The sequence below is a fragment of the Sceloporus occidentalis genome, unplaced genomic scaffold, assembly GCF_023333645.1.
Source record: "Sceloporus occidentalis isolate IW3139 unplaced genomic scaffold, rSceOcc1.0.p SCAF_3, whole genome shotgun sequence".
NCBI classification, from domain to species: domain Eukaryota; kingdom Metazoa; phylum Chordata; class Lepidosauria; order Squamata; family Phrynosomatidae; genus Sceloporus; species Sceloporus occidentalis.
Genome location: NW_028316983.1, coordinates 216457074 through 216601252, shown reverse-complemented (window position 1 = coordinate 216601252; position 144179 = coordinate 216457074). Strand labels below are relative to the sequence as shown.

General features: G+C 40.1%; 1 protein-coding gene across 1 annotated transcript; it reads right to left on the bottom strand.

The window, feature by feature from the left end:
* Positions 1 to 31537: 31537 nt before the first annotated feature.
* SLC26A7 (solute carrier family 26 member 7) lies at positions 31538 to 142560 on the bottom strand. Its single transcript, XM_089518923.1, has 18 exons — positions 142354 to 142560; positions 117206 to 117316; positions 107864 to 108036; positions 90975 to 91139; positions 77768 to 77920; positions 77015 to 77097; positions 71960 to 72107; positions 70071 to 70184; positions 65340 to 65417; positions 62398 to 62493; positions 56622 to 56728; positions 54472 to 54538; positions 53015 to 53155; positions 49362 to 49410; positions 45827 to 45930; positions 38955 to 39009; positions 38743 to 38846; positions 31538 to 31742 (listed from the first exon to the last, which is right to left on the bottom strand). The coding sequence occupies exons 1-18, from the start codon at positions 142544 to 142546 to the stop codon at positions 31707 to 31709; spliced, it is 1977 nt and encodes a 658-aa protein (XP_089375049.1). The 5' UTR covers positions 142547 to 142560; the 3' UTR covers positions 31538 to 31706.
* Between the last annotated feature and the right edge of the window lie 1619 nt (positions 142561 to 144179).

Here is a 144179-nt window from a genome sequence, read left to right as displayed (position 1 = left end):
ACATCCAAAATGGGGGGGGGGGGGTGACACCACTGCTCCTAAGATATCTGTGTTTTGGCAGGAATGGGCTGTGACATTTGTGTGCTTTCTTTTAAAATGCTTTAAGAGAAGGTGGGAGTGGGGCTAAGCTCAGTGGGAGGAGAAAGAAGAGGATTTTTTAAAAAATTAAAATTTCAAATCTTAAAATTTAAAATTTTAATTTACAAAAGAATAATTTTTAAAAAAATATTCATTTTAAATTTTCTTTAAAAACATCACATTTTGCCAAATCTTCACTATGTATCTGTAAATATACTTAGAGTGTGCATTTGATACTGTAATTTAAAGGTATAATTTTAATTTTGCTGGTTGTGTATGTCACAACTATTACCATTATGTTCAGTGATACAGGGGAATTACAACTTATGAGTAGCATGAGTGCAAAAACATTACTAAGGATTCTGTAGCATGTGGTATGGGAGTAGGTCAGTGAGGAGGGTGGCACCATGAGTTACAACACTGGGTGATGCCAATCCTAGAACTTTATTGCACAGGCCCTAGAACGGGCCCGTCGCATTCCAAAAAGGGGGTGCAATGAGAACCAGATGGGATGAAAAATTCATCTTGCCACACAGAGGAATACCGCCACTGCCGCCGGACGTTCCCATCACGTTCTACATCCTCCCAGAGAGGGCAATTTTTGAGAATGCTTTTGAACAGTTCTCAAAAATTGCCCCCTCTCAGACAGATGTAGAAGGCAATGGGAACATCCGGTGGCAGCAGCGTTCCTCTGTGCAGTAAGATACGTTCTTCATCTCATCTGGTTCTCATTACGCCCCCTTTTTGGAACGTGATGGGCCCGTTTTAGGGCCCATGCAATAAATTTCCTAGTGACACCACTGCACACAACTAGAACCACCAACCACTGAATTTGCTACCACAGCCCATGATAAAATTGTTCCTAGAGTCACTGAAGTTACCTACACATCATACAAATTGCTCTGGCAGACCAAGTAGGGGACTATCTCATTAGACATGTGCAGAATCAATGAGATTTCAGAACGTGTGCTGGTTAATAAAGCAGACAGCAGTGGACTCTCCACATTTTCTGGGGTTAGGGGCACAGAACTCCCATGAAAGTGGGGAAATTACAAATAAAAATACAGCCACCCCTCCAAGTCCGTGGACTTGAAATCGGCAGCCATTGAGGTGAATGGGGTGTGCTTCCACAGCGCGCACCCTATGCTCGCACGCAGGAATGCACCCCATTCATTTCAATGGGGCATGATTATCTGCAAGTCTCCTAACTCACAAAGGGGGGGGGGGTCCAGAATGGATCCCCTGTGAGTTAGGAGGGGCGACTGTACACTGATTTTTCTACTGGAGAGAACACCTCACTAGGAATCTCTAGCTCTTCCAGGTCAACATCTGCCATATGTTGACCATAGAATCACAACAGACAACCTACAAATGTCTGCAGAAATGTTTTCTCTAGTAATCTTTGCATTCTCCAGCACAGCTCTATGGTCAACCTCCAACAGAATTGCACTGGAGGACCTAGAGATTCCTAGACAGATCTTACTGATTAAATCTGCAAATAATCAAAGCCTCTAATGTGGAGGGCCAACTGTACAGTCCTTCAAATAAACTGGATATGAGTTGTGTAGGACTTTAAAAGTCATAACCAACACATATACACTGCACAACCCCTATATAGGATATCAGTCACTAACCTACCTCATATGGCTGCACTGAGAATAAATAACAGTGTGGGGAAAGATCTAGATAGACTGCCTTGACATCCTTGGATGAATGGCTGAATATAAGTGGAATATGTGAACTAAATTTTAAATCAATAGTATTAAGGTTAAAAGACAGATATATAAACTAAAGATTTATTTCCAGTCCTAATGTATGAACACCAGGACCTTATCTTTTGGACCAAAGCTCCAAGAATCCCTTAGCCACCGTGATCATTCTGAAAGGCACAGATTTAAAAAGTAACTTTTCCAAGCTCTACCAAATGATGTATAAAAGCCTGAAAGCTAAGCATCTAGAAAAGAGCTAGACAATTTATTAACTTCATATGACATTTTCTGAGTTCTCCAGGGCAATCTTGGATGGATGGCAACCCCATGAAAAGTAAACGTATTTCAGAATTTGTCACACTCTCAATATTTAAAATTACAGTTGGATCTAAGAGAACTTTATCATGATTATTTTCATATTCAAATATTTCTTATTGGGGATGTCAACATACCAGTTCACTATATTAGAAGAATTTAACAGACCCCCTTCCATCCTTGCAGCTTGTTGTCATTCCATATCCTCTAGTTATTCTCCCAAATATTACCAAGAATATCTATGTGTTCAGTGGCTATATGAACCAACACATTATGGGTAGATGATTCTGTCATATACTTTCCTAAGAGTGTTTTTAGAATGCAGAGTTTATGAGAAATTTCCAGATGGTGGACTTCTCCTCTTGTATATGACCTAACCATTACCACAGTAGTGAATAAAGACATTTGCAGCTATGATGTTTTGCTTCACAATTTACTCAGCCCAATTAGTATTTTGCTTTAGGGTACACACTGTCGATTTTCTAGGAAACTGCGAAGTTAGAGTTTTAGATCTGGGTTTGTGTCACATAGGCAACTAATAAGGTTTTATTTGCAGCTACATTTCCATATAATTACAAGAGCAGAAGAGGGAAATGGTTGAACTGTAGATGAATTCTAGAAAAAGAATCTCAGACATTAAATGGAAACTTGCAGGAACAAAACACAACAAGTTTTGAAAGGTTAAAAGAAAGATGAGAGGTTTTCAGCTTATTCCCATATGAACTGCAATATATTTAATTTAGCATTCTATTGGTATCAAGAAATTACATCTCTCACACACAGAAACACATCTCAGTATACCATACCATACATTTCTGTACCAAGGCTCAGGATCATATATATGGCAAGCACTGGGGCAAAAACAAAGCTAGTACAGTCATGCCCAAAAGGACATGAAAACTACTACTTTTATTGTTTCTATTAGTGTATTTGTGTGAAACCAGAACCCAGAGGGGGCTGAGAAAATGCAAATAAACTAAGGGAACTGTAGAGTATGAGGCAAACATGCATTCCAGTTCTGGATTTAATTTTAGTATTTTTCCTAGGAAAACCAGAGTTCATAACAAGTAGAATTACATACTTACATGAAACCCAATATAATACAGAGTTTGGAAAATGTTACTCTTGTGGACTGCAACTCCCAGAATCTTCCAGATAACATGGACACTGAATAAAGTGTTGAAGGATAAGAGCTATACAAGCTGCCATCTTGAACTCATGGGACGAAAGACATCATATAAATGTAGCTCCCAAAATTAGCAACAAACTGAAGAAACAGACCTGGAGGTTTTTGTGTAGCAGCTGGACTGGGATTTGTCCAGAACATGACTGCCTATCCTTTGAATCACCTGTGTTAGAGGACATGGTGCCTGGTATTAGAGCACAGGCTTTGTTGCAGAGCAAATTGAAACAGGAAAACTTTCACCTTGAAATAGTGGAGCAGTTTCTTATCTCAGCGATGCTGTGTCAACACCAATCTCCAGATGTGTCCCATGCTGATAATACAGCTCACAAGTGAATTACATGATTCTCGAGTTGGCACTGACCCAGGGTGAACAACTAGCACATACAAAACTGATGCAGCTAATCTTATTCTGTGCCAACAGAATGGGCAACTTCTTCTGCACACACATCCTAGGGCAGAGGAGCCTCAACTGTTGTTTTAAAAGAGGTGATAAGGTCAGAAAGGCAAAGAGAACCAGGACCCTTGCAAATTTTATAGGTCAGTAAAAGGGATTTTCATGCCATATGTTGTTTAACGGGAAAGCTGCATCTAGGGAACATGAGACTGGAGAAATATGATCTTGCAGATCAAATCGTGGTAACAGTTCTGGCAGCAGCCGCATTCAGAACCATCTGTAGCCAGTTTAGCAAACAATCTGGAATGTCACCAGGAACAAATTAAAATAGTCAATCCTGGAAGCAATGAAAGCCTACACAGGGGGAAGCATGTGGCTGGATGAAATGGTGGAGGGGGGTGTTTCTGGTTTCTAGCAACTTCATCGTGACAGATTTTTGAATGCAGCATTTTGATTTTTTTTTCCACCAGCGCTTTGTTATGAAGATTGAAAGCAAAAGAAAATAGCCAATCAGGAAAGAGGCTGGGAGAAGAAGAGGTGTCTTGGTGTGCCCACTTGTGCGAGCCCTGAAAGTCAATCAGGCTCTGGCGGTGCTTGTTGACAGTCCTGTCGTTAATGCACAAAAGCGTATGCTGCCTCCAGCTGACTTTGACCCATCTATTCCCCAGCATTCTGTTCCACATATGGAGTGGGAGCACTTGGGAAGAAAGTGTGTTGATCAGTTCCACTATGAGAAAAGTGTGTTTAAAAATAATGTACAGCTTTATGGGCAAGCAGAACACCTGTAATCCCAGTGCAGAGATCAATTGCAACCATGCATCAGTGGTCGGGGGGGGGGAGGCCAGTGGCTAAAGATACAGCTGGAAATGGGTTAAAAGAGGGGGTGCATTGATTTATTTTTGGAACACTATAACATTCATTTTGCTGTTGCTTGGAACAGATATTGTGATTGGCACCCAGACATAAGGGGCCAAGATCCTGCATTGCAGTAGCAGATTGTAATGTTTCACCAGGTGTAGTTATGCCTCATCCCTCTTCCTCATAACATTAACCTACTTTTTTCTGGATTGGGTCACCTCTCCATTCATGGGGTGGGGAGAGGCAAACAGGCAGGAAACTAGCTCCATTCTTACAGCTGGCTAAAGGAAAATAATGTCATCCTCCTCCGAAGTCTAGGAGGATACCTTTTTTATCCAATGGATGGCTGTAGGAACAGGCATGGTTGGCTGTGCCTCATCCTCCTCTGGCCATTGAATGGCTTCAGAGAGGCCCCCTGACAGAAAAAAAGCAGATGGCTCAGGAAGGGAGCAATAGCAGATGGAGATGCTGAAATCCTTCATCTACTGTGACCAAATAAGTTTAACTTATTGCCTGCATATATCACTAACAGTGGCCCATATTCTCTAAACTCACAATATCGCATCCGATCTTAGAAGCTAAGCAGGGTCAGCTCTGGTTAGTATTTGGATGGGAGATTGCCAATAGATACCAGCTGCTGTAGACTATATATCAGAGGAAGGCACTGACAAAACCACCTCTGAGTATTCCTTGCCTAAGAAAAATCTACATAATTCATGACTTGGATGCACATGCACATCATTAACAGGAGGACAGAGAGTGGGTTTGATTCACCTTGTTAACAGAGGCTCTGGATTATTTCTCTATCACATATTTTGATCTCAGTGGTTAAGGGCTGCTTGTCCAAACACAACAGGAGAACCAAAAGCTGTAACAGGGATGAAATGAATGGACCAAGACATTTTGCAACCTGAGCAGACCAGCAAATGCCCCCCCCCCCCCCAGCCTCTTAGCCAGGTTGAGGTGCATAGTGCCAAAAGTCAGCCAAGCTGTTTTGGTACATGTGGCAAAATTAATCTCACAGACACCTCTACCTATCTTTCTCAGTCAAAATGCAGTGTTTAGAAAGAAAATAGCTGATTTGTTCTCTGTTGTGACATTTTAGATCTACTGCCTCAGCTGGCTACATCACACTGCCTAAGGGCAGGGCCCAGCCTATAGAAATGACAAGATAGGGCAATAACATGTATGTGCCATTTCTCTTGGCCCGGTAACTCTACGGCTGAAAGATCGCCATTCTCAGACATTATCTATAATAAATCAAAAGGAACCCAATTCAGGTCAGCCAGCAGAAGTACTCTTGAGGCAGAAGTCCATGATGGTGACACAGATGGTCTTGTCAGACATCAGAGGAGTTACTTAAGGGAGTATAACTCCCACAGTCCACTACCATAGGCCATACTAAAGGAACCCCGGTCAACATGCCTGGCCCTTGATATGGAAAATAGGAAAAAATGGAGCTATGAATCCCAAATAACGCAAGGTATGCAGGATGCACTAACAGGAAGGTGAGAAAGACCATTGAGAAACAAGTGCAGGAGGGAGATAACTGAAAGAGGAGAGGAAAAGAGTGGAAGGTTGTTTTTAAACGCATGTGAGGCTTGGACATGTACCCATATATAAATGACTAAAAGCTTCAGAATGTGATCCCATGCATGTTCATTCCAAGTAAGATGTACTGCATCCAAATAAGAAGCACTGCACTGTCAAATATCTAAAACTTATCTATTTTCTTTATAACACTTCTCTCTCAGAACATCAAGGTTTGTTTGAGAACTATCATCTTGACAATAAGTCAGGGCTGGCCCAAGACATTTTGATGCCTGAGGCAGAACACAAAATTACACACAGAGAGAGAAACACACATCGTGTACAGAAATTAACTTGATTTGCAGTTGATTCTACACTGACAACACATAAGGCTTAACTGGAGGCTAAGACTAGTCCTACCTGCTTTTCATCTGCTATCTGACTGCCATTGCTTAATGACAGAATTGTCTCTCCAATGAAGACTGGTATCATGGAACAGTTAAAAGACGTGACTGGTTCACAATTTTAAGCTGAGATTTACAGCTTCTATATGTGAGATGTAGATGCAGAAAATGTAATACAGCCAGTGGAACAATAGGTTATCTCTTTCATTATCCCTCAATCTCACACACATACAAAAACAAACACAAACACATGCATTGCATAAGTCACCCTTGCTATGCAATTTAATGAGGACAGTAATTCATAAGCCCTTCTACACCTTTCTGGAGTGTGTGAGTAAACGACAGCTTCCATTTGTACACTGGGACTGTTATTAGCAAGGCCAATAGCAGCTGATAACAGCAAACCACTGGCATTGTGCAATTAAAAAAGAGAGACTGAGAGACGATATTAGAAAGGCAAAAACAAGAGCACATTAGGCCCTTTTTAAGTTGCTCCTGGATACCATTTAGAATTAAGCCTCCTAATAGCTGATTCAAATGAATGTGTTTGATAGCCCTTTTATTCAAATGAAGGACAGAGCCATTTCTCTGCAAGAGAGCTTGTCAAGAGCTATTTGCAGGCTGCACTTGGAGATTCTGGGGCAAGCACGCAAGCAAGAAAGGGTACCCCTTTGTATAAACATATATGGGGAATCTAGATCCAAATATTCTTATGGGGAGGTGCATACACACACATGCTCCACACAAAGCTTTGGCAATTGTCCTTCCCCTGAGTACTATGGAATAAAGAGCTTGAAGAGGCTATTCCTCTGCAGAGAAGAATGACAAAGCTTCTGGGCAAGCAAGCAAGAGATTCTCCATGTGTAGCTGATTAGTCTCTTTCCCAGCAGGACAGGAAGCAGCTGGGACAAATGAAGAACCTTGCATACAATCACTCTGGGAAGCAGCAGGATGGGTTTTCCTAAAGTTGGGGAGTGGGTGCTGTATGCACAAAGAATTATTTCTCTTTAACGATCATTGATAACAAAAAAGGCCCTGATGCTGAATTACTTATGGTGTGATTCAGAGTTTGGAAAAGTTCCTTTGCTGGAACTTTTGTAATGTCTAAGCCACCATGGCCACGAGGGCTGGTGGATTCTGGCTTTATTCGCATCGCAATATTGTAACTGCTGGGCATCCATGTATACACTCATGAACAACTGCATGTGACCCCAGATGTCTACCATGGCAGCCTGGCAATGCCTGAGCAAAGTGTTTCTGAGTTGGTGGGGATTGCAGCACTGAAATGATAGCCACAACACTCTCTCTCTCTTGTGGTGTGCCTTGAGACAAACAGTTGTGGGGTCTCTCTAACTGACTGTTCTCAAAGTACTCCACAACCAGGAGTGCCCTGTGGACAACTTTTCCTAGTGCCCTAATCTCCAAATATTGAGTTGCTTGAAACTAATTCCATTTGCAATAACTAAATCATAACAAAGCTACACTACCATTGTAAAATAACAAAAGGGATTTTTGCAATGTCACTGTGGCTTCTGACACTCGGCAGAAATAAACATTTTGACACTACTTTAACTTCCATGGCTCAGTGCTATGGAATTCTGGAATATGTAGTTTTGTGAGATATTTAACCTTTCTTGGGGTCATTCACACTTACTTTTTTGAATGAAGAGATTCACATCTCCATGCTGATTCAGAACCAATTCAGAATCAGTTCAGTGTTTTGTGTTCAATTCATTTCTGACATTTGGAGACTCTATCAGCACTGGGTGACCTTAGGCAAGTCACACTTTCAGCCCTATAGGAAATCATTGATTTATCTCTGAATAATCCTTGCCAAGAGAATCCCGTGATAGGGTCATCTGATGTCATAAATGAGTTAAAGACCTGGGAGAAATGAGCTGAAGACCCATGATAGCATCTTCAGATGTCAGAAATTAGTTGAAGACCTGGGAGGGGCCCTTGCTGCTTTCACTTACCAGTGGGGAAGTGATGAAAGTAATTCAAATGACAGAAAAACAACTAGCCTCAGCTCAGTCAGGAAGGGGAGGAATTGAGGGCATTCTGTCAAGTGTTCTCAAACAACAATAACAAGTCACTAACATGATGCTGGCCTATATTCTTTATATATATCCTTTTTCCGTCTGTTCATCATCAATAAAATTTGTACTCTCAGTGGCTAGGTTTAAACTGAGTAGGCCCTGAGTGGATCAAGCCCTCCAGACCATTACAGTTTCTCACTCGAAACAAGAAAGAATGCCTGGATAGCTCAAAAAGACAGCTGCACATGAAATGGCATTGCTTCCGGTCACCCAAAATGGTAGCTGTATTGATGCAGCAGGGTAACCCTCCAAGACTCTGGAATGAGTCCACCCCCCACCCCCCCGGTGTAGGCATTTCTGAGTTGAATGAATCAATAGTTTGATATACCATAAATCAGCTTCCTACGAAACTAGATAAAACATTGAGAATGCAGCTCCGTATATTCTGCAAAACGTGAGCTCTGTCAATAGATAGTGACGTTCAATCTCTGCCAACATCTGAAGTATGATAGAGCATCCATCATTCAATTAAGTGATGATGTGATGAAGGGTTGTGACAGGACCCCACAAGGGTTTCTGACTCTTGCACTGTCATTTACTGGTGGGAGACGACTGGTCATGTTCTCCTGTGGTGCCCCACACATCAGCAACGCAAAACTCCATCTCTTAAGGTCACTGACTGTCTTTTAAGGTGGGTTCATGGGGCCTTTGTGGTACCATTATCACAAATGTTAATATGGAACACTTACTAATATGTAACTGTTACTAATTCATGACATCATAACTAACAGGTTGCCCATCCATGGGAATTAATTTTCAGCCCTATGTTCTAATATATGTACAGAATCCTGGATAAAGCTTGCACAATAAGGTTCATTTCTTTTTGCAGTGCTTCATAGAGACTTTTGTTAAAGCTACTTTCATTACTTTGCACTAAGACAACCAAAATGATAAAGTTTTCAGAAGAAAATAACAAAGTACTAGTCCCATAATTCCCTTCTTCCTGACCAGCAACCTATTTCTGGATTAGAAGAAGGAAGCAGGAGATGAGCATAAAATGTAGCTGGATGAAACTGTACTGAAACATTGGGTCTTTGGGGAGTTTAGGGTAATGGAGAAGCTTTGAATTAAAAACCCAAAGCCTGCCCTCGGACATGGAGTGCTGCCTCACATCAGAGCAGCTCTAATTGATTTCAGTGGGAGTTGCATTCATGTATCCAAGGGCAAAATTTGTTTTCAAAACACAAAAACTCAATATATTTAATGGGGTTTTAAAAAAACAGAAAAAGTGACTAGATGAGGCAGTTACAGAGCTGCTGTTGCTACAAGATGTTCTTGTAAGGTCTAGATTGACAAAGTGGGTGGATTGCACATTGTTCAGACTTTATGCATCATTCATGTGTAGGGGTATTTTAGAAATAAAAATATTAAACCAGAGGAGTGTGATGGCTTCCATGGCAGCAGTGTGCTGAATTTGCTCTAAGTTTCAGTGTGAACTTGAAACTGTTGAAGATCTAGGTCTACCCAAGGCTTCTTCTGTGTTCCTTGGGTGACATCAAAACCCTGTTTAAGATATCTTTCTCAGATGTGGAACATCAGTTTTAGAACACCTTCCTCTTGGAAATCCAATTAGTACCAGCTGGCTTCATTTAAGTACCAAGGAGTTTATGGCATAGTCAATTAAGTCAGTTTATCTCTTCCGGGATACCCTTGGTTGTTATCAGACCTAAATCGCTGCTAATTTAGCTACGATGCCACCACCCAGATGCATCTTGGGTCAAAGCCTCACTTAGATTACACTTTTTCGAAGTTGAGGAGCTTCCGACTTCAAAAATTGACTGGCTGAATGAGACTTCGATCCAGAATGCATCCAGGCAGTGGCATTGCAGCTAAATCAGTGGCAATGTAGGTCTGATAACATCCAGGGGCATCCCAGATCCAGAAATGAATCCGGAAGAGGTAAGCCCCCTTCTTTGACCATGCGATAAGCTCCCAAGTAACACCTAACAAAATGGCTATTTACATCATTCACAGGCAAGGTGACCAGAGATTTTCCATTTTCTGGACATGTCCTACATTTCAATCTCCTGTCCAGAAGGAATTCCAAAATGTCTTCCATTTTGAGCATGACTAAGAAGCCCATTGAGTAACATCATGTTTACTGTTCCCCTTTGAGAAATGTGTCTACTTAGCAGCCTATCCTCACTGCAAATAGGGGATAGGATGGATCCTTCTGAAATTCTTTTCTGCTTGGAGCCAATGGCGTCCCTGCACTGGGTGTCACCTGATATGGGGGGCAGGGCTTCCGGCGGCACACTCCCTCCCACCATGCTGTCCTATCCAGGATGGTATAGGGGGCAGCACACACATAAGAGCAAGGGACAGTGCAGGGAGGGTGGTCGCATGTGTGGGGGAATGCAGGAAGACATGGAGAGGGTGGGAGCGCACACAGGGGAGTGTGGAAAGGCACGCATGGGAGAGGCACAGGGAGAGTGGGAGCGCATGCATGCAGGAGGGCCTGACTGGGTGTCACCCCCCTTCTGACATGTCACCCCGTGCAGGCTGCACCACCACACCCTCCCTAATGATGCCACTATTAGGAGCAGCAGCAAACAAGACTTGCTGCCAGAGCTTGGGTCATGTTTGTTTCCTGGAGGGGAAAATGATAGCAATGGCAATTAGCTGCTTAAGGACATAATCCAAAGCAGTTTTCTACACAATTTCAGCACAATGGATAAATACAAGGAATATTTTAAATGTAGATTCATTCAAGGGTTTGTTGCTTGTAAAATACAAATTTAACCATTTGTTTTGCTCAGAGTTCTGTAAGTATATTGCAAACTAATGAGGCATTTTAATGAAAATAGCTTCATCAGAAAAATATGGCTGAGAACATAATAAAATATAGAAAACATGCAAGGGGTTGCTGTGTTGTCCATTTAGTAAATTCAAACAAAAATCTACCAAACAGTGATACCTTTATTGGCCAACCGAAATGCACTACATACTTGTTGCAAGCTTTCAAAGCTCCATTGGCTTCTTCATCAGGCAAGATATTGCATATCAAACAAGAGAAAAATTGGAGATGTTATTAAGATGCCTGCATTTTGTTGTTTTTGTCCTTAGTTAAGATGTATGGGGAGGGTATCTTGCCCAGCCTGCAAAGTATACCCTCCCCATATCATCTTAACTAAGAACAGAAACAACAAAATGCAGGCATCTTACTAACGTCTCCAGTTTTTCTCTTGTTTGGATGTGATGGTGATCTGGCTGCGACATCTGTTACCCCAGTGATCGCCAGGGTTGATTCAGCTGATCTGGCTGGCTAGGCGGGTGTCCCCTTCCTCCCTCACCGCTCCATGTGCATTCCTCCCGAAGCTGCGCGCTCAGTGGAAGAGGATGACCATCCCAGATAGAAGGAATGTACCGTTCTTCGGTCAAGGGTATACGATAGCTGCAGTCCCCTGCTAGATCATCCAAATGAGCTCAAGGTATGTAACATCTTGCCTGATGAAGAAGCCAGTGGAGCTTTGAAAGCTTGCAACAAGTATATTGTGCATTTCGGTTGACTAATAAAGGTATCACTGTTTGGTGGATTTTTGTTTGAATAATAAAATACAATATATGTAATACTGCTGTAAATAAATCATATGAAACAAATTTATATTTATATTAATGTTTTAGCTTTAATTTTGTAATGGCCAACATTTTTCTTGACTGTCCTACATTTTGTGGTGCCTTGCCCTTCTGTGTGGTTATGGCATCTGATCACCCTGTCCACTGAGAGCCTGGTAGATTGTGTGGAAGATATTTCCAGTCTAAGCCTGGTTATGGATTATAGCCAGATGGTTCTACAAATGTGTCCCTCCCTCCACCAACCACAGAATGGGTGTTCAGAAGGGCTATTGAAGAAAAAACCATGAGTCCTGGGAGTGGTGAACAGAGAGCCATAGTAGAGTTCTTCCTGCAGAACTCTTACACTACACTGCACAGTGCAGGATCCTGACCACACAGATCAGGACATCAGCAGAAAAATTCTATGAGCTCCAAGTTGCTTAGTGTGCATTTTAAATCATTCCCTAAATTTTTTTTCTTGATAGTATTTCATAATGGGTAGGACACACTTGTGTTAGTGTAGCATTTCCTTGGCTGCAAGCATCATGGCTTGGAGGCATACAAGTGGTTATATTAAATCCTGATGGTGGGGATTTGTTTTGCTTTCGAAGGTTAGACAATGTGTATATATGTGGTTGTGTTTATTTTCTTTGATTGGTATCAGATGCTGAGTCAATAGGTACCAAATGCAACAAGAAGTTCTATTTACTTCCTGTTTACATGCTTCCTTTTTTGTATAACTTGTAGGCAGTGGATTTAAAACTTGCTAGTGCCAGCTGTGACTTTGGTCCATGTAACTGTGCTGTTTCTCCATGTGGTTTTGCTGTATCTGCTAGACATTAACTGAATCAAATATCTCAGTGCTCCAGTTCTTTCCAAACTTGACACAAAGAACCTTCATTGTCATTTAACTTTTTTGTTCTGCTAAAGACGCTCTTGAAAATGCATGTGCGTCATTTTGAGAATGGAATGCAGACTATTCCAGTTGTGTTCTTACTGTAATCCTGGGGTTGTGGGTAAGCAATATATTTCAGCTGGGCTTCAGAACATTCCCCAGGGGGAAGTAGAGGTGTGTGGATAAGGTTTCAAATGCAGACATACTTCATTTGACAAAGCCTCTGACAAAGAATGTACTTTTCACAAAGTTGCAGATTTCTTTTTAAGAAAGAGCCAGCCCTACCACTGGATAAAGTAGGGATGGAAAGAATATTCACCATTATTCCTAGTCCAAAACTGGGAAACCTGATTAGGAAAAATATCAAAGTAGTGAGAATTTTGTATATATTTCACCCAGTAATCACACATCCCAAAGTTTTTCAGTAACTTATTCTTTGCAGAAATACACATGGTTCTTTATGCAGTGATTGACACGTTTTCTGCCAAATAAAGCCCCAACCAACATCACGTATCTCCTCATTAGACCCTTGAAATCCACTTTAAAATCCAACTGTCCTGAGGAATGCTGTTCTGTGATGCTGAAAAGTGGAGACCAGATCCCTCCTGCCAGCAAGCACTGGTCACATCTTCTCAAAGTGCCCCATTTGCCAGTGCCACAGAACTCCATTATTCAAGATGGCTGACTGGCTTTTAAGTTGGGTTTAGGGGCATTTATGATGGTGGAAGTAGTTCAACTATTTAAATGTGAATTGGAAACAGTTATGTGGTCATAAATCTAACTTACAACACCTTAACTGATTGAATTAGATGACCTTTATGATTCATTCAACACAAGGGCTACAAAGAAAATACAGTCAGCCCTTCTTATATACTGATTTTTTATGCACAGATTCAAGTATCCATGGTTTGAAAATGTTCCAAAAAAAGTATAAATTTCAAATATCAAACCCTGATTTTCCATTTTTATAAGGGATGCCATTTTGCTATGTCATTATATTTAATGGGACTTGAGCATCCATGGATTTTGTTATCCACAGGGGATCTTGGAACCAAACCCCAGTGTATAACAAGGGTCCACTGTATGATGGTTGAGATCCTGCAAAAATCTCCACATACATAACTCCACATACAGGAATATACACTTGTTGCTGCTGCTGTGTGCCTTCATGTGGATTCTGATTTATGCTGACCCTAACTGAACTTATCACAAGGTTTTCTGGAGCTGAGAGTGTGTAACTCATCTAAGGTCACCCAGTAGGTTTCTGGGGTTGACTAAGGAACTGAACCCTGGTCTCCAAGATTGTAACCCAATGCTCAAACCATTACATCTTACTGGAGATATATACTATGCAACAACAGTGAAGGACCTCAGTCATTCTGGAAGAGTTTGCATTCATCCTGTGACTAAAAGCCTACAAGTTGAGAACATTCAGGGCAATTTGAAATAACTGGTATGCAGACAGGCATGAACTTGACTGAGCTGATTCTATGCATTTCTGCAAATGAAGTTTGTTTTACTATTCAGAGTACAATGCATTCTGATTAATGTAATTATGTTGACCACTCAACTGAGATAAATACTGAGAAGTCACACCTCTTTGAGCTAATCATTTTCCAGGATTTGGAAGATGACCACTTATACTTTAGGGTTCTGTGTTGGGGGGGGGGATGTCTGTCAGTGCTGAAAAGAAGATAGCTTGGAACTAATAAACAGAACATGTAGTTTCAAAGTCTGTTTAGGAGATGGACAACAATGAAGACTGTTCATTAAATCAACTGTTAGCCAAGTTCACAATGCTTCTTTGATTAGACAAAATGGTTCTGTATGTTACGCCTAAGGATGTTTCTTCAAATTCCTCTCTTCTCATTCATTCCATCTCCTAAACTTTCTATTATTTGATTTCAGTAACTCTTTGTGTTCTGGTTTTTATTCTCAATAATGAACTTTTCAGTTGCTTAAATAAACCGTCTGGCATTACATTTGTATTTATGGAACTGCAACTGGAACCACAGCAGCCTAAAGTCCAGGACTTTAATAGTCATTTTTATTTATTTATTGGTATTTATTTCAGTATATTTTTATTATCTATCAGCCTTCTGGGGCTCCCAGGGTGGTATGCAGAAAACAAAAAATAGATCAAACATGTAAAAACACTCTGTAAAAGCAGACCATAACAGCCTTATTAAAATCAGTTTTTTTAAAACACACCAATATCTAAATTTTCCCTAGTATTTTCATTTGTGAAACAATTTTACATGTCTTTTATGACCAGTTGGAATCTCATTACAATTATCAGAACCATAGTTCATTTTTCCATAGCTACTAATTCTTATGAATGTGCCATTGTGTGTAAAACAGACAACTGACCACTTGAAAACCTTACCTGTGAACTCTAGGGCAGTCATGTAGTATTGTGAGGACAGAGAAAAGGAAGCACATCAACCAAAAGGGGGACACAAATCTGCATGAATTTTGAATGTGCTAATGTATATTTATAGAGGCACATTTGCAAGCCACTACTAGGATTTAAATATAAATATGCAGGTTGAGTTTCCCATATCCAAAATGCTTGGGACCAGAAAGATTTTGGAATATTTGCATATAGAAAATGAGAAATCTTGGAGATGACACCCACCTTTAAACATGAAATTCATTTATGTTTTATCTACATCTTATACACATTGCTTGAAGGTAATTTTATACGTAATATTTTTAATTTTGTGTATGAAACAAAGTTTGTGTACAGAAACCATCAGAAAGCAAACTTTCTTTCTTTCTTCTAACCTCCTTCCATCACACAAAAACCAAGGTGCACACTCCATGCAATTTCTTTGTAAGTATAATAGCATTCTCTGGGAAGCCTCCAGTTATTTTCCTCTAGATCAGCTAGAAATATGAAGTTACTTCTCTTTAAACAATCTAGAATTATGGTGCTACAGTGCTGTACAACTGCAACTACATACTCTAGGGTTACAATGCTCTTCCACTACAACTGTATATGCTCTAAGTGGAATAATGCCATTAGGGCTTCCAGGTACTTTCCAGGCATTCACTATTAGACTGACAAAAAAGGTATGCAAGATGTGTGTGCTTTCAATTGTGTGTTGAGAAAGAAGACATCTGTTATACCTTTGGGCATGGTGAGTAGATCACTAGGGTGTGTTTCTAAGCAGGGTTTTGCATTAGTACCAATGCTAGTAATATAGAACACAATACATTGATCTCACACATCTGAGAGCAGGTACAATCCCAGTGAGAAATGCAGCATGCTCTTTATTCGTCCTGTGTTACAATCTTTCCTTTAGAGTAACCTTTGTCTGGGGTACAAAATACAGCCGAAACTCACTTTGAACAGATGTGCTGATCAGCAGATGCAAACTTGGGTGATGAAGTCATTTCTGTAGGGTGATGAAGACTTGAAATCTACATATCTGGCAGGAAGATAGAGGACAAATGAAAAGGACCTCTTGCACTGCCAAGTGAGAACACAAAACAATGGCCACTGTTTATCTGGGACATCTTATGTTTTATGCTCTGCAGAGCCAATTAGTCAACAGAGAGGACACTTGTGAGGTAATGACCCTGTCCCCAGGGATTTATTGACATCATGGATGATGCAAGTTGAACCCATGAGGGAAGTTGGCAAAAGAAGGACACAAAGAAAACATTAACCTTGGCTTCATTTGAAACAAGAAAAGGTTGGATGCAGATGAATAAAGCAACCTCCATCAATGTTTGACAACTGGAAAAGGGTCAGATACTGGAAACAGTGCCTAGGTCATCAGTTTATCAAATTGTATTCCAGGGACTTATTAGTTTCCTCAGAAGGTTATGAAGATTTTATCAGTCAGAAGAAAACCAAAGGCATATAAGCCTTCCTGAAAGAAAATTGTCCCAACATTATTGCCACTTACTTATCTAATGTATACATACCCCAGTCTTTTTCTGCCACTGCATTTAAGACAACCTTACATTCCCACATATCCCCCTGCAGGCCCTGGCCCACCTCTGACCAGCTTAGCTACCAAATGTTGGTTTTACCATGTTTTAGTAAACATTAGCAGTGTTGGGAATTGTGTGGGCAATGGACTACAGCCCCTGGAGCAGGGTTTTTCTAGGGTATGGGACAGGTAACTAAGGTTTGTGCAAGAGAATGTGATTTGTACATCACACAGCAACCTAAAGCACACAAATCCAAAAAGCCTACAGCACAAACAGTTCAGGTATCACCTCCTGAAACAAAAGTGAGACACCATTTGTCACTGGTGGTGAAGGCTCAGTTCATCTGGGTGGAGGAAGAGGAAGCAAAGAAGCTGAAGAGGACAGCAACTCAAGCTTTAGCAACCTTTCCTGGTGGAGGAAAGTTCAGTAGAAAAGACAAGGAGGAGGGACGTATCCTGGCCTTCGGCAATATGTTGTTGCTGGTGCACAGCAGCAGCCAAGAAAACAGAGGTTCCCATCTCTTTGTCCTCTTCCTCCTCATGGGGTGCAAGATGAAGTGACTTCAGTCTGGGCCTTACTATTGACAGGGATCATGCTGGGGTAGTTGTGTTGGCCAATTAACAAATACAAACAAAAATCCATCAGTGATACCTTTATTGGCCAACTGAAATGCATAATATACTTGTTGCAAGCTTTCAAAGCTCCATGGGCTTCTTCATCAGGCAAGATGTTACAAACCAACAGAAGGGGGGGGGGGGACAATTGGAGATGTTAGTCAGATGTCTGCATGTTGTTTCAGTCCTTAGTAAAGATGTTGTGATGGGGAGAATATCTTTTGCAGGCAGGCTCCTTCTCCTTCTGGCCATGTGGCAATATTTTCAAAATCCAGGAAATTTAAAGTCAATTTCCATCTCAACATGGACCCTCTGTTGCAATCCAATATGTCTCCATTCCAATGAGGTCACAGGCCTCTTTGTAGGCAGAGAACAATGGATTCCTCAAGAAGTCTCCATGTTTTTGCATCAGGAACATTTTGTTGATTTAGAGGTTAAAACATGCAAATTCAGTCCAAAGTCCAAATATAACAAGAAGAAAATTGTTTTACCTTGGTTGAATTCCCAGTCCACAGACTACTCTTCATGGTTCCCCAATTGCAGCTACAATGAGGTATCTCACAATACAGAAAACACGCTGGGGTAGCTGTGTTGGCCATTTAACAAATACAAACAGAAATCCATCAGTGATACCTTTTTTGGCCAACTGAAATGCACAATATACTTGTTGATTCAGCACTAATTCACAAAGTTTTGCTATTGTTTTCCTCTAAGCCTGAGAAAGTGTAAATTGCTTAAGGTCAGCTGTCAGGGTTTCCAGGGCTGAGCAGGGATTCAAACCCTGGTCTCCAAGAATCTTAGGCGGGATGCAGACCACCCCTTTGGGGCGGCCTGCACCCACCCCTTTCCCCGACGGATCAGGGCCTCAGCTGCCATAGCAGCAGCCCCTAGGCCCCAATCCGCCACTTTTCCAGGTTGCAGGGAAGTGGCAAAAGACTGCTTCCCTGCGGCCTGGAAAGGGTGTCCTTGGGGCTTGAAGCCCTGACAGTGGCAGGGAATGGGAGAAAGGGGCCATTTGGTCCCTTTCTCTTTCTATTGTTGGCACGGCCATTTAAAGGCCGTGCCAGCGATACACACGGCCATTTAAAGGCTGCGCCAGCAATATGCACGGCCAAAGGAGCTCCAAAATGGAGCTCCTTTAGTGCCGCTGCACCACAAGCGCCCTACAGTGGTGCCATGACATAACAAACAAACAAGCTTCATTTATATACCGCTTCATACTGCCTAATCAGTGTCTAAGTGGTTTACAATTGTAAGCTAATTTGCCCCCAACAATCTGGGTACTCATTTTAGCGACCTCGGAAGGATGCAAGCCTGAGTCAATCTTGAGCCCTTTTGCTGGTCTTGAACTTGCAACCTTATGGTTTTGAGTGAATGGCTGCAGTACACGCATTTAACCACTGCACCACCAGGGCTCCTGTTTGGACGCAGCACGGCTGTTACATCAAAATGGCAGCGCTTGTGTGAACAGGGCACCGCCATTTTGTATGTACTCTGTACGTACTAGGGTTGCGGGCATTTAAAAGAGGTGGACTAAGGGCATCTAAAAGCAGTGGACTAAGGCCTTGTCCAGATGGGCCAAATGCGCCATTTGGACAAAGCCTTAGTCCACCTTTCAAACCACTACAACATGCTTGCTATAATTCTTTTTTGTTATTAACGATTAAAGAAAGGCAAGCTACAGCACTCATTCAGCAGTTTTGTTCTGCATGCCAGAGCTGCCCCTACCATTAAGCAGAATGAGGTAGCTGCCCTAGGCAGCAATTTGCAGTATTGTTACTCGTTTGTGTTGTTATTGTATATTTTTAATGCCACAGATGAGAAGTCTGGTATGTTTTGTCTGCCTCATATGCCTAAATAGCCTGTCTGGCTTGGGGTACTTTGGGTACTTTGAGGCGCCCTCCAAGATAGCAAAATATCTTGGCCTGGACCTTCCTGGTGCAATTCCTAAAATATTTAAATTGACCAACAACCAGCTGTTGAGAGCAGGAACTGGGAGTCATTCAGCCTTCCAAATATTGTTTTGCTGCAACTCCCAGAATCCCTCACTATTGTCACAGAGGGCTTCGAGAACTAATTTTGGCAGTCCCGCTTTAGCTGTTTTCAAAAGTCAGGAAGGATACAGATCCCATATACACATAGTGACTCTCATCTCTCCAAGGATCCCGTCCACATCCCAGGCTGGAAAAAAAATTGAAATGTATCCGCTGATACAGGACAAACAACAGCCAAGGTTACATCCACTGAAACTAAATCAACTACATAATCCAGATGAAAACAGATCTGAGCTTTTTTCTTCCTCAGTATAATGGGTCCTGAGTCTTCATTATAGGGGTTCTGAAATATAATGCCACCAGCAGATATTTATGCTACTCTGAAACAGTATAGGACAGTAGACATTTTATTTTGCCAACCTAGTGGTTACCCCCTCCACACACACCCTCAGCAAAGTGGTAAGCATTAACTTCCATAGAGAATCATTATTCTGCAAATGCCAACTGGAACAGCCCTTGAAGCAACGGTGAAAGAAGGAGTTCAAGATATGCAGAAAAGATGCTGCTACTTCCATTTTTCCCCCTTTTTTATTGAGACAGACGGTATAATTTGATGCTTTAGAGACTAATGGAAATTTCAGCCTATGGATCCTTGTGATATGGCTGATCGGTTTTGGGCAATAGCAGCATATGCTGCTTTTTGCCTCAGTTTCTGAAATGCCATGGGAAGCATCCCCAATTAGTAACCGAAGCCATTTGCACATCCGCTAAACTGCTAACTGGCATACATAAAACATCAAGGCTCATCATGTAGACAGAAGACCTACAGAAATAAGCAAAATTCAGCACAGGTTGGGAGGGGGAAACCTGAAGGGATGGAAGAGGGGGAAGCAAAACATATATTTTATTAATCACACACACATGCGCACACAGAGACAACAGCTTTTTTCTTTAAAAATCAGAACTATCTTTGTCATCTTTATCATTCTTACTTCCTCCATGCCCTGCAGAACTGAAAGAGACATTTGGCCTTCATGGATCTGTGTCAGAACTTGTATGTCCTGAGGAGAAAAGGAGCTGTTTTGAGAAACTATAAAGCAGCAATGAACAGACAAATGCTTGGAATGGCTGAGTTAAATTTTATGGAACAGATGTTATATCCCAGAGTTCCATAGCTGCCTCCGGCTTTTCTCTGGTGTCAGCCCTTTGGTAAATGAGTTTTCATAATGAATTAAGCTGCTAATTTGCACATAAAAATCTATGTTAAAGTAACATTAAGGGACTGTCTTTTAAACCTAGCAACACTACCAAGTTCAGGACAAATGACTTTCCCTGGCTCATTAGTACAGGGGTGTTGCAAAAAGCAATGAAAAGGATTCAGTTTGGTGGGGGATTTATACATTACTAGATGTATCTCTCATGGCAAAGGTTATTTGGAAATCCTAAGTTGTTTTTATCTATGAAACATAAAGAGGTCTTTGCTTTAATGTATCTGTAATGGAAATGTAATTTACATTAACCCTTGGTCATAATATGATTTGTGTTGCATATGCCTCTGTTCTCTTTCTCCCTTTCTATTAATGTGCAGGCATCCATACACATAGCAAAAATGAGACAGGTCAGAAAGGTGATTAGAGTACTGAGGTAAAACCAGGGAGAACTGAGTTCATATCCCCACTCAGTTATGCTGACTGGGTGATCTTGGGTCATTCTCAGTGTTTCAGCCTAACTCACCTCCCAGAATTTCAGTGTGGAAAAACAGTTCTTTCAAGGGAGGCAGCCAAGTGATGTTAATGGAAAGCTTCTGTCATGACCAGTGCTGGCTAGAAGTTTCCATGTCACTGGGGTGCAAATCCATCCTACATTTTAGTCCAAACATTAAGCAGTCTTACCACACAGGAAAAGGAAGCAGAATCAGAGCTAGAGAGTAGCGCTTTTCTCCATGTCTTGCAACATGACATTATAGCACTTCAGTTCTCTTCCCACAGGAGTTGGTTTTAAAAACACATGTTTTGTCTAGCTGGAAAAATCCATTTGATAAAAGACATCCTTTTACAACTGTCTCACACAGGAAGAGAACTGAAGTGCTACAATGTCATGCAGTAAGGCACAGAGAAAGCTATTCTTCAGAGCCATTTCTGCTTCCTTTTCTTGTGTGATAAGGTAGAATGTTATTGTTCAAGGTGGTGAAATTGTTTTATGACTATGGTTCAGCACCTTGGATGGCTTCTTTGGAGTTTGAACTAAAACCTAGAATGTATTCATTGCTTTGCTGACATGGAAGCTACCAACTGGCACTAGACACAACACCAGAAAATGTCTTGGGTTGCCTCTTTTTGTTGTAATTTCAGGGACATTCCTCTGTAGGCCAGTTCTTAATGGCATATGTTAAGGATGGATATGCACTCTGTCAGTAATAACATAGCAAAATGTTAGGAATCACAGAACTACAAAATCACCTGAGCATAGCTGCCAAATATCCTGTCATAGGGTTTACCACAAAACCTTTTACTTATCTCCATTATCTAACAAACTGAACAACTTTTAGGTACAGGAGTTGCTGTATATGCTGTATTGGAAAGGAAGTACCAGAGAATCCCATACCATGAGCGCAGGTGGCCCTGTCCTAAAGAGGTAGTAGAATCACTTAACCATGTTCTTTTTCCTTGCCCCTTCTACCAAGGGATGCACCTCACTTTAATCACATCTATTCTCCAAAATATCCCAAGCAAGTCGCAAGCATTTTATTGTTCCTTTTTGCTTGCTGACCAAGATCCACAAATCACAAATAAAGTGTCTAGGCTTTGTGCATCTGCCATTATGACTGGCAAGCAGATGACAAATCAGCAGTAGGGAATGGTGACAAAAAATTAGGCAGTTGAGTAAATAAGGAGAGTCGATTACATAAGGTTAAGGATAATGCACCTGATCTGTATGTAGGACTGTTTCATCAACTTTGCACTACTGTTATTAAAAGGGAATTGATGTATCTATTATAATTACTGTTTTTATGGTACTTTTCTGTATCTCATATGTATCTTATGGTAAAACTGATTGATGAGCGGGTTTATGACCGTAATAAATTATTGATTGATTTTTTTTCAGGCTATATGGCCATGTTCTAGAAGAGTTCATTCCTGATGTTTTGCCAGCATCTGTGGCTGGCATCTCCAGAGGCTACTCTTTAAGTCACGTATTTTTCAGAGTCCACAAGGCGGTGGAAGACCACATCTTGTGCGTTCAGACCATAGCTAGATTCAGTTAAGGATGTCACAAAATGTTCTCTTGGTTCTCTAGAAAGTGGGCAAAGCAATATGTAGTGGACAAGGTCCTCTATTTCTGGGCATCCATATATACATATACGGTCCTTTATTGGAATGCCTCTGTGCCTCCTATCTCTGTATGCTGTGTCCATCATATTCAATCTTAGTTCTGTGAAGGCTTTCCACAGTTGTACAAATGTTAAATTATTAAAGTAATTTGCATGATCACAAGCCTCCTTGAATTTATAGTATAGAGGATCACATGGGGAAAGATGAACACTATATAAGTGCCTTTGTGTAACTATTTCCCTTATTGTGTTCTTAATAACCTTAGAGATGTCACATCCATGAGTTGGGGCCAACCTGAGGACAGAATAATCGAGATTCTATGATCATTGCTTTGCTTAGTTTGATAATCACTAGCCTATTGGTTGGGGGATGGGGTGCCTGTAAGTTTCTCCTGAAGACATGTTTATCTTTGCATACCTTAAAGTTCCCCCAAACCTGTGAAAACCTTTCATGTGAATGGTGCCATTTCACACCCTCCATCCATCCCAGTTAGGCAGACAGTCTCATCCTCTATCATCCTACTTTTTCAGCTCCTTTTAAAATGTCCCAGTTTATCTCTCCTCCTCTCACTTTCCCTTTCCTTCATTAATAATAATAATAATAATAAATTGTTTATTTATAAACCGCTTTTCCCAAGATCAAAGCGATGTACAACATATCAATAAAATACAATACCGTGAATAACATAGTAAGAATACACATTAATACAAATTAAATACAAAATATTAGGTAAAAAACGTATAATTTAACATCATTAAAATCCTAAATATCAGTACATCACAATCAATAGGGGGAAAACATTATTACAAGGAATTGGGAGGGTAGGCTTGTAGGAAGAGATGGGTTTTTAATGCCTTTTTAAAGGCTTCAACCATTCCACTAAGGTGGATCTCCTCAGGTAAGGCATTCCAAAGAGAAGGCGCTACTGCTGTGAAGGCCCTTTGCTGGGTAGTCGCCAATCTCACCTTAGGATAATTGAGTAGTAATTTACCAGTTGTTCTGAGAGTGCGGGGCGGATTATGCAGGGAGAGGCATTCCCTTAGGTAACTTCCAACTGAAATCAAAGTGGAAAAGTAGCTTCCACTCAACTAACTCAGCAGGGGGAATCTTGCCCTTCCCAGTAGGCTCAGACCAAAGCAAAATGCGGCACTCTCTCCTAGCTTGTGTGTTCTACCTCATGAATAGTGTTTTCTGTCTTAACCACACTCTGATGTTTGACAATATGTGTCCCAGTTTTCATCTGTCAAATGTTTGAGCGTATGCCATAGTGACTTGGATAAAGAGCTGCAGTCTGTGTAAACCCTGTTTCTGGATAAAAGTAGTGTGAAATTTCCTTAGTGAAGCACTAGTAATTCTGTGCACTTAGATCAAGTGCAGGCAACATGCAGGCTGCAAGATTCATGCCACTCCTGACCATCTTTGCAGCCTGACCATTACTACCATTAGCTTCTCCTCCTGCTTCCAAATTTGTTGTAGCAGTAGCAACAATTGTGACTAGGGGGAGGCATTCTAAAAGATTCTCCATGCCTCTGAGAAAGTAGGCCAAGTCTATGAGAGCTTATACTACAACTTCTTTTGCACGCTTAGTCCCAGAGGTGCTACAAGATCCCTTTACAGATTGATATTCCAGACTAACACACCTATGTCTCTGAATTTGATACAAGGGGCACTCACACTCAGTTTTTTTGTCCTGAGGAGATGTGGATCGCCGTGCTGGTGCATATCAGGATAATTGTTCCCATTATGTGTTTGGTTCACGAATCTCTCAGATTCATTTTAACGCTTGTGTTATTCACACATGCCATCGCTTCAGGATAAAATGGAGCTGCCTCCATTCCCTTGAATGTTACAGAGCAATTCGAATTGATTCAGAAGCATATTCACACTGCCAAAGATGCGAATCGAAGCGGGTCTTGCAGGAAAACTTGGGGGGAAAAACAGGATTAAATATCCTGAGTTTTGGTACACACCCCACACACACCCCAAAGTGTAACGTGTGCATTCAGGGCAAATATGAACACCAAGAAAATAACCCCGATACATCCTGGATTATTAGCTGTTGGAACAATGCTCCTTTTAAGTGTTGTAAAATATTTTGTATAGCTGTAATTACTAATACATCGCACTTGGCATGATGCAAAGGCTTGCAATAGAGATTGCATTATGCTAAGTGGCAACTGGTGATGACCATTAGGCAACTCTATATATAAGTACTCCAAGACTCAGGGAACATGTGGGTTGAAGATAGTGGTTTGGAGAGAACAGGTTGTTGATGGTTGGAGTTCAATGGATTGTTGATTGAAAGCTGTATTACAACACACAGTGTAAGTTGATGGGAGTTGTGAGGAATGTTTGTACATATTTGTATATCCTGCAACATATGATAAAGAACCTCCAAGGATTTAGAAAATACAAACAAGTGTCTGTGGGTTTATTCAAGTGTGGTCAGTGCATTGCCAATACTTAAACTAGCTGGTGCATTCGTACTCTGCTACAGTAAGCTACTTCTGTGACTGTATACCTCAGATAGTGCTCTATGTTGGCTTCTCTGGTGGGTCAAAGAGTTTCGTTTTTGTTAGTGTACATCCAGCAGGACAAAAGAGAGCCAACAGAAACCTGGGCTCTTGGGTTCTGCAAGTAGCAAAAGGCATCCAGTGTTTTTGTATCATGTTACCACTAAAATGCTATATACATTTATATACTCACATTGGAAGGGAAAAAAGCAGCAGAGAACATTTAACGATTTTAACAGAGTACAATCCTAGAGAAAACAACCCATTCTTTCTTCCAGAGGGAAATCATCTCACATTTCAATTTATTTCCATATAAATTTATTGTTACATATGCTAATAACAAACAGAAAAACAAACAAATGAAATGCATTGTTAAACATACAGAAAACAAGCAGATTGTCTGATCCTTGCTAAAAATCCATCTGAAAGGATGAAAGCACCATTTAGTATCCAGTCTGAACCTGCATTTATTTATGTGAAACATTTTGGTTTTGTATTTGCGAGAGAGAAAAGGGTGTGTGTGTGTGTGTGTGTGTGTGTGTGGCTGCCTGCCTGCCTGCCTGCCTGCCTGTGTCTGTGTGTCTCTGTCTCTGTGTCCTAGGGAGTGTGTCCTTTTCCAAACAACTCATTAGTAAATTTGCTACCAGTAAATGTCAAACAATTTCACAAATGCTTCCTGGTGCATTAAGGTTTTCATTAAACAGATATATTACATGGTAGATTTAGACCGTCCTGCTCAATTCCAGAGACCAATAAATTATAACAAGGTAACTTAGCCCCTATTTTGCTATACTTAATATAGCGATTTGGGGGAAAATAACCTTTTAAAAGGAAGATATGGGAAGAGCATTAGAAGTATTTAATTTGCATAGCAATCATTTTAGTAGGTCTCTCTTATTTCATATTAATGCCTTAATTTATCATGTTCAGTTGGATTTCTTAACAATGGAATAAAACATATGACCATGCACAAACATATACAAATACATCCTCGCTCTGGCAAAACTCTGTTTTCGCAAAGGGATCCGGAACGGATCCCCTGTGAAAAAGTAGGGGCAATTGAACATGCATATTTTGGCAAGCAGAAAGAAAGTACTACATACCTTCATGATGGGAGTGAAAATAATCATGAAGAAAATTTTATAGCCACCTTGGGGAACAGCAGTGATCATAGTGGATGATGATGAATACATATAGCACAGTATATACATGCCAATTTGCTATCCCTTCTTGAGATTCAAAATCTGCCTCCTTGGCTTGAATATAGGCATGGGGGTGCACAGGTAAGTGCCGCAGGCATGTGCCCCATTCATTCTCCCTCCGTTCATCCCTTGAACATGAGCGAGGGACGTAAGCCCAAAGACAGCCAGAATGGAGAGAGGACTGTACAAACATTTATCGAAGTTGGCTTGGAGAGTTTTAATTTGAGTAGCTAGTCCTTAATCCTTGCCTTCATCTTCCCACAAGTTATCCTCCTTTCACTTGAATTCTCTCCTCCCCAAAAATCAAAGGATCAAGTCTGTAGCAAACCAATAGCTGTCCCCTCATTTTGCAAAGGTTATACAGTCCTATGGTTGAACTGACTCCTTTCAAAACTATTACTTCCAAGGCCAGACAATTTAAAAAATAAATCCAATGTTCTTCAGACATTGTTGTAAACAATCAGCACAGTTCAACATAAAATGAAGCAATTATTTAAGTGTGATTACTTGGAGCTCTCTGGGTTCGGCACAAAACCTCTGCCTTCTTTGCAAACAAATGATAACTATAGTGCACATCAACAGAAGATTGAATCTGCATGGCTTTAGCCCTATTCAGGCATTTAGTGAAGCAAAAGGGAGGCATGTGAATCCACACTATCTATTTTCCAGGTTCCTAATTGTGTGTAGAGCTTCCTTATGCCATGGAAATTCCTATTGATTCCTCACTCTCCATCTAAGAGTGACAAAAGTGAATATGAGGAGCAATGGGTTTAGTGTGCTTCCTTCTTTGTATGATGATGCAGGAAGCTTATTAAATTTGTGAACAAGGGTATTATATGGGTTTCACACATCATTGCCATACATCCTTAATCTTTATGGGTTGTTCCTTCTTTTTCTTAAAAACGAATAAAATGTTGGTTATGAGTAATTTCTTTTCATTCCTCTCTCCTTTTTTTGATCCCAGAATCAAACACAATCAGATATGATGCTACAAATACCTACACTAGAAACAAAAATGTATTTGATATTGCAGACAAGCATTCCTTGCCTATATATTATCATAAGACTGTTATGAACACAATAGCAGTACCTACGTGTAATTACAAAACAGAATTTCTCGATTTTCCTAGGACACTGTAAGTTGTATTCTGGTGGCATCTTGTTTATTCTTTTTTTTTCAGTGAGCAAGAAGAAACAGCTTATCTTGATATCTGAACTCAAAATTTCTGCCAACTGCTCCTAAACAAACCAGGATTCTTAAGCCAGTGCCAAAAGTCCCTGGTATTACTGGTTCTGACTTGGAATCATTTATACTATTACTTAGTACTCCTTATAACTGTTTGAATACCATATAATAATGGTGTAAACCTATATTAATTTATAGTGTTGTTGAATGCATGTGATGTTCGTTTAAGCAAAGGATGAAGTATAATGTGAAATAATGATTTAGATTTATACTATATGTGCTTTTGAGTAGGGAATATCATATGCAACTGCAGATAATGAAATTCATGTAATGTGCTACAATGATCTGTATATCTACTTTTGTATCCCAAACTTGCAGTATCAATGTGCAGAAAGGCTAAAATAGCTAGGAGAATGGAGTGCAAGGTTTTGCGCATTCTATACATTCAATATATATCCTACCCACAAAGCACATTTCTGTTTATTTCATCTCACTATAATTCAGTATACAAATCTAGAAATGTCTCTCCATATTCTATTGCTGAAGTAATTCAAACAATACTGTATAACTAATAGACATTATATTACATTTGCAATAAACTCCTTGGTGTACATCTTGCTTTGCTCAAACCTGAAAATTCTTCGTTTGTCTATAACTATCCAAAGAAAAAGATGGCAATCCTACTCTAATGCTGCAGAGGTGTGACTTATTTACTCCTATTTGGAAACACTTTTAATAAAGTTGATTTTTTGTATTGTTATATCAAACTGCTGAAACAATGGAAGCCTTTGTTGCTATTTATTCTGGCAGGAAACACTCCGCTCAGACTGTGAATATGTAAAACATAAGAAATGAAGAGCCATATGAAACAGCAGCAATTTCATTTTTTGTTGGTGATTACAGGAAAAATGGTATCAAAATATTGTTTCAAATAAATAGCAAGAAATAACCTTTGCAATTGTAATAAATTGCAATAACCTGCAGAGCCTCATTCCCTCTCAAAAATATAGCTTTACAGTTTTGCTATATGGTACCAGTGCTATGTTGAACATTAAATATGCAACAAGCAAAAATAGTAATTTTGCATTTGTTTCACCGCAACTGTATGCATGTTTACTCAGTGGTAAGCACCATTTTATTCAGGGGCTCTTGTTTACAATTAAGTCTGTACAACATTGCAGAATTTGAATTTCATTATCAGGGGTATATGCAGACCCACAAGATTTGGTCTAGAATTTAATTTAGCAATTTGACACTCTTTGCAGTCCAATTTGCAGGCAGCCTGATTTGACTTGGGTCTGAATATGAATCCATCATTAGATGCATCCCACATGCATCACAGGTTACTGAAAATTAATGATGAGAATCATTTCCCAAATCAAACCCAGAAGTGGGCTTAGGAGCAAGGAGGAAAATAGTATCAAGAACCTGAAAGAGAGCTGTATTGATTCAGCTCAACTTGGACATTATCATGTCACAGAAGATGTGACAGGGTGTGCTATCTCCCCATCTCTTTCAGTGAATTTCCAAAGACTTTCCCCTTCCTCCTACTTTCTTCCCATAATACCTTCTCTTTCCTTCTCTCTTCCACACATCTGACTTCATTGCTGCCATGACATCATGCTGGGAGGAGCACATTCCCAAAAGACTCTTTTGCTATGCATATAAAAGAAGGGGAAGGGAACTCCATTCCTCTTGGGCTTACTGTCAGCAAAAAATAAAACAGAGCTTGGAAAGTTACTTTTTAAAAAAGTAATTCATTCCATTATGTGTTACAGTGTTTTTCTTAAAAAGAAAAAAAAACCAACCCACCATACATATTGCAGTTATAAAAACAAGTAACTTCTTGTGTTACTTGTTGCATTATTCATTATTTTTTCCATTGCTTTCTATTACTTTTTGAGGAGTTAAAAATCCTTTGGGACTGATAAGGAAATGGAATACATTTGAAAATTTCCCATGAAATGAAACTTCTGAAAGTAACCAAAATTATTACTCATTAATATAACACTGATCTTATTTATTACATGACTTTTGAAATCTTGTTTCATTGTCCCCCTCATGGCCAAAAAATAACTAGTAAGAAGCAAGTTGGTTACTCGTAAAGTGAAGGTAAACCAAAGGTAAGAGAAGCAGTTGGGAAGAAAGTATGTGGAAGCTGGAAACAAGTTTTTTTGTGGTTCATATTTTCTTATCAAGCCTGCGATCCTAATGTCTTTTAAAGAAAATGTTGCTAGCAACCCAAACTGAATTTCCAATTTAGGGAACACATATTCTTCTTGTCTGGTTTTTAAATTCAACCTATTTTTGAGATAAAACAGTTCCAAGATATTAATGTTGCTAAGTGTCTACAACATTTTCAGTATAATTTATCCCACTGTTATTATTTTTTCTTCTTTCTCTGGTGAGTCACATAGCTGATCCCACTCAGTCAGGAATTGTCAAAGAAGATTAAGCTGAAATGCTGAAAACAATTTAAACAAAAATAAACAAACATTTTTGTAAGGAAATTTTTTCACCAAAAGGTTGCATAAAACACTATAGAACTATATCTCAACTCACTATCTCAAGAAAATATTTGGGCACATGTGGATGAAATCTGACCATTAGAAGAAGATTGAAGGCTTTTTTTTAACTAACCATAGTTTGTTGTTTCATCTCAACCAGGAACTACAGTTAGTTTTAACAATAGATTAGCTAAAGAAGCCAGGATCAGAAATGGCAAGTCAATTTGGGCTTGTTGAGAAAAGCATATCTTAAATAATCATTGGTTGCTTCCCATCTCCTGATTATAACAACACTGGAAGAAGAGAATGGAAGGCAGAATGTATGATCCAGAGATTGTGGTTAACCATCTGAACATTGGCCACCTGAATGTACAAATATATTTGAACTCTAAGATCAGCTGCTGAATACTACAATGTGCAACTTTCCATATGCAACTGCATTCCTCTGTGAATTCAGCTGTTTCCAAAAGGTGTTCCAAAATAAGCCTTGGTAGCATGACAACAACAATACATTAGCACCATTATGTTGAACTTGACAGAGCTATATCAATTTATATATCACGCAGAATGTGGCAAGGATATGATATGAAAACTGTTGAAATAAACACTATTGATTTTCAACAACAGAGCAGAGCTAAGAAGAGATGTTCCCTTGGACTACAAGTCCCTGGATCCCCAGAGTTTGAAAGCTGCAGTCCAAAAAGTAACCTTTTCAAGATTTCCAACAGAGGAGACAGTATATGGCCTTGGTTATTTTGGCAGTGACAACTCTCTAAATTCATGACAAAAATGTGTAAGACAGAGCAATACACAGGCAACATAGGCACCCCCACAAAACCCCACTGGCTTCAGTGGCTTTTACTGAATGTAAAAGTATCATGGATTGTTTGCTCTAATGCATGTGCTGGTTATTTCAGGGGAGAAATTAACCTTATCTCACAGTTTATGTTTGTATATAATAAGGCACAGATCTTGGATCAGATACCATCAGTTCCACTACAAAATTGAATAACATTGTATTCTCTAGTGCACAAAATTATACAATTAAGTTACAATAGGCCAGAGCTAAAACAATATAATTATGGTAATATCCTAAATTGCTTTCTATTTTTTTTTCTTTTTAAAATCTAAAAGCATACAAAAATGTGAAACCATCAAAAAACAGTCCATGTTTTTTGTTTTTTGTTTTTCTTTTAAAAAAAACTGTCATTGATGGGAACTCAGAGAAGATTCAGGAGCAATAAAAATAAACACTCTTGCTGTTGGTGTACACTTGGAATATAAATTATCACCAACAAAATTCCACATTTAAACATCTGAAGAAATACTTTGGTATCGTTCCTTTTGCAGGTGAGCAGTTTAACAGAGGGGGGGGGCTCTCCAGCTGGCATTAGACTTCAGTGTGTTCATTAGGCTTGCAGAAATTCTAAAATGGAAGAAACAAAAACATTTTATCTGAAAACTAGGCATTCCAGAATAACATTCACATAGTAATTGCACTAGCCAACAATGCACTTCACTTGGAAAACTGAGCCATAAATAGAACACTAAAACATTTTGATGCATGCCCTAGATGTACATCTATAAAAGACAGACACATAATCTGCCTTTAATAAGATGACTTTTATCATGATATAACACAGGGGTCATCAACAATCCCATGTCTCACCTCCAACCCTAAAATATTTTATACACACACACACACACACACACACACACACACACACACATATATATATATATAAATTTTCAAAATGCCTACTATACCCACTAGGAGAGAGTTTTTTCTAAAGCAAGAATTAAAGTAGTAGCCATGTCCAGTTTGGAAACACACCTTTAAAAGCCCAAGGAGGAGGGCAAAGCATAACAAAATTTCTTCCTAGTCTGAGAGGACATGAAAGGTACTTGAGTATTTCCTTTTTTTTTACTTGGGTTTTTTGGGGGCTGTAAAATTGCCAAGAGATGCTGTATATGGCAATGGACCCTAGCCAGAAGTTATGGAAGGAGTTGCAATAAAATCAAGACTGGCTTCACTGCTTTTGGTGATGCTCGACCTGAGTTACTGGGGGAGCAAGCATAACTTGCTTTTTGTACTGAACTACTTCATACCTGACAAGTGTTCCAGTTTGGCAGGGGTAGTCTTATTAGTCCTCTGTCATCCCATTTTTTCAGCTGCTTTAAAATGTCCCACTTTCTCCTTCCATTTTTTCCTTTGTCCTCAGATTACTTCAATTGCTGCAACTGTGATTCAGCAAGGGAGTGGAGAAAAGGGGGGAGAATCTTGTCCTTCTCAACAAACATAGGAGATTATCAGATACGAGCTTCCCATGGTTAAAACATTAAAATGCTCAAGAAGCGTGAAGGTGTGATAGCCAGTTGTGCTTCTGAAGCGTCCCCTCTCCTCTCCCGTCAGCAAAGCGTTCACAGAGCAGCCATTTGTTCATAATGGAAGTTCCCATTATTGAAGAAACAGTTGCTCTGCAAAGGCTTTGCTGACAAGAGGGGAGAGAGGATGCTTCAGAAGCATGACTGGCTATCACGCCCTCATGCTTCTGGAGCATTTCACCAGTGTTCTAACCACAGTAAGACGCCCGTGTGATAATCCCCTTAGGCAAACACAGACTATTGCAGCCTCTCCTATAGCAATAGCACTAGCACGTACATTTCTACACTGCTTATCAGTGAACTCAGCACTCCCTAAGTGGTTTACAATCTGTAAGCTAATTGCACCCAACAAGCTAGATACACATTTTACCACCCTACTAAAGGATAGAAGGTTGAATCAACCTTGGAGCCCTCTGGGATCGAACTCACAAACTTGTGGCTGCAGTATTGCACCACCAGGGCTTTTAGCTTGTGTGTTCTTCGTCATTAATAACATGTGCCATCTTAATCATCTCTGAGGTTGCTTGGTCACACCTGTCCCAGTTTTCATCTGTCAAATGTTGGCCAGTATGCTACTTCCAATTTGCACAACACACTTCACAGCATATGGTGGCTATAAAGATATTTTTTTAAAAAATATCCCGAGAAAAACTTGGTTTAGCCCATAAGTACATAAAAAACTAAAATCCTAGTGAGCATAAGGTTCAGATAGATAGATCCCTGCATTTCCTCCATTTGTCAATCCAGCTAAACAAATACCATCAGTTTGGCTTAGTTCAATCGATCAGATTAAAGCAATTTTGGTGGAAAAGGAATATTTTTTTTCTAATTTAATTACTAGAAAATGCCTGTTCATGGTATGAAGGGGTTGGAGAGTGGAGAGTGAAACAGAAAGCAACAACTCATTGCTAGTTTAGCTTTAATCTGTCTTGGAGGGGACTCTATCTTGGACCCCAGCCAACTCTGCAGTCATGCATAAAACAATGGAAAAGCAAAACTCCATACACTGCCTGAACATTTGGTTTAATAACAGCTACAGTGGAGAGGCTTACAGGAGTTTACATTGTAAGGCAAGTTGGTGCCTTACGAAACTAGGAATGTGGGAATAGTGTTGATATAACAAAATTGGTTCCAACTGAAATACCCCTGAGTCATATGGTATAATACTTTCTCGGGAGAGGATTGCAAAGCTTGGGGGGGGGGGTTGCCATTAGACAGGTGGAGGGAACCATTAAGGCAGGGGTGGACAACTGTAGGGAGGAATGGGCACAATTTTCACCACACATGTAGGCAAAGAAAATGACATTTTGGCCAGTATAGGGGGTATTTTGCTCTTTTGAAGGTATTAGAGGGTTGTGAGGGTGAGTGGGCCAGTGTGGTACAGTGGTTTGAGTGTTGGAATGTGACTCTGGAGACCAGGGGTTGATTACTGGTTTGGCCATGAAATCCACTGGGTGACTATGGGCAAATCACACACTCTCGGCCACAGGGGAAGGCAATGACATACCTCCTCTGAACCAATCTTGCAAAGAAAACCCCATGATAGGTTCTCTTTAGAGTCTCCATAAATCAACAATGACTTGAAAGCACACAAATAACAACAACAAAAAGGGTGGATGGGTGACCTAAACCATTACAAATGTGATGATCTGTGGGCATTTGGGCCCATTTGTCAGGATCATAGGTTCTGCCATGCTTGCTAGCCATATATTTTGTATACGCTTTGTAATACTGGATGATGGGATGTGTTACACAGTTGGTGATACTGGGTGGAAGGACTGTTTATCACTCATGGTGCCAGATAATGGGCAGATGTGGGGGGAGGAAAAACAAGATGTGATCTGTCAAGGTCAATTCCATGGAAACACCTAGTATGAGGAGAGAAAAAAGGGGTAGACCTTGGATAGTGAATATTTTAGTTTGTGAGATGTAAGCCTGGGGGGAAAGAGTTTGGTTTCTATGAACTTTTAATATACTGGTAGCAGAATATGCTTCAGTCATGACAACATTGTTATGCTGTGATCAATTTAATATTCTGAATGAAGCTTTCTGACTGTACTGAGGCTTGTGTTTCTGCACTTAGCCATTCCACTGACCAAAAGGAAAAAGAAATATGGATCCAAAGAACCATAGAGCTGGAAGGGACCACAAAGACCTTGCTGAAAATTAGTATGAAAATTATTTTGAAAATTGGGGGTCTGGGTGAGGTCACCAGGAGTTTTGGAGACCACAAGAGGGGCTGTCAGGGACTGCATGGAGTTTTCAGGCTATGTGGCCGTGTTCTGGAAGAATTTATTGCTGACATTTCACCAGCATCTTTGGCTGGCATCTTCATAATAAACTCTTCCAGAACACGGTCACATAGTCTGAAAACCCCACCAAAAGCTAGTGAGGATAAGGGTTAATGTCACCACCAAAAGCTAGTAGCCACCATGTATTCCAGCAATGCATAAACTCTAACACCATGTTTTTGTCTTACTGTTACTGTGGATATATGTCCATGAAATGATTTTCATAACAAAATGGCTACTTATGTGTTGATTTTATTGTTAATTTTGTTGAAATGACGGTGGCTGCTTCCAGGCTGTGGGACTTCTTTTCAAAGGGAGCTAGGTTGTCCCTCACCCTGTGCTCTTTCCGCTGGCAGGCAAAGACCTTGTTATCCAGGCAGGCTTTTGGTAACTGACTGACTGCTGAGGTAGGAACTTTTACTGGATGGTTACTACACTTTTTTTTAAATGAACATTTATTTTCAAGTTGATTTTAATTCAACTGTGGTTTAACATTTTAATCTGTGTAACTGAGTTTTAATCGTGTAATTATTTTGTGTTTTCTAAATTTTGTTCCTGCTTTTTTACCTTGGTGTAAGCCCCCTTGTGTCCAAGTTTTAGGAGAAAGAAGAGAGTTAGGTATCAGGGGCACTGCGCTCCAGTGGTTCCGTTCCTACCTCTCAGGTAGATTCCAGATGGTGAGGCTGGAAGACAGCTGCTCTTGCAAAAGAGAGCTGACATGTGGCGTCCCTCAGGGCGCCATTCTGTCCCCCATGCTGTTTAACATTTACATGAAGCTGCTGGGTGAGATCATCCGGAGACATGGGACGCGGTGTTATCAGTATGCTGATGACACCCAAATCTATTTCTCTATCTCTCCAACTGACACAGTGACTAAGGATGCCATCTCTCGTCTGGACGCCTGCTTAAGGTCAGTAATGGGCCGGATGAGGGAAAACAAACTCAGATTGAATCCGGAGAAAACAGAGATACTCGTGATAGGTACCCCAAGTCCAGGCAGGGAAATTTGCCAGACAGTCCTGGACAGGGTCACACTTCCCCTAAAGGACAAAGTTTGAAGTTTGGGAGTATGCCTGGATTCATCTCTACAATTATCATCTCAAGTAGATGCGATGGCAGGAGTGCTTGGTACCAGCTTCAGCTGATACGCCAACTGAGATCCTACCTGGACTAAAAGGACCTTGAAACTGTGGTACACGCACTGGTAATCTCTTGTTTAGACTTCTGCAATGCGCTCTACATGGGGCTACCTTTGTACCAAGTTCAGAAGCTTCAACTAGTCCAAAATGCAGCAGCCAGATTGGTCACCAGAACTTCCAGGTCAGACCACATAACACCTGTACTAAAATCTCTACACTGGCTGCCTATTAGCTTCCGGGTGCAGTACAAAGTGTTGGTTATTACCTTTAAAGCCCTATATGGCTTGGGCCCAAGTTACTTGAGGGAACACCTCTCTCTGTATAATCCGCCTCGCACTCTCAGAACAACTGGGAAGAATCTACTATCTCATACAAAAGTTAGAGTAGTAACTACTTCCCAAAAAGCATATACAGCTATGACTCCCACGCTTTGGAACAATCTTCCGGAAGAGATCAGACTGATTCCAACCTTAGATGCCTTTAAGAAGGCACTAAAAACACATCTCTTCTGCCAAGCATACCTCCCGATCTTCTATAAGGATCTGAAGAAAACTTCACCTCAGGAAAAATTAAGATACCTTTATCGCAGGACGTATTGTGTTTTAATATTGTACTGTCATAGTTTGATATCACATGGTTTTAAACTGTTTTTAAATTGTAATTTTAGATATTTTGCTATTGAAATACTGTTGTAATCCCACTTCGATCCGTCCGGAGAGGCAGGAAAATAGAAATAAAACTTATGAGTATTATTTATTATGTGTTGTTTGTTCATGGTGTGTGTGTGTGTGTGTGTGTGTGCCTTCAAGTCACCTCTTGGCTTATGGCAACCCCATGAATTTCAGAGTTGTTTGTTTGTTTTTTTTGCAAGGAATATTTGGGGGTAGTTTTGCCCATCCCTCCCTCTGAAATATAGCCCATAGCCCTTGATATTTGAGATCCAGCATGGTGGAATCATTTGAGCATTGTACTATGACTCTGGAGATCAGGGTTCAATTACCTGGTTGTTCATGGAAGCCCACTAGGTGATCATGGGCGGGTCACACACTCTCGGTTCCAGAAAACCTTGTGATAGGTTCGCCTTAGGGTGGTCATAAGTCGGAAATGACTGGAAGGTATAAAACAACAACTTGGTATTTGTTGGCAGTCTCCCATCCAAGTACCAATCAGAGCTGACCCTCTGCGTATTTCTTGCCTAAGTAAACCCTATGAAATTGATGGAGTCACCATAAATCGACTTGAAGGCCTCGGGGGATAGCCTAAATGGTGGGAGTGGTACTGCATGGACAGAATGAAAAGTGGAAACACGTCCCAATACATAAGGGTTCTTGGTATCCAATGAATTTAGCAGTTAAGAAAAACAAAATGAGGTTGTTCTTGTTGTTCCTGATATTACATAACTCATAGTACACAATTCACCTGTGAACTTCATGGCTGCAGATTAGACCCTACTGCATACCTTTCAACATTTCACAAATGAAAACTGGGACATGTTGTGTGTCCAAGCAACATCAGAATGTGGTCAAGTTGACAAAAGTTATTCATGAGAAAGAATACACAAGTTGGAAAAGGCTGTAGCAATTTACTTTTGTTGGAACCTACTGGGAAGGGCAAAAATTCTGCTCCATGCTCTCTCCCCTACTGCAGGGATTAACTGAGTGCAAACTACTTTTACAATTCAATTTGCAGAAATTGAACTATGCTGAGGACAATGTGATGAGAAGAGAAAAACTGAGCTAGTTAAAAAGAAACTGAGAATGGCCCAACAGAAGATAAATTAGGGCTGTCCCTTCCAAATCAAGACAGTTGGAAGGTATACTGCTGTGAATGGCTTTTATTTTTTAAAAATCGACAGGGAACTATCCATGGTGATTCCATTACCAATCCAGTCAACTTCTGCATGTGAGTTGGGAGAGTATACCATCTTGTTCATTAGCCCAGGTATCAAAATGTCTTGGGTTTGCCCAGTGTTCTGCATTTCTGAGTGGACACTTTAGAGAGAGGACTTTAGCAAGACCAAAAACTATGACAGTCTCTTATTTACCCATGGATTAAGATCAGGCATAGAAAAGAATGTCATTCTAACTTTTAAAAAAATAGCACCTTAAACTTGGAAGGGACCTCAGGGGCTATCCACTCTAACCCCCACTACTACAAGAACCCATTTTAAGTCACCCCTGATAACCTCTGTTTAAAAACCTCAAACAAGTTTCTCTAGTTCATAGTCTATAAGAGTATTGCCAAACAAGTGTGCGTATCATTCAAGTTCCACATAACTGGGATGAGACTGCAAAGAGAAAACTCTTTTTCTTTTTTTCTTGAATTATGCACAAATAATAACTCATGACTTCAAATACATATATTTGACAAATGCAGAAATAGGTTGTACTGTCTATGCATGTATCAAGAGAAATATTTAGAAGTGCCTACATTCGGAAGAGTGCTTATCACAAAGTACAGAAATTTCCAAGCCCAAGACAATATACTGTACATGTACATAAAAAGCCTCAACATGATACCTGAGATGAAGAAAATTCAGGTGGGATTTGGAGAGGAGAAGTGCACCAAAATCAAGACAGAGAGATGTTCAACATCCTGAACTGAGACTCACCCTGTTGAACTGAATAGCACCAATGGCTGAAGAAACTGATTCAAAGAAGATAGCATTGTCTGATTCTAGCCTTCCACTGAGTGTCAGTGCCTTTACCAAAGAAGCTGTAAAAAGACGTGAAAATGACATTTTACATGAACATGGCAAGGGAGTCTGTGGCACAGAGAAACCTGACTTTTTAAATTTATGCCCAATGAAAAAACGATACTTACCTTTGCAATTTGCCAACACAACATCAATATTTCTTTTTTTGGAATCTGTGTAGATCTAAAAGAGAGAAAAAATTAAAATACCTGATTAAACCTTCAAAATTTAAACCTTGCATCACCTTCCACGAATAACTTATGTTAATTTACACATTAGCAAGGCTCACTGGTTTTCAGTACCACCCCCAAGAGAGATGCCATTCTTCCAAGTATCTCTGTTCAGATTAGAATTCAATCTGAGAAACCGGATCTGGACTACAAACTGATCCTCCTCAGATCCTGAATACATAATAATATTCAGAAATCTGTATTGCAGGTTCTTCTCCATTGAGAAACTGAAATAGCTATGACATCCTCCCCCTTCACAAATAGACATGGAATTTGGAGACTAAACCAGCCAACTTACATACAGTAGTTGTGTGTAATTTGGTAACTAAACTAGTCAAATTACACACAGCCAAATGGATAGTTTCAGGATTGTTTGTGCCATATGCATGTAAGTTTGCTGGAGACTTAACACTGAAAGTAGTAAACTACTCAATCTTGGTAATTAATGTTTTCCCCCTCATACTGCCCCTTAGTATTAGACAGAAACAACCTGAAGGCACACAATACCACCAACAAATAGAGGGCCCCCTTTCTTTTACAATTAAACAAGAAGAAGAGCAAAGACACACAGTAGTTATATAAATATTGGACTATTTCATCCTTGCATGCGAGGGGAAAAAATTCTGCATTTTTCCCCACTGTGGGAGAAAACAAATATTTCTGAACAATTTTCACTCAGTGTTTGTACATTCTGAAATATTTCAGGAAAGGGTTTTCACAGACATACACAAAAACTTACACACACACACACATACAGACATACACATGCAAGAAGGACTTGTATGAAAAACATGTTTTGGGGGGCAAAAACTCTGTTTCCAGATAGTCACACTTGTGTGTGTGTGTGTGTGTGCATTTGTGCATGTGTACATGCTATACTGCAAAAGACCAGCAGAGGGAACTGTTCTATAATATAAACATCCTCTAAACCTATTATCATTTTATGGTGTAGGATTATAGAGAGCTAAAATGTAACCATGTAAAGATTAAGACTGCAACAATCCAGGTGAGTTCATTTTATGGCCTATATACTCCAGCATCCTTCAGTGGCTAGCCAGATACCTCCAAAAAGCCCTACAAGAAAGCCATGAAAGCAACTGTAGTTCCTTCATTCTATTCCCCACCCTCTTTAGAACTAGTATTCAATTTTTATGAGGCTTTCAGCTGGCATGCTGGTCTTGACCAATAATGCAAATGCAAAGTACACAGAGAGTAAAACCTACACATGACATGTCTCTCATATATATAAATCATAGTGTTGGAAGAGACCACAAAGGTCATCCAGTCCAACCCCTCTGCCATGCAGGAACACAGAATTACAGAACACACAAAACCCCAACAGATGGCCATCCTGCTTCTATTTAAAAACCTCCAAAGAAGGAGACTCCACTACACTCTGGGGTAATGTGTTCCACATTGTCAAACAGCTCTCGCTGTCAGGAAGTTCTTCCTAATGTTGAGGTGGAATCTCTTTGTCTTGGCTAATCCCAAATCTCACAGTTCACTTTGCCCATCCTTGCTTTACTGGAAGTGAAAGGTGATGGCCTCTGGATTTCAAGGAAACAGCATGTTAAGAACATTTGGTCTCTGCCTCACTGGAGATTGTCACACGGAGGGCAAGAACAGGAGTGAAGATTATAAAACAATGTCACACTGATCCCATAATTAATCCCATTAATGAAGTGGAATTGTCCCATAATTTACCTCCATTTCACATTAATGGATTATCCCATTAATACCAAAGTGACAGGACAATGCCACTTCACTGACTGGATAATGACGGGTTAAGCACCATGTGTCTGACAATCTTCGCTCAGTCATGCAATAAGGACAGGAGCATGGTACCCTCCCCCCATCTGATAATCTCCACTATGAAGATCTGATTCATGCAATTCATGTAATGTAAGTCAGCTAAATCAGTTTCTGGCAAATGTTAGAAAATACACTGAAATGACCTACTGTTTGAAGACATAGCCATATTACTCAGTATATAAAGACATCTTGTATTTTACCATCATTGTTTTTAACATCACTGTTTGTTCAGTTGTTTCTAAACCTTTCTGTTCATAAATTATTTTAGTTGCACTCTGCTTTAAGTCGTTGTGAGATGTCTTGGGTCTTGTACTGGGAGAAAGGCTCCCACCTGTGACATCAGAAGGGGGCACCTTGTGATATGGGTGTAGCCAGGTGCCCTGTTTCCACCCTTACAAGCCACTGTGAAGGCCATAGAAGTGGGAATGATGGTGGCAGCAGGTAAGGGTTGCAGCAGGTGGGTGTATGAACACATACGTATTGCTGCACTGGCCCAGAGAATGTCTTGAGTGGAAACCATGGGCAGGATACCACAGGGTTGGCTTGTCAGCACAACTGCTGGGGTCCAACAACCACTGTCAGCAACTCAAATGAGTCCTGGGGTTAAATCAGACCCTTGTAGCAGAGCTGGCAATTTCCAGAAGCTGAAGCGTGGCTCCAAAGTCCAATTGGGATGACAGCAACTGGATGTCTTCCAGGAACTGCAGCAATGCAGGAATCTCCGGGGACACACAGCAAACCGATGCTGTAGCTTCTTCTGATAAACCACCAGAGAAACAAAGTCCCCAAAGTGCTCTTTATTAACAGTGCTATAATACAAAACCAGATCTCTAAAACTCCAAACCATACCAATCCAACTCCTACTTCAAACCCACAAGCTATCCCTTGCAACCCCTGGGTTTATATAGTCTCCAGACCATGTGGTCTCCCAAACCCAGTGAGTTCAGGTGTGTCACCATGTCATGTGTCTCCTGTGCAGTCCAGACACATGTTTCATCATCCATGGCTACGTGCACTTGGACACTGAAGTGTCCTTGAGCCAATGAGCTTCAGCTGTGCTGATCAGCCTTGCCACTCTGCTGAATGCTCATGGCCAAACACACACACATCAAGCATTTCCCTGTGTGCTGTGTTTTAACCCTTCAAATCCCTGACATGGCTTTGGTATCCTCCCTATTTGTTTAGGCCTTATGATTCCACTTTAATCGCAATAGTAATAGCAATAGCATTTACATTTCTGTACCCCTTAATAGTGAACTCAGCACTCTCTAAGAGGTTTCCAGTCTGTAAGTCAATTGTCCCTAACAAACTGGGTACTTATTTTACCAACCTACGAAAGGATGGAAGGCTGAGGCAACTTTGGAGTCCTGGAATCAAATTCACAACCTTGTGGCTGCAGTACCAGCATTTAACCACTGCACCACCAGAGCTCCTTTATAACTGACATCGTTCCATCTCTTGGAATTTTGGTTTTTGTGTTCTGTTGAAGCACTAGAGCTCTCTGAGGCCAGGAATTCTAAGTAGCTCTCCCTAAACTGCAAATCCTTGGATTCCACAGGATGAAACAATAGAAGTAAAAGTAGAACCATAATGCTATAATTGTGTAGTGTAAAAAGGCTACTGGTTCTTGGATGTTTTGAACCCTGATTCCACTACAGTGTTAATCCTTGCTCATTCTGCCCTTCCTAGAGCATCTATAATATAGGTTTTCCATTGCATAAGCTTACATACCTGAATAAATTTATAGCCATGTCAGTAGGTATACTAGAAAACAATCCAAACGTCTCAATAGGCTTAATACCTAACCCAAAATCATGCCCAGCTTTTGTCTGCAGCCGCCATTTTTGCTTAATATCCAACCACAAGTAGAGTTCTGGGAGACTGAAAAGCTTGCAACTATTTTGTTGGCCCCTGGAAAGATAGTGCTGTTCTGTGGCTAAGAGTTGCATTAATGGAGTCAGGAATTTCAGAACAATGATCCATAAGTTGCCATTTTGAAAGTTAACTGGAAATTTGCAATAAGTATGTGTGAGTCAGTTCTCTATATTTCTTTTGATGCCTTTGGGTAATAACTGAAGCTGCCCTGAGCTGCCAAGCATTGCTTCAGGGCAAATCCTTCCAATTTCTGCCTGGCAAATAATTTCTGCAACAGCAAATGCCTGTGGAAAAGCAATGTAAAAGTGTGGACTGAAGATATCTTACAATTGGTTTGACTTTTTGACCCCTTTTCTCTCTCTCATCCACTTACAGACTAATAATACTTGCATGTTTGACTCTTGGGATTTGAACTGTTTCTTTTACTACATTGTAATTCTCTCAATCACTAGGTATCCAATCATAACAGAGGAAGGCTGCCAAAGGATTTGGATAGGTCATTTTATGGAAAAGCAGAGAGGGGAGGACTGGAGAAGAAGGTGAAAAAGGCAAGAAACAGAACTTGGTCAAAAAGAAAAACCAAGCACAGAAGGAGAAACTTCCCAGCAGGAATGGAAATACAAGTCAAATACAGTTTTATCTGTAGTTATTACGCATCCATCTATTCTGCCCCATATACACATTTATTTATCATTTTCATTACTTTTTTCAGAAACACTGTGAAAACTGTTTTAAATAAATGTTTCAATATGTATTTTTGAATGCATGCACACAAAATATGTGCATTGTATTGCTTTCAATGTATGTATTTCTAAGCACATTTTATCCCAAAATATATATTTATTATTGATTTTGTTTTTTGAGATGAGAACAGCTTTGCAATGTTCACAGAAGTGCAAATTCTAAAGGGTCTAATCTCCACATCAGTTTATAATCAGATTGGTTCACTTTAAAATCGGGACTGAAAAAAAGCCCTAAGCATCCTTACCTTCTAGTGGGGAGAGGAGGAAAGGACAACTAGAAAAGATAATGGATAATGGAGGTTGAGAGCAAATTCCCATAAGCAAGTATACTGCCTTATTTTGTAGGATAACTAACCAGTTAAAGAGCTACCTCCCACCAATGAATAAAATGATTGAATAATTCTATCAGTGGCGTTTAACCAGGCATTTCACACAGAGATTCCTTAACCCGATGCTGTGTCACCAAGCAACAAACGTGGATGTATGAAATTCGTATAAATTTAAAAAATAAGAAACACCTAGAGCTTTTAAACATTATTTTTCTTGGAGTATAATGCACAGAATTTACCAGCGAGCAGGGCAAATGTAGTCCAAAGTTCATGGCCTAGAGTTTTGTTGTTTTTTTTAAAGTAACTTTTCCAAAGCTCTGGAAATACCATAAACATTTTGTGTTTATTCAGTACACAGAAATATGCAAGTGTGAACTGTGGGGCTGTGTTAATTTGGAAGGAAAGACAAATTTCCCAAAGAAGGAAGTTTTTTACTATCAGAAGGTGTATCCAGACTGATGGGGGGGGGGGGGGGCAGAACATTCTTTTAAAGTTCCACGGTGTCTTCCTGTCCTTTCTGATTTTATTTTCAAGATCCATATGATGTTTTGCCCAGTCCAGAATATTTCCCTTCAGCTCCCTGATCAGAGACTTTTTATACCAGCTCCCTGGTCAGTGTATTTTTACCCTATATTTTCCACAATGTAATAGATCTATTTAACTGGCCATTTGTTTCTGTGGTCTCACAGCTTTTGGCTCCATAGGGCACAGCCAGGAGTATTATTATTATTATTAACCTTTATTTATAAAGCGCTGTAAATTTACACAGCGCTGTACATACAATCTTTTTAATTGGATGGTTCCCTGCCCTCAGGCTTACAATCTAAAAAGACACGACACAAAGGGAGTGGTGGTGGGGAAGGGGCCTTTCTAACAGGATAATACATATAAAATACATAGCAATATAGGAAATGATTCAATAAAACAGGCACCAAAAGAACATCAAATAGTAAGCGACAATTATGCAATATGCCTGGGAAGGCTTCTCTGCCAATTCCCCCTCCCCTTATAATGTTTACATGTCCCCAGTATCTGTGCAGGAAAATTGGGAAACTCTCTGGAGCAAATGTTTTGGGTGATGCAGAAAGCAGGAAAAAATTCCTGTTATGGGAAGGGATACACTGTCTGTGGAAGGAGAATTACCTATTCCTATCTCCACTGATTCAGTTTCTTTTATCACAAGACAAACACAACTAGATCCCAGGCCACCTCTTTGTTCAAACTGTGTGGTAGCAACACAGTGTCAGTTCTACCCAAAGAACACTTACAGAAAGGTAAGAATCTTCAATTATAGCTGATGGCTTCTTTGTCAGGGAAGCAGTGAATTGTTTTTATTCTGAACTTTAAATCAGCTAAGAGGCTGAAATAGGTTCAGCACCTTGGATAGCTCATTTAAATTTTAGACCAGTGTATATAAGTAGTTTGAGAATCAGACTATGACTCTGGAGAGCAGTGTTCAAATTCTGCTTAGCCATGTAAACTGAGTATGGCCAAGTCACACTCTCTCAGCCTCAGAGGATGGCAATGGCAAACCCCCTCTGAAGAAACTTGCCAAGAAAACCCCATGATATAATAACAACAACAACAACAACAACAACAACATGTATTTATATTTTCCCGCCTCTCCCAGATGGATCGAACCACATCAATAAAATACCGTAAAAGATAATTACATTAAAACTAAGTCATCATCATATAACAATACAATACAGTTATGCAATGGTCAGAAGGTGGAACAATGTTTCTTACATGAGGTCAGGTGGGTAAGCTCACCGGAAGAGATCCGTCTTAAGTGCCCTCCTGAATGCTTCCAAGGAGGCAATAAGACAGATCTCTTCCAGAAGACTATTCTATAATTTCTGAGCAGCCACAGACCATAAAAATATGGTCTTAGAGTCAGCATAAATTGGAAACCACTTGAAGACACACAACAAAAACAACAAAGACTGAGTGCCCCCAAGCCATCAGCTGCACTGGGTGAAATAAAATGCATACAGAAGATAATACATACCTGAGTCAATACTGAGATTCCAGTGTAGTCAAAGAACGTCAGGCCACTGCAGTCAAATATTAAAGTCTGTTTTGCACTGGTACACTGCTGTAATGAAGACTCTCCTGTATGGATAGTTGAAACACATCAGCAGCAGCAGCAGCATCATACTGTTATTATTATTGCTATTATGGCAAGACATGTGGCAACCTTTGGCCTTCCACATGGTTTTGAACCTCAGTTCCCATAACCAGAATCTGGGCTGCCTGAACCAGTAATCCTTGCAATCTTCTATGGAAGGAATGTAATCCCCTGGAAGCCTACCCCACCCCATTTTTGGCTACTCTAGAGAGCTGCAGGACTTCACTGCAGTCACCATTTTGACAGAGTGGAAGTGATGAGGGTTATCAAATAAGAGCATCAGAATACAGTATTCACTACTATCCTACCATGTGTAGCTTTTACTTGTGTAGCTTATCAGGCTTGTATTTCAAAATGTTCCTGCCTCTTCAAGGAATCTGCTAGTGCAACAGGCTTTGAAACACTGCAGTGAGATCAATTGTGCTATATTTTTCTTCCTCTCCTCCAACACACTGTTATAGGCCCAAGAGAGGGTTTAGCTCCTGCTTTTAAAAAGGCCTCTTTTGGACCCAAAGGGGTAAAACCATGAAGTATTGGAATGATGCAAACTGAAATGATGCAAACTGTTACTCTAGCAGATTCACAGAGGAGGTGGGGACATTTTGAAATAAAAGTAAAATAAAGACGTAATTTTAAAAATGTGGGATGAAGGGAATGGGAGGTTCTAGCTCTCTTAGATCCAGCTGGCGGTGTGGATTGTGCAAGCTCTGTATAATTGCACACTCTTGCTCTAGATCATCTCAATCTCCCAATTTTACTGAATATTTCCCCTGTTTTATTTAATAATTGTTCTCTTTTACTCTTAACTTGTGAGGGAGTGTGGGTGCTACCCAGTTTCCATTAATGTTTGTCATCTCATTCTTCCTTTCTGACTTTCCTTTGTATCTCTTCATTACCACCCCTTCTGGCACGGTACAGCTTTGGGGGTCTTTTGTCAGTTCCTGTTCCTTCCTTCACTTCATCTCATATTTTGCCTATTTTGCCAAGGGAAGAAGCTTTAGGAGGCACAACTCCAGCCCTGCTTTCTGGGAAAGGACCAAGGCACGAAAGTTTCAAGGAGCTGCCACTTCAAGACACCTCAAAACAGTTGTCCACAATGGACAATTGCCCCTTGCCTTTCCTGGAAGAACAGAAGTAGGCAATTTGTGGCCTACATGGACAGCAACTCCTATCAGCTCTAACCATCACATCCTGTCATGAGGGATACTGGAAGCTTCAATTCCAACATTAGAAGCACTACACATTCCCCATGGCTCTGACAGAAAGATGAGTGGCAAGAGGACCATACTTCATATTTCTGGACAGGCTGAGCCTCTCCTCAATTGATCTCACAAAATTGGATCACAAAGGTTCCCTATATTGTTCTCTGGACTTTATCAATCAAAAATGTAACAAATCATCAAGCCCTAAGAAACATTAAGACAGCAATAGTCATTGTGCCCTGCCAGGAATGATAAATCCTGCTTGCAATCTGTTCTCTGTACACTTACTTGGGAGAAAGCTACACTTAACACATGGAGAGTATTTCAAAGTACACTTGATGCTTGTAAGAGTTCATATTTAAGGATGTTTCAGAGATAATGGATGGGAAAAGTAATTATCCCTTCCTTTTCAAGTCTCTGCAAGTAGCAAAATTAATAAGAACCTGCCTACCATGCTTCAGCCCCAAACACCCTAAAAGTTCTAGGGTTCTTGAGGGGGTTTTCATGAATCAACCTTTTATATATTATCAACTAAAGAGCTCTGGATAAAAGGCTAGAAGTTTATAATGAAACGGTTTAAACTAAATGGCTTTGACAAAGAATATAAAGCAATTTGAAATTATTCAAGGGACTTAGATGCTAGCTTAGATGCTAGCACTATGTGGATTTATAGTGGCACCAAATCCTTTTCAAAGAGTACTCAAAGATCCAGTGCCTTTTGAGTCTGCAGCACCAGAGGTTTATTGGCTTATTTAATTGTATATGCATAAATATACTGCAAGGGGACAAAACAGAAAGTAGTATCAAAGAAAGGAAACTCCAAATTGACAGTAACCAAGAATAGACTTAAGGGGACTGCTAGGCTTTAATTCAATCCTCTCTACAACCAATTCAAAAGCATCCAAAAGAAAAAGAAAATCTGACACTCTGAGATAATGAAAGATGAACAATGACATAGAAAGCTTTGAAAATTCCACAATACTTGGGGTTTTTTTCCTTGTGGTTATTGATTTCCTTAAATAGGAGGGGGGCAGACACTGTTGGAGTTTCAAGGCCTCCAGGTGGATGCACAGCTCCATAATACTTCATTGTTGGGTTTTTTTTTAATGTTATGGAGAGTTCACAATTTCTAAGGAAGGTCAAGGACGAAAGCATAAAGGCAAGCTTGTTGCTAAATAGAAACAAAAATAATGAACTCAGAGGATCTACATATGTTGAACCTAAACAATGAAGAAATTGAAATAGTTTTTAAAAATTCCCATATCTTGGATCAAACATTGATCAGAATGGGGACTGCAGTCAAGAAATCAGAAGAGGATTAGGAATGGTGAGGACAGCCATGAAAGATTTTTTTAAAAACATAATCTTTATTAGTTTTAAAAATTCTTTAAAACATAACTATAAAGAAGAACAAAGTATACATCAAAGATCAATGCATTACATATAACTCAAAAGAGAAAAATAAAAAGAGTCCATATTGTCTTCTGAAATAAATTGCACCTTGCCATAGCTTGGTGTTTCCAAGAAACAAAATTCAAAACAATATTTGTATTTTAAAATGTGACTAGCTTAAACATATTATCTTTGAGGATGTATAGGCTTTAATGGGGGAAAGTTGTATATATGATAGGCAAATTGTGCAAAATAAATACACAAATACACAAAATGTGTGTGGTTTCACTGCATGTAGCCATCACAAAGATACAAATATAATACCAATCAAGGGTGGGAGAAAAATGAAGCTGTGACCTGGAAAAATTCAAAATCAGAGCTTGGAGTGTTTCACATCGCTAGTTTTGAAGCATGCTGCTCCACCAAGCTAAAAACAAAAATCGATTCTGCCTCATTTGGGGTTTCATTTACAGATGAAAGGGCCGCCCCTTTATTGACATGTTTGTCTTCAGATTAGGTTCCTTTTGATGGGGATAATCCTGTTTATTTTAATGGTGCTTTCCACTTTGCCATAAAAGTTTGGCAGTATGGGAAGGCATGCAGCCTGAGGAAGGGCCCAGTGGGCCAAAATTGGCCCTGCTCAAATTCATCAGTTTTCCCCATTCCTGGCTCTAGGCTTTTCACTCACTTCCATGGCACAGAGAAAACAATGGGCAAATGGTATGGTAGGTTTGATTGTTGATCAAGCATTAACAGTCTGGCACTGAATCTCAAAAAATAAAGTGTGTGTCTCATATGTATGTTGCAAACAGTAAACTCACCATGACAATTTCCATTGGATACTGGAGTGAGCAATGTGTTCTGTTCACACTGAAGCAAAAAGAAAGATAAACGAATCATTGATGAAACACAGTCTTCTACTTTTTGATTTCCAAAATTAGCTATGCTAATATAGCAGTTTTGTGAATAGTCTATATTAATTGTTCACAGCCTCTGTCTTTCCAGATGTTTTGGACTTCAGCTCTTTGAATCCCTGAACATTAGCCATGGTGATAGGGACTTCTGGGAGAGAAGTCTCAAATAGGTAGTGGGCCAAGTGAAGCCACTGGTCTAAAGGGCTTGTTAGTAACACAAAATGCAATTAGCTTGCAAAGTTATTTACTAACCCTAGACCATGCTGCAGAGCTGGTTTAATGACTTTTAAGCATCATGACACCATTATGTGGAATCTTGGGGTTTGTACCTCAAGTTCTGCAGCCCAAAATGAGGAACTTAGAAATTCCTGATAGAGAGCTCAACTGTGCTTCCCTGAACTAATGCAGTATAGCTCCCTATCAAAGATTTCAAAGTATCTCACCAAACTACAAATCCCAAAATTCCATAGGATAGAGCCATGATAGTCAAAGTGGTATCAGGCTGCTATCACAATACACTACAGATTCATTGTTTCTTCATGAGTTAATTTCAGATCTGCAACATAGTTTATATCACTGATATCACATTATACCACTGATGAATAATAAGGATGCAGAACAAAAACAAAAACCAGCCATGTGCATCTGATCTGATTACCAGCAGTAACAGATGGAAAGTGTTGGTTAATTTTAATGCTGATGAAAACATTATTATTACCCAAGGCAAACCAACTCCCCATAGAGACACATATGACTAGTTTAGAAGTTATGTTACACTATCATTTCATGCCAAGTGAATAAACTTTCATGTAGCCTTAGCATATACATCTCTACCTTCTCCTGCCTGCTATGTTTCATACTGTCTTTCCTGCTAGGAAGCAAAAGAAGTGTTTTGTTTGTTCTGCACATCAGGATTGGCAATGAGATTTTGATCCAGATTGTCCAATCCTAGTTTTCAGGGCAAGTACAAATCATAATTTAATTTCCAATATCTTTAAATATGCTTTTATCTGCAGGCAAAGATAATAGAGGTCAACAGCAGAAGCTTGCTTCCCACATTTTGCTCTCCTGCTTTAAAACTTAAAAGCCTTGCTAGATAAAACCGAAAGCCTATCTGCTCTAGCAACCCATCCCAGAATGGCCAGTTAAATGCTTCCAAGAAGCCCAGAAAAGGGCACAAAAACAATTGTTGTAATCATTAGCACAGTATAATCAACATTAATTAACATAGTATGCATACTTGCCAATATTTCACAGATGGAAACCAGGACTCATGTGGACAAGCAACATCAAAGTGTGGGCAAGGTGGCAAATTTTTTTACTAAGGGAGAACACATAAGCTAGAAGAGGCTGCAGCAGTTTGCTTTTGCCTGTGATTACTGGGAAGGGCCACATTATGACTCCTTCTCCTATCCCCACACTGCCTTTGCACTTTGAACTCAGTTTGCAACAACTGAAGTAAGCTAAGGACAAAGGAGGCAAGTAGAAGCAGCAAAGAGAAACTGGAACATTTTAAAAGGAACTGAAAAAGTGGGATGATGGAATTAATCAAGGTCATTCCTGCCAGATAGGGACAACTGGAAGATATGAGCATGTAGCTTCCATTTAGGCATATCACTGACAGATCTATTCTTCATAAATTTGAGAGTTCCTCCTCTGTGCTCACAGGTTTGCCCTTCCTCCAACACCCATCCTTGTACATTACCTTTGTTGGATTGTTAATTTACTACAGTATGTACAATTTCCCCTTTTGTTAGGTTTCAGAAAGAAGGAGAAGTGTGTGCAAGTATATCAGCGCTTGAAAATGTTTCTTTTTTTCAAGACTGTGCTGGCCAGAGAATATGGGAGTAACACCCAAATTTTTACAGGCTTTGGGATACGTACATGCTTAATATCATAACTATATGCCCCCACCCCCGAAACTGTCTCCTGTATTTTATCTATCACCAGCCTCTAGGTTCCTGGCTTTTCAGCTCCAAGCAGGTTATTATTTTCTCAGGCCTGCTTCAAATCATGCTTCTAGATTCCTATATCTGGATCTATTCCCATAGCCTCAAACCTTAATTTCCAATGGGGTTTAGCATTCATATAATTGAAGGCCTTGTTTATATGTGACGGATAATCCGCTGTTCTGAAAATTAAGCTCTTGTACCTTCAGCCATATCTAACCAAAATCAACATAAATACTCCGCCTCTGCAGAAATGGAATTTGGCTTGAATTTTGCCAAATCACTCACACTTACTACACAGGGGTAAAATAAATAGTTCCCAGTTTTCTGAGCTGTGGGATTTTCCAGACAAGCTTTAGGGGGTCAGATTCCTTAAAAGACATAAAGGAACCAGGCACTTGCCTAGTGCAAATTACGACACCCACGGACTACATCACTGCCTTCTAAATATTTCAGGTTAAGACAGACTTTTCCTTTCTGCTCACATTCTTCTGCAACAGAGATGAAAACCAACCCACTGCCCATTACTGGCAGTATCTGCTTATTTGAAGGTTGAACAGCAAGGGAGCCAGTAGGCACATAAACTTTTGGCCCAGAATCTACACTCACACGGTGTAAAGGTTTCACAGTGAGGGTAAGCCAACAAAATGGCTGAATTGATCTGTTGCCTTAATTGTCGAAATGTAAGCATACCATGTTAGTGTCATAGAGTCATAGAATGATAAAGTTGGAAGAGGCTTCATGGCATGTGCCATCTATTTGATACTTCCTTCCAATTTGAAGCACAGCCACTGATAACAAACCTTTAAGCATGGTTTTCCAACCAATTATGGATCCATCTGACAGTGTTCCCATCTATTCCACATTTAATCAGTTCGCTAATTGAAATATTATAGGGGACCTTATTAAACACTTTGCTAAAATCCAGATAAATGACATCCATAACGTTTGCCCTTCTCCATTTCTTTGGCACCTCACCTACTCTCCAAGTTTTCTCAAAAAAATTATAGCATGGGGTCCAGAAAGTACATTAGCAAATTTGATTGGAACTTGTATAGGATAGCTAAATGATTCTTGGCTAACTCCCTATCAGTCCTGTCATATCACACTTTTATTGAATTTTTTAAACAATACAAAAATAAAAGAAGATAATATATACTACAGTACAAACGCATCAATTATTGTGACAACTGACTAGAATATGGAAGAAAAGAGGGGGAAAGAAAAAAGAGGGGGAACTACTTAACTATACCAAACACATAAGAAACTCAACTCAACTATACAGTCACCCCTCCGTTCTCACAGACTTGAAATTTGCGGTCTTGAATATTCACGGAGGAGTGACCCCCCCCCCATTAATTTCAATGGGGCATGCCCTTGTGGCACACTATGGGGCTTGAATATCAGTGAGTCTCCATTTTCGCAGGGGGGGGTCTGGAACTCTAGAGTGCGATTCTAGAGTACAATTTGATTTTCTCTTTTGTCATATAGATGAAAATCATGGACCAAAGAATTGTACTCCATCAGAAAGCATACTTTACCAGAGGTTGTGCTGGCCATGCTGGCTGGGGGATTCTGGGAGCTGTTATTTTTCCAAGGTCTGTGCCCTACCTTGTTCATATCTTCAGGTAGCTGCTGTATCCACGTGCTCTCCTTCTGGATTATTCTTGATATGTCCATGTGAAATTTCTTAGCATTCAGAAAAACTAGTGGATTGTTTATAGAAATTATTTTCACCTGTTGTAAGGACTCCTTTGAAACAGAAAAAAAGTTTAGAAAATACAGCATTTAAAATCAAAACAATCAAACATGGCTTTATTAAAAATTACTACCCAACCCAGTTACTACGCAACCAGTCATGCCTCAGTCACAGGCTAACCCACACAACCCACAGAATAATAATGGGACAAGGGTTTAAACTGCCAACATAAGGACTGAAGAAATGTGAGAATTCTAGATTTCCTCAGACATTTTTATACCACCCAAAACATACTACATTAGGGATGCATGATGTATTTTTATCGTGAAGTTCAACCAGCTTGTTCCACTCCACACTTCCTTAATTGCCTATGAGGTGGGCATATTTTATACTATCAAATCCTCAAGGAAGAGCCAGTATAGCGTAGTGGTTTGAGTGTTGGACTAGAACTCTGGGAGACCAAGGTTTGAATCCCTGCTCAGCCAAGGAAGCCCTCTGGGCATGTCATACTCTCTCAGCCTAAGAAGTCAGCAATAGCAAGCCCACTCTGAACAAACCTTGCCAAAATGAACACATGATAGGATCATCTTGGGATAGCTATAAGTTGGAAGTGACTTAAAGGTATACAGCAGTAACAGAGACAATAGGATGCAAATACATACAGTTTTAAAATGGAAAGTAACCCTGACAGAATTGGACATAGACCAGTTGTGAAAACTGGAAAAGGATATTATTTGTAGATGTGGACTTGGCAGATGTGCATACCAGCCAGTACTGTCTTCAATGCCAGTAAAGTAAAGGTAGTCCCTTGACATAAATGTCTAGTCATAACTGACTGTAGGGGGCAGTGCTCATCTCCGCTTCTAAGCCAAAGAGCCAACATTGTCCGGGGACTTCTCTGGTGGTCATGTGACCAGCAGGACTGCACTGAATGCTGTTACCTTCCCACTGAGAAGTGATACCTATCTATCTACTTGCATTTGTATGCTTTTGAACTGCTAGGTTGGCAGAAGCTGGGACTAATGACAGTAGCTCACCCCACTATGCAACACTGGGGCCTCAAATTGCCAACCTTCCAGTCTTCTGATTATCAGAATTGGCATCTTAACCACTTAGCCACTCCATCCCTTAAATCTTGAATGTCAAGGGGATGCCAATTGCATGCCAACTGTTGCTTGGTTAATGTGGTTCTCAATTGAGGTTATATATAATAAGAATCTCTCTCTCTCCCTCTCTCTCTCTCTCTCAGCAAACAAGTAGCAGAGGCACAGACTTGAAATATGAGTGTTTGCCAAAAAGATGAGAGCATTCTCCAGGCTGAAATTTTACTTTCTTAAGTTATAAAGAATAACAAAAAGATTAAGCTTACACTATCTGATTCTGTTTTGAATCTGCATTCTGCTTCTTTCATCTGTTTCAAGCTCAGTGTTGTTGCTCTGTAACAAATACATAAAAAGAGAAAATAAAGCAGTGTTCATCTTGGATGTAAATAGCCTAGGGCAGTCTTTTAAACAGTTTACAGTTTCCTTCTGGCACCTGGTAATTTCAATGTGTCAGACAGAGCTGACACTAACTTCATGAAGACACATTCCTGCTCTTTTATCAAAAGAAAAACTCTAATCAAAGTGCCAATATTATGTTCTCAAGAATGCTAATAATAATCATAAGAAATAGCATGCTCATCTTTTGGCTTGTTTATCATGAAAGTAAGCACTCTTCATCTGAGCCTACATGTTCAAAGCACCCAGGTTACTATACTTTTTAAATGTAAAAAATCTATTTGGATTCACTCAGAAATTCTGTTAGTTTCATTGCTTTGGGGCACTATCAGTAGCATGAGAGCTAGTGTGGCATAGTGGTTTTTGTGCTGAACTGTGACTCTGAAGATCAGAGTTCGATTCCCAGCTCAGCCATGAAGCCCACTGAATGACCTTGGACATGTCACATCCTCTCAAACTCAGAGGAAGGCAAACATCCTCTGAGCAAATCTTACCAAAATCCCCCATGATAGAGTCACCTTAGGGTCACCATAAGTTGGAAACAATTTGAAGGCACACCACAGCAACAACTATCAGCACCACAGATGTATACTGAGAAGAAAGGTAATGCCATACCTAATATATTCTCCCCACACTCCAAAAATATAAACTGATTGTACGTGTACAAAACTACACTGTTCTCAGCCATGTTAAAGGCCTAGAAAAGCAGCATGGAGTGAAGATACCCTGTGTGTATCCAAGGGGTGTGTGGGGGTTAGACACTGTGGGAGCACAGCAGAAGCAGAAGCAGTTGCCAGGTGTGCCTTTTCTCTCTCCATGAAAGGTATACTGAAGGTTTCTAATCCATAATTCCTAAAAACACAAGAAAAGCTAAAATCCTAAATCATTTGATTGAAGAATGTATATCCTACTGAACTTGGTGAAACTTTTGTAAACATACATGGGATTGCCCTACATGGTACAATGAGCATTCTGCACTTTTGAATAAACACTGTAGATTCTCTAGGTTTCTTACAATTGGCTCCTCTGCCTTCTTCTCACTGCCCCAGAACATCCTACACAAGTTTTGTTCATGTAAGAGAAGCCATCCTGCCATTCCTCCATAATGCATAACTGTGGCAAGGAAAAGAAGATCAGTTTCTTTCCCTTGAAGAAGCCTTGGTGGGAAAATAAGAGAGAGCACCCTATTTTGTTTTCCTTCCATTTTCTCCTTGCTCCCTTCCCACTCTCCTCTGACAGAAGCAGGGGAAAAAGAAACCTTTTTCAAGGAAGCATTTGCACTGGATATATTTGCAAGGAAGAATCAATAGACTGGATCTAGATTTTAGAAGAGACTCACTTACATTAATGGAATTCAAAAATATAGCCATGTTAGTCTGTAGAATCAGTATGTGGAGAGATCTTGTAGCACCTTTGAGACTAACTGAAATAAAGAAATTGGCAGCATGAGCTTTCATAGACTGAGTAGACTGTAGTCTATGAAAGCTCATGCTGCCAATTTCTTTCTTTCAGTTAGTCTCAAAGGTGCTACAAGATCTCTCCACTTACATCAACTGAAGTTAGCCTCATTAGTATCTTGTGCCATTGTGTTCAATAAGTCTATTGTAAGCATGACTAAGTCTGGATCCAACCAAATGGGCAAGAGACATGCTCTTAACCATCCACCTGCACAGCAACTAACTTCTACCAATGATATCCCTAGATCCCACATTTGTTTCAACATGGCAAAGTAAGTTTGGCAACCTCCTGTTTCCTCTATAGTGCTTACTTTGGTCTTCAGGCTGGTTTAGTAGTTATTTCTTCTGCTCAGGGAATCTGAACACCATTGTTTATAATATGGGGTCCAGAATTCCAAGCAATTATCAGGATTCTGTGCAAACCTGGGTTCTTTGGAGAAAGGCATGAAAGCTAAGCTGGCATATATGGGTAGCAACAGATTTTGCACTAAATGGAGCCAATTGATACAATTTCTATAAGTAGATAAAATTATATGTTTCCAATATTTACAGAAATGTCTTACCTTGGAAAACGGAAAACCACTATGAGTATAGTGCAGACTACACCGTACAACAATCCAACATTAGCAGCAAAGCAAATTGTGAACACATAGGTGCTAACCCATATACTCTGTAAGGAACAACAAAAAAGGCCATTAATTTTAAATTCATAGCCCCTTCTATCAATATAATTATTTTTATCATTATAATTGTAATTAGAACACCAAGATATGAAACATTTCATTGGATTTTAGATCTAAGATGCAGGTTTTGATTTGTCAAGCAATATTTGTAACTGCACATCACAGAATACATATTGGCTTTCTGAGCTGGCAAAAGAAAAGACTATTAAAATAATAATAATAATAATAATAATAATAATAATAATAATAATAGCAATAACAATTTATTTATAGCCCACTCTTCCGCCAAAATTGTCCAGAATACTGAACATGCATGCATGCAATCGACCAACACACTGTCAAAGTGGGTGTAATGCAAGAAACTTAATGAACAGCTCCAGTTTAGAGATAAACTATAACACATCCAGTGCACATATGAAAAGCAGGGTATTCAATCATCTTGTGAGATTCTTTCTCCTTGAGGTAACATATACACATATCTACTGCACAACTGTTGATTATATAACTGGGAGCCAATACTGGCTTTTCCTAGATGCTGCTCAAAGGACTACAGAGCCTTCTAAACCAACGGCCCAATTCCAATTGCTAGTCTCAGCTGATGTAGATTAATTGCCTCAGTGAGAATTTTGTAAATCAACAATTGGACCATCCATTGTCTCAATTGGTCTACTCTAGTTGGCCAGAACAACTAGATTTAGGGCAGGAGTGGGCAAAATGTGGCTCTCCTCATGTTCCAGCTCAAAGCATCCATCAGCACCGGCTATGTTGGCTACAGATGCAGGGAGTTGAAGACCAACAAAATCTAGAGGGTGTGTATTGCCTATCTCTCATTAAAGCCTGCAAGCCCACTTCTGTGGATGGGTATTAATAGGGAAGTAGACAGATAGGTACCATGGACAGTTACAGCTTTATACTGCCACATGTAATTCTTTGCAAAGTAACTGCCTGTGTGGCTCTGCAAAGCACAGCATTTCCTTTTCTTTGATATAATAGAAGTCCAAACCTACAACCCTGTGAGTAAACCTCAACACTGACATTGTAAGATGTTATCATTTGGCATAGAACTAGTTAAATTTGATATGACTCTACTATCAATCTGTAAAAATGAGATTAGTGATTTATTTTTTAAAAAATTACTAACTATTGGGACGTAAAATGAGGACATTGTCCCCCAAATAAGAATTCTGCTCCCACAATGAAATTTTCCTTTAGTCCTCAAATGTCTGGCATTGCTGTACCTTAAACATTCAGTTTAACTTTTAGAAAGACAGTTTAGGTATCCAAAGAAAAAATACAGGCAGAGTCACCAGGGAATACAAATGCAACAAATGTAAGAGCTCTAGGTGTGAACAATTTTCACTGTTTCACTTTGCGGATGCTAAAAATTTGAAGACTGAAGGAAAAAAATCATGAGGGGCCAGAATGATTGTTTTAGGGCAATGCCCTCTTTTTGCACCTCCTGTTCCCCTGTAGTTACACCCTTGGCACACTCAGCTAACAGCATTGTGGAGGATCTGTGGACACAAGTACATTTTGAAGAAGGGAAGGAAAGAATAAGGAAGATCAACAGTGAGGATAATGGAAGTAAAATGAAACTTTTTTTTAAAAAAAATGGCAATATGAGAGGGCAGAAATCAACATGACACACATTTTAAAAAGGTGTTCCAGATTATTAATCTTACTCTTCCTGGAAGAAGCTCTTAGCAGTTCTTGGACAGCTTTATTCTCAAGCAACATTTCTTTAAAAGTGGCTAAATCCACACTGTGGAATTAATCCAGTTGACAGCAGTTTAACAGTCATGGCTAAAGGCTATAGAATTCTGGGAATTGCAATTTATTGTAGCACCAGACCTCTGTGACAGAGAAGGCTAAATGTCTTTTAAAAACCCAACAACTCAAAGAATTCCATAGCAATGAGCCATGGCAGTTAAAATGGTGTCAAAATGGATTATCTCCACAGTGTGGATAAGGGCTATGTAAGAAGGGGGTTCAGGGCCACCACTGCCCCATTTCTGACCCTGGATTCCTACAGGCCATATTCCACTTTCAGATAAAGCTGGAAGCAACCAAGAAAGTCACTTTTGAGAAGAGTACTTTGGATGCCAAGGCACAGTTTCCATGGAATGGTGCACATTGTTTTTGCTGACAATTGAATCCTCCAGCAGGATTCAAAAGTCGTAACTTTCCATTTTTGTTTTAAAATAATCCTGAGGTTCCAGTGGACTCTAGGGAAGGGACTTCAGGGACCACAGGGACCATCATGGAAGGCCACACAAGGCTTGCAGGACACAGTTCCTAACTCCAAGGTAAGAGGCAGTGACTGATCAAAGATCACCCAGTGAATTACAGAGCTAAAACTCAACCACAGGTCAACCCAATATTGTACCAAATGCAACACAAAGATATGAGAGTCTGTAGCACAGCAGTCTCCAGACTATTCATGTATAAAGAACTAATCCTGAAGAAAGTATTTTACATAATTCAGAATAATATATTTTATGCATTACTCTGCTCTTGTAGTTATGCCCAAAGCCAGCTCCCTTCTCATAACCAATGTTGTCTGTTGGCCCAAAAGACCCATAATATTCAGACATGTCTTTGATTTTTTTTTACCGGGGGGAGCATGATTGGAAAATAAAGGGTTTCTTTTTACAGCTTTGAAACTGAAATCCGTTCAATTTTGCATTTGTGTAGAAAGTTTCAACTGCTTCTCGTTTCAACAATTTCATACTGTTGCTTATTATTCTTAGGCATGGAGCAATAGTGATGTTTTGCTCCTCATAAAAACCCAAGATTTATGCTGCAAATTGAAGGGTGAAGAAGGAACAATGAACAAAAATGTAAATTGCAACCAGAAAAATGAATATTTACGTATAGGAGGAGAACAGATGAAAAATGGCTGTTTCATTGCTGCAGTTAGGATTTTAAGGAAGCCAAAATTATGGCAAATTTTCCTCTGATGACTAATTGGTACCTGGCTGAAGCAATCAGATTATTTCATGTCTCTTTCATAGTGGATATACTCCTACATAAATCATACCACAACTCACATCCCACAAAATGAATTAGCCAAAATGAAATTACAATCTCATCTGGAATAAAGTGATTTCTTTGTAAAAGCACTGAACTGTACAGTCTAGTACAAACAGCTGGCTCAGCACTTGCTTTTCAAAATGATGACTTTGAATTCCATAGGTAGGAAAAGGATACACGGAGAAAATAGGGGCAACATGATCTTTTCTAGAAATCTTAGACAGTAGGAAACTAAACCAGTGCTCAAGATGAGATGGGAATTTTGACTATAAACTCAATTTAACCACTCAAACAAAGCAGGTATTTTCTCAAGAATTTAAAGAAGGTTTAAACTTTAAAAAAAATCTGGTCCCATCATTCCAGCATCCTGCAAACCATACAATCCTGTGAACGCATGAGGACTGAAGCACATATCTGTCTGTAGCAGGTACTGGCTTGACAGTCACTACAATGAGCCAAAGAATTCCATTTTAAACTTCCCAACCTTGTCTTTATGTTTCCTAGATGAAAGACAGGTGACAAGAACAGTAGCAGTAATGTGGTTTTTCTCCCAATGTAGCATCAGTCAAAGCCAGAAGCAGTTATTGACAGAGAAAGTCTTCTCTACACTCAACAGCTGAACTATAAAAAGAATGTTTTTATTTGTAAAATTTGTGGTGAGACCCAAAAAAATATGGTACTGTTTCTCTTCCCTGTATTCATTCTTGTTTATTAGCTTTGATGACTCTTCCTCTATGAGTCCGCAGTGAAGTTTAAAGCTACCTAAAACACACGACCAATATTTATTTGGAAAAAGCTGCTGATCACCTTAAGGCTCCTCTGGCAATGGGACATCTTTATTTCAATCATAATATGAGACACAAATGACTGGTAAGACTGGCCAAAACAACCATATCTTCACCTCTAAATCCACCCTTTTAGAGTTTATTATGGCCTTCAGTCAGAACTCTTGTTAATAAGTATGTCAAGACTCTGCCTGATCTGATACAGAGTAAAGAAATTTTGTTGATGTTTGAACCATTTTTATAAAATAATAGAACATAGAACAAGACTCAGCATACACATTTAAAAATATATATATTTTAGCAAGAAGACAACTGAGTCATATAAGAACAATTACTGCATTTTGGTATCAATGCCACCAGCACTACCATAATTAAAAACACATCCCTATCTACTATAACAATTTGACATTAAAAGTTAATCATGAATAGCTAACAACTTTTACTTGCTAGAGCAATAAAAACTCTGGTTATTTAAAACCCACATTTTTGCATGTTCCTTATTTAGATACATTTTAAAAATCACTATGAATTATTTCCAATGTCTTTAAAAAAAAACCATCTTAAATTCATTCTCTGCAATAAAATCATGAATGTCTAATATGCTACTAGTTTCACCCCCAGAAATCCTCTATAGCCCAAAGACAACATTAGTTGCAGTTGTATTTCTAAGAGACTGTGAAAATATTCAAATCTGTCTCTTACGTAAAGTCAGCACCCCAGCTTCTTAAAAGCATGTTCTGTTTAATTTCAAATAAGGAGGTAGATTGTTGACAGCAAAGATCATAATGAAAGATAATTCTAGCAGCAAATAAAACAAAACAAGTAAGAAAGGGAAGAAATAGTGACCAAACTTTGTTCCACATGGGAAACTGTGGGGATGTTTAATCTGTTCAGGATTAGGAAACTAATCAAGAGACTATATATCAAATTCCTTCCTTTTCACCTTCCCTAAAGTTAACTCCTAATAGTTTTTTGTGGTTTTTGGGGGGTATGTGGCTGTGTTCTGGAACACTTTATTCCTGATGTTTCACCAGCATCTGTGGCTGGCATCTTCCAGAACACAGTTACATAGCCTGAAAAACCCACAAAAAAAACTATGGATGCCGGCCATGAAAGCCTTCGAATTCACAGAACTCCTAATTGAAGAAGGAGAAATCTTCCTCTGAATAATCATTTCCTAAATGTGGAGAGATTTCTGAAACTGACCAAGGTGGATTAGGCAGTTCACGTTTTACAAAAAAATGTGTCTGATAGCACTTCACCTTCACTCCTTGCCTTTTATTTCACACCTGAGTTTTAGAACGTTTACTTTTGATCTCAAAACATTCCCACAAAAATCATCAAACTAAAACCTTCCTACAAATATTTATCACACCAGATGTATACTTCATTGGGTTCCAGTGCTCAAGTTCTTGTTTCAAGAAAAAGTGATAACTTCTCATACACCTAAGTGGCTATATGATCTGACTAACCCTAAGGGGCATTTGAACTTAAAGAAACAGTCATTTCTTCTCTATTCAGACCTAAGCTGGTTTGTTTGTTTGTTTGTTTGTTTAGAAATTTCACACTTTCCAAATACATTCAATTCTTAAGAAAATTAATCTGCTTGTGTTGCAACACAAAACCAGACTGCTCCCAAATAAGCTATGTACCAAATATTCCAAACTTCTGAAAAGGAAATAATGGATTCCACACTGGATCCTAATATTGATTGTCAGTATTAGATCCTTGTCTTTGGTGGTAAAAAGGGATTTGATTTTCAGTGAGCACCAAGGAAACTATTCCAAAAACTAAAGGACCCTTTGGGTAAAAATATCCTTAAATTGAATTTCACTTACCCAGTCTATTTTATCCACATTCCAATACTTTTTTAGGTCACGGAACTGAATCAACATCCCCTTCAGCCCCACCACAATGATACTTGCTAGAACACACTGCAATGAAAGAAGCATTTGTTAGAAGGTGAGCTAAGTTATTTTCTCTAAATGTGTAGGAGAAAGTCTTTTGGCAAAAGACTTGGCAGGTTTCCATGCAGGCTGCAGACACTTCTCCATTACAGATATTAACCCCCCCCCCCAAATATGAATAATGCAAAGAACTACATATGTGACATCTGTAGACTATAGCATAGAGAAAAGCATAATAAACATGACATGTTAATATCAAGTACAAGAATAAATTCCAACAATATTTAGGCTATAAGAGATTAATTCACAAAGAAAAACCAGGAATATATCTACCTATGTACTATGCAATCTCTGAGATCTCATCCCTTGATCAAAACTGCAACGTAACTAAAAATTGAAGTTATTTATCTAGCATAAATGTTCGTGTTTACACCTGCTGTCTTGGCAATATAACTCCCTTCTGCTGAGAAAAGAGCTCTGGGTCTGTATGTTTTATAGGTTTTCAGCTACAGAAATTGATATAATACTTTGCATTACCCCCAGTTCATTTCCTCTAATGTTATTTAAGGGTATCTTTGAAATGCAAGTTTCCTTTTCTGTGTTCAGACGTTCTGCACTTCCCAGATGTAAATGGCATTCCCAAGACACACCTGTGCTGATCCAGTTTCAAAAAGGAAGAATTTTCATAGAATCATAGATTTGGAAGAGACCACAACTCTCTGCCATGCAGGGAGTACTCCCGAATCAAACAATCAAAGAAGTCCTGAAAGTTGACCACACAGTTACTGTTCAGAAATCTGCAAAGAAGGACACTTCATCATGCTCCAAGGCAGTGTATGCCACTGTGAAGCAGCTCCTATTGTCAGGAAGTTCTTAATAATATTGAAGTGGAATCTATTTTTCTGTAGTAGAATCAGCCTCTACCACTAGACAGGATAAAGAAACTGCCTTAGAAGGCAGATACTGGGCAGAGGAGTAACAGTAAAAATGCAATTTTTGGTAACTTCATTCTCAAAGGAAGCAATCAGTAATTTTAGCAATCTTCTTCCAGCTGCAAGAAGCCAGTAGCTACCAGATGTTGCACCCAAATAAACAATGAACCCTTTGGGGTCACAGCTTATTGTAAGTAAAAATAAGTAAATTAAAAAAGAGTGATTTTTTTACTATTTACTTTACTAATGTACAGTGGGACCTGCTCATCGCCAGGGTTTTAGTTCTGAGACCTGGCATGGATGGGAAAAATACAGAAGGTCAGCAGTGGCATGGCTATGCACCAACATATGGGGCATGCCAATCTGCAAATGAGCCAATCCATGGGTTGCTAGCCAGCCAAGAAGGCAGATCGACTCTAAAGAAAGAATTATACTTACTTCTGATTCTTACAAAATAAAGAATCGATATTTTAAAATCTGATTGTAAGCAAGTTTGTCACAATTAACCATGGTAACAGTTTAGATAAGAGTCTGTTACATATATTTAGTGACAAGGTAAATTTCTTTCAGCTGTTTGGCTCTGTGTATTTTCTTTATGGTGATGAAATTTTGTGCCAAGATTTTAAGAGGGAGATTGCCTACTGTTTTCATTGTTCTGTGACTCTGACTATATTTTAATGTTTTACTGACGTAATTATTAGGCAGGATATCAATGTTCTCAATAAAATATTTACTCAGAAGAAAAACACTAAATCAGAGGTAACTTTCACCCATATAAGTGAGCATGTAGTTAATTCAATCTACAAGCAATAGGACCTCCTTCTGCATAAAGTTGCATATAAGCAGGCTATTATTTAAGGTCAAACTAAATATTAGGCAAGAATATTCAGTTTCATGGCCCTTTTGCTATTTCTTCATTCTAAATAGTGTCTTCCATTTCTAAAGCAAAACTATCTGGAGAAAATTTTGAGAACAGGGAGCACTACAATTTCCAGAATTAGCCCCCAGCCCACCCCAGTCTTCAATGCACACACAGGATTCTGAGAGTTGCAGGAGAAAAGGTAACATTTCCAAGCTCTGCTAAACTTATAACCAGATCCAAATTTAGATAATAATCAGCAGTCCTTTGATCTGTACTTTTGATCACCAGGATGCACTACTCCCAAATATCGGGGCCATATTTTCTGTTATTATATCTAATAGTCACTGATACAAATACTCCCTGAATAAAATATTATTCACACTTTGATGAAAGTAAACACCAATTTAGACTTGCTTCCACACAGAATTGTGTTGTAAATTGCTTTAAGCAGAGACTTTTCAAGTTCACAGCATAACTTATGGAAACCACTGCATCTTACTTCCTTTTATCCACTCTTTCTACTTTACTGTGCTGAACAGTTGTAAAAATGATGGGTTGGTGAGATTAAACACATGTTATGCATTGAACATAGGGCAGTAGAATGGGAACATATAACAGCATGAGCATGCCAAAGCCCTTTCAGAGGTTTCAAAAAGTATTCATGGTTTATTGTGAACTCAGTGGAGAAAACCCCCAAATACCAATTTGGGGAGCACAACACAAAACAGGTAGGAGGAATAGATAGATTCTCATATCCTGATACTGGTGCTAGAAACCCTGACTCCAATCCAATCCAATAACCTATTGCAACATTATATACTAGGTGCAAAGATTCTGACTTCTGCAATAAGTTCCATTGAAAACAAGCAACCCTGTTCCTATCCAAGCAAAATAACAAGACTTTTATGAAAAAAAATTGTTCTTGGCACATAAAACTAGTATGTTCTCTCTCTTCTACAACAGCATTAATAATCATGGAATCATAATGAAAGGTGGAGCAGTCATTTTTGAAAAGCATAGTTTGGCCTGAGAAAACATGTACTGCAAAAAAAGTAATTAAAAAAGAAAAAGAACCATACCATGGGCAACCAATATAACATTGGTCCTATTGCATAGATGACCACAAGCACCAGTATGCAAGATATTAGACAAGCCACCTAAAAAAGAATTGGAAAGGAAAGGCATAAATAATCACATTATTCAAATTTTGCAGCATGTCTAAAATGAGATTAAAGTGTTTGGTTTGTCAAAATTGCTGAGCATAACAAAACACTGCAGACACATAAAAATTCAAGGAGCCAGGAAAGGCGATTTTGGCTCTCACATAGATTGTAGATTGAAAGCATCTGAAGATAATTTATGATTTGACCTGTGGAGGGTTGCTCTTAGCCCATCAAAAGGAGAAATACATGGATCAAGTACCAACAGACACAATGTACAAAAGTACACACAGACAAGGATTCACATTTTTGATCATGGGATACACAGACAAAAACCACTGAAGTTCTACATCTAAACTGGAAACTATTTGTGAATAGTGTATGACTTACTTAAATAATGTGCACTAAATTTGAGCATGCATTCACCTACCAGTTCCATTCAAAAGAAACCTATACCCAACTGGAAGCAATGAGATGTAGAGTGGGGCTACCTATTAAATGGATATGTATGTAACAAAACCAGTTGCATTTTCTGAGTGGGGAACAACAATAAAAGAATGGCATTCCCCAACCTTTAATTCCTCCAGATCCTTCTTTCAAAGTAAATGTCAGGGTTTTGTTTATCCTAGACTTCCACAAAGGATCTCAGGTTGGCATACATAGTTGGATTTTCCTTCTTTTTTATCCCCACAACTACCTTATGAAAAAGGTTGAGCTATGGAAGTGAAGTCTAATGACAGAGAAGAATTTGGACAATTTGATTTTTTTTTATTTTTATTTTTTTATTATTATTTTTATTTTATTTTTATAACAACTGTAATATCAACCCAATAATCAAGTTGGGGATTTGAGGAACTGTCATCTGAAAAGACATAATGTATTTTCCAAATTCTGCCACTGAGGAATGATTTGAACCTAAGATTCCCTGGTGAAAGTGATACTTTTGACACTGTTTAGGATTTACAACTTTTATTAAATGAACTATCATGTAAAGCAGACTTAAGCCAGTCTTATCTATGCTTATTGAGATGCCACAACCCTGATTTCAGTAAGTCATGCTGCCATGCAATTATGCTTAGATTTCTTTTTCTCTGTGAATATTTCACATGTCATTGAAGAAACTTCTTCCCCTCCTCCTTTTTGGAGGGCACTGGAGGTCACATCACATAGGCAAGTATCTTCCATTTTAAAAGGTTGCATTTTGTCTTCCAATAGCTAATATTGGAATAGAAGAATTAGACATTATTGCTACATGAACAGTTACTATAGGAAAGTGTAGCTTCTTCTGCATGCCACCACACTCTTCTTCTTGTTAAATATAAAAGAGAATATGTGATGAAAACTCATACTGCCCTCAGATTTTCCCACCAACAAAATGTCTCATCACACATTCTCTTGCACTACATGCTGGGAAGAAGAGAGAGTCATGATTTGTTAAAATGAGACCAAAGTAAAAGCTACAAGAAAATGTGATGGAGATAAGATCTATGGATACTGTGGACTGCTAAAAAGGCAAATAAATGGATCCTAGAGCAAATTAACCCTGAACTCTCTCTAGTGGAGATGTCTAAACTGAGACTGTCTCACTTTGGACATAACACGAGCAGACATGGCTCATTAGAAGTGATAATAATGCTTGGTAAGGTAGAAGGCAGTAGGAAAAGAGGAAGATGGCATTATAGATAGGTGGATTTAATCAAGGAAGCCACGGCCCTGAGGCTGCAAAACCTGAGCAGGGCTGTTGAGATCATGAAGATCTCTCATTCATACAGATGCCATAAGTCAAAGCTGACATGATGGCAAATAACAACATATATGGTTCTTATACCATGGCCAGAACTTGGCAACAATTACTTTTTAAGCTATTAACCCCAGGATCCCCCAACTGGTACAGCCATGGGCCATGCTGAGGAGGGGATGTGATTCTGGGTACTGAACTCAAATAACAATGTCACGTTCAGATCATGGCTTAAAGGATTTTTAAATATGTTGTATTCATTAAAAAAAACCACATCAGTTCTTTTTGAGTGGGGACAATCCCCTCTTTGCCTTCTTTTGTTATTTTGTTCTGTTTGCTTTATGATAGCCTAGATTGGACAGGAGAGCTGAATTCAGCTCATGATAGCCGAATGGTTCAGCTTTCCTTGCCAAGACAGAGGACTGTTTACTTTGTTGGGTGTGCTATTTAAAAAAAAACATGCTTTGTCTCTCTGTCTAGACTTTGAGATCACAAAACCATCATTGCTTTTGTTCTTTTTAGATAATCTTCTCCATTATGAACAGCTCCAGTGGCTGACCTTCACTCATAATCCTGAATTTTCACCAGCAGATAAAAAAATAAAAAATAAAAAGGAGGAGAGGATTCCATTGCCTTCAGCCAGAGCAAGAAGATATTAGCTTCTTGAATCAAGAATTAAGAGATACTAGACTTAGTAACAATGGGAGTATGCAGTATCCCAAGAAAAGTGGGACACCATTTTATTCCTGGGAAATGACCATCTACTTCAGGGAGTCAGTTTTTGGAAACAATGTTTTTTTTAAAAAAATCCATAAAAGAGCACTTCAAGTATGTGTGAAAAGATCACCCTTTTCACTACCCTAATTATGATGATTAAAGTAATGCAGACAAACTGACATTTCCTTCACATTCTCCCATGCCCATAAACATCTTTTATACATCCAAGGAGCTCAAATACTAACTGACTGGATTATAGGTAATGATGCTCAAACATACATTAATTGAAGAGCTTGGAAGAGTTACTTTTTTGGACCATAGCTCCCAGAATTCCCAAACTAAACTAGTATAGCTGCACAATTCTGGGAGTTGTCAAAAAAGTAACTTTTACAAGTTTCAATTTATTTTATTTTATTTTGTATTCTTTTTTAGCATATGAATCCATGGTAAACATTATTGTAGTAAAGAATCAAATGTTACATGAGATAACATCTGGCAATCAAAATACTGAGCATGAAATGCAATTAGGAACTAGGACAACTTTGCCCCAAATAGAGAACCAAGTACTTTGCAAGTGACTGAATTATTACTCACTCACATTCTTTACCATCTTGTACTCTGGAATTATTCCACCCAAGGACATGTTCTTCATAATTGAATAAATTTCTGTGGCTAGAAATTGGGGGTAAACAACCCTACTATAATCTAAAGAACATGAATAAATCAGTCTGGAATTCAGCCAGCACACAGTGACACAGAGACAAAATGACATAGAAGCACCATGTGACATAGCACAATATCTGGGCTTTCAAAATTATTTGTTCCAAAGATATAAAACACAGCATTGGCAAAGAGAATTTTTGCTCTTTAGTGTGTCAGTTTTACAGATTTACTGTGCCAGTGAAATATAAAGTCATGGTTAGTATGTAGTAACAGTATCAACCGATAGAGATGACACTGAAAATTTAGAAGATTATGGAAATGTTGTACACAACCCATCAGTATTATCGGGAGGAAAATTCTCACTTTGTTGTTGTTATGTGCCTTGAGGGGTTTTCTTGGCAAGATTTGTTCAGAGAGAGTTTGCCACTGTGTTTCTCTAAGGCTGAGACAGTGAGACTTGAACAAGATCACCAAGCCACTTTCTATGACTCAATGGATATTTGAATGCTAGGCTCCAAAAATCCAAGTCCAGTATTCCAATACACTGTGGTGGCTGAGGTAGATTTTCAATTCCCAACAATTATCAATCAAATAGAGTGTCATGTCATTTCACAACATTATTCCTAAGGTTATGCAAATTAGTACTATTTACATCTTTTCCACATATTGTTCAGTTGCTCACACATTATGATTTATTTTATTTTATGCTGCTTGGTAAAGATCTGAATCAGAGAATAGGGACACATGTACCAGTATAGTTTGGGTCTGTATCAGTTTTGTAGGCATCCACTCATGGTCAGCTTGTATTTGTTGCTTTTGTCATGTGCTTTCAGGTCAATTCCAAGTTACGGCAGCCCTAAAGTGAGACTATCACAGGGGTTTCTGAGACTGAGTGTGTGTGATTCACTCAAGATCACTGAGTGGCTTTCCATGGCCGAGCCCGGGACTGAACCCTGATCTTCAGAGTTGTAGTCTAACACTCAGACCATGACACCACACTGTCTCCCTCTGTTTGTATTTAGGTCAGAAATATTTCTAGACTAAATGGACCTTTGAACTGATTCAGCATAGAATAGCTTGTCATGTTTTGGAGAGATTCAGGCTTGCCATTATGCCAAATGAGGCATTAGATTCAGTGACAAATGCTGGAGGTGCCAAGTTTCCTAGTTGTTCTTGTACTGTCCTCCACACAATCTACTTCTCCTTGTTAGACAAAACATTCTAATGTATTAATCTGGTCTGCTGACCTCAGGCGTGGTGAAAAATGCTATTCTATCGACACTACTGAAGTAGGATTCAACTGGCCATTCAATCAGCTTATGAATATGCAGTGGTCAAGGGAATACTACCTTGTCCCTTACTTTAGGCTGCAAAATGTCTTGGGGCAGTCCTGCTTCTCCTTATAACTGGTAGACTTTTTTTTAATGCCAGAACACATTGGAAGAGGTAAATTCACTTGCTTTTCCCTTTCTCCTAGTAATTTAGCAAGTGGATGTGTATGCGAAATTCCCTACAAGTTTTACATAGATTACCTGGGTTTTTGCTCCGGTGCTGTAGAGAAGTGCGGTACGTCCCATGGCTGCTGCACTCGGAATACAAAAGAAAAATGAAGGGATCACATTGCTGAGGCCATGAGCCAAGAACTCCTGGAAATTTGTGGAAAAGAAAGTAAGAACTTGGGAAGAGTTTTGTTGGGTCAAGCCAAAAAGCTATCTGAGCCAGTGTTCAATATACCACAGCATATTTCCATGAAGTCCACCAACCGGAATTGAAGCTCATGGCCTTCTCTGAGCTTTGAAAGGTTACTTTTTGGATGACAGAACACAGAATTCTTTACCCAGGGAGTTTCAGGATTCTTTAAATTGTATTTCAAAATCTAAATCCAAATGTCCGTCCCAACTAGACTAATCCCACTGAATCGATTATTGAATACATTAACACTTTATATAATCCCATTGATCCAATGGGCCTAATCTTGTTAGGACAAACAATCAGAATTGTTTGAAAAAAATACTTTGCAAAATGATGATGATCATTAAAAAGAATTTGCAAACTACCCTTCCAGTGTTTCCACACTACTCAAGGCAGATAGTAACATTTTAAAGCAGTAGACTATAATAAAATTAAAATTAAATACAGTACAATTAAAATACTATGATAGCAGATCATTAATATAAAGTTAACATTACATCAAAACAGAGAGACAAATGCCTGCTTGAACAGGAAGTTCTTCACCATATAGAGAAATATACACAAACAAGGTGTCAGTCTAGCTTCTCAGTGCAAGGCATTGCCAGGCTCTGGTGTGGCCGCTGACAAGGCCTGTTTTCTTTGTTTTCATCAACCATGTATCTGGTTGATGAACTGAAGTTATTTCATAACTGAAATAAAGAGGAGGAGGTCTCTTCTTCAGACCTTCAGTTACAACTAAGAAAAATGGCAGTCCTTACTTTTCCTGAACACAAGCCATTTAGAGCTCTGGAGTTTATTATGACACATTCAGTGATGCTGAGAAACAAACTAGTACCCAGTTTAGCTCTATTCCTCTGTCCTACTGCCTCTTAGCAACCAGGATTTCTTGGAATTGTTGCTTCTAAACACAGTCCCCATATAGCCATCAGCTCAATTGCTCCATCCCTCATTCATTTCATCCCCATTTCAAACTATTCAATACCCATCACTATCTGTTCTGCCAGTGAATTATTGCAAATGAATTATGCATACCCTAAAGAAGTTATTTCTTCTGTCCTAAATCTACTGCCAATCATTCTCTGTTCTAGAGTAACAAAAAAGGGGAGAAAATGCCCTCTATCCACATTACCATGAACATATATTTTTTCATATCCTTTCTCTTCCTCCCAATAGCGATATCATGCTGTGGACTAATTAGCCCAAATTACTCTAGTTGGGCCTAATTGGATTTATCCAATTGGATCAGGGCAATTGTTTTGTCAGCTTTAACTTCCATCTACAAAACCTTACAGGGTTGCTGTAAGTATTACTTAGGCTATCAAGCCAATAGCAAGTATCCTACTATAACGTTTCTAGTATTATTGCAATATAATAATCAATACATCAATGCACTATAGTGGTGGATAGTTGTTGTTGTTGTTGTTGTTTACTGGCTTTTTCCTAGTCCAGGGACTTACAAAAATTAAAATATGCATCTGATGAAGCAGACTCAAGTCTATGAAAGCTCATTTTACCAGCTTCTTACTTTCAGTTAATCTCAAAGATGTTACGAGTTCCCTTCACATACAAAAATTAAAACAGAGATAAAAGTTCACATTATTAAAGGAACACAAAAATATAATTAATATATTATAATTTTCTATAATTATATATAGGTGAGATAAAAATGTAACTAGCAAATAAACGGAAAAGCTTGGCGACCAGAGAAACAATGAGCAAAAACCTTTACCTGGTTATCATCCACAGAGTAGTTGAACTTTTTTGCTGAAGAACGGGCAAGTGCTAGGGATGCAACGTAGCCAACTAGTGCCACTCCAAATGCTTCTGTAACTACTTCAGAAAGGATGTTCATAGGTGGAAGTTGTGGAGGAGGTATGCTGTAAAAATAAGTATAATCCTATGTAGTGGGGGGATGTTATGAGTCAGAATATGAAGGCAACTGTGCCCATGTGGCGAAGGTTTACTACCTCAATTTTAAAAACGTTTGTCCGGTGTAAGAATTCCAAATGGAATTCCAAATGATTATTAATGTTAGTAACAGTGAACAAGATATATCAGGTACCAGGTATAGAGCTTTTTTCAGTGGTGCTCCACAGTTGGAGAACTCCTTCTCTGGAGAACTTGTCCAAGATCACTTTCTTTTTGATTTAAAACAGACTTACTTATTACAGCTTTTAAGTTTTCAAGTTAACACAGTGCTATAACTTAAGAAGAAAAAATTAGATTTGGATGCACCCATTCAAACTGGCAGTGTTAAAACTGGCATCTTTTAACCAAGGCACCTGGCAGTATTAAAACTGCAAACAGAAAGGTTTCCATTAATTGTTAGAGGCAGAATTTGGTGCAGGCTGATTTGGATATAATTTCATGATTTTACAGCCACAAACCATAATCTGCTCCCCGATCTGATTTTAAACTTGGTTTAAGAAGGATCATTTTTAGGCAACACTTACATTTTTCAGGGCTATGCTGTTTGCCAAATATCAAAATATGATGTCTCACCTGCTTTCATTTAATAAAGCTGCTCTAATATACTGAAATAATTGTAATACATTCTGGAGATCTTTGCCTTAGATGCTAACACTTATCAATGTTTTTCTTACAATTTTTCCTACTTTCACATATTCCCAACAACAACATCACTCTCATTAAACATATTCAAAGTAGCTGTGTTGGCCATATAGCAAAGTATGTGGATTCTGGGTGTGATTGTACATCACTCGCATTACATAATCAAAATATGGAAAATCTGCAAAGGAAGGAGGATTGGGATTGACAATCCCCCTGTCAAAAGGCTATACACATACAAGCTTTACATGCAAGTCTTTCTTCCTTGCATGGTCACATAGAGAGAACATACATTTATATAATTTGTATAGATTTTCTAGACCCATTTCAAACTGGCTTCCGTGTGGGCTACGGAGTTGAGACTGCCATGGTCACCTTAGTCAATGATCTCCGTCTGGGCATGGACAGGGGAAGCGTGTCCCTGTGCTTTTGGACATCTCAGCGGCTTTTGATACCATTGACCATGGTATCCTTCTGGAACGCCTGAGGGAGTTAGGTATCGGGGCACTGCACTCCAGTGGTTCCACTCCTACCTCTCGGGTAGATTCCAGATGGTGCAGCTGGGGGACGTCTGCTCCGATAAGAGGGAACTGACATCTGGTGTCCCTCAAGGAGCTATTCTGTCCCCCATGCTATTCAACATTTACATGAAACCGCTGGGAGAGATCATCCGGAGATACAGGGTGCGGTGTTATCAGTATGCTGATGACACACAAATTTGTTTCTCTGTGTCTCCGACTGATGCAGTGACTAGGGATGGCATCTCTCCTCTTAATGCCTGCTTGGAGTCGGTAATGGGCTGGATGAGGGAAAACAAACTCAGTCTGAATCCAGAGAAAACCAAAGTACTGGTGATAGGTTCCCCGGGTCCAGGTGGTGAGATTTGCCATCCAGTCCTGAACGGGGTCACGCTCCCCTTGAAGGACTCGGTTCGCAGTCTGGGAGTGCTCCTGGACTCGTCACTCCAGCTGTCTTCTCAGGTGGATGCGGCGGTCAGGAGCGCTTGTTATCAGCTTTGGTTGATACGCCAGCTGCGCCCCTACCTGGATCGGAGGAACCTTGAAACTGTAGTACATGCTCTGGTAACCTCTCGATTGGATTTCTGTAATGCGCTCTACATGGGGCAACCCTTGTACCAAACCCGGAAGCTACAGTTAGTGCAAAATATGGCAGCGAGATTGGTCGCTGGATGCTCCAGGTCAGACCACATAACACCTATCTTGAATGATCTTCACTGGCTGCCTATTTGTTTCCAGGCTCAATACAAGGTGTTGGTAATGACCTATAAAGCCCTAAATGGCTTGGGCCCAGGGTACTTGGAGGACCGCCTCTCTCCATATAATCCGCCCCGCACACTCACTTCGGCAGGGAAGAATTTATTGGAGGTCCCAACAGTACGATATGTTAGGATCTTGCAACGGGCCTTCTCTATCTCGGCCCCAAAAACATGGAACAATCTCCCAGACGAGCTCCACTTCACCACATCTTTAGATCTGTTTAAGAAGAATCTTAAGACCTTCTTCTTTTCTCAAGCCTTCCCCCCATGAGATGTTACTCTATGGTTCACCCCTTCTGTTAATGACCTTGCAATGTTTATGGATCCCCCACTCAGCTGGCCCTGTTATTGTATTGTTACTGTTTTTAAATGCTGTTTTTATCGTTTTTTACTTCGATGTACTTTTGTCTAATCTGTGCGCCGCTTTGATCATTGGAAAAGCGGGATAAAAATACATTTTTATTATTATTATTATATTATTATATCTTGGCTGAAATTCTGTACTAATTTACTAGCAAGTAAGCTCCACTTAGCCTGATTTAGGCTGCATCTACACTTCAAAAATAATGTCAATTGCTATTGCTTTAACTGCCAGGGATCAATGCTATGGAATACTGGAATATGTAGGGTGTTTTTTTTTTTGAGAGAGATCTGGTGCCACAACAAGTTACAAATCCCAGGATTCCATAGGGTAAAGACAGTTAAAGCAGTATTAATTCTGAAGCGTTAGTTTTCATCAGACTGGCATAGATTTGCATGGTAAGGCAATTCTGGAGGACAGCATTGAATGGGTGGTATTTATAGTACTATAAACAATGAAAAGTCTTACAACACCTAGAGGACTTACAAATTTTATTTCACATGCGATGTTTTGGAGAACAGCCCAGTTCATCAGATGATTAATTTACTTCATTATGGACTGCTGACTAAGAACATACTCATCTCTGTGTTCTCTTAGTGCCTTTAAATGTACAGTTTCTCCTGAGAACTATAACAAAGCCTGAGCCTGGAAAATTTTCTTTTTTGGATTGTTATGCCAACAACCTCATAGTTAACATAGCCATGTGATGCATTCTGCATATTATTTATTTATTTAATATCCTGCATTCTGCCACTGTAACTCAATAATTACTGCAATAAACCATAAGGCAAGATTTCTGTACACTGTGCCACATGGTAGGTAATACAGTACTTATTTTGTTTTCCTATGTGAGCAAAATTTCCAAATTCTTTCCATCTGTGTTATTAAGACCTCTCTGCCACTAGGCTTTTATGCCTTACCAGACTACACATTTCAGGAACCAATAAGATGGAGACATAGCAGTTAATGTGAAATCAAAGCACTATAACTATGCAGTGTGAAAGAGACCAAAGAACTTGATGCCTATCTTTGGCTACTGAAGGAATTAATGGCTGAGCTGGTTTTAAACTGTGCTTTTACAGTTCATACTGTCAGCCACTATCTTGTGTTACCTTCAAAGCCCTGTTTATTCACTAATCTTCTCATTTGATGTCCAGCACATAAGAAAGGTGCGTTATTAATGATTTAATTATATTTTGGATTTCTTTTTGATAGTTCCAGTGCTCTCTTGAGCTGGGACCTGATATGTGATATCAGTAATTGCTTAGGAACTAGTTGGCTGTGTAACATGCCTGAAAAATGACAGATATTTTCACTAACCAAAGTACAGATAAATGGGCAACTAGTTCCACACTCCAAAGACAGATTTATATTTGTGTTTTCCAGACTGACATGTAAGAAAACACAAATGGAGGAGACTTTCAAAAGCTGATTGTGACATGGCACAGGGATCTCTTGTGCTTTTTTCTTTTAAAATATATATATATAATCCTACTGTATCTGTTCAAGCTCTTCTTTGGACATGTCAGAAGTAACTCTTTTGATCCTAGGTAATATAAAAGGTGCATGGATATTTTTCCTTAGCTAGAAACCCTTGCAGTTTGAGGCAGAAAGTTATGATTTAGGAATCATTGGCTATACCACCCTTTGCTGAACTACTGTTCTTAAAATGTGTTCAACTATTATGACTATGCTATCTGGGAGTGATAAGAGTGGTAGTTCAACCCATTTGGAAAGCACAAGGTTGCAGAGGGCTGATCTACATAGTGGTCCATTGGTATTTGCTGGGGTTTGGTTCCAGGACTCCGCGTGGATGCCAAAATCCATGGATGCTCAAATACCATTATATACAATGGCATAATAAAATGGTATCTCTTATATTAAATGGAAAAGGCAAGGTTTACTTTTGGGAATGTATGCATTTTTGGAATATTTTCAAACCATGGATAGTTGAATCCATAGATAAAGCATCCATGGATGTGGAGGGCTGACTGTATATTGGAGCACCTCAAACCTCTACAGAAACTTTGAGTAGGTAATGGGATAAAAAGAATGCTTGTGGTGCAAGTATGCTAACATCAACAACAGACATATATACAGTAGCTTAGGAATGTAAAAGATACTTACCAATTTCCCCATCCTTGATGAGAAAAGGTATTTCAACACATCATCAGTCAACCACTGTGAGACAGTTTAGATTTCAAGAGTAGTTTTGTTGGGGGGGGATTTATTTTGCACAAAAAAAGCATGGTTACAATCATCTGCAAGGATGCAGTTTCATTCCAGCTCAGCTATTAATTCATGTAGTCGATTTTTAAAAAAAAAAAATAAGCAAAATACACTGTTTTCTGTGAGGGTGGTGCACCAAAAATGTTCAGAAGGGGAAATAAAAAGTTTTGTAAAAGGAAGTCCCAAAATGTGCAAAACATACACACATGTGCATCAAAAATGCATAAAAACTTACATAATCTCATGTAGCAGAAAGAAAATTCTTGAAAATCTTTTTCTTTTATAAAAAGGCAAAATAAGCAAAGATTTACAACACATATACACACACAACGATATTAAAAACACCTTACCCTTCTGGAATATGTCCCACAACGTCCAAGCCATAACTGTGTTCCATATCAGCAGAATAGCAAGCAACAGAGGTAGCAATGATCTATTAATAAAGAAAAAACAAACATTAACTAAAAGAAAAAAGCCACCCTGAGTCCCAGTTTTGAGCGGGTGGGAAGTAATATAATAAAGTTAATATTCATAAACATAATGATTAGTAGTAATATTGACATGAACGAATATCGTACAGCCAAGTTTTAATTTGTGGTGCCCCCATTTATACCATTTCAAATCAAAGTCTCACCCAAGATGGATAAGGGAAGAAAGCAGCTGCATATTATTTTTAGTGCTGTTTATTAAAATATGTTTATACTGCCTTTCATCATATAAATTCAGGCTGATATTAAAAATTCATCAAAAATCCTGAACTAATAGGCTAATATAAATAATGCGTACACTGTGACACAGGAGGAAAAAAAATTGTGCCTTACCTTTGAGGTGTAATATTGCATGGGTACATTTACAAGCTACAGTTAACAAGCATTAAAATGTTCAAAGCTCAGAGTTGAAACCAGTCCAGCACTGTTTTCTGTTGTGTTATATTTATCTAATCCATTACTTGTGCAAAATCTGCTGGGAAATAGTACACCTGTGTTTATCAAAACTGTTTAAACCATTATCCTAATGGCAAAACCACATAGATTTGCCCTGCACTCATTGGCAGGTTCATCACTTCCAGAAACAGAATAAACCCTAATTTTATGCTTACTTACCAAAACCAAATCAATGGGAAGAACCATTTTAATTTTTCTTTTAAACTTCTCATTCAGCTCTTTCACAAGAACAAGGATTACAATGCTCAGCACTGACAGCAGCAGAGCTTCCAGCTGAATAGTTTTGATGTTTTCGAAGATGTAGGCATAAATCTGTTGTAGAAACAAAGGCAAAATGTCATCCAAACAACAATTGTGGTATGTCACATCCCGGTATGTCAGGGAAAACAGTCACTTGAATCTGGCTTTGGCTTATTACTACAGTTCCCAGAGTCCCTTGCATCACCATGCTGGCTATGGAATTCTGAAAGCTGTAGTTCAAACATACCGACAGAACTTTCCAATTCTCTAGTGAAACTTCACATTCTCTTTTAGAAAAACACAGAGAGAGAGAGACACCTACCTTCAGGAAAAGCTTTTTAGGTGATAATAGGGAGCTGTAGAGGACAGAAAGAATGCACAAATTTTGCTTGTCCCCACTCCATTCTCTAGCAGAGCATCCTAAAAGCAGCAAGCTGCTCATTGGATGTCTGGATCCAACCCAAAATATGCCTACATTTCATAATGTATGAAAGACACCAACAAATTTAGCAATTGACCTGCATCTTGTCCTTCAGTAATCAGCATACCATGGCATTCATGGTGTTAGTATAAGTGTTATGCACTGATAATGCCTCCAGAACAAGATGCTGTTAAAGGTACAGGAATGGGGGTCAGGGAGTAAATGAAACAGTCAGCTATAAGAAGGTTGATGGTCAGTAGCTTCAGTGCTGGACTCTTAAAGTGAACCTGTCTATCAGAGAATAGGGTCTGAATTCCTGCCTTGCCATAAAAACTCACTGGGTAACCTTGGGTAATCACACTTTCTCAGTCCCAGAAACCCCTGTGATAGATTCACTTTAGGGTCACTGTAACTCAGAAATACCTTGAAAGCGCACAATAACAACATTATTATTATTATTATTATTATTATTATTATTATGCTTTATTTATATAGTGCTGTAAATTTACACAGCACTGTACATACAATCTTTTAATTAGACGGTTCCCTGCCCTCAGGCTTACAATCTAAGAAGACATGACACAAAAGGCGAAGGGAGTGGAGGATGGAGCCAGATGCCTTCTGGGAAGGGCTCAGTTCCTTTGGGGAGGCCTGGTGGGATTGGACCACCCCCTCTCTCCCTCAGAGGCCAGGATGGAGCCAGATGCCTAAGGCTATTATATTCTCCTGAAACATGTGCATAAGCAAGGCCTGATTCCTTCCCAGTATTCACATGTGGATACCATTTATAATGGAATTATGCAAGTGTATGTTAAAAACAAAACCACTGGCATTAATACATTGAGAATTATAGGGCACTGCATTAAACTCCACAAACTTGCATGCATATCCATTTCCCTTTGGATGATAAAAATAGTGGGGGGGGGGGGGGGCGTGTGTGCATATACACAGAGAGAGAGAGAGAGAGAGATAAAGAATCAGAGAAATGAAGCAGAAGCAGAGATAAAAACCATTCAGGATGCTTATACCAAAATCTAGTATATATTTAAAATGCCAGGCTCAGGGAAAGGATGGAGAGACATGGTCCCTCCTCCAGGAACAGAGAAAATGGTTATATTCCAAAATCAAGAGACATCATATTTGTAATGTGGTTAGAACATATATGTCTTCTGTTTATGCATTTAATGTGTGTGTATTAACTTGTTAATTATGTATTTCAACAAAAACTTATAGGGCAATGCCATGGTTCTACTAATATAGACATCCACTACATGCCAAGGTCAGGTTAACCTAGTCATGATTGCATCACATGGAGATATTTGTCATAATAAGGGGTTGCCTCTTTTTCATGCTTGGTGTAATATCAGTGGGGGGGGGATCCATTTTGTGGATGAGTCAGATATTTGGATGGGTGAGCAAAAAAACCACAACTTTTACCCATATGTTGTTTTTATACAATCAAACAATGAAAATGTTATATGAGATGGCTTGGAACTTGGCAGCTAGAATGACACAGCTGCACAGAAATATATGTTATAATGGGTATGTGGCTTAGGCTCCATGCCCCACCGGGAGCTGTGACTGACCAGGACAAAAGACAGAAACTTGGACTGTCATGTCAGAATGTCAGCAAAGTCATCAGGGGCTCAGAAGCTACCAATAGACAGATCCAAAAAAACAGCTAGTAAACAAGCAAGCAAGAAGACCTGGACTAGGTTCCACCATCAATTATTAAAAGATGACATAGCCAAAGATTTATAACTTTTATTTCAAACACATGGCTCTTGTTGAAGACAGGCCACATTTGCCAGCCCATTTAGAGACAAAATGTTTTTAAGGATTTATGAAGACATCCTGAAATAATGGGGGTTAATTTGGGAACTTAAAGACAGCAATTTTCTGGATTAATATCATCACTCCATTCTGCTATTGTCTTGGTACTTGCAGACCATCACCACCACCAATTTTGCATTGTTTACTGCTTTGTCTGCTACAACTATTTGCCTGTAGTAAATGACCTCATAGGATCAACATGGATAGAGCAAGAGTTGCAGCACACTCTCACCACATGGCACATTTCCCATGGGGCACTTTCGTCCCCTACAGACTCTTTAGTATTTCTGTAATCTTGATCAGATCTTGAAAAAGCTACCTGTTTGGTCTATAACTCTAAGAATTCCCCAGCCAACATGATTAGTTAAGATCCTGGGAATTGTAGTGCAGCAAATCTATCCTAAGAGCAGAGTCTGAGAAGTTAGCTTACACTGTATCCAGACCTCTTCCAAGTTTCATTGTTTACTCTTATCGTACAAAAGAGTAGGTACCTGTGTAATTACACTATGCCTGGCTGTATCATTGGGCTTTTAAATTGAAAAAATGGGTGCAAGAATATGCACTGCTATGATAAGTTTAACAGTCTTACATTTCAGCTGGCTGCTGTTATCTGAAAATGAATACTTGGAATGAACACTCCCAGTTATTTAAACCATCACACACTGTATCAAAGACAAAGATGCATACAATTCTATACATCAAAAAGGAAAGGGATTCACTTCTGAACAACATGCATTACAGTTCTTCCTCTATATTAATCCTGTGGTACATAAGAAACTTTAAATAACAGCTGGCATACATAGCCATTCATTTGCAAATGTTTGATGCAGCTATTTCTTCTACTTTAATAAGGTAAGCTAAACACAGGGACATTCCAGTGTTTATTAATTCCAGTGAAGATAACATTCATAAATTCCCCATGAATGCTAATAGAGGTGAGTTATATCCTGCTGGGGAAACACATATCTACACACACACACACACACACACACCCCATTAACTGCTTACTCTTCTTGGCCAGTGGCATTAACCAAAAAGAGTGTTAGAGCCAGATAATGGTGGCTGGTGCCTTCAATGTGGTGGTGAATTCACTCTAGCTTTTAGGCTAAAAAGAGAGCAGTACTAAAGGAGTTCATTATAAAGCAATTGTAGTCTGAATTTTCAAGGAGCTCAGACACTTAAATTAAATTAAATTTATGATGGCAACTTCAACAAAAATTTAGATGATTCAATGCCCAATTGACATGGAAGCCACCAGCCACCACTGGATCCAGATGTAGTGATACAGTGCGCCCTTCCCTTACACAGGGGATCCATCCCAGACCAACACCAAGGGAAATGCCGCATATGCTCAAGCCCCATTGAAAACCATTGAGGCTTGTGCCCATGGTGCAGCGCGGTGCAGACGCCACAGGTGCACATGCCATTGCCTCTTTCAGCATAAGCTGAAAGCTGCGTATGGTGCACCTGCATATGACACGGGCGCATTGTACTTGTGTGTTGTCGTTCATAACCAGCACTCTGAATTATGCCCAAAAACAATAGTTGTGGCAGCTACTGCTATTGTAACAACTATTGTTTCTGGACACAATTCAAAGTGCTGTTTATGAACTATAACACCCTATTCAGCGGTTCCCAACCTGTGCTCTGCGGCCACTCCAGAAAAATGAAAGAAATAAAAATTGAATGAAATTAAAGAATAAGAAACAAAAAATAGAATCAATGTAAGAAAACCAGAATACTTGTAAGACATAGGGTAGGCCTCTTAGGGGCTCTGCCATAGAAAGTGATTCTAAAAAGGACTCCGCAAGACAAAAGGTTAGGAACTCCTGCCCTATTTGGTTTAGGTCCAAGCTACCAGACACATCATATCTCCCCACATATGAGCACAGCCATGCCCTGAGATGCTCAGAACTTGTGGCCCCTTCTCTCATGCCCACTACTTTCACAGGCACAGCTGGCAGGGACATAAAATAGGACCTTCTTGGTGGCTGCCCCTAGATTGCAGAACTTCCTTTCTAATGACCGGGATGGTAAAATATCCCCTTCTCTGCTTTCCTTCAGTTGACAAGCAACATTGTTGTTGGTCATATTGTTGTTATTATTCTGACAGGTTTTAAAAGTTGGGTATTTTTAAAGCAAGGGCTTTTAAGAAGTTGCTACATTTTTCATTGTATTATCATCAACCCATTTTTTATTCTTAATTATTTATTTTAAATTACTTTTGATACTGATAATTTAATTCCTTTTTGATGGTGACCTTTTAAATATTTTAATTATATTGCATTTGTCTTAACTGGTAAAGTCTTGGTTTGGGGAGAAAGGCAGGGTATTAAAGATGGTGGTAATGATGATGATCATGATAGTCATGACTGATGTACACTGCTTTGTGACTAATGCAGTTCAATGCAACCAGACCTGGACACAACGTATAGTTCATGAAGAGAGGTTGCTCTGGTCTGCTATAATAAGGGACAAAATATGAAGCTCAGAGAATGGTAGACTGCAAAGGAGATAATTAGAGGTTGCAAAACATACTGGACAAGTGATGCCAGACAGACTGTTGTTATTATGTCACTGAGACCTGGATAGTGCAAAATTATTGTTTTTTATCATTTTTATTTATTTAATAGCATCTCACTTACTAACCACAGCAGCATATGAGCAATTTTTTTTAAAAGCAAATGCTATGTGAACAAAACTCACCTACCACAGAGCTACTGTATGTATGCTTATGTATGTATGTATATGTTTGTATGTTTGTCTGTGTGTGTGCAAACACACACACACAATTTATGTATCCAACAAATCTATACATATACCCAACCAGCACAAAAAGAGGAATTTGAGTAGCGCTACTGAAAAGAAAGAGTTGACACATTTACTGGAGGTCTAAAAAGAAGAGTTAGGTATGGATCTCTTTTAGAACAATTTCCACAGCGAGAACTATGGTGGTTGCAAATCTTATTTGTGTCTTTATTATTTGTTTGTTTGTTTGTTTGTTTGTTTTATATCCCACTTTTCTCCTTGTATAAGGTTCACTTTACAGGGACCAATCTTCTGTTTCAAGGACAATCATCTATTTCTTGTGTAGACCACTGTAGGCTCCAGTTATTATTGGTCTGCAGCTACCAGGACCCCCCAACATTGGAAGTAACAGCTGGGAGTTGCAGTTCAGCAATACTTCATCCATGCAATCTTTTAATTCCAAGGTATTTGAGAGGTTTCTGAAGTCACGAAGCTCTTCACAAACAAGTACCATACAGCCCAGTGTCAATGACGGGAACTGAGAACATATGTTCATCCAGGGGTTGTGGACTGTAACCTGCATCAGTTCTAGTCAACACAGCCAAAGATTATGGATGAGTATAACCCTCCTCTGTGGCAGGAAGGGGAACTACCCTTTGAATGTGTTTTGGACAATTTGGGGGGTCCACATTGGGGGATCTTGGGGTCCCTACCACACCATTCTTTTGCAAAAAAAATTCACCAATACAACAAATTTAAGAAGTACTTTAAAAACATTTTCCAGGGCTAAACATGTTCTTTTGGGGGGTCACCACCATGACAAAGCCCCCCCCCAAAACTAGACTGATGTGATGCATCATTACTTTTAGTCACCCCAAATGGAAGCCACAATTACACTCTGTGGCCGTTCAGTGGAGCTGAAGATTAGATGGTGTAGCATTCCAGGCTCCAGAGTGCATCCTATGGCAAAATGTACATGCACAACAGAACTGCACAGGCAAAATGCTCTTTGGAGTTATAAAAATGAGACTCAGATCCACTATTGATGTACTGAGGTTTGGAAAAACACTCGACTATCAAAATCTGTCAGATTGTAGTTTTATAATGCAGCAGGGCATTTTCAACAAAGCATAAGGACTAGAGATACTGGAATGCCAGCAAATATAAGTGTAGAGACAAACCATTAAGGCTAGATCTCCAAACAGGAGCAGCTATGAAAACAAACAATTTAGTCTAAATACTGGAGCCTACTCTAAAATCAATCCACTTTTACAAGCCAAAAGAAAAAATCCCTCCATTGTATTGCTTAAAAATGCTTCTCTTCAACTTTTGATAGCCAAATGCAACACAGATCGGGAATAAAGCTGCTTTGCAAAAACAATGTAGGTTTAAAACCTCATTCATAAACTTGTTTATAAAAATAATTAAGAGACCAGGTCCTAACCAAGAACACTCAGTTTTAATATTTTGAATTTTTCAGATAGTCTCATTTTCTGAAAACTTGCAACACAGCATTCCAACTTTCAGGTGGCATCTTGCCACCCCTTGTCCCAAAAAGTATGGTTGGAAGTTGAATGATTTATAGTTAAAACTTCATTTGCTGGAATTTTCAAGGCTCAGCAGAGAGCCAAGGCCAGCCTGAAGTAGCCACTTTGAAAAATATATGTGGCACCATCCTGCCATTATGTGTGGGCAGCATCTTTGTGGAAGAAGTGGAGGAAATAACAAAGCTACATTTTTCCTCAGCATTTGTACATGAACATACAGCATACCAGCATGAAGAATGGTGCAGCTGTAAACTCTAACATATCACAAATTATAACTCTACCCTCTTCTTACACATATCCCAATATATCTAGTCGTCTGAAGGTAAGGACAAGATGGATCCCCCACCTTTCCTCTGGAGTCTAGAAGAATCTTACTTTGACATGAGGATCAATATTCTCTATCTCTCCTGTAAGTAGCAGGCAACTCAGAGAATGCAGGACAGATTGCCTGAAATTCATACCTCTGCCCTCTAACAATTCCCTCTAACAACTCACTCTACCAAATGGTAGGGCCAGCCCTTCCCTTTCCATATGACCATGGAATTTGCACTCTAAAATTTCATAGGTTCATTAAGCAGAAATGATGAGGTAGACAATGGGAAGCAAGCACAGGGATCTAAATCTAGCAGTTTGTCCTAAACAGAGTAGATCAATCCAATGTAATTGTTGACTTATCAAGTTCTCATCTATTCAATGAGTATGCTCTAGTTAGGACTAACAATTGAATTTCTGTCAAAGTGTATAAAGTGTGTTAAATCAGGGGACAAGTGTTTGGGGAATCAGTGGAGTTTATGTAAGTGTTGATTTGCCATGTTCCCATTGATTCATTTAATCTATCCAGTTGGGACAACTAGATTTAGCCCAAAGTATGTAAACTCATGTTCCCATGGGAACAGGTATATTAGGACATTAGAAGAGCCATGAAGACCATTTTACCCATGTTATCCCTCTGTATCAGCATGTTATTCCCAAATAGAGTACACTGGGCCCTTGGTATCCACTGAGGTGTGGTTCCAGCATCCCTAGTGCGTACCAAAATCTATGAAATGCTTGTCCCATTATATACAATAGTGTAGTAAACTGGTGGATTCCGTATTGTTCCTGAGTGTTAAACTACAACCTTGGAGATCAGAGTTTGATTCTTCACTTGGCCATGGAAACCCACTGGATGTCCTTGGGTGAGTCACACACTCCCATCCCCAGAAAACCCCATGATAGGCTCACTTTAGGGTTGCCATGTGTCAGAAATGACTTGAAGGTCAAATGGTGTCCCTTGTATAAAATGGCATAATCAAGGTTTGTTTTTTGGAATTTTTGTGTGTGAATATTTTTGAACCATGGCTGATTGAATCTGTGGATATAGAAGGCCAGCTGGATACAGAAGGCCAACTAAACCAATGGACTTACATAAGTATTGACTTACCATGTTATCGCTGATTCAGTAGGGAGCTTATCTCTTGACATTTTAAATCGGCTCCAGCCTCCTGGGCTGGAGCCGGGATGCAGGATGGAGGCAGGATGGATTATTGCACACTAAATGACCACCAATTCACCAGCTGCCATCAGCCCAGGTCCAAGTGCTGGCGGAGTGCAGCTTAGACCTGACTGGGACTCAGGCTGATGGTGGCTGGCGATTTGGCAGTGATTTAGTGTGAGATAATCCCCACCTCCATCCCATGCTCCAGCTGCAGTCCGGGAGCCTGAAGCTCATTTAAAACACCAAGAGATGAGCTCCTAGGTCTAGTCTAATTAGGTCTAAATTATATTTAGCCTCAGGACTCAATATATATAGATAGAGCAGATATTGGGAAAGTTAAGTTTTGACTATAATTCCAATGTAAGCATCTTATCCTTTAGTCTCCCATCAGACCTTTTGAAGCCTCTGCAACACATCCAAACTTGGGAGAAACAGCCAAAATTGGGAAATCACTTCCAATGGATCCTATAGCTGAAACACACACACCCTAACACTTAGCACTCTCATATCATTTTTAAAAACCTGAAAAGAAAACCAAAAGTTATTTCCGGCTTTGGTTTGGGCTGATTTGGAGGACAAGTGGCCTGCCATGAGGATGAAAAGTGTGCACGCACACACACACACACACACACACACACACAGTCTCTGCAGTTACCTGCCCCTCATGCAAAGTGTAGACAATCCTGAGCTAGAAATGGATCAACAGCTCAACATGGTATATAACAATATGAATATCCTATGCTGCTATAGTCTCCTTATTCTTTCTAACAGTGACTGTAGCTTACAGAACTAGCAGTAAGTGGTGAATGCAAGAACAGGGGAGGACAACACAGACTACAAAATGGTTGGAGAACAAAAGGCCACAACTTTAATTTTTACAGCTCTGCAGGCTTGACCTGGCATAGGGCAGTGGATTCGGATATCAGACAACCCATTTGTTATCCAGTGAGCACCACCACCCTTCCTGCCTGTTGAGATATGCAATGTCTATAGAATCCACATGGACACAGGCTATGGTGTGGTCTCCCTGCCACCTAGGAGGAAGACAAGTCCAACAGCCCTCAAGTTGTACCTTGCAGCCTACACTCTCCCAGGTCTATTAAGCCCCTCTAAAGATTTTCTTAAACAGAAATTTATATTTAAGAAAGTTTTGTTGAACCCAGTTGTAGTTTGATATCAACTGGTGGTTTACAATGTATCTGTGATACTTATGTATCCACGGGATCATCAGAACAGGTTGGTTCTCTCCATATACATCTCATTTGTTCAGATTGAATTATGATCTCATTCTATAAAATAAAACATTTTATTGGATTGTTTTCCTTATGACTCTCTTACTCCACTTTATTAACAGTCTTGAGTGTTGCTTTGGAGCCCTCAGGTTGTTCAAGCCAAAAAAGAAAAAGAGAGAGAAAGGCTTCAATAAGTGGAGGTTGTGAAAAGGAACATAAAACAAAGAAGATTGGGCAACGTGCTAAAATTATGAAGTTGGTTTTTTTAAGAGAGAAAGAGAAAAGCACAGAATAATGAAGTGATTGCCAAATTTGCCTTTTGCTATGCACTTGTGCCTGCTGAGCTGCACATAATTACCGAAGTCTATTTTTCATATAAAACTAATGCCATGGCAACTCAAATTATCAGATGTATTGCATGGTCTTCTGGATAGGGACAAGGCTGGGCCCTCTCCAAATCAGCCCATATGTGGAGACATGTAAACGGAATTTGTGTTTAATTTTTAACAGCCCCTTTAAGGGGGAGGCACCTTTCTAACAAAAATAAAAGGAAACTTTTAAACAAATATATCACATATAACACTAAATAATAAATCTTTTTTTAGGGAAAAAAACTTCTCCCTTAAAAGAATTTCTGACAAGAGTAGATTTGTTTATTACATCCTTTGGAATTAGAAAGAAAGAAAGATGGACAAGTGAATGAGGATGCAAGTGACTGAAACATATGTCCAAAACACTGCAGAAATAATCCGGTTTGAGATCACTTTAACTGTGCAGGCTCAGTGCCAGGGAATCCTAGGAATTGTAGTTTATTGTGGCACCAGAGAACAGATGACAGAGAAGTCTAAATATCTCACAAAACCACAGTTCCCAGAATTCCCTAGCACTGAGCCAGGGCAGTGAAAGTGGTCTCAAACTGGATTATTTCTGCAGTGTGTTTTGGACCAAAGTTTTCAAATTGCAGTCCAGAACACAGGAAAAGTTAGGCTTTTGAGTCCCTATAGTGCTCATCTGACTGAGAAATTCTAGAAATTGTAGTGTGAATAAGTAACTTTTTCATATTGTGTTACAATATCAGAAATTTTTCATATGTTTATCAGGTTCCATCATTGGAAAGTTTGGAAATGGCACCAAGATACCCAGAAAAGACAGCTTGGTTTCTTTCACAGTACACCATTACAGCTCTATAATTCCACTTTGACTACCTTGGTGACATTTTATGGAATCCTGGGATCTTCTCTGGGAGTATTTAGAATTTTCAGCCAGAGATCTCTAATATCTTACCAAAGTACAAATCCCATGATTTCATAGCATGTTGCTGTGACAAATAAAATAGACTTATAGTGCTATAGTTGTGCTGTATGAAAGGGCCTCTTTTCCATCACAACTGAGCTTCTCCTATAGTTTAAAGATGCAGGAGAATGTTGGGTGTGCAGTAGGTCATGTTCTCATACAGAGCAACAGTGAGGTCCAGGATATCTGAATGTTGCCCACATGCACCCTAGAACATTCTCTTCCTCTGCAGGATTTTTTCAATAGGCAGTGAAAAAAAGAATGCAGAAGATGTAAAAAGCAGTGAAGAAATGTGCTAAAAGGGTTGACCTGGGTTGCATCCACAATGCAGAAATAATCCAATTTGACACCAATTTAACTGTCATAGCTCAGTGCTATGGAATTCTGAGAATTGTAGTTTTGAGAGACATTTAGCTTTCTCCAGAGAGCTCTTGTACCACAACAAACTACAATCTCGACAATTCTATAGCACTGAGCCATGGCAGTTCAAGAGGCATCAAGCTGGATTATTTCTGCAATGCGGATGCAGCGCTGCTAATATTTCAGCAAATAACATTTATTTTTTTAAGTGTAGCACAGGGACACATGCTGAGACTCTGAGCGTGTCTACTGTAGATAAGCAAGAAAAAAGTCTGAGAAGTAAAAGCAAATTCATATAGTGGAGAACAGAAAACCAAAAGATGTTGAAAAGACTGGTAGCTAATTATAAGCTTAAGAAATATTCAAAACATAGGCAAGCCTGAATAAGAGAGATGATAACAGAAATTCCCTATTATTGGTGCAGTTACTTATTCTTTATATCATACTATGCATTCTAGCATCCACATGGTATTTAAATATCAATAACCACCACCAGATGGCATTATCTGTTTCCTTGACATTTATACAAAATATTTGTGTTCACAAATGATAAAGGCATATGCTTCATACTAAGGAACAGTTAATACACAGTTGATCATATTTGCTGAGTCCCAAAAAAGAATGAATAGTTCCTGGATTTTAAATTCATGTTTTCTGAGTATTATTTTCAACAAACAGCAACAATACATCTTTTTTTAATAAGTGACATTTTAAAAACTTTTCTTCTGATGCTGTGATTATTCTGAGCAGGGTGAACAGACATCCTCCTTTTCCAGGACATGTCTTACAAGTCAACCTTCTGTCCCGGAGGAATTCCAAAAAATAGTCCTCCAAAGTGAGCATGACTAAGAAGCATGAATTTATATTTATACTTGTGGGTTTTTAGCTTGAATCCCATTGTGGGAGAATGGTGGGATATAAATCCTTGAAATAAATAAATAAATAAATAAGCAAGCTTTTATTTTATAATAGCCTACATTTTTCTTGAATGTCCTACATTGAACTGTGCTGCTTCTCCTTTGAGGTTAGGACATCTAGTCACCCTGATTCTGAGCTTGATTTTTCCTGTTGTCTTGCCTTATTGTGTTTTTATCATGTTTCAGTACTGCTGAATGGTTCAGTCACCTTGAATGGTGCACGCCAAATGGTGAATTAAAAATGAATAGTAAATTCTGCCCATGGAACAACCTAAAACCCTTAGATGTTTTTGTGACAAACCTCATCATTCCTAACTATTGGCCATTCTGGCTGGGACTAATTGGAGTTGCAGTCTAAAATATCTGCAGAGGCCAGACTGGAAGGTGTCTATATATCAAATTCTTACTTACATTTCTACATTTGTCTGGCCATAAAAAGCATTCATCAAACTGTAATCCATTCATAAACTTATTGACAAATGCAACCCAACTAACCTGGTGAATAAACAATGTGATTCCTCTCAATACTTTTAATATAAATAACTGGGATATTAAAATAAAATTAATTTAAATTGTGCTGTTGCTAAAACAGTGGCAAAAAAACCCCTTCATTCGCCTTTTCTTTAAAAAAAACTTAGGGTAGGGTTATCATTACAGGGCTTCCATGAACTTCTATGTGCGATGTCACACACTTTATTCTTTTTGGAATATCCAGTTATACAAGGAAGTACAGTAGTCAAGGTAGAGCACAACTATTTGGGAATTAGGGTAAGACCCACCCTTGGGAAATTAGATATTCCTACCTAAATATAGCAACTTATGAGACCACTTCCTATTACATAGGAAAAGTAATCCTATGTGCATAGAAAAGAGAAGCTATAACTAAAGCTCCTAAGAGAAAAATGAGGGTATATGTAAACATACAGATATTCCAGGATCCCCTTTAGGCATTCCATTAAGATGTTAAAGTAGTGGGATATTTATTTCTTTTTAAACAAAAGGATAATCTAGTGCTGTGGCCTGACACTACAACTTTAGCTAAAATGCAAATATGTGAGGCCATAAAATATATGAAACAGCATGGCTGTATTGTTGTTGTGTGCCTTCAAACCATTTCTGACTTATGGTGACCCTAAACCAAACTTATCATGGGGGTTTCTGGGGCTGAGAGTGTGTGACTTGCCCATGGTGATCCAGTAGGTTTCCATGAATTGAACCTTGATCTCCAAAATCATAGTGCAATGTTCAGCCTACTACACCATGTTAGTTCGTATATAAGCTCACATAAAAGAACTCACATAAAAGAATCCCAGGGGTCCTGAGATATATGGCATTTTCATTCCCAAAAGGTACTTCACTTGTGAAGTCACGACATGCGTAGCTGCTCCCGTTGTCATTGCGCTTATCACTGGCTCTGTGAGCAAGAAGGTGGCACTACCCAAGTGCAGCACAAACATTGCTACCTGAGAAACCAAAGATATATAGTGATGGTTACAGAAGGACACAGTTACTGGTACTAATGTAAGAAAGCGATATATCTATCCATTTTTAGAAAAGTAAAAACAACAAGGTGAGATAGCTACATGAGCTAGTCAAACAATAAAGTTTTTGAATTACGCATTGCATATACCACAGACAAACGTTCAGCACATGTCCACTTCCATACATTTATTATATGCTATCTCTTTCATATCACTGGTTTACCAGGCTCTGTGCTGAGATTAGTTAGAATAACAGCTGGCTCTGCCAATATGTATTCAGTGAAGTGATTTCTCTGAACATTGGCTTAGGGTGTTGTTTTTTCAGTTCCTTCAACATATAAAACTATATGGGGGAAAGTAAGCCATCCAAAGTAACCTGGACCTACTTAATCCTAATCCATGGGACCTTTTAGTGCCTCAGAATCACATTTTCATGACAAGAGGGAAGGGAAATGAAAATGGTGGCATGAAAACTTATTTTGTTCTGAGCTCTGCAGCTCCTTTTAAGTATTTTTTTAATGTATTGGAATTGTTTGAATTGCTCCAAGTAGTTCAAGTCAACTGAATTCCTGTAATCTGCTGAACTTTTCCAATAAATTTTGCTTTATTTCCTCATTCTCTGAATATAAGGACTGCTTAAAAGTTTTTATCTGGGAGTTCATCCTTTTCACTGGGAGTCACTCTTAGCTTTCCCCAGTTTTGCATGATCTCAGTTGTGACTTTAGTCCTTTTGTTTTTATGTTTAAACTATGTTTAAACTAATTGGGGCTATTACCATTATCTTACTTTACTTTATTTTTCTAAATTTTTATAACTTCCCCCAGTTCTTACTGCATTAGTAGATTTTCCTGAAAAATTCACACGGAACTAGACCTACAAAGTAGAAATTTTATGTCCTGATGGATTGTAAAAATGATTGCCAAGTTTCAGCCATCTGACATGTACAATTGTTTTCCAGAGGGGGCAAAAATTAACCCAGCAAATCTGTTCTGCTTGTAATGGTTATATTTCTGCAAACAAAAGCTGTATATATCTACTCCAAACAAATGTTCCCACCTCATGTGACAATCTGTTTTCTGGTTCTGGTTGTGTGGATTGTCTACCAAAAAAAAATACTCTGAGGACATGGAACATTTTTATATCCTCCAGTGCAATAAAAGCTGAACTAAAGGGTTTTTTAAGCCCTCTGTTCTAATGCTGGGTGGCTGATCACATGTGTCCTGCTGTTCTGCTCACCACAGCTCATTCTTGAGGTCAGAACAAGGTGTCCAGCTGCTATAGATGCTATAGATATTCTAGAGATCCACCTGGCATGATCCTTCCCTCTTCTATGTCTACTCCAGACAGCCCTTGGGAACCTCCCTAGATCTCAGGTTTTGAGCCCTAGAAGCTCAGAGCCTAGGATGCTCCTGACTTGACAATCCTATTCCCCAGATTCAGTCACTCAATGCAAATGTATTTGCCTGGATGAGGGTTAAAAACCCATATGGTGGTTTTATTGTGGTGTAGGCAACTGCAGGAGGAAAGAAGGGGAAAGAAATTTCCAATCCACTACTAAGCTTCCAGTAGTTTGATGTAGGCTGCTATAATTTTGTTGTTGTGTGCATTGAAGTCATTTCCAACTTCACACTAAAGTGAACCTATCACAGGTTTTCTTGGCAAGATTTGTTCAGAAGATGTTTGCAAAGAACAAAATAATTCATGTTCAGGGAGTAAAAGAAATATAGAAGCTTATTGCATGCTTGTTAATTCATCTCAACTCTTCAGTTTAAAATTTAATTCGGGCAGCATCCTGAGGTTACCAGAGAGTTTTTACCACCAAATTTGCCTCCCAAATACAGCCCAGGTACATCCTCGCTTCCAGAGCCACTCCTCCTGGCTCTTTTCAGATCCAGGAGTTTTTAGAGTTAAAATAATGGCTGCTGGAGCGGCTCTGGGAGTGGGGATAGACCCATGATGTATTCAGATGGCAAATTTGGCAGTAAAAACCATCTGGTAACAGCAGGATGCTGCCCGAATTAAATTTTAAAGAGGATAGAGGTAAACTGAATTTACATGCATGCAACAAGCCTCATAGTTAATATTAAATTAAATATCACCATTTAAATGAAACAATTATTAAAATAGTTTCCATTTCATGAATATAATTAATTTAACATTATTTATCCCAACTTAATCACTACTATATCATATTTTATCCATCTCCTTCTTGTCCTCTCATTAGCTTAAATCCAACTGTTAATCCACAGGGGACCAGGGAGCCCACAAAATCGTGTTGGAGCTTCACACTTTTGTCACCACTGCCTTTCACTCTAAATGGCCTTTTGAATTTATTCCAAGCACCAGCTTTCCATGCATGTATGGCACCTTGATTCCAGATGATGTTGGGCTTTAAAAGTCAGTCACCAGCACTTTCCATTATACTCATCCACCAGAAATTTTTAAGCAGCAGCAAGAGGTGAATCTAGAAATTGTTCCCAGTTTGCAATTTGCCAGCCACTATCTTGACATGTACATTTTCTTGTCTATATGAACATGTTCACAGAAGGGCAACCAAGATGATGGAAACCAAGGTGGTGGAAACCAAGTCTTATGAGGAGTAACTGAGGGAGTTATTTATGTTTAGCCTGGAGAAGGGAAGACTGGGATGTCACATAATATTTATCTTTAAATATCTGAAGGGATGTCAGGTGGAAGATGGAGGAAATTTGATTTCTGCTCCTGCAAAACCTAGAACATGAACCAATAAATTCAAATCACAAGAAAAGAGATCCCATCTAAAGCATTAGGAAGAACATATTGACTTTAAGAGCTGTTTGACAGTGGAACAGACTGCATCAGAGGGCGATAGACTCTCCTTCTTTGGAGGTCTTAGAGGAGAGGTTGGATGGGATGGGCATCTTTCAGGATGTATTAGTTGTGCATTCCTGTATGGCAGGGGGTTGGACTAGATGAGCTTTGTGCCCCCTTTCAACCTGATGACTGTAAGATTCTATTATTCTTACAGAACTAAACAGACAAAATAATCCTGCAATATGCTGGAGCCCTGGAGCAAAGAAGGAAGTTTACATTTCAAATATTTTGAAAAGTTAGTTCAAAATGGAACTCTATTTTACCAAATCTCTAGATAGCAAAACATATTTCAGAAGAATTATTTCAATTTAGTAAGGTGCTGAAGGCTAATAAAACTCAAGGAGGCCAGCCTACACTAAACACAACAAAAACTCAGCCTACTTCAAAATACAACAAAACTTCTCTTTTAAAAAAAAGTAAGTATACTTAATGTTGGATGTGGGGTTTTTTTAAAAAAATCTCCTTTATACGCCATAAAAACCACAGCCATGTTATTTAATACCCCAAATCGCCCTTTTTAAGAATAATTCTATGAACATTTGTCATGCAGTCCCATAGGCCATTCAGGTACTTATAACACAACCAGGATGCCCCACTTTTTATTTACCCAATTTGTGAATGGCTAAATGAGAGGGACAACAGGACAGATAACAAGACACAATAGAAGAGAGGAACGCAAGCAGTTGAGGCAGAGAGAGGCAGGCTAGCTCCACCAGGCCTGCCTGGAAGAAGACAAGCCCTCCCTCCAGACACCATCTTGAGGGAGAGAGAGGCAGGCTAGCTCCAAGAAGCCAAGTCCTCCCTCCAGTCCACCTGCCTTGGTCCAGGCCTTGGAGGTTGAGAAGAACTGCTGGACCTGATCCCCTTCCCCACCACCACTCCCTTCTCCTTTTGTGTCGTGTCTTTTTAGATTGTAAGCCGGGAACCGTCTAATTAAAAAGATTATATGTACAGCGCTGTGTAAATTTACAGCGCTTTATAAATAAAGGTTAATAATAATAATAATAATAATAATAATAATAATAAGCTGGTGATTATTGTTTTCTTTTCTCAGAATCCAGGTGGAATCCAAAGCACACTTTTGGGGGGTGTCTGGGAAAAGAAAATAGTGGTTGCCCACCAACAAGGGTAATGTTCTGCAAACTGATCCCGCACCCCAGTGTTCCTGTTCGTGCCATTCTGTACTGCAGTTAATTTTAACATTATAGCAGAGGTGGCAAAATGTACATAAGCCCTACTTTTGTGGCCTCTCAATCACCACACCAGTGTCTCAAAGTCCTTCACCCACCCAATTAAAAAAATCATCATTGGTTTTTTGATAATTTTCACTCTCAAACCATGTAGATACCCTCTCCCAATGCATGGAAACATGCAAAACTACTTCCACCAGTACCCCCAGAGCCCTGTGTTACCCCAAATGCTTCCCTTTCTTTTTAACTCCTCTCAAAATGGTGACAGAAAGAAACACTTCCCATTTCGATTTTGAGAAAGTCTACAGAGGAAATACCTTCATTTTCTTCTGCAGAACTTTTCAGAATGACAAAAGAAGAAAAAGTATATCCCTTCCTTTTGCCATTTTCAGAATGGCTACAGGTGAACACAGTGGTATGGGAATGTGGCCCATAGATAGGAATTTGCCACCAGCCCTTACCAGTTACCCACTCTTGCATTACAACAAAGGACAGAATGGCTTAACTTTGGGCTGGTTCATGTAGCTAGCAACCTTGTCCACAATTGTTTCCATGAACTTGTAGAAGCAATGGCAGGGACACCATGCCCCAGGGTTGAATGAAGACAAAGTTATAAAAGGAGATGCTATGGGTGTCCACTCTCCAACATGAAAAATGTCTATGGTGAGGGTATATAATTATCTTCAACTGGCCAACTCGCCATAGCATAACACAATGCACATCTCCTAACACTTGTTGATACCACAAAAAGTGAAAGATTGTAAAAATTTTAAAAGGAACAAATCCAAGGACTAATGGACATGGGAACCCGACTGTGTTCTTCCAACATCAACAGTATGAAAAAGAAATGCTTTGTTTGTACGAATTTCTGGCCAAGAGATATCACAAAAAGGAAAGGGTAGGGCTAACAATATGAAAAGATGTTATATTCTATATTGTAATAGGGTGTCAGTCAGTTTTGACAAGCCTGCTCAATAGCAGTGCATTTTAAAATAGATTCAAATAGAGATTTTGTAGGGGGGAAGCAATTAAAATTAAGTATAAAAAAGGATAATGAAACAAATTTGTTGTGGGGTCAGAATATACAAAAAATTGCACTGCACCCAGTGCTGTATTCTAGCTGGAGACATCTTAGAGCTAGATTGTGCCAATGGATGTTAATGGATGGGAGGAAATCAGAAAGTGGAGAGCACTGCCTGTCTCCTTTCAGCCATCTTTCACCCTCCAAGCACTGCAACAACCCAGACTCTAGTCAGTAAATATATCCACAAATTTTCCAGGCACAGTAAGGAAAAAGTTAAGGACCCCCCCCGTCCATAACCTCCACCACCATCCTGAATACACATACACAATCTGAGCCTGGTGGGTGGGAAGTGTACAACGTTTACAGCAGGAAGGGTCCCAAAGGGCTTTAGCTTGGAATTCAAGCCTGGCAAGCATCGTGCTGACATTTTTTTTCAGTTCAGTGTATTTGAATGTCCACATATTCAAATATATGAAGGAATGCCTCTGTTTCAGACACCTTGCAAACCTATTTATATTGTTGCATTGCATGGAGGAAGAAATAGGGCTGAAAGGAGACCAGACAGTGCCTTCCGCCTTCCGATCTTCCCTCATTTCACCCATTTCTCCAATTCCTGTTTTTTCTTTTTTCTTGTCCACCACTCCATCCTGCATCCTCCTTCTCTTCCTTTTCTCTTCTATCTAGCCCTGGGTAACATGCAGGACAATTGTGTCTCCTTTAAATGTATGTGCAAGTCACTATGAAACAACTAGCTGTCAAGAGGAAGATAGGACATGACACTGGTGGAGAAAAGAGACAGTTGTAAAGGAAAGAGGAGAGAAAATATGCAAACTTGAAAAGTCAACAAAAAGGTAGCAATCCTGCCTCTGCTGCTGAAAGATTTAATAAAACAAAACTTTGCAAAAGAAAAATACAAGATTTCCCACAGTTTATTACTATTGTGGGTTAGTTCAAAAGCATTCCTTACCTCACCATTAGATAAATAGTGATTATAGCAGAATAGCCTGATTAGCTTTTGTTGCCAAGCTGAATGAGAACAAAAGATGTTTTCTTTCTGATAGGGTCTATCAGTGACTAATAACAAAGTCTTCTGAACACAGGGCTGTTTACAAGAGTCAGTGTAGAAAAGCTCATTTAGAAAAATAAAAACAAAAAGACTAAGTCATTTCATCTGTAGAACTGTAAGATATCTATGGTAGAACACACAAGCTCTTGGTTCCCAGGCTCACACAAAATATGACCTCCAATAATATTTTTGCAGAGAACTGCAAGAGTCCAGAATGTGGTTCATCTTGTATGTCATGCACAAACAGGTGCCCATGTGCAGAAATTACTTCCCTCATGTTTACATGAAACAAAGCAGTCCACCAAGTTGTACAATTTTCCCATAAAAGTACATAGTGTACACCATTCACAGCTTATTATGTAATGATGTACAGTGGACTCTTGTTATACGCTGAGGTTTGGTTCCAAGAGCTCCCGTGTATAACAAAATCCGTGTATGCTCAAGTCCCATTGCATATAATGACATAGCAAAATGGTGTCCCTTATAAAAAATGGAAAATCAAGGTAAATTCATACTTTTTTGTAACATTTTCAAACCGTGGATTCTTAAATCCGTGTATAAAAAACCCGTGTATAAGAAGGGCCGACTGTATCTGACATTTCCATATAATAGAGCATGCAATATCATACTTGTGCACATGTATGGTATTAATTGAATATTTGAAAAGTGACTTACACATGACAGAGAATTATGAAATACAGTTCATAAAGAGCCAAAACAGCTTTGTATATTTATAAAAAAATAAATTTTGAACATTTCATATATAATTATGCATAAGTTGACCTCGTGTATAAGTTGAGATCAGGCTTTGAGGGCAAAATTATGGATTTTAATACCTATGGATAAGTCAAGAGTAAAACTTAGAGGCATGTAACAAAGGATGTAAAGAATGAAGCAATGGGAAACTATGCCAAAGAAGTTACAAAATTCTGGCAGGCATAGCTGTTTGTGCTCATCTTAAAGGATGGCTGGATGAGGAGGGAACTGTGGTAAATGGTAGCTGTGAGATGTGTGGGGGAGACAACCAGATGCAAGTGGGACTAAGGAAATGTGCACATGTCCAAAAAGGATGTAAAAGCAAGAATTAAGGTACAGCATTAAAACTGATCCCTTCAACTTGCTCAGTGCTCCTTTGAGGGGAAGCACCAAAGAGTAATCACTGCTGCTGTTTTTATGCCCAGGCTTTCAAAAAGGCCAGAAGCAGCACTTTTGTGAAAGTGTAGAGAGGCCAGTGCTTCTTTTAGCTTCTCCTGGGACTGGCTACGCTCTTGTCTTTCACCACTCTACTTAGAGAGGGGATGCATATATATATATATATATATATATATATATATATATGAGTTAAGGTACAGTACCTACATAGGCCCATGGGTTAGTTTGAGGGTCTATTTTTTGACTAAAATTTCTAGACATATACATGAGTATATACAGTAACGCACATTTGAACAAGCATACAGATTTCATACAGCATGTCTTCCATTGTCTGCATAAAATACTGTATAGATCCATAGGAAACAAACAGAAAATTAGACACACTGGCATTAAATTAATGCCAATGGCGAGTTACAGACCGCCCAAAACGGGCGCTCTGCCGCCACCGCTGGTTGCTGTGTCCGGGAACCGCAATGGCCAAACCGTGCGGTTCCCGGGCACAGCCAGAAAGAAGCACCAAAATGATGCTTCTTTCTGGGCCCTGGACGTCCCCGTGATGTCCAGACGCTATGCTATGTGTGGACGGGCGTCGCCATTTTGTATGGACTCGGTCCGTACTAGGGTTGAGGGGCGTCAGGAAGTGACGCCCCTTCTCAACCCTAACACGCCCCTTCCTAACCCTAGCACGTAACTTCGGCATGCCTGTAACGCGCCAATGTTTTATGTAATTTACTCAGATCAGTGGCAGCTAGTGGCTTCTAAGTCAGCAGGCCAGTGAATCTACTCTGGCTTTAGCATGAACTTTAAGGGAGCAATCCAAGTGCTCCTACCCCTTCCATAGATTCAAACTATAGCTAACTGCTGCAGTCTCTCCTTTCCTATGTGTTTCTTCTTATTGACAACTTTTGCCATATTGGCCACACTCTGATGTTGCTTGGCCACATGTGACCTGGTTTTCAGATGTGAAATGTATGTAGAACAATAATCTGCCACTAACGTGAATCAAAATTGCAAGAGGTGATCAAATTACTGAAGCACATACTTTCAGAGGAGCACATAGAAAGCTGATCACTGGTTCTTTGCAATACTTCTGATATTACTTTTTTCTGCCACAAGAGAGTACAGTATAGCACAGGGGAGGGGAAAGGACAGCCTGTGAACTGCATGCAGCCTGGGGGGCCCAAATGTTCAACCCCTGAAGCCCCTCCAAAATAATTTGGATGAGAATTTTTCTCCCCCTGCTGGTTAAAATCCAAGTAAAATACATATGTCCCCCCCCCCCCACAACTCCCTATACCTTTAAAATGTTTTAAGAACAACAACAACAACAAAAAGCTAAAACCTGACAAAAAAGGAATTTGGAACTAGTGACATCACTTCCAGTCACATCAGGTGCATTGGTGTGGTATGCCTGGAGGTACCAGAGGGGAGGTCTTCACTACTCCACAGTTGCCCACTCATAGTATAATAGAGTTGGATGCAACCATAAGGGTCATCGAGTCCCACCCTCAGCCATACAAGAATACACGACTGAAGAACATTGAAAAGATGGCCATCTAACCTCTGTTTAAAGATTTACCAAGAAGATCCTTAAACACTCCAAAGATGTTTATGACAGTCCTGCAATAGCATGTCTGGAAAGCTTCAGGTAGCATAGTCTGGCCATAAAATCCAATGGAAACAGTATCTGACTACAGAAGCGATAGCCCGGTTGGATGGTCCTCTTTAGACACCACTTGGGAACAGCTCAGCATTGGTGAGATTCTTTGCAAACAGTTTTCTACCCTTGGTCACATCAAGTCAAGTGCTGATTCAGTCACAGAGCAGGATGTCAGTGGTCTGAAAAGGTATGCATAATTTCTTCTGCAATGTGACATGGGATCCATGGCAATGCTAGCAATGAGCACCAGTACCAGAAGAGCACCCCACAAAGATATAGCAAAATAGTGTTTACTGCGGAAGGCAGCAGCAGAAATTGGAAGGGACAGAAAGGTCACTCTCAGGAAGGTTTTCCGTAGAAACAATTTTTCACAAGTAACAATCAAACTGAATACATTTTAATTAGAGACTATGTTGTGATGTGTAAATAAAAGCAAACCAAATACAATTTAACACATAAGGAGAATTTAATTGAGGGGGCTTCATTGAAAAGATCATCATCGGCCCATACTCAGTGTATCGCTAACACTATAACAACATCACTGTCAAAGGTAGACATTAATTTCTGGCAATGAACACAATGACTGGCATATACCATATACAGAAACATCCTGGTGTCTGCCTCTTCATGGCTACATGGCCTAGCATTGCGTAAGTAGGAGGCAGCAAGCCTGGGGGGAATTCGGAGTAAAACACCTGCGGTATGTTGTGGGCAAAGACATTTTTTAAAAAACACTCACACTAGTGAAGACATATAAAGAAATCTGCCCCAAGGCAAATTCAACAAATTAATAAAAGAATTACTGGCAGAAAGAACAAGACAAGCTAACAATACTGTAAGTTACAAGGTGACATTATTTGGCAGCTCAACAACTAAGATTTCTAAGAAAGGTAAAAAGAGCTCCTTGATGGAAAAATTAATGCATGTGAGGGCTGCTATAGGAATCTACATATCTTCAAACAGGAAAAGCAGTAATGTCTTCTGTCACTATTTAATATGCCCAGGTCCCTGACTTCCAGGGGGTCTTTGTGCCCTTGCAAGGTCCAGGAAAAAAGAGGTAAGATGGCAGTCATGGTGTTCCACCTGCAGCAGCCATGTTGGCTGCTGGGTACTTCATCTTCACTTTAGCCAACTGGTATCACTAGCTGGCTGTACGTTGTCCAGGAAGGAGGCAAGTTCCCCTTCTGATTCACCTATGTAGGGGTGGGCCCATCTTAGCAACAGTTCTCCAGGCTATGATGAACCCATCCAACCAGTTTATTACCTGGAAATGGATTTTACACAGATAAGAGGGCTAGGAAATAATTTAACCAAAAACATAACTGGCTCAGCCTATTGAGTTTTTACCTCCTTTTTTGTAATAGTTTTTCATGGTTTTATGTTCAATTTGTTTTCTTTTGACACAGTTTTGGGCCTGATCTATTATTGGGGTAAGCAAAATAGGTGCACCTGCTCATCAACAGAGTGATGCTCATAAGGGGTTTCAAGGGGTTGAGGCTTCCAAACACAGGCTTATCTCAAGGGTGGTCACACTGGTTTCACCTCATGCCCACATGGACTGTTATGTCCCAACTCCTCTGGACTTCCCACCACACCAAACTGGTGCAAAAGCTGACTGGATGTGAATACAAAATGTGTAGCTAAGCCGATAACAAATACAGTACAAGACCTTTTTATTCCATTATGGTCCTTGTATCCATTGTGTTAGTTCATTCTCTTTCCATCTCCCATTGCACTCAACTATTAGGACTGCAAAGGCCATCTTCCCATTTTCCTGGAACAAGGCTAGCTACTAGAACATGCCACTGGACTCCCTTTTCTATCTTTCCTTCTGCTGTTATCTTCCACAGGGGCTGAGTTATAGCAATTTCACATGATACCTAATATGTTACATGTCCCAATTGCCTAGAGACAGATGGCATATACACACAAGTGCATATCATATGGCTCAGTCTCTAAAAATGATTGTGTATCAGTCTACCTATAGTGCAAATGTGCTTTTAGAGGAAAGTGCTCAAATGTACTAAAATTTTGTTATTTCTTTTATTATCGATGCAGATAACACAGGTATACTGATTCCCTTGAGACAGATGGGATATGAACTGTGGAAGTACAGAAAGATAAAATGTTACAGTAAACAGAGATAGACAGACAAACAGTCACAGTAGAGACAGATAATAATAATAATAATAATAAAAATTTTTTACTTATATACCACTTTTCCACAGATCAAAGCGGTGTACAGACAATTAAAACCATACAATTACAGAACTCTAAGCACAATCATTCGCCTTCAAGGGTAAGCAGGGAATTGATGGCAACAGGGTAGATAACTTCATTCTTTAGGGGGGAAGGCTTGACAAAAAAGAAGAGTTTTAAGCCTCTTTTTGAAGGTTTCTAGGGGGGTTGTCAGACGGAGCTCCTCAGGTAGATCATTCCACATCCATGGGGCCACCACTGAAAAGGCCATCTGGGATGTGGCAACATATTTGGAAGGTGGAATTACCAGTAAGTTCTTCCCAGATGTTCTGAGTGTGCGGGGCGGATCATATGGGGAGATGCGGTCCCTCAAGTAACTCGGGCCCAAGCCATGTAGGGCTTTATAGGTAGTGACCAACATCTTGTATTGCGCTCGGAAGCGAATGGGCAGCCAGTGAAGATCTTTCAAGATAGGTGTTATATGGTCAAACCTGGACGCACCAGCGACCAATCTGGCTGCCATATTTTGGACTAATAGAAGCTTCCGAACTTGGTACAAGGGTAGCCCCATGTAGAGCGCATTACAGAAATCTAATCGAGAGGTTACCAGAGCATGTACCACATTTTCAAGGTCCCTTTGGCCCAGAAAGGGCCGCAGTCAAGCACTTCTGACTGTCGTATCTACTTGAGATGTCAACTGCAGAGACGAGTCCAGAAGTACTCTTAAACTGCAAACTTCGTCCTTCAGGGGAAGTGTGACCCCGTTCAGAACAGGTGAATAAATTTCCTTCCCCAGGCCTGGGGAACCTATCACCAGTACTTCCGTTTTCTCTGGATTCAGGCTGAGTTTGTTTTCCCTCATCCAGCCCATTATCGACTCCAGGCAGGCATTCAGAGGAGAGATGCCATCCTTAGTCACTGCATCAGTCAGGGACACAGAGAAGCATATTTGGGTGTCATCAGCGTACTGATAACACCGCGCCCCGTGTCTCCGGATGATCTCTCCCAGCGGTTTCATGTAAATGTTAAACAAAGTGGGGACAAAATAGCTCCCTGAGGGACACCAGATGTCAGTTCCCTCTTAGAGGAGCAAGTGTCCCCCAACTGCACCATCTGGAATCTGCCCGAGAAGTAGGAACGGAACCACTGGAGCGCAGTGCCCCCGATGCCCAGCTCTCTCAGGCATTCCAGAAGGATACCATGGTCAATGGTATCGAAAGCCGCTGAGATGTCCAAAAGCACCAACAGGGACACACTTCCCCTGTCGATGCCCAGATGGAGATCATCGACTAAGGCGACCATGGCAGTCTCAACTCCATAACCCACTGTAAAGCCAGTTTGAAATGGGTCCAGATAATCGGTTTCATCCAAGACTGCTTGGAGTTGGACGGCGACCGCTCTCTCGATCACCTTACCTAGAAATGGCAACAATGAGACCGGTCTGTAGTTATTCCTTACCAAGGGGTCCAAGGAGGGTTTTTTAAGCAATGGTTTAACTGTTGCTAGTTTTAGACTTGATGGAAATTTTCCCTCCCTGAATGATGCATTGATTATACATTGTAACAGTAATGTCATAGCATCACCACCCTGGACGGTCAGCCAAGAAGGACAGGGATCGAGAGAGCATGTCGTCTTCCTAACACTTCCAAGAAGCTTGCCCACTTCATCGGTTTGAACAAACTCAAAGTGATCCAGTTTAATAGAGTCCACGGAAGCTCTGGATACCTCTTCTATAGTTTCTGTTGAAATGCCAGCATCAAGATCAGCCCTTATTCGAGAGATTTTATCTGCAAAGAAGTTGTTAAAATCATCACAGCAGGCTATAGTTGGTTCTAAAATAGGGTTCAGGGTGGGGGGAAGCTGAGTCAGCTCCCTGACCACCCTGAACAGCTCTGCTGGACGTGACTCCGCAGACACAATACGCGCAGCATAGAAGGAGTTCTTTGCTGCGTCTATTGCCACTCCATATGACTTCAAACAAGCCTCATGGAGTGTCTTGTTGGATAAGTGCTGGTGTCTCCGCCAGCTGCGTTCTAGTTGTTGCGCGGCCCATTTCATTTCCTGGAGATCTTCTGTATACCATGGTTTTCTATTGGAAGCAAACCGGAAAGGACACTTAGGAGCGATACTGTGTATAGCCCTGGAGAGATCATTGTCCCAGATGTTAGTCAGGGCATCAACAGAATCGCCATCAGATCCAACCATAAGCCCTTCTAAGGCTTCTTGGAACCTTTTGGGTTCCATCTGCCTTCGAGGGTGAACCATCCTAATCGGTCCTCCACCCCCGGGGGGGATTTGGGTAGTTGCCTTAAGTCGAACCTCAACCAGGTAATGGTCCGTCCATGACAGAGCAGAGGTACTGCCTACCTCTGCCCACGGAGTGTCCCAGTCCGTACTAAAGACAACATCGAGCGTATTACCTGCGCAATGCGTCGGACCCAAGACTAACTGGAATAGGCCCATGGCCATCATGGAAGACATGAACTCCCGAGCTGGACCTGTTATATTTTGTGAACCGGCCTCGAAAGGGATGTTGAGGTCTCCCAGAACCAGAAGTCTGGGAGACTCCAGCACCAGTTCCGAGACCAGCTGTGTCAGCTCGGCTAGGGAGTCTGTTAGCCCACGGGGTGGACGGTAGACCAACAGGATCCCCAGACTATCCTTAGCCTTCAAGGTCAGGTAAATACACTCAATGAAGTCCATATTCTGGATGGGGTTAAGGTGAGAGTATTTTTATGGACTATAGCAACACCAGGTCACAGTTCTTGTCTTCCAAAAGATTGTAAATAATGTGGGTCTTATTCTTGATTGACCTGGCATTGCACAGGAGCAGAGACAGGGTCTGTGGTACGGTTGGATTGACCCTCGGTTCTTTTGGGTTAGGAGGGTGGATGGAAGGCAGGATAGGTATTAAGCATCGATCCTGCCTTCCCTTATATCATAATTTCACCCTTCTACCACTATATCTCCCCCTGCCCCGCACTACTTCAATTGGAGCTCCATCATGTAGATCTAAATTAACGCAACCCCCCACTTCCCCACCAGAGTCATCCCTACAATACAACATTTCCCCACTAAACAGCAACACAGTCAGTACCTGGAGGAGAGCCCACATTAGGCTCATTCCTCTCGCCCCTGTGCTCACCCACTACAAACCCACCCAACAACTACACAACACAACTAGTACACTACAACGTGGCTGCACATGTGCGCAGCTGCGGAGGTGTAGATGGTCCGATGCTCCTCAGGCACTGCGCAGCTTCACAGGAGTCGACTCACAAAAACCAAATCCTGTGGCACAAAAACACACCAACACACGCCTGTCCTTGGGGTCAGAAAGAAGGGGGAGCCGGCAAGCCAAGTTAAAGTAGTGCCGCTCTCACCGACATGCCCCCCTCTCCCTCCACACAGCTGTTCCCGGCGTCTTTGGAGGTGTAGATGGTCCAGTGCTCTTCAGGCGCTGCGCAGCTGCACAGGGCTCGACTCACACAAACCAAATCCTGGGGCACAAAAACACACCAACACATGCCTGTCCTGCAGGGGGTAGGTAGGCTGAGCCTGTGCATATCTGTATTATGTCCAGAATCTATTTTAAAAATTACAATTTTGCTCTGCCCCAGCTCTCCAATTTCTTCAAAACGTCTTCATGAACTGTATTCCTAGCATTCTCTGACATGGATAAGTCACTGTTATACTATACATGCACCTACATGTGATGTACATAACTCAATATCTGGGAAAAAATTATTACTTGTTAGCTCACTGGTGGTGTAAATGTGGCATTCATTGTGACCTCTATTAAAAATAAGCTGCCACCAATATTCTGTTTGCAGAGGGTGCTAGCCAGGCCTGTTGGATCTAACGGATGGTCTGTGTGAATGTACAGTGTCCTTGAAAATATTCTCAAGATTTAGATTCAGCTATATTTTAAAGAAGGAAGTACATTAAACAGATTAAAAGAGTGACAGAACCAGCTTTCTTAGTTAAATTTGCCAACAGAAATGTAACATAAGAAAGGTATTATGAAGCAGCAGGATGATCTTTGCACTAAACTTTTCCAAGGGTTAAAAAACTGTTGTCTGTCCAATTCTATTATTCTATGATTCTATGGTACTGCAGCTTCCTTCTTTGGTCCCAAATAAACTTAATTTATCAACAGGTACCAGGTACAGTGGAAATTCTACATAATATGCCTAGTTGCAGGGAGACACTAGAGATGGAATTCTCTGGAACTGTAAGATGGGACCAATTTCAAATATACTGATGCCACAAGATGCATTCTCTTGTCCTTTGCAAGTCACTCATTGTGTGGTTACAGCCCAGTCACAGAAAATCCCCATACTACTAGCCACATGATAAGCCATGTGCACAGAGTTATGTGACATGGGATTGTTTTTTCAGCACCCTCCATCTTCACAGGGCTATCATCTGAATCAATCACAATTTAATATTTATAGGATTCCCCCCAAGAATCAGAATGTGGAAAGTAGTGTGGTATCATATGTATGGGGAGCCAATGTAGAGTAGTGATTAGCAGGTTGGATTGGGGCTTGGGAAAACTGGCTTCTTGTCCTCAGCCACAAAACTTACTCCTCCTGCCTGACCTGCTTTATATATGGTTGTCATGTTGATAAAGCACAAGGAGCAAGGAGACCATGTGCTCCAACTTGTGATAATTGTAGGAAAGATGGGATACAAATGTAACTGATAAATAAATAACTTGTTCAAGAAAAACCTTGCAGGATCAAATAGAGCAATTTCCCTATATAATTGACTCAGTCACCCATCTGATATGGACCATCCTGTTGACTATCCCTTGACTGTCTTATTTTTGTCTTAGCAATCATTTTAATGATTTTAATTGTATTTTATTATAGTTATTGTTATGTTATACTTATTGTTATTGATTTGGTGCTAAGGAGGGAGGGGGATTGTGGAATTATATTCTGTTGTACTGTATGGCTTTTATTGATGTAAGCCGCCTCGATCTTTTTGGAGAGACAGGATAGAAATTGTTGTTGCTGTTGTTGTTGTTATATATAGCAGAAATCAGCTTGATCAAAATACTGTCCTGGTTTTATATAAACCACAGCCTATAATAGAGATAGTGTGCCCTGTTTTATTTGTAAAATTACATGCATGAACAAAGCTCCTTTTGTTCTTGGTTTTTGTGGTACTGGAGTGTAGCAATGAGTTCTCTTCCCATTCTGCTTACACAATATCAAACCTCAAATCTTTTGAGAGTACTTCATGCCATGACTTTGTTTCCCATGAAAACTGCGGCAATAGGAGAGATCCAAGGACATTGCAGTTTACTGCTCAGTTTTCCCACGCATGTACTATTAGAATGAGTGCGAATGAGGTGTAATGGTTTGGGTATTGGTCTAAGACTGAAACCCTACTCAGGCACAGAATCGCACTGGCTGACTTAAGGAGGTCACACAGTCTCATTCTTAGGCAATAGCACTCTTTCCAAAATAACAAAACTGTGATACAGTCACCGTGAGTCAGAGCTGACTTGAAAGCACGTAGCCAAAACTGGTGGAATAAAAATATACCTACTTGAATGAGCCCTCCTAATAATGACACTGCTGCAGCAACTCCAATCCTCTGCATCTCGAACTCAGATAAGCCCAAAACTACAGAGTTATTGTCTGTTGTGAAATTGCTCATAGTGGATGGAACAAGACGCTCGACAGCATTGGCAGATATCAAGGAAGTCAAAGCAAAGGTTCCTGTGAAAGAAGAAAACAGATAATTTAGTTTCCATTTTGAGATTTCTCCTATTTGTATTGTGATCCTAAGAAGGAAGTGGCATTGAAATCTGTGAGTATTATGTCCAAATCATTCTTCTTAAGGTGTAAGCTTAGGGTTCAGATACCCACCACTACATTTGCTTGGCATTAGGCATGTATAGTATTCTGTTTCCTCAACACATCACCTTTAAACATTTGTTTCTTGTTATGAAAACGTATTTGCCTATTGAAAGCCCATTTGTCCACAATGAATATAGTGAGGTTGTTTTTTAAAAAAAATCTCATTTTGTCTGGTTGCGTACAACTCATGCAGCAGCATACATATGAAATAATACAGGTGTGATTGAAATCTCTACAAATTTGGGTGGTAGTATGAAAGCCTTCCAACTAATAACAGTGGTGATGGTGGTGGTGGTAAATTCAAACTTAATGGAGCTATCCAAGGGGCTGAAACCTATACCCAAAACAGATGCAGTACTATGATCCAGCTTCTCTAAAATCCAGAATAAGGCCTGAAGTGGACACACCATCCCATTAAGAGTGGCCACTAGCTGCCACTGTCCAAAAGAGAGGTCTGCAGCAAAGACTTGATGTCCTTTCACATTATACAATTATAGCACCATGGTTCCACTTGTTAAGTGTCATGGTTTCATCCTATGGAATCCTGGGATTTGCAGTTTAGGGAAAGGTATTTAAAGTTCTCAGCCAGAGAGCTCTACTTATTCACTAAAATACAAACCTCAAGACTCCATTGGATGCAACCATGGCAGTCAAAGTGGAATCATAGTATCACAATCGATTAGTGTAAAAGGGCTCCTGGCTTTATGCAAAAAGGTAAAGCAATCTTATAGTTTAGAGGAAGCCAAACTGATTGTTTTGCACCAAGAGGGTTTCATGTTCAATGTTTAGCTCCTCCAGGTAAATAGCAGGCAACAAACTGAAAGTTCAGGTTCACCTCCTAATTGTTCCTGTGTAGAATGGGATGTGAGGGGGAAGCAAGAACTGGTATAGGTAGAGCTGAGTACTTTGCACACATTGTAAGAGTTGTAAAATAACATTCTGCAGGAGTTCAAACCTGAGTGACATTTCAGTAATTCAACTTCGATTATTTGTTTCTGAACATTTGCAGCTGATGATTTTGAAGTTTCACCTTCGGCGGCATTTTTGAACTCTTTGAAATGAATTTCAAGACTACAATGTTACATGATATTCCAAAAATTAATGCTATGGCTCCATTCCTTAATTCACAAAGATAAAATTAGCAAGCTTTGCTGAATTCTCCTTTGCTGAAATGGCATCCCTCAGCTATTTTACAAGCCTTCAAAGCACATTTTCTCAATGTGCAAGGGGAAAACCAGCCAAAGTCACCTTTCTTTTCTTATTTTAACAGAAACAAATGCAAGATAAAAACTAATGTTTGCATCTAAAAGTCCTGAATCCCAGTAGATTCCTCTTTGGGAAAGCTGATCACAGGACAGAGTTGAAAGTGGAGAATACAAATTCACTTCTTTGCAGTAAGATGCAGTCAGCAGGCAAATAAAGAATGTATTATTCTGGAGTTATTGCAGGTATAATACAGGGCACAACATACCATCTTTAGAAAGTCAGTTTTAATATTAATAAAACAATAAACATTCATATAGCACTTACAGCAATAGACATTTACATAAAACACTTAAAAATTGTTTGTTTAATACCCTGTCTTTTTTCCAGCACAGGATTCAAGGCAATTTACAAACATTTTAAAAAACAGTACAGTTGTTATGCATTTCATATATACTAACATACAGCAACTCTGTAAGGTAGGTCAATAGTTAGTATTATTTCCATATTGCAGATGAGAGAATGATTGCTTAGCTCCAGATGAAATTGTAACAAGTAAAGGTTTTGAAGCAGAGACCTCCTAGCTATGCAGTTTCATGCAGCGCAATTCTATGCATGTTTATTTGCAAGAAAGCCCACTGCATCCAATGGAACTTGATCCTTGTCAAGTATATTTAGGATAACAGTCACTGCACTACAGTTAATTCTTTTGAACATTTTCCGAATATATACTACTCTTTGAATTAAATATCATAAAAACAGGCTGTTTTAATATTATATGTGTTTTCAGCCCTTATTGATCTATTAAACCAGGAGTGGAGAATGTGTGGCACTCCAGAGACTGGAGTGCACTTCCCATGAACCTTAGCCAGAAAACCAAATTGTAAGAGATGATGGGAGTTGCAGTCCATCAGCGTCTGAAGGGTCACACTTTTCCTGCATTAACCAACCATAAAATCACTCATAAAATCACTTACAGTATAAAAGTTGGTAATTGTTCTCCAGAAACAAAAAGTGAATACATAGCAGTTCCAAAGATACATTTTAATACACCATGTCATTCATGATTTGCTGAAAAACAACACTTTCATTCTGGAAATGATTATTTTATCTAAAGGTGAGCTAGATAAAGTAAATTCTGTATCAACTGTACTACTCAGATATTCACCGCCTTAAAAAAAAAGAAAATTCAACTACATAACAACATTTTTCCAAAGCACCAGACAGCCTAAATGCCTTTCATGAAGAAACCAATCATGTCCCCGTTGGGCAATTATTTCACTAAAAATGAAATAACTACGTAATGTCTACTTTGCTGACTCAGAGTTATCATAGCTTCCAAGGAACTTGCCACAAACTTCAAATCCAACTTTGCAGTGAGTTGCAAAGGGCCTTTGACAATATGCTTTGCATACGTTTCAATGCAAATTCTATGTACTTTGGACAGAAAGTTGCTTTCCCAGTAGACCACATGGCTCCTACAGAGCTGTTAAACGTAGCACTGAATGCACGTTTTGGCACACAGGCTATTTTTTGAAAAACCACACAATTACTCAAAAGACAATGATTGCTCCTTAGAAAGCATAATAACAACCGACGGGAATGTGCATATACTTGGGCTTTTCAAACCCTGAGGGGTTAGCTTTGTGTGTGGTTCCACAAAGCTCTGAATTTCCAAGGCAAAACACCCCTCCCCAATATCTGAAAGACTCCCACAGCTCTTTCTCTTCCTCCATCCTTTCCAGACCCTATTAACTAAAAAGAAGCTATGACCCCATACCCATCTCTATTGTTTTCTGCAACTGAGACCAGATGGTCTCTTCTCTGGAAAAAAAAACTCCTCTGCTGATCATTCTGGGAGGCCAGTGTCTCAAATTATTATCTTGGAGGGACCCTTTCTTTGTTCTCAGTGAGAGTTATTGGGATGTCCATCAGAACATATAAATTATCTCGGTTCATTGAACTCCCACAATAACATGTACACAATCATTTGCTGATGGTGATAGCTTCCTTCTAACAATGAGAGGGAATATTGCAAATCAGTTTACTGTACCACGCCGATGAAACTATCAGTGTTGTTTATATGGGCCCTGCTATCAATGTACACGGAACTCTCCCCTCACCTAGGACTTCACAGTCTATGTTACAAAAGGGAGAGAGAGAGAAAGGAGGATAAGAATATAAGAGAAGCCATGTTGTATCAGACCAAAGCACCAGAAGTAAGTGGACTTAAGTAATCAGTAGGATGCACCACTGAGTAGACTGACAGCCTCTGCTGTTTTTCTCCCTCGACGTTTTTTTTAGATCATTTACACTTAGACTTTTTTCTGGGGAAGACAATTTTCAGTACTGTACTTTTCAAAGGAAGCAGTTTATTTCATAAACCATGACTTTTTCTGTGTAAAATATGCATGTGGTTGTTTAACACCGCAACAATATTTTCTGTGCAGAAAATAATAGTTTTGCATAGAAATATTGTTTTCTGCACATGAAATCATAGAATCATTGGCGCGTTACAGACGCACCTAAAAGTACGTGCTCAGCACGTACTAGGGTTAGAAAGGGGCGTCCCTTCCGGACACCCTCAACCCTAGTACGTGCTCAGCACGTACAAAATGGCAGCACCCGTTCTACACGGGGGCCGCCATGACAATGTCACCACCGCGCTGCCTCTAAACGGGGCAGCGCGGTTGTGACGTAGTGGGGCCGTGCAAGGGCGCCTAGAGCGCCCTTTCTGTGGCCCCAGAAGGAGCTCCATTTCGGAGCTCCTTCCAGCTTTGCGTCGCTGGGCGCAGCCTTTACATGGCTGCGCCAGCAACGCAGAGGACAAAGGGGCCAAGCGGCCCCTTTCTCCTCCTCCCCGCCGCCATCGGGTGTCCTTGGGGCATGAAGCCCCAAGGTCACCCCTTTCCAGGCCACGGGAAGCGGCCTTTTGCAGCTTCCCCACGGCCTGGAAAGTGGCGGATCGGGGCCTCGGAGGCTGCCGTTGTGGTAGCTGAGGCCCCAATACAGCGGGGAAAGGGCAGCTTACAGGCCGCCCCAAACGGGTGGTCTGTAACGCGCCATAGAATCATAGAGTTGGAAGAGACCGCACGGGCCAACCAGTCCAACCCCCTGCCATGCAGGAAATCCAATTCCTATGCAAAAAAATGTAGCTTTCCTTGCTCATTAATCACACACAAGTTTTGTGCAGAATGAGTCCTTAAATACACTATTTTCTGCACCAAAAATAATGTTTCTACACAGAAAACATTTTGTCTATTTTCTGTGCAAAACAACTATGAACAAATTTTTGTAAAGTCCCAAACTGTCAAGAATCTCTTCAGTCCAAGACTGCTGCCACACTGCTCTAATTTAATACCACTTTAACTGCCATGACTCAATACTATGGAATTCTGGGATTTGAAGTTTTGTGAGGTATTTAGCCTTTCTTGACACAGAGCTATGGTGCCACAACAAACTACAAATCACAGAGTGAAGGAGTACACATGCTGTATGTAGAGAGATCTTGTAACACCTTTGAGACTAACTGAAAGAAAGAAGTTGGCAGCATGAGCTTTCGTAGACTTAAGTCTACTTCCTCAGATCCATTTCATTCTTTCAGTTAGTCTCAAAGGTACTACAAGATCTCTCTACATACTGATTCTACAGACTAACCTGGCTATATCTTTGAATTCAGTACACACTCTACATGCAAAAGTGGTAGCATAGGTTCTACCATAGATCCCTCTTAGCACTGCCATTAACTCCCATTATTTCCATCCATCATTACCATTACCATTATGCCCCTGTGGCCACCTTTCCCACTATGTTTCTCTGTAAGGAAGGACCCCCACAGAGCCAGGCATTGGGCTCTGACTGGCTCCCTCAAGAATTTTCTGGGCCTGGCAAGCCTCTCCACAAAGCCAAATTTATTGAGCCCAAATGCTCACCATTTCTGTGATGATGTACCTAAATGCTACAAAATCAAGGAAAGACTAAGTCACGGAATCCAAGTATCTTTTCCCCAGACAAAGGAAGACAATGATTTGGTGAGACCTTCTTCCTCCTATTCCATTATACTTTAAATGTATAGACTGTCTTGGTTCTATGTTTATTTGAATCAACTGATCAGCCATGTGGATAAGAGAATATCTTCTTACATACAAAAGGATCTTGTAGCACCTTTGCTATCAAAGGGCTGTACATATAGCCCCTAAGGGGTAGAGGGATGCCGCCCCTTTCCTAGCCAGATTGGAGCCACGGCAACCTCATACCATAGCCGTGATCTGGCCTTTTGAGGGTGCAAAAAAGAGCTGCAAAAAGCAGCTCCTTTTTGCGCCCTCAAAAGGGCACCATAGTCACATTGTCTTCAGTGCTGCATGAAGAGCACCATACAGCACACGGTGTCAGGGCGCCCTGGGGGACAGAGTTGGGTGTGCATCGTGAAGAAGCTACACCCCAACTCCACCCCCCATGCCGGCCTTAATGGCCGGTTTGTACAGGGCCAAATTCAAAGAAAAGGGCTGGTATGAGCTTTCGTAGACTTGAGCCTTCTTCCTCAGATGCATGTTCCTCAGATACACGCTTCTGAGAAAGCAGGCTCAAGTATACGAAAGCTCATACTACCAGCTTCTTTCTTTCAGTTAGTCTCAAAGGTGCTGCAAGTCGACAAAAGCTCATTCTGCCAGCCTCTTTCTTTCAGTTAGTCTCAACGGAGCTGCAAGATCCATTTGCATAATGATCTTCCAGACTAATACAGCTATGTCTTTGAATTCTATCTTCTTACATGTATTAAAGAACTGTTTGTATACATGAATAATTCATCTGGTAGCTAATCTGCATTTGAGGTGAAGCAGTGCCTAAAAATGAGACCGTGTGACCTCCACATAAAACCCTCACTGCACATACAAAAAAAAATCCATCTTCTCACTTAGTATCTTAGTTTTCTATAGATACGGAATTTTTGACACAGATAACCTTTCATTCACCAGCCATACAATCTCAAGGGGATTAGCTTTTTCCCAACATTTAGATGGGTCCTGAAAAAAAAGATGCAGTAACAGCCATCTGCATAAACTCTGATATGTGTTTAACTGGAAACTGTAACTGTAAATCTACTTATTCAAAGAAAACAGATGCCTTATCTATAGCAAAGAACAATTGATAATTAACATTCATGATCTGCAAAATATGTGGTTTCACTTTTATATATATATACTAATTTGTACTTCAGTTTTTGCCCCAATGTACATCCAAGACCAGGTTTCTGAATATTGTGTTTTGTGTACATCTAAAACCAGGTTTCTGAATATAGTGTTCAGAAGCCTTCATATTGGCTCACAAATTGACTCACATATAAGGACTCACATAGGGAAAATCGGGGGGGTTAACCAGTGAATAACCCATGAAAATCATGCAATCGCAATCAAGATTTTCACACACCATCGACATTAAAATGTCATTATCCTGGAATAAACTGACAATAAGCAGCAACAAATCATTCACAAGGAAATCCTGTGAATGATTTATTGCTGTTTATTGCCACAGTATTCCCTCATTATTCCTGGGATAATGGATCTTTAATTGCAATTGCATGATTTTCATGGGTTAATCGCTGGTTAAACCCCCAATTTCCCCCGTGTGGTAAAGTGCAATGTTACATATTACTTGCTGTCATGATTGTTGCTCAGAGACAGCGAGAGAAAGCTAAAACTTTTTCGTATTGCTTTTAAGCTTCATAGGGGCATTCTCTTGGCCGACAGAATTCTGGAAACAGTATGCTGGACTAGGTAAACTAACAATTTGTCTGAAATAGGAGGGCTCTTCTTAATGTTTTTCCAATAGTGTTGGCTCTTCACAGTAAGGATGTAATTCATTACTAATTTTTTTCTAGTATAATGCCATACCTAAGTAATTTTGGCAATTTTCTTCCTAGTGCATGAAAGTTGTCAAAACCTGCACAGTTTTCAAAGATTATTTGCAGTTTGGGATTTACTATGTGCGGAATTTGCACATACATTTTGTTTTTGTTTTGCTGTTTCCTGTAGAAAAATACTTCTTGCAAGTTTTGTGCAAAGGGTCCAAACATATTATTTTACAAGTTTTTAATATTTTCAAATATTCTTTCCATTTCTACTACAATAAGCTGCAGGATCAACCTGGCAGCATGAGCCATTTAAACAATTGTTTGGCACTGCAGAAAGGAAATCTTGGTACAATGTTAATTCTGTAGTTTCTGCACAATTACAGAAAAATAGTAACTATGCTTCACACACCCTAAAAATAGTTTTCTTCAATGCGTTTGTGTGTGTGTGCCTTTAAGTCGCCTGTTGACTTATCGCAAGCCCATGAATTTCATAGGATTTTCTGAGGCAAGAAATAGAGGTGTTTTTTGAGGGGTTTTCAGGCTCAGAGGTGGTTTTACCAGTTCCTTCCTCTGAAATATAGGCCTGGTTTGGGGCCAGGGCAACCTCACTGGCAGCCCTGTGGCCCCAATCCAGCATTTTCCAGGCCTAGAAAAGGGGTGTCCTTGGGGCTTCATGCCCTTAAACACCCGGACACCCCTCAGGATTGTCCCCATGGCCATGTAGTTGCTGCAGGAACAAGCCGCTTTAGGAAGGAGCTGCAAAATGCAGCTCTTTCCTGAAACGTCATAAGGGTTGCATCTTAGCTCTTATGATGTTGCTTCCCTGTGTGGCTGTGGGGATGATGCGTGGCAGTACTGGCATCATGCCAGCCTCCCGTGTGGATGGGAGGCCACCATGATGCCGGCAGTACCACGGACTAGAGTTAGGGAGCATGCGGTTGGTGCGCACTCCCTAACCCTAGTATCACCTGCAGCATGCCACTTTATGGCGGTGTGTACCAACCCATAGCCTACAGCACTTGGTGTTCATTGGTGTTCTCCCATCCAAGTACTAAGCAGGAGTGACCCTGCTTAGTTTACAAGATTAAAAAGGATCAGATGTCCTTAGGGTATTTGTTGCAGTGTGCTTTCAAGTCATTTCTGATTTATGGCAATCCTATCATGGGATTTTTTGTGGCTGAGAGTAGTGTGACTCATCCAAGAGCACCCAGTGGGTGTCTATGGCTGAGCAGGGAACTGAACCCTGATCTCCAGAGTCATAAGTCTAATCTGCACTGCAGAATTAATGCAGTTTAACACCAGTTCAACTGCCATAGGTCAGTGCTATAGAATCCTGGGATTTATAGTTTGTTGTGGCAACAGCGGTCTCGGGCAAAGAAGGCTAAATATAACACAAAACTACAAATCCCAGATTTCTATAACACTGAGTCCTTGCAGTTAAAGCAGTGTCAAACGGCATTAATTCTGCAGTGCAGATGCAGCCATAGTCCAACTGCACCACGTTGGCTCCCATTTAGGCTACTTAGGCTGATCTATTTCTTAAATGGAGAGGGGAAATGTAGTAATAGAGGAAGCACAGCAGTATGCATATTAATGCAGCTTCTTTAATTACTACCTCCTCTAAGCTGCAGGTCAGGAATCATTGCCTTCAACTAGCCTGATTAAATATAATGAGCACCGAGTCAGTGGCGTTACTGGGGAGGGGGGTGCATTTACCTTTGCGGAACCCATATGGGGCTCCTCATACAAAGGAATGGAAGCTAAAAGCTGTAAATCTTGTTTCTGAACAGTTGCAGTTTGGTTGAATTGTGCCCTGAGAATTTGGTTCATCATTCAAATAGACCTGGTAAACATGAATTACTGTGTGTTTCTCCACCAGAGAACAGACTTGTTCTTTTAACCTCATACTTTTAAACTCAGCCAAATGTGCCTGTTGTATTTTCAAAACTGGTTAGGCAAGGATTTCAAAGTGCTTACCTGTGGCAACATGCCGACCCATTCCAAATATGGCGTAAATAACAGCAGGGAAGAGAGATCCGTATAAACCAAACACAGGATGCACTGAAGACAGAACGGCAAAGGCAAGCCCTATAGAAAAAATAGATGGGAGTTAGGGATCATATTATATTTCACACTGTTACCAGTACTTATATTTCATTCTATTGCCAGTACTAAGTTGTAATTGGGATCCCATTCTTAGCTCATTTTTAAAAGTGATACAACATAATAAATAGTGATAGTTGAAGCTGCCTTACACATACTATCTATCTACATAGTCCTGGTTAGTCTATCTCAGGCATGAAGAAATTCTACCACAGAAAACATGTGCAGGTTTGTACCTCATGCATCCAAATGTTGTTGGACTGCAGCTCCAATCAGTCACATCCATCACAATGTTGGGGGATGATAACAACTCCTATGTGGCCACTAAACACAACTCCCCTGTTGAAACAGCTTCATTGGCTGCCAGTTTGTTTCCAGGCACAATTCAAGATACTGGTTATAACCTACAAAGCCCTACATGGCTCAGGTCCACACTATTTGGCAGACGTTTCTCCTGGTATGAACCGGCCCGGACTCTGAGATCCTCTGAAGCCCTTCTCTCCATCCCAACACCTTAACAAACACGGTTGGTGGGGACACGAGAGAGGGCCTTCTCGGTGGCTGCCCCTAGACTCTGGAACTCCCTGTCCAGGGACATAAGAACAGCTCCCTCCTTGATGGCTTTCTGCCAGCAGGTGAAGACCCACCTGTTCAAACAGGCATTTAAGGAATTACTATAAGGATAGGCTGGAATGTTGGACTAGTTTAATCATTCTTTTTAATGTACATCATTTATTTATTTATTTTTAAATGTTTTTAATTGTACTTTTTGTTTGTTTGTTTGTTTTTTAATGCTGTGAAGCCGCTCTGAGTCCCAGTCCTGGGAAAAGAGTAGGATATAAATAAATAAATAAAATATAAACTAAGAGACTCGCCATTCCCACCTTTGTGGTGAATTCACTAGACGGGGGTAATCAGATCTGGGTTTATTATTTGCAGTAGATTGCAAAGGATTAAAAAATGAACACACAAACCCACACACACGGCTCACTACATTGAGGGTAACCAGACATCCTTCTTTTCCAGAACTTGTCCTATATTTCCACCTTCTGTCCAGAAGGAATTGCAAAATGTTCTACATTTTGAGAATTCCTAAAGAGCATGAGTTTATATTTATATGAGCGTTTTTAGCTTTTACTTATAGTGTCCTACATTTTATGGTGCCTTCTCCTTTGTGGTTATGACATCTGGTCACCTTGACCATACTGGGTTGCTGAAAAAGAATGTTTGTTTTTTTTAATCATGTTGTGAGTCATAGGAAATTGTCGCATTGTATTTAACGTGACTTATCCCCAATGGGATACGGTTGCGTTTAATTTAAAAGTGAATATTATCGCATGCAGCCATGGCTGGGCAAGTGCAATCCGTATGCAGCATGGATCCCAGCCACGCTTATCCAGCGGCTTTTCAAAAACAGCAAATTTCCGCTTTTGAAAAGCCGCTGGATAAGCATGGCTGGGATCCACGCTGCATATGGGTTGCACTCGCCTTCTGCGGCTGTATGCGGTAACACCCAGTTTTAAAATTAAATGCAACTGTATCCCATTGGGGATTAATCGCTTTAAATACAATCTGATAATCTATTGACAAAAAAGCAAAATATTGAAATGAAATAAGAGAAGAGAAGAGAAGGGAAGGGAAGGAAGGCAGGCAGGCAGACAGACAGGCAGAAGTAGATTTGTGTGTGAAAGAATGTATGAGTTTGGTTCTGGTGTGCCTTCACGTTGTCAGTTTGATGGTAACCCCATGAATTTCATACAAGTCTCCAGTTTCTAAAGTAAGCACATCAACTGGCCAACAGGGTTTGATTCCTCAGCCAGCTGTAGAAACTCACTGGGTGACCCTGGGCAAATCACACTCTCTCAGCATCAGAGGACGTCAGTGTCAAAATTCCCTCTGAACAAATCTTGCCAAGAAACCCCCATGATATTATTATTTCAGGGTTGCCATAACTGTATGTGGCTTGAGGAAAGAAAGCAACAAGAAATACAAATGGAACTTTTTCAGTGTTAGGAAGTGTTATTATAGGAATTACATGCGCTATTCTTTTTCATGCACAGTGAGTTGAGAGAGGCTGCCCAGAGTTCTACAGTTTTCTGTTGTTTTGCATTTCCATATATTGCTGGATTTTTGGGTGCGTGGGACTTTGATTTATAAAAACATGCCCTGCAATTATTTTCAGCTATGTTATTCCCCATAGAAACTTTAGCTAGGTCTGTGATTAAACAGTGCTTCTTGTTATTGTTGTTATTGTGTGCCTTCAAGTCATTTCTGAGTTATGGTGACCCCAAGGCAAACCTGTCATGGGGTCTTATTAGCAAAGTTTCTTCAGAGAGAGTTTGCCATTGGTATCCTCTGAGGGTGAGAGTGTGTGACTTGCCCTAGGTCACCTAGTGGGTGAGTTGGAAGTTGAACTCTGTCTCCAGGGTCCTAGTCCAACACTCAAACCACGCTGCCTTCCCTAATCTGCTACCTTCCAGACAGGTTGGACCATAGCTCCCCTCATTCCCAGCCACTCAGCAACTCTCATGGGGATGATGTGTGTTGTACTCCAGTCCAGCACAAGATTGGGAAACTACTGTCTTTGAAACAGATTCTCTAAGCCCCTAATCCGTCTCCTTGGCAGGGGACTAGGGGTCATATAGTCCTGTAATTTGTGGCTGGGGATCTGCCCAGGAGCTATAGCTAAGAGTGAGCTCTCTCCTTCCTGGGCCAGGAAGGGGGAATGGGTGGGTAGAAGCCAACATTTCAATTCTTAGAAAGCCTTACCTGAGGCAACAATTGTGCACTCTTTCAAACAGTTAGAAAGTGCTGTTTTCCATGTGAGCAAACATGAGTAAACCTGAGTCAACAGTGACACAGCAGTAAAAAAAAAACCAATTTAGTTCTGGTCTGCATTAACAGACCACCTGGTGTATTGTGTCTAGTTCTGGGCTTCACAATTCAAAAAGGATATCGATAAGCTGGAATGTGTCCAGAGAAGGGTGGTCAAGATGATCAAAGGTCTGAAAATCAAGCCTTATAAGGTACAACTTAAGGAGTTTTATACGGTTAGTTTCCAAGAACAGAAGACTGAGAGCTAATATGTTGTTTTTGTTGTGTGCCTTCAAGTCGTTTCCGATTCATGGTGACCCTTAGGGAAACCTATCATGGGGTTTTCTTTGCATGTTTTTCAGAGGGAGTTTGCCATTGCTATCCTCTGAGGCTAAGAGAGTATGACCTGCCCAAGGTCACATGATTGAGCCACTTGGTGAACTTGAGAAAGTCACACTCTTGCCTTAGCCAGGATATGAACCCTGGTCTCCAGAGTCCTAGTCCAATACTCAAACCACTACACCATGCTGGTTCTTGCTAACATGATAGCTATCTTTAAATATCTGAAAGGTTGCCATGTAGCAGATGGTGCCAGCCTGTTTTCTGTTGCCCCACAGACTACAACAGGACCAATGGATTCAAATTACAAGAAATTCACATTGCAAAGTTAAATGCTGGTACTGCAGCCACTCACAGTCACAAGGTTGTGAGTTCAATCCCAGGCAGGACTCCAGGGTCCACTCAGCCCTTTTATAGGTTGGTAAAATGAGTACCCAGCTTGTTGGGGGCAAATGACTTACACACTGTAAATCGCTTAGGGAGTGCTAGTTCACCAATAAGCGGTACAGAAATGTTCTTGCTATTGCTATTGACATTCTACCTAAACATTATGAAGAACCTTTTTCAAAAAACTGTTTGCCAGTGGAATAGATTGCCTAGGAGCGGGGTGGACTCTCCATCTTTGGGTGTCTTTAAACAGAGAATGGATATCATTCAGGAGTGCTTTAGTTGTGTATTCCTGCATGGCAGAAGGATAGACTAAATGGCCCTTGTGGCCTGGTTTAACTCTAACATTTTCTGATTCTATGAGCAGATAGCCGGTGTAATCAGCCTCAGTGCTGCCACGTTGAAAAAATAAAGCAGTCTGACACCACTTTTACTGCCACGTCTCAATTCTATGGCATCCTGGAATTTGTAGTTTGATAGGGCATGAGGATGCTGTGGCAGGGAAGGCCAAACCTCTCACAGAACTACAAATCCCAGAATTCCATTGCATTGAATCATTTTGCAATGTGACATGGAGAAAGCCCGGTGATGAAGCAGCTGGAAACGTTCACACACACCCTTTGCGCTGAAGGGGAAGGAGAAGCCAACCAGGTATCACATCTCCCCCAGGATGTCACCCAGTGTTGTCTGCACCCCTCCCAATGATGTCATTGTCTCAGGGTGGTATTTTCATTCTTGCTCAAGGACAAAAGCTAAGCCTTAGCAAGAAGAAGACAAGTTTATTTGAAATTCCAAAGGAACACACGGTGTGTGGTGGGAACAGAGCATGGAAAGTTAAGTGACCTATCAAATTTCTTCAGTTCAGCCTGTCTTTTTAGGAGAGCGGCCAATTTTTGTACACTGGTTTGTTCTGACTAGCATCAGCACTGGCTCTGGGCCATCACTAGTTCTTTAAGACAGAAGATAAAAAGACCAGAGATGCCAAGAGATAAACCCAGTGCCCTTCCAGTTGCAAAACATGTATCCCACTATGAACTTTCTTATAGAAGATTTTCAAATTGTACTTGATGGACAGATTCACTAACCTCACAAAGGCAGTGCTTACTCACACTTGAATTTTTTTCAAACAGATTCAAGAGAAAGTCATTTTCTTCCCAAAGTCAATGTCACATGACAGAAAATGAGTGAATTATTAACAAAGAGGTATAACCTGGACATTGGCCCTAAACCTGCAAGTCAAGGTCACAATCCAGTCAAGTCTAGGCCCTTCAAAAGCCCAGTGATTTCAAATGGCAAGATCAGTTTAGTTATTTATAAACCACCCTTTGTGGAAAGATTAAGGGAGTGAACAATAAATGTGACCAAAGCCCAGCCACACTACCACAGAAATGAAACTAGAAACCGTAAAATACAATGATGAAACAATATTAAAATGGAATAGAATCACAGTGGGATAGAATGAATATATTAAAATGACCAAGTAAACCAGAAGGTTTTGACTTGGCACTGAAATATCTGAAAGATTAGTGCCAGTTAGCCATATCTCTATAGCGGGGGGGGGGGGGGGGGTGTCACATTGCCTGCATATGATACTTTTGTGAGTCATGCCTCCCTACTGCACCCCTATTCCCCCATTTTAAAAAAATTCCCTCAGGCGCTGGATAGGTGACAGGGCAATTTTGACATTATTTTTGTCTCCTTGGAGCCTTTTTGAGCCCAGGAAAGACTATCTGTAGACCAGGAACTAAACTGGAAGCTGTGAGGTGTTGAGGGGGCCTCTTGGCATCCTCAAAATGGCCACAGGGGCTGTGTGTCACCCATGTACTACTTTTTTTCCACTCCTGTATTGGAAGAGTATTTCCCAAATAAAGTACCATAAAAGAGGTTGCGTTCCCTAGTTGTCACATCACATGTAGTTTCCCTGCAGATCTTAAGACATGGGTAGGTTAGAAAGAGACATTCCTTTAGATGTCCAAGCTCTGTGTGTGTGTGTGTGTGTGTGTGTGTGTGTGTTCATGTAACTTGTCAACTTATGGTGACCCCATGAATTTCATAAGGTTTTCTTAGGCAAGGAAATACAGTGGGCCCTTAATATCTACTAGGGTTTGATTCCAGGATTCCCCATGGATAATAAAATCCATGGATGTTTAAGACCCATTAAATACAGTGACATAGTAAAATGGTGTCCCCTATAGAATATAGCAGAATCAAGCTTTGCATTTTGGAATTTATATCTTTTTGAAATATTTTCAAGCTGTGGATGGCTGAATCCATGAATAAAGAATCTGTGGATATGGAGGCTCAACTGTATAGCCCACACACATGGTATTCGTTGGTAGTCTCCCATCCAAGTATTAATTGGGCTGACCCTGCTTAGTTTCCAACATCAGATAGGATCTGTTGCCTTTAGAGTATTCAGGCCTTCCACTCCACCAAACCTTATGGACCTTTAAAGGGTAAGAACCAGAACCTTATCTTGTATCCAAAAATAAATCAATGAAGGGAGGAAATCATGTTCAAATAAAGAAAGTAAAACCTGAGCAGGGCTGTTGATGGCTCATAGAGGTCTCTTTTATTCAAAGGGTCACCATAAGTTGAAGCTGATTTGAAAACAAATAACAGCAACAAGAGAAACACGTGGTTGTCTGTCAGAATTATTCACTATTGGCTATGCTGGCTAAAGCTGCTGTGTGATGCAGTCCAACGTCATCTGGAAGGATGCACAATTCCTACCCCGATTTGAATAATACTCACTGACAGACATGTGTTTCCCTTGTTACTATTATTTGGCTTGCAATTCAGCCCATGGGCATTTTTTTCTCCTGCTTCTCACTGGATGGAGAGGGGGAGCACAAGGTCCTTTATTACACAGTAAGATTTCTGGAACATTAAATCTTTATAAAAATGGCCAAGTCTCTAGAACCAACAGGAAGCAAAGAAATGAAAGAGAATTGATGATTGGCCAATTGTCTACAGTATTCTGAGATCTGAATCACATAGCACGAGTTGCCTTCCATCACAAAATACATTTTTTCCTTGGCATTTCTGTATCTTTGCTCTCTTATACTTATAATTACAAAAATGCAATTATAACAGTAAAACACAATGATATAATAGTATTAAAAAGCAGTTCATGTGTACATAGATCACAAGAATATTGTTTGCCTTTGTTATTTTAGGAATATTGTTGCTACCTATGGCTGTACTACCTCACATGATATGGTAAGAATGTGTCCTCTGGCACCAGTACTGGAGGCAAATGGCAAATGCAGTAAAACTTGAAGTAAATCCAAGAGGCAAACAAACATATGATTGTGGCAGTCAGGATATACTGCCAATTGAATTCCACACTACTGAAAAACAGTTTCAGGTTGCACAGATTCAGTGCTATGGCCCCTACAACAATGGTCAGGTTACTCAGTCCTCCAGATTTAGTTTTTGTAGTTCTACAATACCTAGGTCACAAAACCTACCATATTCTGAAATGAAAACATATGAACAAGGTGAAACTATTTTAAATTCAGTTTTAATATTAATTAATCATATCCTTACAAGATCACAGTACAAGGTCAAGATATCTGAACAATGAAGAAAGACTAAAAGGTCTTCAGTCTCCTTGTCAAGTAGCCACTTCCTTTCATCAAATAGCCATCTGTATGTTATTCTCTAAAGTAGCTTTGCTAAGAGATCATCTGTATAAATGATTTTCAAGGATCAAATATGCTATTCCAGGACATTTATTTTCCTACAATCCCTCAAGCACTGATTTTCAACTCATGCTAATGAGCATTTCTCTCCACTGCAAACAGACTGAAGCAGCCAATAGACCAACACTGATGACAAAGCCATCATCACTTCTGAAGTCATACGAACACAGTGCTCTTCTGCCACATCATTCTTCCCTTCGTGGTCTTCTTCCTCTATTTCCATTGTAGTAGTAAATCTACCATTTGACTATCTCTTACTATTGAAGACTCTTCGTCCACTTGTCCACATCAACTACAGCTGTACCTGTAATGCTCAAACAATGAAACATAACTAACGCCATGAAGAATTGAAAATATCTATCCTAAATATCAATGTTGGAGGGTTAATTTTTCTGTCATTCATAGGAGTGGATAAAACAGGCCTGGAAAGCAAGCCAGGAGGTTCTAGAAATAACAGAAGGGGACTATCTGGGGAATAGTGTATTATGATGTGTTACAATGAAAATGTTGATAATGCAACTAAAGAAGATGTGATGATGAATTTTCAATGAACCATATATAAATTTGTAAACTAGTGTATATACTCATGTATAAGTCTATAAATTTTAGTCAAAAAATTGACCCCAAAAACCTGAGTCAATTTATTCACAGGTCAGTGTAAGTACTGTACTTTTATTTAAAAAAAGCAACCACCCCTTGGTGAGAGTCAAGGGTATAATCTGTCCTGGGAGCACTGATCCCCCTTTACTCTCTCATCCATCCAGCCTTTAATGTAAACACAAACAGTTATGCTTACTGGAATTCTGTAAGTTCTATGGCATTGTTTTCCTTTGCTTATCCTTTAGATCCTTGGTTACATGCTCCGAAATTTTACCCTCGACTTATCCACGGGTCATATAAAAATCTATTATTATGGCCCCAAAACCTGCTCTCGACTTATACATGAGGTTGACTTATAGTACCTATATTATTATATGGTACCTATTTTGAAGAGCAAGCCTATGGTTGATTTAAATAATGTTTCAGCAAAGCAGCAGTTGTTGTAAATGAATCATCTGACTCCATGATCAGTTGACAAATAATAAGCAATCCACTTCTTCTTTCCTCTTCGTTTTCTTCTATATGCTTCTTATTTTCCACTCTATATCACTTTTTAAAAAGTATATTTAATATTTTGTCAGAAGCCCAAGACTATAACTATGGGGCTCGACAGACTGCCCAAAAATGGTGGACCGGAGGCTCCTATTTTAACTCTGGAGGGACACCACAGCAGCCAAACCATGCAGCGTCCCTCCAGAGTAAAAAGAACCTGCAAAAAGCAGGTTCTTTCTAAGGTGCCCAACACACATCACAAGTGCGCCACTGGCACACTGGTGATGTAAGCAATGCACAGCAACGTCTGTATGCTGTGTGTCATTTATGTCAAGATGGCGGCCCCATATGGATGGGAGGCTGCCATTAGGCCACCACTGTAACATGTTAGGCCACCGCTGTGCACTCCATAACCCTAGTATCAGTGGTGGCATGCCACTTTTGGCCCATCTGTCTCGAGCCTATGTTTCATTATTAGCCACCTCAAAAATGTAGGCAATGTTCTGTGGCCACAAATAATCTGAAAGATCTGGGCAGTCAAAAATGCCATATCTGAAGCTAAGAGGATGTAGCTCTAGTGGGATAAAAATATGATACGAGATGTCCACATCTTTTTTTTTCCTGAGTACTTTGGTTAAGAAAGCATTTTACTTAATAAACCCTGTTAAAATCACATTGAATTTAAGTATTCTCAAAGGCTGCAAAGCTATTGGGAGTAAGTACAATTGAACAAAATGGGGTTTACTTCTAAGTAGACAAGCCTAGGATTGCACTGTTAGGCATGTAAACCCAACCATTTCAGTAGGATGCAAACACGTCTCACTCTTTTTGTGTGATACGATGTGGGATTAGCAATCCATCATATTTAACAGAAGCATTAGCATCTGCAAAGAATGTTTCTCTGCATCTCTAGAGTTTAATTGGTGTGCTTAGGTTTTTGGAGTTTCAGAAGCTGCTGGATGCAACTCTCATGGAGACGCATGAGCCGCTCCTCTGGTTTTTAAATACAAGTCTCAAGCATGTACATCAGCAGCCTAAGAAAGACTGCCAAATTTTAGGGGGTTTTGCCAACTCATGAAGTCTTAATTTCCTTGGCTATCTGAGAAACCCACAAGCCAAGAACAAGATTTAGAGCTACCTTAGGTAACAGATGGGGTTTGTCCACCATCCACAGCTTGCTAACTTTGTCTCAAAAGCACTAATTCCTGACATTCTTCTTTTCAGTTACACTGTATAACCAGAGATAAAGGAAAGGAGCCAGTGAATGCTGCATCATTTGAAAAAAAATTGTCAACATCATGGGAACTGGAGGATTATGGTTTTTTTCTACCTGGTTTTTGTGGCCAACGTCTTGAGGGAAAAAGATGGTTTTGATATAAGCAGAAGAAAACTTGGAATGCACAGGTTCATCATAAAATTTCTCTGTCCTCAGCCAGAACATCTGCTCAGATGGCTTTAAAGTTTGGAACAGCTTGCCCAGTGGATTGCCTGCATGATATGAAGGTTTCCATGCCACTACAGACACTATAAGCAGTAGCTAATGGTCATATGGAAACACTTCATGATCTGAAAGCAAATGCTTAAGCAGTCTCCTGAAGTTAAGCACACTTAGATCTAGTTTGAGCGTCAATGTGGGACCGCATAAGACCATTGATGTGTTGAGAAAGGAAACAGGATGTTCATAAATTGGCTAGTCCCTGCCTGCCACAATATATGTTCAACTTTATTAATGCTTGCCCATGTAAGAAGTGTTCAATTACTGTTGTCCAAGAATTAGGCTTACAAATTAACTGGGAAATGATTAGAGCTCAATTCAATTTTACTACCATTTGAAAGAAGAAAGTCAAATCTGAGCTGTCAAAGGCATAGATCTTCGAGCAAATCAAGTCCAAACCCGCACTAGACACAAAGATGTTGAAATTGTGGCTGTCATACTTTGGACATATCAGGAGACAATGTGACTTATTTAAAAGTTGATAATGGCCTGTTACAGACTGCCAAAATAAAGCTGCTTCGGGTCTCTTTGGAGGCATGCTGTTTAAATGATGCCTGCATCCTAAGAATCCCGAAGCTGCACCAAAGCTGCACTCCAGTGCTTAGGGATGGAGTGTGGCTTTGGCGCGACCTCCGGACTCTTAGGACCCATGCATCATTTAAACAGCATACCGCCAAAGAGACCCGAAGCAGCTTTATTTTGGCAGTCTGTAACAGGCCAATGTTTGGTAAAGTGGCAGGCAGCAAGAAAAGAGGAAGACTGAATTACAGGTGTATTGATTTAATCAAGGAAGCCACAGCCCCAAGTATAAAAGACCTGGAAAGGGCAGTTGTGAACATGAGATCTTGGGGTCTCCTAGATTGCTGCCCCACTGAAGAACTAAAACAGATTGACCCATGGCGATTCTGCTAATGAGACATCCCCAAGACCCCCTGTCCTCCACTGCTCTGCCCAACTCATGAAAACCCATACTCATGATCTCTTTAATAGAGTCCAGCCATCTAGCATTCAGCCTTTTTCTCTTTCTACTGTACTTCTCTCCACCTATCCAAGCATTATTGCTTTTTCCAATAATCCATGCCTTTTCATGATGTGTCTAAAGTACAACAGCCTAGTTTTGTCATCTTGGCTTCCAGAGAGATATCTGGTCTGATCTGCTTCAGGACCCATTTGTTGGTCTTTTTGGCTGCCCACAGAATTGTCAGTACTCTTCAGCACCACATCTCAAATGAATTGATTTTCTTCCTATCTTCTTTCTTAACCATCCAGCTCTCACATCCATACATAGTAATAGGGAATGCAATGGCGTATATGATTCTATCTTTTGTGCTCAGTTGTATATCTTTGCATTTTAGGATCTTTTCTAGTTATTTCATAGCTGCAATTCCCACTCTTAATCTTCTTCTGATTTCCTGACTGCAATCTCTTTCTGATCAATGTTTGATCGCAGGGATTAGAAATTTTTTACTATTTCTATTTCCTCATTGTCTAGTTCAAATTTGTGTAGATTCTCACTTCCCCCTTTCTATGCAACTGTTAAAAGTACAGGTAACCCTCTACTGTTTTCAGTCTGAAAAGCCTACAGTGACAGGACAGCATCCTCCACCTTACCAGAGTGTGGACACAAACTTAGTATATTTAGGATAAATTGACAGAAAACAATACTCTCTCCTTCAACAAAAGGAAATGGTCATGTCACTAAGCATCTGCTGCCTGAAATGACTACTAGTGACATACATGGGGGGAATGGTATGAAAATTATTGTTGCACCAAACAGTTATAACAGTGTATCAGGAAAACAATAGCAAAGCTGATTTTGATGTATATTACTAATGGAAACCTGGAAAAGTTGGTTTCACCCCTTGGCAAATGCCAGCTAAAGGTCTTTCAGTGACAGCAACTATAATGAAAAATGGAAGGATATTTCTTTTTTTTTTTCTCCACCACTGGAGGTTAATGATTTTCTACAACTGCCGTATCCTAACACTCTGCACTATGCATCTGATAGCAATCTGCAGGATAGCCACCAATATCCAGGTATTCCAAAGAGAATTTGGAAGTAAAACACATTTGGGGCTACTAATAATATAATAACATCAGAAAAAATCACTTTTATGAAGCAATGTAACAACTGGAAATATTTTTACTCTTTTAATGTAATGAGAAATGTTTACTTCTTTCTTCAGAAATGTCATTTTGGGAGTATCATTTGGTACAAATTCAAAATGTAAGATAAAGCAAAACGTTAGTATTTAGAAAAGATCCTAAAATGCAAATCCCACAAACAAATCACCAGGAACAGATAACATACCAATAGAACTGAGAGAGAGTCAAGCTTAGTTTTAACTCTGCCACCAAATATGGAAAACAAAGAAGTGGCCAACAGACTAGAAGGTAGGTAGATGATATAGATAGATAGATAGATAGATAGATAGATAGATAGATAGATAGATAGATGATAGACAGACCCAACTTTTTCCAAGCAAGCATCCTCTGAAGATGCCAGCCACAGATGCTGGCGAAACGTCAGGAAGAAACTCTTCTAGAACATGGCCACATAGCCTGAAAAACCCACAAAAAACTAAGGATAGATAGATAGATAGATAGATAGATAGTCCTATCAACAAAAAAGGAGACACAAAAGAGTGTCATAATTACAGAACTATTGCACTAATTTTCAATGCAAGCACAATCATGCTCAAAATTCTGGCCCCTTTCTCCCCGGTATCATTCCCACAGCCGTTTGGTTGCTGCAGTAACGATGTGCATGCCCAAAAGAAGCTCCGTTTCGGAGCTCCTTCCCACACCGCAGCCAGGCCGCTGTAAGCAGCCTGGGGTGGTGCGGAGATGTCATTTGGACACGGCATGTGCATGACATCATCATGGCGGCCCCCGTGTGGAAGGGAGGACGCCATGATTATGCTGCCGCCATGTACTAGGGTTGTGGGGCATGCAGTCACTCCACCCCCATGCAACCCTAGTACATGGCCGGTCCAAAGCGCCAGTCTGGACCACACCAGTGATACCTTTATTGGACAACCGAAATGCACAATATACTACCCCTGCATGTTTTCTGGATTGTGACAAGTATATTGTGCATTTCAGATAGCCAATAAAGGTATCCCTGTTAGGTGAATTTTTGATTGAATTTACTAAATGGCCAACACAGTTACCCCTGTGTGATTTCTGGACTGTAGGTTAGGTATACTAATACTAATGAAGGTAAGGTATACTTTTTCACTTGTATTATTTTCAATATGTTGTAATCCACCTTGAGTCCCATTGTAGGGGAAAAGGCAGCAAGATGTACATGAAAAATACTATAATAGTTATTATCATTATCATTCTTATTATTTCCTTTGCTGTATTCATATGTGTTGTAATTCTTAACATTAAGTCTAGGTAATCCTCATGTATATGATGTCATATAGTGTATAAGAAGAAGGTAAATGAGATGGATGAAAAACTGTTTTAGCAAAAAAGCTTCTTAATAAGAACAGTAATGATCTAACCTAAATGTGCCGTGGGACTGTATTCCCATGAGAACTGTACTATCTCAGAGATTCAGATCAGAACCTAGTGAAGCTCTAATGAAGATGGATAATGGCTAATAAACCAATTCAGGTCAGCTGTCAAGGAATGATTCATCCATGCCAGTTATGAAATCTCCCCCAAGATTCTGGTAAATTCTGCATTCAGATTAGAGTGTTTCTTCTCTAGACTGAACCATCTATATGGACCACCACATGATTACTTTAATAATATGGTTGTCTGAGATGATCATACAGTAAGTACACAGACCTTTTTGGGCAAACAAGGTATCATTTACATTGGCAAAACAACAAATCCCATTCTGATATTTATAAGCTGTTTTGGAAGCCTTAGGAGGAGGGGCAAGGGCTGAAGAACACATGCTTTAAATAGTGATATAAATACAGTGGGGCCTCCACATTCACTCCGGTTAGGGATGCAGGACCCCTGTGAAAGTGGAAAACCCACAATTTAAAAAACCTATTTTTTTTAACCTGAGAGAACACCTCTCCTGGAATCTCTAGATCCTCCAGCACAGCTCTATAGTCAATGTCTGAAGAAAGGTGATCTCCTATATAGTAGCACTAGATAATCTACAAATGCCTATTTTAATTCTCTTTTAATGTATCACTTTTGTATGTTTTTATTTGTACTTTTTTTAATGTTGTAAACTACTCTGAGTCAGGGTGGGATAATTAATAATAATAATAATAATAATAATAATAATAATATTCTAGGAATCTCCAGGCCTTCCAACATGACTCGATGGTCAATCTCCAACAGAGTCATGCTGGAGGACCTAAAGATTCCTAAAGAGAACATATTAATCAAATCCACAAATAATCAAATCTGCAAAAGTCCAAGCTGCAAATGTAGAGGGCTGACTGTACATTTAGTAGGTAGCATCATGAGCTATTTGGGCATCAGACTGTGTAACCCCTACGTCCAAAGTTTCGATAGCAGGTTTGACAAAAAACATGATAGATCAGTCCTTCAGAGGAGCCCAATGACAGTCTTAGCTCACCCAGAAAAATGAATGCATCATCTTTAAAGCTAAGCAGGAAAGCAGTTGATGCATCACAGTTGCATGCCTTAGGATCAAACGGTCAACTATCCATTTATACTAGGAGCCCAAATCTTAAGGAAAGAAGTGTGCTGTTGACCATGTGCCAACATCTTGTAGACAAGGGAGAGAAATAGTGTCAGTGCTGGTAACAGTCGATGGCCAGTAGAGGAGAAGGCAACTTTGATGGCAAGATTGATTAGGATGGTAGAGTTGGTAAAGACATCTGCTTTGGTGTATGAGAGGATTGTGGAGGGTAACCTGTAACATGTGGAAAAGAGATTTAAATGAGAGGGAGCCAGGGACTGAAAGGAGGAGTTTAGGAACCAGGTGGAAGGAAATGGAGATGAAGGGGCAGTGGTGGAGATGATGAGCAGATTTTGTCAGTTAAGATCATAGAATCCCAAAACTATGAAACTGGAAGAAGCCTCAAGAGTAATTTAGTCCAACCCCCCACTGCTGCTGCCCAATTAAAAAAAAAAAAAAAAGTACAGGAATCTTGAACTAAAGAAGGATTCCAGACATATGGTCATCCAACGGGGCTTTAATGTTGGTGTTTTCTGGTGGATTCTTTTTTTAGGAGGAAGCCCACAGTCCTGTTCCAGTAATTTTCTAAGACTTTTCAGTATGGACACTGACGGAACCACGGCAGTCACCTGCAACACTTGTGGGATGTTTGTCTTCTTGCCTACAGAAGTGGAGAACTTCACATGCCCCAAGTGCAAGTTGGTAGCCCTTTTGGAGGAGAAAGTGCAGCAGTTGGAGTCCAGAGTAGCTACACTTCAGCATATTAGGGAGCAGGAGGATTTCCTGGACACAACAGAACTAACAGTCCTGGACGAGTACCACGCAAAGGAAGTTGCTGGGGTGGAGGAGGTCACTTCACATACACAGGAGGCAGACAGCTGGAGGAATGTCACACAGAGAAGTAGGCCAAGAAGGGATTGTTCGGGGAGCTTGCAGCTAGAGAATCGATTCAAAGCTCTATTCCTTATCAAGGAAGATGAAGAAGAGCAGCATGGACAGACTTCAGGGACAGAGCAGGCAAGCCTGAGAGTCCCACCCAAGGGAACAGTCGCTGCTAAGCCTCGGAGGAGGCGTGTGGTCGTAGTGGGGGACTCCTTGCTGAGGGGTACAGAAGCAGTGATTTGTAGGCCTGACAAGATGTCTCGAGAGGTGTGTTGTCTCCCCGGGGCAAAGATCCATGATGTGACAGAGAGGCTGACCAGACTGGTCAAGCCTACTGACCAATACCCCTTCCTTTTGGTCCATGTGGGAACCAATGATACTGCAAGACACAGCCTTCAGAACATCAAAAGGGATTACGAGGCGCTTGGTAGGAAGCTGAAAGGAATGGATGCACAGGTTGTCATCTCGTCTCTTCTGCCAGTTGAAGGGCACGGTCCAGGAAGGGAGAGGAAAATAGCAGATGTGAACAACTGGCTTCACAGATGGTGCCGCCAAGAACGATTTGGATTCTTCGATCATGGACTGCGGTTCCATGAGGAGGGACTTCTTGCAACAGACGGGTTGCATCTCACGCCAGTTGGAAGAAATGTTTTTGCCAACAGTCTCAAGAACTTGATCAGGAGGGCTTTAAACTGAATTCTGTGGGGAAGGGAGACAATATTAAGGAAGGCGAAAGGGCTGGAGAAAATTGTCAAACTGACATAGAGGAAACAAGAAAAAAAGTGCAAGGACCCAACACTGAGAGGCAAAAAAACTTGCACAAGCAGCAAGTAAAAGGTACCCATGGTCTGCGATGTCTCTACACTAAAGCACAGAGCATGGGAAATAAGCAAGATGAACTCGAACTCCTAGTACAATAAAGCAAATATGATATAATAGGCATCAGTGACACCTGGTGGGATGAGTCTCATAATTGGAATGTGGAAATAGAGGGGTATAACCTTTTTAAGAGAAATAGGCAAAACAGGAGAGGAGGAGGAATAGTAGTATGTGTCAGAGATATTTACACCAGTGAAGAGATCCAGGACATCAGTACTGACAGCCAGGTGGACAGCATCTGGATAAAAATTAAAGGGGAGAGAAACAACAAGGACGTCACGGTGGGAGTCTACTACAGACCCCCAAGTCAGACTGAGGAATTGGATGATTTAGAAAAACAGATGACCACACACTCAGAAAGGAGAGATGTAGTAGTCATGGGCGACTTCAACTATCCTGATATTTGCTGGAAGTCAAACTCAGCCAAATCCTCAAGGTCTAGCAAATTCCTCACTTGCCTGGAAGACAATTTCATTGTCCAAAAGGTGGAAGAGGCAACAAGGGGGTCAGCTATTTTAGATCTGATCCTAACCAACAAGGTTGACTTGGTTAATGGGGTGCAAGTGGTGGGATCATTAGGTGGAAGTGACCACGTTCTCCTGGAGTTTGTTATACAATGGAAAGGAGAAGCCAGACATAGTCAGACATGCATTCTAGACTTTAGGAGAGCGGATTTCAGTAAACGTGGGCCCATTACAAATGGGCCTAAAAGTGTGCGCTCCGTGCATGCTAGGGTTAGAAAGGAGGTCCTTTCCGGACGCCCCCAACCCTGGAGCACGCACAAGATGGCGGTGGCCGTTCCACATGGCCGCCGCCATTACAACGTCACAACCGCACCACCTCTATACGGGGCGGGGCAGACGTGACGTCATCACGCTGCGCCAGGGCGCATAGTGCGCCCCTTCCCCGGCCGCAAAAGGAGCTCCGAAACGGAGCTCCTTTTGCCATTTGCGTCGCTGGGCGCAGCCTTCAGATGGCTGTGCCCAGCAACGCAGAGGAGAAAGGGGCCAAGCGGCCCCTTTCTCCTCCCCACCACCGCAGGGTGTCCTTGGGGCTTGAAGCCCCAAGGACACCCCTTTCCAGGCTGCAGGGAAGGGGCCTTTTGCCGCTTCCCCACAGCCTGGAAAACAGCAGATTGGGGCCTCAGCGGCTGCCGCTCTGACCACTGAGGCCCTGATCCAGCTGGGAAAGGGGCGGGTGCAGGCCGCCGCTTTTCGGCGGTCTGTAACCCGCCTTAGAGAAGTATTGAGGGTGATCCTGTGGTCAAAAATACTAAAAGGGAAGGGAGTTCAGGACAGATGGGAGTTTCTCAAAAGAGAGATACTGAAGGTACACTTTCAAACAGTTTCAGTGAGAAAGAAAAACGGGAGGTGTCTCAAGAAACCAGGGTGGATGACTAAGGAACTTTCAACTGAGCTGACTTTTAAATGGAACATGTATAAGAAATGGAAAAGGGGGGAAATCACCAAAGAGGAATTCAAAGAAATAGCAAGCACATGTAGGGATAAAGTCAGAAAAGCTAAAGCGCAAAATGAACTCAGGCTTGCTAGAGAGGTTAAGAACAATAAAAAGGGCTTTTTTGGATATGTCCGCAGCAAAAGGAAGAAGAAGGAAATGGTAGGGCCACTGTGTGGAGAGGATGGCAAAATGCTAACAGAAGACAGAGAAAAGGCAGAATTACTCAACACCTTCTTTGCCTCAGTCTTCTCAGAAAAGGAAAAAGGTGCTCAACCTGAGGGTAATGGAGCTGAGGACAGATTAGGGGAATTTCAGTACAGAATAAGTAAAGAGATAGTAGAGGAATACCTTGTTAATCTAAATGAATATAAGTCTCCAGGACCAGATGAACTACATCCAAGGGTATTAAAAGAACTGGTAAATGTAATATCGGAGCCATTGGCAATAATCTTTGAAAACTCCTGGAAAACAGGAGAAATCCCAGCAGACTGGAGGAGGGCAAACGTTGTCCCCATCTTCAAAAAGGGGGAAAAAGAGGATCCCAACAATTATCGTCCAGTTAGTCTGACATCAATACCAGGAAAGATTCTGGAGCAGATCATTAAACAGAGAGTCTGTGAACATCTAGAAGGCAATGCCATAATCACAAAAAGTCAACATGGGTTTCAGAGAAACAAGTCATGCCAGACAAATCTTATCTCTTTCTTTGATAAAATTACCAGCTTGGTAGATGAAGGGAATGCTGTGGATATAGTATATCTTGATTTCAGTAACGCCTTTGACACAGTTTCCCATGACATTCTTGCAAACAAGCTTGTAAAAGGTGGGCTAGACAAGGGAGTTTATCGCACACATGTTTGTAAACGTTCCGAGGTCTCAATGGTAACGGAACGGAACGGATTTTATCGCATAGCCTCGATACCGAGACGTTTGCAATGGGTTCCCGTTCCGTTCCGTTCGCGTAAAATGTTCCCGACGATTCTCTTCCGTCCTCCCTCACCAGTAAACGTTATGAGAATGGAAAATCCTCTGTGTGCAATATCCTAGGCGTTCCAATTGCATCCCCATCCGATCCCTACAGTTATGACGGGCCATCATGATATCTGGACAACCACCACAACGTGATAGCCACCCTCTCTTCTACAGAGATTGGCTTCCTCATACGACTGGTGCTTCTCTGTAGCTCGGGCTGGAGTACTTCTACCAGATTAAAAAAAATTGAACATTTCATGCGGAAATGTGTCTCCCACATGTCGTCATCCCCTCTTCATGCCACCAATTCTTCCTAAGAATTGGACATAACCACCATCTCTGAGGTGATGGAAATGTGGATAGCCATTCAAGGAGATCTGTGGGGGGTGCATCCTCTACATCCATGAGCTCAGCAAGGGCATGTCTGAGAGCAACTTTTTTTAAAAAAACAAGTGGTACATAAGTGTCCTCCTTCTCCGTTCCTGCTCCATTATCAGGTAACAGGAGATGGTATGGAGAAGGACCAAAACATGAGAATCCATCTTAGGATAGAACACAATGAAGAAAAGTCCATCAGCACTATCTTGGTAGGTGATGGATTGTCCTTCCCAAAAAGATGGAACAAGGGGATTGGATAGCAAGGGGCATATCAGGTAAACAATCAATGTTCTTTCCATCAAAATAACCTATTTTTAGTGGGAAGCTGAAAACTTTGAGTATGACCTTTACATGTCTTCCTGCGTATGGGGCACAGTTGGGCCTCCAACACCTTTAAATTTCACATTCCTGTTATGTATGTTTGTGTGCATGTGCTCTAGGCATAATATTCAGGCTATTTTAATTCCTCTTCTTAGCTTTTTCTCTTAGAAGATTAGCGCACAGCTAAAAAAACGCGGCCTACTGCTGCTGATTTCAATTCAAATTTGGGACACCTGGATTTAATTGCATGCATTTTGCCACCGATGCCACCAGCCAGGTGCAGCCTGGGTAACTTCTGGCTAGAATCCGCACTCAGTCAGCCGATTTACAAAGCCAGGAGCTTTCCAGTTTTGAAAAGAGGCCAGCTGAGCTCGGATTCTAGCCAGAAGTTACCCAGCCTGCACCCAGCCAGTGGAAACAGCAGCAAAATGCATGCAATAAAATCCAGATGTATCCCAAATTCGAATTGAAAACGGCAGCGGTTAAGTCACAGTTTTTTAGCTGTTCACTAATCTCTAGTTTCTCATTTTTAAAAAAAAATATTAATACATTCTAAAACAAAACATGACAACAAGTTTCTCATTGACATTTTGACATTACATGAGTAAAAAAATATTCCATTCCAGGGCAGAATGAACAATTGTTTGTATGGTTCCAATTTTCATGCTTAGTTGCATTATCTTTGCTGTTTAGGATCTCTTCTAGTTCTTTGATAACTGCCCTCCCCATTCTTAGTCTTCTTCTGATTTCTTGGCTGCAGTCCCTGTTCTGATCAATATATAATCCAAGGTATAGGGAATTCTTTATTTTAATTTCCTCATTGTCTAGGTTGAATTTGTGTAGCTCCTCTGTGGTCATTATTTTTGATTTCTTGATGTCCTGCAGTAATCCAGCCTTTGCACTTTCCTCTTTGACCTTCCTTAGTACCGTATATACTCAACTATATGTCAACCTCATGTATAAATCAAGGGCAATTTTTGAGGCCAAAAGTATGGATTTTGATAGGACCCATGGATAAGTCCAGGGTAAAATTTAGAGTCATATAGCAAAGGATCTAAAGGATGAAGTAAAAGAAAACCATGCCAAAGTTTTTACAAAATTCCAGCAGATATATCTTTGTGTGCTTACACTAAAGGTTGGGTGGATGCAGGGGTGGGTGGGTTGGTGCTTCCAGGACAGATTATACTCTTGCCTTTCGTTGGGGATTGTTTCTTTTTTAAGATAAAAGTTAAGATACAGTACTTACATTGTGGATAGGTCAACTCAGGGGTTTTTTTGGTAATTTTTTTAACCTAAATTTCTAGACTTACACATGAGTATATACAGTAGTTACTCTAGGTCTGTGATATTTTCTGCTAGTAATATGGAGTCGTTTGCATATCTTAGATTGTTGATATTCCTTCCTCCTATTTTCACTCCTCCTTTGGTATCCAAGCCTGCTCTTCATATAGGGTACAGGGTAAAAGGATACAGCCTTGTCTGACCCCTTTGCCAACTGGGAACCATTCTGTTTTTCCATGTTCTTGTCTAACAGTAGCCTCTTGTCCTAAGTACAGATTCCTCATCAGGAGTATCAGATGTGGTGGGACTCCCATTTTCTCTAAGGAAATAACTACCATATATACTCGACTACAGGTTGACTTCATGCATAGGTTGAGGGCAAGTTTGGGGGGGATTATGGATTTTGATGTGACCCTTGGATAAGTCAAGGATAAAACTTAGGATCTAACAAAGGATCTAAATGATGAAGTAAAGAAAAACATCACCAAAGAACCTACAAAATTCTGGCAGACATAACCATTTTGGCTCACACTAAATGCTGGATGGAAGAGAGAGCAAATGGAGGTCAGTGCTTTCAGGACAAATTGCACTCTTCACCAAGCAATGGTACCCTGTTTAATAAGACTTAAAGTACAGTGGACCCTTGTTATATGCTGGGGTTTGGTTCCAAGATCCCCTGTGAATAATGAAATCCATGGATGCTCAAGTCCCATTAAATATAATGACATAGCAAAACGGTGTCCCTTATAAAAAAAAATGGAAAATCAAGGTTTGATTTTTGAAATTTATACTTTTTTTGAACATTTTCAAACCATGGATGCTTGAATGCATGTATAAAATATCCGTGTATAAGAAGGGCTGACTGTATAGAATTTACATTGACCCATGAATAAGTCAACCTAGGTTTTTGGGGTCAATTTTCTGACTAAAATTTCTAGAATTATGCATGAGTATATACAGTATATGTATATATAATCACCTAAAGGAAGAACTATTTGTATATATAATCGCCTAAGGGGAGACAATTACGTTCCTCTTCTCTTTTTCTTTCTTTCTTTCTTTCCTTTATTTCCTTTTTTTAATTTCTGTAATTTTAATGTTTTTAAAAACTTTTTATTATTTTTTTAAAAAAAAAGCGATAGAGAAGAACTTCAGATGTTCCAGCTACCTATCCACATGTATAATTTTGCTCTGACTGAACATCATCCTGAATCCTTTGTACCAGGTACCTTTGGCTTGTTTCTTCTGGAAGATGATCCTTTCAGGGGTGCCATGAACAAGACTAATGGTCAACCAAGATGTTGATTGAAGTGTGTATTGCCTAGGATTAAAATTTCCTCAGACATATGTGCCTCAGTAATCAGACTTTCAAATTAGGTCTGTGTTTAACTTCCAATGACAAAACAAAGCATGCTAAATGCAAGATACACACAGGCACAAATTCACATGCTATGACAAACAGATGTCTTTCCAACACTAGGAACAGCTATATTATTTAAGTTGATCATCAGTTTTCTGGAAATCTGTGCTATTAGGTACCTAATTTGTGTTAACTGAATTAAAATGGCGTGTTTCCCTTGGCCTGCGACAATCAGTATATACCTATCTGATGGCCACGTCACTACCTAATCAACTTGCTCATAGAAGCACACCTTAACTGATGTCTCAAAAGCCCTGTTAATGATCTCAATCTCCATGTTTGCTTAGCAGATTCAGCCAATACAAAACTGGACATCCTTAAGTATCCTCTTTTCTTTTAAATACCTCTCTTCCTTGAGGCAGCTACTCATTACCTCAGTAGGTAACATTTGCACTTTTTTCATTCTAACCTATGTCTTTTTTATCTCCCAAACCCATCCTGGACTTGACCCCTGGCCATTTAAGACAGGAGTAGGAATTGTGCAGCTCTTTGGCAGTGGTTAGCTTCAGCTCTTGCCCTACTCTACCCACGTCTTTCAGATGAAAATGTATTCTAGGAGGCCTGTTTTGGCTGGCAAATGCTATTTTCAGCGAGCACCCCAAAATAGAAAAAGATCATCAAAAAGTGACCAGATGTGACTTCTGGTTGCCAATAATGTCACTTCCAGTTGCTACTGATGCCAACATTGTAGTCCGCAGAAGATTGGAAGGGTGTCCAAAATGGCACATGCCCACCCCTAATTTATGGCTTTGAAAGTCTTTCTTACAACATTTCATTCATCCTATTTGTTCCAACTCACTCCATGCCTCTGTGCTGACAATGAAACCAGGCAATGTTCCATAAAGTCTTACTAGTGCATTCCATTCCACTCCAGAACAAGCGAAAGAAAGTGAAGGAACTGTCAACCCCTTCACTAAACACTTATTGAGCCATTGTTCCATCCATTGTGCAAGATGCCCACCAGCTCAGGAAAACTTGTGTGTTGGGACATGAGCTGCTGTCCTCAGTCTCAAAGGTTTAGGTACCAATAATACCTGAGATATTTAAACCTGTAACTAGAAAAATAAATAAATATAAGAACCACTGCTGGGGCAATATGAAGGGGGGCGGGGAACTGGAGAGACATACTATCAAGTGTTGCCTGCTTCTTAACTCAATATTTTGTTTGGATTCTAAAATCCCATTATTAGTGGCATTTTAATTACAATTGTCTATGAGTGTACCAGTGAAACAAGATCCTTTACAGTACTACACTATTAAGGTCTTTAAAGTTAAATCATGCCAATGCAGATGTTCCTAATTACTCCAAAAGCACAAATACTTACACAAACCGGTTGGTTCCAGCTGCACAATAATTCAATTAAAGGAGCACTTATAATTGTCAATGCATGAATGAAAACTAAGTCTAGCTGTTAGTTATCTGTACCAAAAAAATCTGCAAAAGAGCACTGTCACAAAATGTTTGTTTCCCAATGAAATGTGTGTTTCTCTATTAATCCATTTTCTCAAGGCACATAGCTGCAGGGATTTCCTCAAATGCTGCAAAACCATGGTAGAAATTTTCATTTGCCTGGAAACTGTTTAAACAGTTTTGTTCAGCTCACCTTACAGTAGTGGCAAAACTGGTTTGGGATGCCACCCCTGGCTTACAGGATAGCTTTCACATACAACATCGCATAGATAAATAAACAGTGAAGATGTGGATCCTAGCTGAAAGACCACAAAATTAGTTAGAGGTTATAATTTGTACCAAGGAACTTCTTGCATGCACTAAGAGCTTTGTGGGAGTTTCTTTCATGCACCAGGCATTTTGAGACTAGAGCTGCATCTGCAGAAATAATGCAATTTGACACCACTTTAACTGTCATGGCTCAATGCTATGGGATTCTGGGATTTGTAGTTTTGTGAAATATTTGTGCTCTACCAGAGAGCTCTGATGCCACAACAAACTACAAATTCCAGAATTCCATAGAATAGAGCCGTGGCAATTAAAGTGCTGTCAAACTGCATTATTTCTGCAATTCAGTTGCAGCCTAGGTAATTCCTGATGTCACAGAAGTGACAGGTTACAACACTGAGGGTCATGTTAACATTTGGTTTGCTCTGAGCCATTTCTTTCACATGTGAATGTCAAATAGAAAAGGAGAAAGGTGTTATTTTAAAGGAGAAAAGAGACTTTAGCAGAGCAACAATTTTCATTTAACAAAACAATAATGAGAGTATATACTCACTGAAATCAACATGAGAAGCACCTAACAAATCCCGTTCATTTCAGTAGGTTTATTGAAGTTGGGATTACTATCAGATTTAGACCTTAGCATTTATATACCACTTTATAACATTCAAAAATAAGCAATCATCACTACATCAGCCCTGTAAGGTAGGTCAAGTCAAATGTCATCATGTGCACAGTATAGGACAAACACAAAAACAAATAGGTGAACACTTCGGTGAACACAACAAGATTTACATTTATGCAAACATACACAGGACTCTATTCTAAATTTTGTTTCACAAGATGAATTTGGTGAGAACGGTAGTAAAACTCTGCACTGCTATCTTTACAAAAGAGATGAATAAAAAAATATGCAAGATCCTGTCATATATAAAATTTAAGATTGTATTATATGCCGAGGCAGCCAAACTTGTATCTATTGTAGTGTCTGATTCCACTGTAAAATTGTGCCACTTTTCTCCACACTCTAATTTAATCAAGAAAACAAATCTTCCTCCTCCCCCCCCCCCCAGCAAGATTAAAGCTGAAATAATCTGCATATTTCCCTGAAAGTAAGCCCCCACTAAACCCCATAGGGTTTACTTCCCAATAAATATGCAAAGGACATAATGTGGTCCAGCATTTACAAAGGGGGAAATGCCAATCTCCATCAATACTTATAGCAAAGAAGCCAGGAGGGAGGAAATGGCGAGAACAGATTATGCAATATAAACCATCAAAGTCACTTTCCAGCACAGTACCTTGCGTCACCTGTTGAACAGCCAGCATCATCCCAGAGACTGTATCAGGAAGCAGGTCTGCTCTCCAGTTGTAATTTGGTGCCCACTCCAAGACAGGCAGTCTTCTTACACACCACAGCTTGACATCCTCGTAGCGAAGGGTATGGATCTTTCTCCAGATGGCATTTTTCTTTTTTCTCTTTGTCCCTGTCATGTTTTATTCCTTCTCTTCCCCTTTCTTTTCTATTGCTCTTTCTTCTGCAGGAGAAGAGAAGATGAAAAGAAAAGGGGGGGGGGGAATACCTCTGCAGAATTGCTCCAAATGGATGTGAACTTCAACTTCTTTTATCAGGTTATACTTTTGGATCTATGTGACAGGCACAGCTGTCTTCCTTGCCTTTCTTTCCTTTGCTAGAGGCTTCCTAAGGATGTTTGCTGTTGACCATCACAATAGCTAAAGGCTCTTCATTGGCAGCCTCCTATTCTTCTACTCTAGTCAGACATGTGGTCCTAAGCTTTATGTGACAGTTTATGATTCTTTTAGCAGTCATTCCTCTCCTTATATTCAGTGTAGTGCTTGTACTTTTGGCCTGGATCCAGCATTAAAATGAGGTAGTGCTGGGCGTATGTTCGAGATGGGATGGGCTATGCTAATAAAATCAGGAAGTACCCAGCTAGACCATAGTCTCCTAGCCAACTATTTTTCTAAATGGGGAGAGAGAGAATGAGAGAGCGTGTGTGTTTCTGTCCTTTTTGTGTGTGTGGAAAGGAAAACAGCATAGAATCCATCTCTCCCTAACCAGAGCAAGGGCTCAACAGTCTATTGCAAAGTGCTCTGAATTCCTGATGCTAGGAAACAGGCTCTGCGAAATTTGGTTGGATCTGATTTCTGTGGATCCCCTCCCTCTTTCCCCTGTAATGTGAAACTTTAATTAAAGTATTCTTTCTCGAAGCATGAGTTTGACAATTAGGTTTGCCAGCTCTTGGCACTGTCAGTGCCAGCTAAAAAAGAAACAGGCAAGTATTTTCAGGTAAGCTGGCATAGGAGTGCATAAAGCAAAGTGGCCAGGGAAAGACACCCACCGTCCTGTTACTTAAAGAAGGGATCATAATGCAGAAGACAGGCTGGTAGAGAAAAAACATTGTTAACAGTCCCTGCCTTTTGCATACACAATTGTAGCACTATGATTCCACTTTAAATGCCATGGTTTTGTCCCATAGAATCATGGGATTTGCAGTTTAGGGACAAGTGTCTACAATTATCTTCCACAGAGCTCTAATGCTTCACCAAGCTGCAGACTTGAGGATTCTATAGGATGTTGCAAAAGTTGCTGCTAAAGTGGAATCATAGTGCTATAATTGTACAGTGTTAAAGAGCCCAGAGAGCTAAATAAGATTGAATTGCTGGAAAGCTGTAGAGTGTAACTACATTGTTGTTGTTCTGTGCATTCAAGTCATTTCTGACTATGGTGACCCTAAGGCAAACCTATCATAGGGTTTTCTTGGCAGAATTTGTTCAGAGGGGGCTTGCCTATGCTTTCTCTGAGGCTGAGAGATTGTGACTTGCCCAAGGTCACCCAGTTGGCTGAGCAGAAATTCATAGTTGAGCAGGAATTCAGATCCTGGTCACTCAGTGTCCCATTCCATCATTCAAACCACTACACCATGCTGGCTCAACTCTAACCATATAGAGTGAGGTCTTGGTTGTTGGGGTGTGAGTATTAAAGAAAAAAATGACAGCAGAGGTTTGAGGAAATTTAACAAAACTTTACTTAACAGAAGTCTCAAAAAAACCTGAAGCAAACAGAACAATATGAATAGCACAGTACAAAATCCTGATTCAGCAG

Bases quoted from the DNA above. Each gene is read 5' to 3' on its own strand.
- SLC26A7 (XM_089518923.1), bottom strand. From the start codon at position 142,546: ATGACAGGGACAAAGAGAAAAAAGAAAAATGCCATCTGGAGAAAGATC. The intron at 54,539-56,621 runs GTAAGACATTTC...TATTTGTTACAG, and splicing joins GTGGTTTTCCGTTTTCCAAG to AGCAACAACACTGAGCTTGA. The intron at 31,743-38,742 runs GTGAGTCTCAGT...CTTCCATTTTAG, and splicing joins GTGCTATTCAGTTCAACAGG to AATTTCTGCAAGCCTAATGA.